General features: G+C 36.5%; 2 long non-coding RNA genes across 2 annotated transcripts; both read right to left on the reverse strand.

Annotated features, from left to right (window-relative positions):
- Positions 1–42,038: 42,038 nt before the first annotated feature.
- LOC128135278 (uncharacterized) lies at positions 42,039–63,083 on the reverse strand. Its single transcript, XR_008233037.1, has 3 exons — positions 62,520–63,083; positions 61,715–61,829; positions 42,039–42,270 (listed from the first exon to the last, which is right to left on the reverse strand). It is a non-coding gene; the product is annotated as an uncharacterized LOC128135278 (long non-coding RNA).
- Positions 63,084–73,948: 10,865 nt separating this feature from the next.
- Positions 73,949–119,380, reverse strand: LOC128135234 (uncharacterized). Its single transcript, XR_008233017.1, has 3 exons — positions 118,793–119,380; positions 113,165–113,293; positions 73,949–74,049 (listed from the first exon to the last, which is right to left on the reverse strand). It is a non-coding gene; the product is annotated as an uncharacterized LOC128135234 (long non-coding RNA).
- Between the last annotated feature and the right edge of the window lie 24,799 nt (positions 119,381–144,179).

Genomic DNA, 144,179 nt, shown 5'->3' on the forward strand with positions numbered 1-144,179 from the left:
GAGGATGAGGTGACTCATACCCTAAAAGTACCCATTTCCTTCAGTTGATTAAAAAGAAGGTTGAGATGTCCATCTAAATTTGTTGTAAGGAATTGTGCCCAATGTTTCCTACTCTTCATATAGTATGGAAGATAATTGCTAATCTACTCTAAAAAGCACAATTGGGTTTCTTGAAGCTCCGTTCTGGAATTCTACAGAAGACTCCACAGAGTCATAAATAAAGTAAGAGGTCACCACTAAAGCTCATTTCAAATACTCAATTTTTGTTTGGCTTCAGGTTCTGCCTCTAACAACACTAAGTATTTGACCAATACTTGACTGATTTTTCTGTTTTAGCTATGATTGATCTCCATTGGTACCTTATTTAGTCATTCATGTTGGATGCTTATCAATGATGTTTTGATTTGGAAACTTTGAATATAGAACTGACAGGAACCTTTAAGTGTTTACCACCTATTTAGGCAACTGTTTCATTTAGTCCATTTTATAAGTAGGCTTTGATCCCAATGATTCTCCTTAGATAACTCCCAGAGAGAATGGTCTTCCCTATATTTTTAATGCTCATTAATTTTTTTCTTCTAACATAGGAAGTAAATAGACTAGTTGCACAGAGGAATACTTTCCTCATTATGGATCATTACGAATACAGATACTCTTGAAAAAAAAAAAAGTAATTTCCAGGTTTTCTTCAGTAAGCCTGTTATTTAATATAACCTTTTACTTCCATTTTCATTCTACATTACTGACACAGATACTGTCTCTCTCAACTTGCCAGCTTTTAATTTGCTTGTTGTTTACTAGAAGCTGTTTATATTCTTTAATAGAAAAAATACGGTTTCTTTTAAACAAGGACTTTAGTAAATATTACATAATGAGAAACTAAAATTTCCATTTGGGAAAAGATCTTTTAAAAAACCTTAAAAGAATAGGCTTTAGATTGTCTAATCTAGTGCCATTTCATACTAGAGTTTGAGATGTGTTTTTCATTGCTAACTTTATAGTTTAGTACAATGGCTTTTGTACTAAAAATGTAGTGTTCATTATGACCATGCCAATGCATGCGTCATTTTCTTTAACGCATAAACACCAAGCATACATTACCTGCAGAACAGAGGTCATTAAAAAGGTAAGAATTAGGATAAAATAAAGGAAGTATGGTACTCAGATAAATCATTCATTTTCATATTTAACTGTTCATTGCACCTCTTGCAATATGCCTTTAGTATGTACGAATTGCTATTTCAAAATTACTTAAATTTTTCCCTTTATCAACTGTGATTTCTGACGATACATATTTTCCACTGGCAAATGTGAACAAAGCTGAGATTTACATTTTTAGCACAGTCAGCTTTTTGGTGTTTCCCTTATGTTCTGACACCCTCTACGCAGAATTTAAGAAAAATTTTCAAATTTGATTCCTTCATTTCTCCATGAAGGTTCTTTGGTGTTCACATACATTGATAATATGTGATTATTTTGAGTGTTACAAGCTAGATTCTCACCCATAATGCTCCTTCTGATTGTAACATTGGACAATAAGACTAATTTATGACTTGGAGAGCCTGCTTTAACTTGCATGAGGTAGGCCCCAAATAACTCGCCCTGTCTCCTGAGGCTGGATTCACAAATGAACAGTGGCAGAGCTCAGGTGTCGGTCACCATCGGTATTGAATACAAAAGGTCTCTCAGTCCTGCTTATTCTCTGTCCAGACCACCCGTATTTCCAATATAAAATTTCTATCAGTATTAAGAATTACTGCTCTATGCATGGTCAGAGATATATCAGTTTTGCAATAATAAGAAAGATGATGTCTTTCATGTGCTGAAGTTCTATCTGCTCAGCAAAACACCACTTGCTGGTTGTTCTCTGCTGCCTCCTGCATCACAACATGCACTACAGAAAGACAAAACTCCACCAACCTTCTAAAAATTACTTGTACAATCTCAGCTCTGTATCACAGATTAAGATGACTGAAGGATGGGACCCTCTTTTCTTTTGCTGCCAAAAAGTGTTATCTTTCTCGTTACAGTCTTCAGCCTCCCAGCCAGTTCTCATCAACTGAGTATTACCAGTTCAACCTGTCAATTAGTTTGCAAGAAATGTTTCCATTGCTTTTCAGTACAGAAGCCACAGTTCATAGCTGAATTAACCACCGCAAGTCTGCAGTTTAACCATGTTAAAGAGGAGATAGATATGATAGGGATATGTATGATATCCATATATATGATATGTGGCTTTAAAGGAGTAATGGATTGCTTAAAAACACAAATTAAAAATGCAAGCCCAATCCAAGCCCAGCTGACCAGAAGCCTCTTTGTTTGCCCAGTTATCAGCCTCTGTCACAGCTCTTTCTACATTCAATGTTTTCCTTTAAGGTATGTATAATTGACAGGTTGATACCTATTTCTGTTGCTTTATTAAGTACCCCTAAAACCTGAGGTTTTACTAGTTGGCAATCAGCTGGAGAGAACAACTACAAAAATTCAGTGGTTAAAAACCAGATTCATGCTTTGGTGTTATAAAATGGGAAAATGTTTATTGCTAATGAGATAAAGTAGAATAAACAGTGAACTAAAAAAAAAGAAGCCAAAATGCTTAAATTCTGTGGAAGAAGAGAATCGATATATAGTATTGCTGTGGAAGATCCTATTTTTTTACTTTACTAAGCAGTTTAGTCCTGAAATTATAATATTGTTGTAAAGCTAGATTTTTGTTTTCAGTGAGACATTGAGTCAAAAATGTATCCATAAAAATGATGAGTAATAATTTATATTTAATTTTGCTTTCAAAGAAACTCACGGGTGTAGGAAGTATAATGATACTTCTTTATTCAATGCTTTAGTTCATTAGAAATATTATATAATGTACATTGTAAGTCAAACCCCCATTATTCTAGTATGAAAGAAAATTTCTTCAAGGTAATGTTTTTGTTGTGACTGAAATTTATGAACAAGGTCGTTCGAAGTATCAGGTGACCAGAAAAGACTTTAGCACAACAGTGCATTAATATTTTCTTAATTACCTGTACCCCAAATCTGGACTACCTCTCTTAAAAGAATCCACAAATACTCTCATTGCTCCAGCACAGTCTTTTTATACCAATTTCAGAGGAGTGGCATATCCATGTAATTTGAAATTTCCTTCACAGTGATGCACCAATGGACACAGATTGCTAATTACCCAGTTCGAGAAACAGCAATGGTGTCCAGCATTTCTTTAAAAGTGCTGATGTTACTGTCCACAATGTCGGGAAATATTGCTGCTGATCAGCATAAACTATTGCTAAGTCTCTGAAATTTGGTTTTGCATAAACTTTCTAGCAAGAATCATAGAATCATAGAATCATTTCGGTTGGAAAAGACCTTCAAGATCATGGAGTCCAACCATTAACCATGCCCCCTAAACCATGCCCTGGAGTACCCTGTCCACTCGCTTTTTGAATACCTCCAGGGATGGTGAATCAACCACTTCCCTGGGCAGCCCATTCCAATGTTTGACAACCCTCTCAGTAAAAAAATTTTTCCTAATATCTAACCTAAATCTCCCTTGCCTTAACTTGAGGCCATTTCCTCTTGTCCTATCTCCAGACACCTGACAGAAGAGACCAGCACCCACCTCACTACAACCCCCTTTCAGGCAGTTGTAGAGAGTGATAAGGTCTCCCCTCAGCCTCCTTTTCTCCAGACTAAACAACCCCAGCTCCCTCAGCCGCTCCTCATCAGACTTGTGCTCCAGGCCCCTCACCAGCTCGGTTGCCCTTCTCTGGACACGCTCCAACCCCTCCATGTCTTTCCTGCAGTGAGGGGCCCAAAACTGAACACAGGACTCGAGGTGTCACCTCACCAGTGCCCAGTACAGGGGGACGATCACCTCCCTGCTCCTGCTGGCCACGCTGTTCCTGATACAGGCTATAGGAGTATGCTCCACTGATCTGTGCAATGATTTCACATAGCAAGGAAAATCTGGAAACAGACCAAATGACTTTTTTTTTTTTTTTTTTTTACAGGTTCACATAAGATAATTTAGTATTGATTCACTGGAAATCAATTCTTCCATATGTTTATTCTCTAGATTTTCACTGTTGTCTTCTACTGCCATCCCATCTAGAAGTGGACATACCCTGACCATGAGGGCAGGTTGGCCTTGCGTTGTGTGCTATTTGTGGTGCTGAGGTTTTTGGGATGTGGCTATGGTTGCCAAAACAGAAAGAGGAGATAAATTCTCTTTATCCCACAGACTCTTGCCCCCAGCTTCAATATGTAATGAAGTGACTAGGACACAGACACAGAGAGTGAAATGAGCTTGATGAATTAGCCACTGAGTTAATCTAGAAAAAAACATGTTGACTGCCCTGCTGGCTCCTCTCTTCTTGGTGTAGTGGAATAAAAGAAGAATGGGAACACAATATGACAAAAAGGATTCTCTATATGGAGTAAAGGGGTACTGAACTGAGCAGATCAGGCAGATGAGGGCATGTTGCAGTAGCTTAGGATTCTAAGAGGCAGAAAAGCAGTGCCATGTAGGGTTGAATTTAAGACTGAGTGCAAACACTAGGCTAACATTTATGTATTCATGTGACTGGCCTTTTAAACAAAAGACAGCTTTTGATTATCTGTCACATATCATTCTGATCCATATCATGTCATCTATGACTTAATAGGCTTGTCTTTGCTACTTCCGGCAAATTATTCTTCCACAGGAAATTGTATTGGTCTTTTGGATTCTGCTAAGTGATCTAAAAAATATTTGCAGATGTTCTAAAAAGAAGCATTCAAAACATTCAGAATGAGGAAAAAAAGCCCCAACAAAAAAAACCCCCAACCAACCAAAAAAAAAAAAGCCACCGTCCCCTCCTTCAGATAATATTAAAATCAACAAAATGGCAGACAGTTCACAAAACTAAAATGTTCAAAAGGGCCATTGAACTGTGGAAAGATTAATCTTGTACTGTAGGTTTTAGAAGAAAAACGAGGCATTTTTAAGAAAGACCATGTTGGAGGTGAAAGAAAAAACCTGTAAATCCTCTGAAACCAGGGATTTTTATTAACATTTTACCGATGTTAAGTAAATTTCAAGGTTTATAAAGATGTTCTGGGTCAGTTGTGAACTGTATTGGGAAACTAGATTTTAGGTTTGAACTACCCTGCATTTTATATCTTGATTTTACTCATGGAAATGTCTTGTAACTATAAATGTTATATTGATCTTTTCATTACTGTGCATCTTGTGGGTTTTTATCATGAAGTTAATTTTAATTGTGGATTTTATGTTTTCAGGTTGAAAGCCCAATCAGAATTAAAATGGGATTAGATTGAATGTAGAATAGGATTGAATGCAGCTGTTCTGCTTGAAAGCTTTTAAAATGGAAATTTATGTATCTAAATAACATCAGGTCTTCCGCAATTATGTTGACTTGTTCAATGGTCAGAAAGACTCACAGACTTTTGGAAGGACAGGCAATTCATTTCAGTTCAATGTATCCTATTAAAGGATTTAATGTCTTTATGCAGGTGTTATTTAAAGAACATCATCTTTTTCCTCAGAAGGAAGCCATGTTAACAGGTGGAAAAGTGGTATCAAGTTTTATTACAGAACAGTTAGTATATGTCATTGATGTCGTATATAAATGTGTTTCACTATTCAACGTCTATTACTAACCCTTTAAGGGCACAAAAAAAAAAAACCCCAACTGTCTTACAGTCTTACAGTTTTAAGCCCAACATACAGAGCAGTAATTCAGAGCTTCACAGAACCACAGTGAAGTGACTAATGCATTTGTGAAATGTGAAAACTTCTGGCTTGGAGCAACTCAGATGGCTTGTCAACTGCAGCTTTTTTAGTCTGGATCTGAACAGCAGCCACAGCTATGAACGGCCAATGGTTTTTAAAGAAGGATGCACTCACACATAATGAACTTTTTGCTTAGCTTTTTTTAATGTTTACTTGTTGTATAGGCCAATATTAACATGCAGAAAGATGTGATTACCTGATTTGACTTTGAGAGATAAAAAGAATCTGTACATAAAGTCAAGGTTTATAGCTAGGACAGTGGAATAAGTTCTAAAAATGTACCATTGGAAGGAATTCAGTACAACACACAGCTTTGTTCCTTAGTGTCTTCAGAGAATACATCAGCTACGTCCTTATTTTCTTAAGGCTAAAGCCTCCGAGTTTTGTAGAACAGTTTGTGTGGAAAGGAACCACTCCAGCCTGTCGGGAATGTAAGATGTTCAGTTTGAAATGTGTCAATACAGTCCTGTTTGTGAGTGAAATCAATGTCTATCTTTTTCTTTCTTTTAGATTGCTTTAGCAAGGTGTTGATTAAACTATGATGAGGACTGCTGTTGCAATTAACGCTAAATGAGATTTGTTAATTGGCTTCTTTTGAAGCAAACTAGGCATTTTCTTTTGCTACCCTCTGTGGTCCTTGTGAATTGATATATGGAGTAAGGATAGTGAAAATTGACTGTGGAGGGAGTCACACTTCAAAATTCAATCTCATTACTACAGCTACAACTGACATTAGAATTTAAATAAACGAAAGTGAAAAGATATTATAAATGGTACTTAAGCTAATGATTAGCCAAAACATCATTCAATATGTTCATTTGTTTATTATTTAGATTTATTAAAATTGGTATATGTCTTAAAGAAAAACAAACAGACAAACAAAGAACCTCCTAACACCCCAGACAACAACAAAGCACCAACCCAATAATATCGTCAAAAGACATATTATCACCCCAGAAGATGAATTCAGAATGCAGTTCCCCCATGCAGAAAGGCAGGTTCTTTTTGCTTTTGTGTTTGGTATTTCAATAGCGTGCTGAAAATTAGAGAATTGCACAAACTGTAGGAGGGAAAGAAAAGTCAGATTTTTTTTTTTTAATTTGTTAGAAAAATAGCCCACTTTCATATGGAAAAATAAGAAAAAGCTGTTCTCAGAATGTGATATCTGCAGAACTTCTGGTACCCTGTCTTGCAAAGAATTTGTTAAAGTTTGTATGATGCTGTCTTCTCTTTGAGGGACCATGGACTCAAAGGTTAAACATTGTTTAAGACTTAAGTGGTATGAAGCATAATGTTTTAGCAATTGACCTGGAGACTTGAATTGTTAACCCTGTGTGAGGTTCTAGGCTTTTTATCTTTTATTGAGTATGTAAAGAGTGTTAGATGGCTGATCAAAAAAAAAAAAAAATCACTCTCAAAGAAATAAACAAAGGCAAGATAACTGGGGAGCAGTGTGTTTAGGACAACTGGATGTAAAATGGTCCTGTTCAAGTTATGTCACTTGGCAGCACTGTGGTCAACAATGAAAATGTTTTTGGCCAGAAATGGAACCAAAATGGTGAGAATTTTACTTTGCAGTCTAATTATGAAGGTGCTTACCTAATATAGTGGAGTTCTGTATTCAGATTGCTTTTCCACATTTTACTCTTTTTTGTTTATTTTATTTTCTGTGTTTCATCTTAGCCATATTAATCAAATATATTCCATTTGCAAAGCAACCAGTCAATTGGATTGGATTCATTTAGTCTCCAAACAGCATGCTATACTACAACAGAGAAAATTTTTCTATGCCATGAAGAGGATTGGACAAGATGACCCCTCAGGGGTCCCTTCCAACCCCAACCATTCTGGGATTCTGGGATTCTGGGAAGAGGATTCCATGCCTTCAGCTACAGATAAGGAACAAAGACACCCTGAAAACTGTGTCTTATGTATGCAGTGAGGAAATACTACTACTACTACTACTACTACTACTACTACTACTACTAAATCTCTAGGGACTTGATGCATCGCTAAGGACTTTACATTTTGAACTCCTTTAAATGAGTCTAAGAATTTTTAAGCTAAAATCACTCATGAAGGTATTGTCATCCCAGGTAATAGAATCCACACTTTTTAAAATAAAGGATCTGATACCCTAGAAAGGTCTGAAGTATTGGGTAAAGGCCAATTTGGGGTCTTGAATTTGACTGCAATACTGGGAAATAACTTCAGATCCAATAAACACTCCTACAGTAGTAAACTGTAGAATCTGATTATGATGATCCAATTCTGTATGGGACACAAAGTATCTGAAAACATCTGAATATTTAACTACCATTAGAGGGAAATAATAGTTAGGTGCTAATGTCCTTTCAAAAATTTCGGCATCATCTTTTTTTACCTCTCTTGCTAATTGATGCCTTAACTATTCAGCGGTTTGGAAATTTCAACTTTAATTGTAGTTAATTCCAATGATACTACAGGAAAGGACCTTCAGGAGACTTTTTACTTTTGAAGGATGGCACAAAAAAATTTCTTGATCTCAAAGATTCAGTGTTCTTGCATAAAATGGCTAATTCTTTGTCTGTTATTAACAACAGGCAATCTAATAATAATAATAGGGGTAGAAATAATAACACATGTAAGCTTTGAAAGATATCTAGTATTAGTACTATATTTATTAGCATGGTCCACTTACCAAATTAAATGTTTTTTTTCCTTACAACTCTCATATGGAAAAGCAATCTCCACAATTTCTTTTCTCTCTTTTTTTAGAGTCTCTGTATGTAATAAGGTTTCTTTGTTCATCATATATTAGAAATCAGTACAGTAAGAGATGTATAAGCATTATAAAGATAATTCCATTCTTTTGCAGTCTTTCTATCTTAGATGAACTTGCTTCGTATTTTTCTCAGTGTAAAAGAGCTCTGTACAGTTTGTAGGGAGGATCCAGAAGAACTTGGTAAGTTTGTGAAAGTAGGATCTGTTGGGGCTGACAATAACATTACCAGAGATGTACAGGCAAAATTATACAGAGTGATATAGCACTGGTTTTACATAAGAATATGGAGACCAAGGTTAAGACTTCTACATTGAGCTGTGTAAAATCATAACATCTAGCAACCATTTTTCTGAATGCACAAACTTAATATGTGGGATTCAAAAATAATAGGCACTTCTGTGGTCATTAATCATTAATCATTAAGAGCTTTAGTTTATCCTAATAAGAGAAATCTTCTCTAATTGTAAAGCAAATGTAAAGTGGTCCTTTAATATGTGGAAGACAATAGTTGGTGAGATGGATCCCACACAACATATTTCCTCTAAATATATTTGGAGGACTAATATGGGAAAAATAGGATATGAAGCACAGAAAACTTGATCAGTGTTTATTTTTACTAAAGGAAACAATAAAAAAAAAGGGATCACAACCAATCTTTCTGACAAAAATGATTAGATAGGATGATTGAAGTTGTTTAAAAAGAGAGATTTGAGAAACTAATAAATTGTAATCTGCCATAGACTGAACCTAGGTTCTCTCTCTTAAAGAGACATAATTGAAAAAATGAAGATATTGTTAGCACACGTTTGTACACGTTCCTGATTTTCTCCTTAAAATTTAAGATTTATATGAAAGCAAAAAAGCTCATAATCATTACTTATACGTTTGATATGCCTTATACAAACCCTAAAAATACAAAAAAGAAAAGCCAATAAAAGCATACAAATGACTATAGACAACAAGAAAAATCAGTCCTGTCATTACTGAACTGCATTCAATTTGTTTCTGAAAAATAAGTCAACTGTAATTTCTCAGCTAAAGAATAGGGTCAAAAACTGTTAAGATATCAAAGAAAGATGTTCTGTAGGTAAAGCATTCTCTAGTTAAATAATCTAAAAGATATACTAAAGTTAAACCAAAGAATAGCTTGTTATGAAATGAGGTAACTTTGAGTATGTTTCCCCATTCTAGGGATGGTTAAGGGAACTGACTTTTAAAAAATGTTTTTTTTCAGATGGAATGGGTTTTTAAAATTGATTTTCAGACAGAATGAAACTAAACAAACAGGAAAGATTTCTCAGCTTAACAGTGGTTTTGAGAATTATGGTTTAGCTCACTGCAAATCCTGCAGGTAACTATATTTCACAATTTCCTATGAAAAAAAAGTGTCATAGGAGCCTTCAAGTTCTGCCCTGGCCAGAAGCACTGCCTGTTCCCTGGGCACGACAACCTTGCCCCTACCTTCCCTCTCTGACTCAGACAGTGCGGTCCAGGCCCAGAAACCAGAAAATGCTCTTCTACTCCACCTTGAAGGATGTGATATGATGGTCTTTCTTCAAGAATGTTTGTTGATTTTGTTGGTATGGACTGAGGAAGAGAAGGAGATACTGTGTTAGTGATCTGTGCACTCCTTTAGTTTAATTTTTCTCTGATTCTGGAGAGAAATGTTATTCTCAGGAGACCACCAAGTTAGTTCAGGTAAAATAGTTTCCTATTCCTACCCCATTGTTTCCAGGAGTAAAGGGAAAGGTGGCAGAGAGGACTGAGAAGACAACTCCATCCTGGTGGCTGGAACAGTGGTCTAAAAGGTCTCATGAGCATTGATACTGGTCTCAGCTTTCAGGACTTGTGTATGCTTACTGTAACAGCTGTGTGTTACAACACGCAGTGAAGTTACTGGTAACAGGCATAGAAGAGTCACGGTATCCTTACTGTACGTTTTTTCTAGACCAGTCTATTTTACCATTGAAATAGTAGGTCAGGGACAAAAGAGGACTGTGAAACAACAATGTATAAGGAGAAAGGACAACAATATAATTTTTTTCTTCCCACAATAATGTTAATTCAGTATGAAGTAGGACAACAATGCCATTCAGACTGCTATAGCAACAGCAGCAGCTGCACAGCAATGATCTCAAGTTAATATTTAAGAATTTTATTTTTTAACAAAAGTTGGTATGCAATGGAACAACGTCAACAGATTAAAAAAATAATTATACCGAAAAATTGCTAACAATTTCTCTAAGATCATTACTGTTATCACATTGTGTTCCTCTTCTCCCATACTTATCTTAGCACTTTTCCCAGAGTCTTCAACTTGTTTTGCCTGGGTGTCAGCAAAGGAAAATATTATTAGCCAAAATGGGGATAATTTGAATTACATATCAGATTTTGTTATCCTTTAGCTTTTGACTTTCAAGCTAATAAAATAAGGATGGAGGGGAAAAAGAGAAGAAAAAATAGCAACGTAAATCTACAGTACTGTAAGAAATACAGGGTAGGTGAGGAAAATGCAGGAGGTAAATTGAAAGCTGCATTTCATTTTTCTCACATCTGACACTTATTTATTCTATACTAGAGCTACAGAAAATGAAAATACATAACTTTAAAATTAACAACACCCTTACCCCCTAAAATTCAGATATTCTCATGGTGTACATATTTATAAGGAAGGTCAACTACTTGCTATAGGGTTTTTAGAAGTTATATTAATGAAATATAGGCAGTACAGTTTCCGTATAAGCTTCTTGATTTGCATGTCTACAGTATTTTTCTTATTCTCTATTTTTTGTTACAGAAGTGGCTACCATGTGAGCTGACTACTTATTTTAATTCAGTGAGATCAGAAGAGATTGGAAGGTGACTAGTACAAGAGTACTAGAATAAAATGTCATTGATTTAGACAGGAAGATGGTCCTATCAGCTACACTATCAACTGGGAGCAGTGTATGCTACTGTCAGTGATTAGGAAACTAAGTACTCCTCTTACTTCAGTGAAACTGTGCTTTTTGGTTTTCTCCCTGATGAGATTTTTGCCTATTATGTTCAGGGGAATTAGCCAGGGAGTTTGTGGGTTAGGAATATGAAAGATCTGTAATAATTAAAAGATGAAATAGGAGCAGCAGTTCCTCAGCACAGAACAAATCAGCAGTCATTAACTTGAGCCATTTTAAATACAGATAAACAAATAATAAGGTTATTCTGTGTAATTATAGAAGTCAGATTTATTTTCAGATTTTCACTATAGAACAGTCCTTTGCAAGTAGGTTGTATTATCAGAACAACATGACTGAACATTGCAGTTGTTTTTGAGACTGAGATTTCCGTAAGTTCTGAAATAAAGTGATATCTTCTGTGATTAACGAAAAGCAGTATTTCTGTTTTTTTAAAAAAAAGATATTTTTTATTATGTTAACATGAAAGACATCCTGAGCTGTGTTTTAAATAGATTAGTGTCATTTCCAATTTGTAGATATCAGATAATTATTTTATAAATTTTATAAAGTTCAGGTTTCATTTTTAAAGTGTGAGTTTCTGAAGCAAGCCATACAGTTGTTTCAGCAAGGAAGCGAATAATGGCAATTGTTAACACTGGTGGTAATCACTGTTCACTAACTCTTCTTCCCTTAAGATCATTGAACCATCTGAGTCTGATTCCTTTAGTGATCCTTCACTACTAGTGAGTTGTACTTGATTTATGCAATGCTATAGAGTGAGAGCATGATCAAATACTCCAACTATGTATATATTAGAGACACAGTCACACTGGACTGTATCATTAATCTACTTTGTTCGGTATTCTGTATCAGACTAATCCCTCATGTTGTCTAGGAAGGTGAGAAATGTTTTCACAATCTGAGAATTATGTGTAATCTGCCCAAACAGGGAGGCTTTTTTTTTTAACCAGGGCAGTAAATGGTTATCCTGAAACACAGGGGATTCAGACTGAATCCTGTCTACAGAAGTGTAGATATTGTAGTTGTAAATGGTGTTCTTTTATTTTCTTTACTTTTTTTAAAATTAATTTATTTTTTCTCGTATTCAGTGAAGTATCAAAACAAGAATTTGCACAATGCTATATTACATTTTTAAAAGGTGCTGCTGTCTTCCTGTTCACATCTGTGATGCAGTAGGTATGTGTCTCTGTTCCTTCCTATTCTCTTCCATGCAATTTTATTTTCTTCTTATTTAATGTTCTCTACAGGTCGTTAATTTTTCCTTCTAACTGTTATTTGTATCTCTAACCTTCTTTTTTTTCTCTCAGTTTTTCTCTGTTTTTTGGTATGTCATCACTGAAGAACCTTTGTCCCATTCCTTTCAAATTACTACTGTTTTGGTGATTTTTTGACCAGTATGGTATTATTTTTATTTTTAGGTGCAGCTGTTATTATTCCTGAGATTACACATGGTGGAGTCCTCAAAGGAGAAAGATTTCAAAGCCTGTTTATATATGGTGACTGAAGTAACTATGTAGAAACCAGCAAGCAGAATTTTTAAGGTAAATAACATATACTGATATTAACCATATGCCTTTAAAAGGCCTATAAAGTTTGCATATAGCCTAACTGTTTCTCTTGGAATTCTAACAGCCACAGCTCAGAGAGAAACTTCCTGTTTCATAATAGATTTTTTTTTTCATACTTATGCTGTATCTCTTTTCTCAAAGACAGTTGGGTTTTTTTTATATGATGCTTAGAGGACTGTGCAGTCTGAGTAATGAGTACAGAATCCATACTCTTGTCTCACCTATATCCTCCAAGCACTCTCTATCTAATGCATTGATAGCCATCCTCCTTCTCTGTCCCAGAATAATAATAGATTTCATTTGTGATCCAAGCAGGAGGAGGGATGAAGAGAAGATTTCTTCAACTTTTTATGTCTTTTGGGAATCCACTGAAGCAACTCCTTTGAATGTCAACAAAGTGCCCTATGATCTATTGCAAATCTAAAATACTATTCAGTCTCTGCATTAGACTGCCAGAAGTCCCATTAGGCACAGAGTAGACATTCACTACATTATAGCTGCATTTGCAATATATAAAGAACATTGTTTGAAAATCGTTAAAGACACGATAAAACATATCTATATAGTTTCTTACAAATCTGCACTGAAAACTCATTTAAAAATACATGTTAATATGTTGAAGTCAGCTTCATCTTTTTATAATTTTATTCGTTAGCTAGTGTTTATTAAGCACTGACAGAAACATATTGAAAAGTAATTGGATTGTCTATGCTTTATGAAAGCTGACTGTACTTAAACAGACCTGCCATTTGAAGAACAAAGAAGAAAGCATTAAATACTATAAACTCTTTGAAACAGACTGAGTTAGAATATTGCATTTTTGCTGGGACATAGGTTAACACATTGATACTACTCTATCATATTTTATCCACACAATTTATGTATGTGTGGATGAAAGCAAAAATGGTTGTGGGAAGAAATATGATTCAGCTTTACAAAATATCACATAGAATTTATAGTATGAAAAAGAATTGAGAGAAAGGAGCTGTAATCTTGATGAAGAAAGGCACAGCTGTCAGGTGTAACTGAGAGGTTGGGATGAGACACCAGCTTCTGGGAGGTAGTATACTATATGCACGGAATGAAGAGATTTAAATTTGATGAAAAGCAATGAATGGAAGAATATTCTGTTCAAATGACTGCTACTAAGAAATTAGAGATGTCATCAATGATTCTCTTGTCCCTGAAAAAAAATATTATACTATGTCATAATTTTTATTGTCTGTTATCATGACTGAAACACAGAACTTCTGAAATCAGTCAGGAGACTGGTGTACAGAAGTTGTATTTTAGATACCTTCATTTGAGGTGGAAGATTCATCATCAAGTTTTCCATTTGAATTAATACCAGCACGGTCTTGAATCTGTCTTTTGCACATTCATAGAGGATATCCTAAACACTGACTTATCTTTAATGAGGAATTACATCTTGGAATTGCGACTACTACTCTGAGAAATTAGGTTAATACCCAAGTATTTAGTCTGTACTGAATTCTTTCCATGCTTTCTACACTGCGACCTTGTTTAAATGGATGCATGTGTGAGCTTCATATCCTAACTGTGAACATGAAGCAAAGGGAAGGTCATGGCTCAGTCACACGTCAAAGAGAGTCCTTAAGAAGCCTTATTATTCCCAGTAGAAAACCTTTTCTCTGATGAAGTAGTTCTTCAGAAAGTTCCTGGTAAGCCAAAACTAACTTTAATTGTAGCAGTAGGCCTCTATAGGTCTTCCAATTAAAAAAATGGGGTACAATGCAGCTACAGTGAAACCCTGCTGACCAACCAACCAACCAACCAAGAGTTGTGTAAAAACAGAAAGCCCCAAATCCTTCGTGTATAGTGTAATGCTCCATTTAATAGTCAGACTATCGGTTGCACTAAACCAGAGTCAGGTTAGGACTCTATCTTCCTGAAATGGTGAATTCATCTGCTGGGTGGTGTTGAAAGAGTGGCAGAGGAATATGCCTTGAGGTGTTTTGGCTTCCTTCAGAGTGATAAAATCCAAATGCAGGCCCTCTTTGGTAACCAAATATATTGATAAAATGTATTACAGGGAATCAGACAGAAAAACTGAAACAAAATAATAGATATGGATTTCTCAGGAAAGCTGAAGAAGGCTGGTGTTATTCTAAATACTAGTTAAAGTTATTCTACCTATCAGTTAAACGCTTTGATTCCATAAGGTATCCAGCTATCTAATAATGAAAAGTAAATAGATTATACCTGAATTATACTGAAGCCAAATGTGAATGGAGTCCATGGAGAGACTGCCACTGACTTCAGTGGGATCTTGATCAGATCCGAGAATTCGCTCTAAGTGCTCTAAGTCACCTGATGCTGAGCACAGAGTACTCCACAGCCTGCAGAATTTAGTCATTCTGTAGTAGCTTCATAGGCAAAATTTTGTATTACTTTCATCTGCATGTATTTTGAACAATTAACTCAGCTTGTGTTTCATAATTAAAGTTATTTTAATTAAGGTCTCAAAGTGTCAATAGAAAATAGTCTGTGATTTGAGAAAACTGAATATACATGTTATGGCTCTGAATGTATGACATACTTTGTCATCTGAACTTGACTGACAATTCATCTTTGAAATGAAGAAAACATATCAGTGTTTTTACATGCTTAATGATTAACATGAACGTTTTACAAAGGTCCTGCTTTAAAAATAGGTTTGTTTTTTTTCTGAGCACCTCAATGGTAAATTTGCATATTTAATTACATAACAAATCTAAATAAGAAAGACATTTTTTCCTCTTAAAGAATGGACATGTCATTGTCTTCATCTGTTTAGTGAATAGTTCAAAATATATTAGCAATGACTCATGGTTGTTTTGTACTATATTGGGAGAAAACACAGAATTGCAGCCTAAATATTTATGCTCATAGGTCGTGGTGTTTTTTTTATTTTCTGCACTTTCACATCAGCAACTACAATATGGTGCCTCTTTAAGGCATGAGCTCATTGGGGAAGAGACTAGTTGGTTTATTAGGTCTTAGTATAACTGAAGATGATACACAATACTTTCCTAGAGAGAAACTGACACTGATAACATTCTCATTTCTGAATCCATTGCTTTATGTGCCTTTGAATTTTTATATGTGGATAGCATGCAACATGATGCATAACAGAGCTCCCAATGGAGCCTACGACCTGGACTGAGATCATACGGCTGAATATTTATTCTCATGTCATGTTCTTATGCTCTTCTGAGAGGTCTTCTGTTATGCCTGCATTGCCCTTGACTTCTCATTTGAAATGAAATAAATAAATAAGCAAGCTGCAAAATAGGAGATGCATTTGTAATATATTCATCTAACATTAAGAAAAAAAGTCATTAAGTAGAAGATGAATGCAACATTGAAAATCAATCACTAATTTGAGTTTCAAGCACCTAAGACCTACATATTGATAAAAACTATAGGTATTAATCACTTCTGTATGTAAAATAAATTATTTGTGAAATACTAAACTCTGTGTGTATCCAAATTAAATACTATGAGTGAGACTTTCTGGGTGCTGAGAGTGCACCTGAATCTATTGTCTAGGTCATTAATAAAAAAACTAAACATTATCAGCCTTCTCCTGTCAAGAAAAGGAACAGCAGGCAACATGATGCTTCTAAGGTCAATTTATTAATTAGACGGAGAGAGGGATAGGCTTTTTCAGGGCAAGCTTTACGCACACACATGCATACACACACACACACATATCTACAGTTCCCTGAGACGTGCCCCTATCTCCACTCAGTTGAGCTGAGGTGAAGGTAATTCTTGCTCCCACCAGCCTTCTGCTGGGCACCGATACGTGACCCTTCCCCACTTTCCTTTGCCTCTAGGTGGTGTCAAGCCGCTGCCTGACAATTCTTTCCCCCATCTCCACTACTGAGGAGTAGCCGGTGTTTATAGCCACGTGTTGGCTCCTGACACCCTTCAAATCAGTTCATGACCAGTCACGCTGTGCCTTTCCAGCAGTTTCAGGTGTTGCTCTCCGTTCTATGCCCACGCTAAGGCTCCTCACACTCAGGTTTCCCTTGCGTTGTCGTTGGCTATAGCTCTTCATACTCAGTCACTCACCTCTTGATGAAGGCAAGGTCATGATGCTCCCGTTACAGGCCTTTTGAGGACGAAGAGTATTGACACTTGAGGAATACCAGGAGCATTCAACTGTTAATTGCACTAAGAGCAAGGACTGAAGGCCTTGCTAAGGTCAAAGCACACAAGGTAAACAACAGCCTCCATTTATTCACAGAGCCAGTCATTTCACTGTAGGATGCAATCAAGTTGGTTACCTGCAATTAGCCCTTGGTAAATCATCTTGGCTGTTCCTAATCACATTTAGCGTAACTCAGCCAGAGAAGAAAATTATTGGCATTCAGTCCTGAATTCATTCTGTTAGGCTTTCAAGCTTCCAAAATTTTGGCAAAATTGAAACTTTATCAAGTATCAATGTAAATCAAACCCTATGTCATATAGGAGAGAATGCAATTGCTTGTCAGAACTAATAAAGTGTATGTACATATTATCTGTCTATGAGTAGTAGATATTTCACATAAAGTTGATTACTCACAATAGTATTTTTTTCCAGAAATGAAAGAAACAAGTTTTTCATTGTGTTTTTACTTTTCCTTGGTTTTATCCCTATGGTGTTTTGTGAATTCATGTGAAAAAAATTATTAACAGTAAGTGATGTAGTATATAAAAATGAGTTGTTGAAAATACTATCGTGTTCATTTGCCATACCTACTAAAGCACAGTTTTATTTAAATGATATTTGACACTTAAACAACTAGATTGTGATAGCACAGCTTGGTTTTGAGCTAAACCTGCTCAAGAAAAGGTCAGTCACAAGCCAATATATGAACTAACAACTATTTAGGGTAGAGAGGGTGTTAAAGAAATGCTAATGACTACTTCCAACTGGTTTAGTCCTGGTTTTGCTGTCTGGACTTATTTTAAATTATGGCCTGTTTTAAATTATATTTTAAATTATTTTAAATTATCTGTATTTTATAATCCTGAGCAAATGTCATAAAAATAATTTTACTGAATCCATTTGGAAGATACTATTCTATGTAATACTCTTGGTCTTCTCCAATCCAGATATTCAGTTGAATTTCACTGAATTAAGCCCTTCTTGATAAAATTTTCTATTTTCTGGTATGAACTTTAGAAAAATGTATTATTAGAAAAGACTTTTAATATCAGGATTGAAACAAGAGGTGGTTCAAAGATGTTATATACTCAAAATATTAAAAAGATGTACAAACATAAGTAAGGAAAGCTAAATAAATGAAAGGGATTAATCAAATGTTTTTTTTTTTACTGTAATAAATCAGGTGAATTGTATATACTTTCAGTAGAAATAGGCACCACTGAATTTTAGAACTGGATGATATCTGTCCTAATGGTACTTGTTTCTTGCCATTGACTGTCCTAGATATCTATGTTGACTAAATCAGATATCTGTGCTACAGGTGTTTAAAGTTAGGCAAGATGAAATTGTGTGTCTATTACAGGTATTAACTTTACTAAAACTATAATAAACCTTTTACTTCCAACTCCAGCAGATGTGAAAAAGTAATATTTTGCCTAGCTACAAACATCTGCTTTCATGCATTATTGCAAACAATGACATCAACAATGTTATGAAGCATAATTCTCAAAGCAAAACTCTGTTACATCATGGGCATGTATATTAATATTACATAAAAGTAGACAAGGCAAGGTTAATACTTGTCAAATTTTTGAAATAAGTTGTTCTATATTTTGAACTGTATGTATTAATACAATTTGACAACAAGAACTGTAAGGAATATTTAATTTAATTTGTTATTCCTATGTTTTAAGAATGATTAAGTTAATCACCAATTAATTTCATTTTTAATAAATGCAGATGTTATTTTTTAAATTCCTTTTTTATTAGTCCATCTTACTAGAGAGGTATTATTATGCTAAATACCATCTAATGATATTTTTGAAACAAATTGGTCCCGGTTCAACAGAAGGAAATGTAGCCTCATGTAATTTCAGAAAGTTTATATTCCTAATTATTGCAGATAAGTAGTAGATGTCCAAAAGTTTTCTTCAGCCATATGCAAAAGAGAAGATTAGAAAGTTTGTTACTTTCCTACTCACAGAAAAGCGCAAGTTTTTTCTTTAATCTACCCTCAGTCTAACATCAATACGACTAACATAAACCTGCCTAATATATTAAAATATGCCTGCTTTCTGTGAATCATTTTTTCTGTACTAATGAGACTTGTTAACTTTTCTCTTAAGGATCATCTGCTAATCTATATAAAATCTCTACTAGATGCCAAGAATGTAACTTGGTTGCCCCAGATATTTTTTTCCCCATTTCTGAAATCCTGCTGTAATTCAAAAGAGATGATGAATCTTTCAGGAAATACTATTTCCTGACCTTGTAACTTGAGCTTGTAACTCCCTTGTAATTGAGTTGCCTTCCTGGTAAGACAAAGAGATTGTGGGAGAACCAAGTAGGATTTACTTTACTACTGACTCTTAGCAGTGCGGCTCTAGGACCGATCCCGAGACAGATGACACACTCCCACAACATAAGCATGGGACTACTGCAATAAAGTAAAAGAGCGCTGTCAGAAAACAAGGCAACGGAAATGTAGCTTTATGGTTGACAAAATATCAGAAGCACTAACCCGAAAATAAACAGAGGATACACATCCAACATGCCTTAGCTAACTGGGGCCCACCCTGCAGCACCCACTGGGAGAACAGGGTCGGGCTGGTGATGCTGACTGGGGCCAGCTCAGAGCCCCACAACTGCCTGGCAAGGCTGTAGTGATGGAGAGGACGAGGTCTGGCTGGGAGACAAGAAGTAGAACTTCTTGAGAATTCAGTGGAATGCAAAGAGCTGTTCAGTTCACTGTGCAGGACAGACATATAAATTTGGGGCATTTGTGATAAGCCTTGTTCACCGACATAGTAACAAGTTTTTTTTCTAGATAGCTTTACTCCCTGTAAAATGAACATGTTTATGCTTTTTTCTCCTTGTTCTCTCTAATATACTGAGTTGATAATTATCTTTTTGCACACGTTGTAGTGAAGAATATACAATAGAACAGCAAGAAATACTTTTTTTTTTTTTGGTGGGGGGAGAGCGTTATTAACATACTTGTCTTCTTTAGGCAAAAGGCAGAGTAGTAGGGAAGAAATCATTAAAATGAGGCATAGAGGTTAATGTCCTATATTGATTTCATTGCTACAAATGAGAGATTTCAGTGAAGAAGTTAAAAATAAAGCACTAATCCAAAGTCTTTCTGGTAATAATCACGAGTAATTCCATATCAGATTGTGGTACAAATTATGATGCACACAATATTACTTTGAAAGGATCAATTAAAGCAATTATACAATCACTCCATTGTAACTTCCCTGCTGGTCAGTTGATAATGTAATGAATGTTTTCAATATTCCATTTACACTAAGGGAATTAAAGTGATTGGAATATAAGGTTGATTATACAGTTATAATAAAACCCCATAAAGCTGCATTGTAGCACATTTACTTACACATAATTTCTTTTAACTATGTGCTGTAGCCCTAATAATTTTTTCTTCTAGCACAGCCTTAAGAGTCTCTCTGAGATGGATATAGACCAGATTTTTCAACAAAAATAGATTTCTCTTAAGTGCCAGAAAAATAAAATACAATTGGCCTTGGTTTTCAATGTTAGTTTTGAGTAATCTAAACAGTTATTATTAGCAGTTTGGAATCAGTGGATCCTATCTGTGTGAAATCCAGTTTAACAAACATGCAATATCTATTTAATCTCAAATAAACTGGTATGAAAAGTTACCCTTTATTACTGAGTAAAACACAGAGTTCCACTTCAAAACAAATAAAACTTGCATTTTAAAATCAGTCATTACAGAAACTATTCTAACCAAAGAAATATTTTCCCTCTGAAATGAAATACAATGAATCCTACAATTTTAATAGGGAAAAGCCAGCTTATTTCCTATTACTTCTTATATTCTAAAACTGAACAAAATATTCATTTTTAGCAATTATCTCTAGGAAAATAAAAATCATTTCAGCTTAATGTTAATTATTCTAAATTTAAATGTGAGCACTCCAATCTCTTTACAAAGGCTGGACTATAAAGTCATTTGAAATCTCCCAGTTAAAAATAGTTTAACAAAGAACTCTTAATACAGGGACTATTCCAAATGTTTTCTTCTATGCTCCTACCTCCCCCAGAATGTTTGCAATCAAGTGATGTCCAGAGATTTCCTGGACTGGGTTGTAACTTTTGTTAGACCTAGAGAGAAATTTCATAGAGAAAACAATATGAAGGTTTAGTGTCTGAAGAAGCTAGACACTTTTCAAGTATGGTTGCCATATTTCCAACAATAAAAATTTTGCATAATTATAGTAGGGGGCTGAAAGTTGAGAAATATTTATCAATTCATTTTGAAACATTTTTTAAGCCTCTTTGTTTCTTTCAAAGTGGTAGACTTTGATGCTTTAACAAAAGTTCCCCCCTTGTTAGATCTGTGGTTGCAGGTACTTTACTTCTGAAGTCCACCATATTGAAAACATATGTGTTTTGCCAACGGGAAAAAGGAAAGGGTTATCCTCAATCCTGTCATCTTTCTTTGTGTTTCTGGTTATGGAAAGGGGATATAATGACCTGAAAGTGAGGTAATGTTACATTCCATGTCTCTCCAGTCAAGAATTATTATAGTCAGAGCGCTAATGTTCACAGGTATTATTCAGAGAACTAGCAACAACTCTTCCATTCAAGTTCTATAAGATGTCTCTGGAGTGAAATAATTCAACACCATCCCTTTCCCTTCCCTTCCCTTCCCTTCCCTTCCCTTCCCTTCCCTTCCCTTCCCTTCCCTTCCCTTCCCTTCCCTTCCCTTCCCTTCCCTTCCCTTCCCTTCCCTCCCCTTCCCTTCCCTTCCCTTCCCTTCCCAGACATATTTTCCTTTGTACTGAAAATTGCCTAAATGTGTTAGATTAGATGCAAACAGTTTTGTAAATATTTAAGTAATTTGCACTTAATAAGGAATGTGTCATATGATTTGCCCCATTTGGTTTTTGATATTATACTTGGTGTCTTGTTGCAATGTAGATTGAAAAAAATCTAAAACTGAAATGGGCTTTTACGAACTGCTGAAGCATAGAAATGTTTCCTCCCGCCCCCATTACATTTAGTTTTGTTCAAGTCCATACAGTTGTCAGCTTGAAAACCAATATAGCAAGGACAACGGGAGATGAAGGTGGGAGAAATAGTTTACTGAGCTTCCTTGAAGTTAGATAATCTCTCAAATAAGTGGCAAATGTCCACCACAAACAGCTTTTCAGTAGTGTGGGTGACAAAGTACATCATACTTTGATATGGAATCGCAACTGCACATTTAGGTACAATTCTATGGAGACTTACAAACGAGCTTTAAACATACAGATTTCTCAGGGAATTCATGGAGAGTAACTATGTAGTTACAGTTAAGGTGTCTGCCAGATGAATACCTAAGTGCCCATTAAAATGGATATTATATTAAACAAAAGAATTACACATCGTATTATTTGGGGGAGAAGTAAATCAGCTTTCTCAAGAGATACAAGATCTTGTTAGGTCATGGATCATTCATTTCTATAGTCATCTTTTAAACTATTTGCAATCACTGCAGGCAGAAATCATGGACGTGGTATCAAAGAATCAATAAAGATAATGGCCTAAGATGACATGGGCATATTTTGGTTTGTTGGCTGTCATCTGTGGTCTCCTTGGGGTCTCATAATTTCTTCTAGAAAAGAGGACATTTTTCCAAGATCACTGTTTCTCCTAAAAAGAAGAAGGGGAGGAACAAAACAGTTTTATTCAAACATTTTAGAAAGACAAACACGGCAAAAGCAAAGTGCCTGGGACAGCAGAGCCTCTGCACTGGGAAGCTGTGGTGCAGAGGGGCTGGGGAGCAGCTCTGCGGGAAGGGCCCTGGGGCGCTGGTGGGCTTCAAGCTGAACATGAGCCCCTGGTTTGTGCTGGTAGCAAAGGTGCCCAACAGCTCCTGGGGTGTATGGACAGTGGCACAGCCTGTAGATCGAAGGAAGGGATTATACCCTGATAAGTGGTTGTCGTGGTTTAACCCCAGCCAGCAACTAAACACCACGCAGCCGCTCACTCACTCCCCCCCCACCCAGTGGGATGGGGGAGAAAATCGGGAAAAGAAGCAAAACCCGTGGGTTGAGATAAGAACGGTTTAATAGAACAGAAAAGAAGAAACTAATAATGATAATGATAACACTAATAAAATGACAACAGCAATAATGAAAGGATTGGAATGTACAAATGATACGCAGTGCAATTGCTCACCACCCGCCGACCGACACCCAGCCAGTCCCCGAGCGGCGAATCCCTGCCCCCCCACTTCCCCGTTCCTATACTGGATGGGACGTCCCATGGTATGGAATACACCGTTGGCCAGTTTGGGTCAGGTGCCCTGGCTGTGTCCTGTGCCAACTTCTTGTGCCCCTCCAGCTTTCTCACTGGCTGGGCATGAGAAGCTGAAAAATCCTTGACATTAGTCTAAACACTACTGAGCAACAACTGAAAACATCAGTGTTATCAACATTCTTCGCTCTGAACTCAAAACATAGCACTGTACCAGCTACTAGGAAGACAGTTAACTCTATCCCAGCTGAAACCAGGACAGTGGTGCTTGTCAGACCACATCTAGATACGGCATCGAGTTTGGGGCTCCAACACAGGAAAGACACAGACAAACTGGAAGGACCTCAGGGGAGGGCCCCCAAAGCGCTGGGGCTGGAGCACTTGCCCCATGAGGAGATGCTGGGGGAGCTGGGCTGGGTCAGGCTGGAAAACAGATGGCTTTGAGGGCACCTAACAGACCACCAGCACCTACAAGGGGTCATCAAAGAGATGGATATGGGTTCCTCACAGCGGTGCAGGATGGGAGGGTGAGTGTCATCCGGTTCAAGTTGAAACAAGAGGTGTTCAGGCTGCATATAAGGGAAAAAACTTTTCAATGTGAGGATCATCAAGCATTAGAGCAGATTGCCCTGATTGATAGGTTGTAGAATCTCCAAATTTCAGACAATGCCTTTTTATCTAAAATATGTATTTTCCTCTGTAGACGATGAGTTCTGTATACATTCTGGCTATTAGGGTATCAATTTATAAAATCAAATAAAATTAAAATATTTACAGTATGTTGTATACCAAGTCTGGCAAGATTTGTGAAGAGAAATTTCCCTTGGACCAACAACTTAAGTCCATCCACTAAAAGTTTAATTTGTCCTTGTAGCTATTCTCAAATTATTTTGTGGTGGCATGAACTAGTGTTACAGAAATTAAATTAAGCTATGTACAAAAGGTAGTGTTAGTTCAAAGGTACTAGATTTTAGTTTATTTGTACTCTGCCAAAGCACTTTGTGAGGTAATGGAGTACAACTTTGCCATAGCACTTGGAAAGATTTACTCACCCAAAGATTTGGCTCTTTAAATCCAAAATGTTTAAAAGACTCAGATGCAGAGTAGGTATTCATAGCCAGAACATGTAATAATTGTCAAAGGAATATCAATCTGTTCCACAATAGAATTTCCTTTCCAGTTTAATCTCATGATATCTTCTGTTGCGTACGTTTTCTACCTTGATGTGTAAAATTGTCCACTGGTTTACAAACTTAAGTTGCAAAGTTCTATTTCATATTCAAATGATGACTATGCAGCTGAATTTCAGCTGTAAGTGTAAAAGCATGTTTATATTCTGAACTTCACGCAATTTTCTATTGGGTGATGCATTTCATTTTACAGCTCTGAGCTTTCTGAGGTCCTTGTGACTAATACTTTGCCTTACAAGCACACGTTTAAACATTCAGAGTGTTTTTAAAATGATGAATTAGGGACACTCTCTGGTAAGTGCCTTTTTACCATCTAATTCTATGCATTGCTAAGTTTCTTCTTCTTGTGCCTAGTGTCAATATCAACACATGAAGACCAGTGAAGTTCTGGCAGTCATCCTGGATTCTGAAATGGACAGATGCTGCCAACCGAGGCAGATGTCAACACTTCTTTGACGTGGTGTATTTTTTCCCATACCCTGTGGCATATCATTTTAGTTGTGTTAATTTACATGAAAATACAACACAAATAGTTCAGCACATAAAATAAATGTCCAGCACAAGATGGTAACTGACAAATATTTGGACATTAAAGAACTATCCCTGAAGGGAAAAGAATCCGTTTGATCCATTAATAATGACAACCTGCTCTTTGATCCTTTCTGTTCCCGTTACATCAGAGAAAACCATGAGAAACAACATCTTGTTGTTAAATGTGTCAGGTGTTGCCAAAACAGCAAGCAAAGCACTTATAAACATAACCTTGAAAACAAAAATGTTAGGCAAAATCTAAAATAGATTCAGTATCAAAATTCCACAGCTCAAAACAACAGTTCTCAGTGCCTTCTGTCTCCCATGCTTTAAATCACATAGATGAAATGTTCATGAAAGCTGAAAATACTCCCATATAAAAAAAAAAATACATGCTAGGTCTTTCATATTCATACTAAAAATAATATTTTGTTCATTATGAAAGGAAAATAATTCGGTATTCACCAAGCAGTATGATATTTTATGAACTGTAGGGAACTTGTGTGGCAAAATTGGTAAAAACTTTTCATGAACATTTCTTGAGATAGCACATGAAGACTTCACATGGGCTGGCATGTTTTGATTTTTCATCAGACTGACCAGGCACACACATCTGTCCTCTGGACTAATGGAAACTGACTATTGATCTTGCAGCCATGGGTCGTCAGTACATTAAGCCAATACACCTGAAGTGCAGGTCCAAGATCAGCTCCAGAAAAGAAGGGCTCCAGAGAAGCTAAGGGCAACACAGCTGTAATTCCATTGAGGGTTGTGAGACAGACTGATTGGATACAGGTAAAGAATAACATCATTACTTAACTGGAAATTTTAATGTAATAATGTTCATATATTAAAATTTTATATGAAATGTCAAAATCACAACTTTATTGGTTTGTATTATTTTTAAGTTGTCAGTTGCTACAAAAATAGCATATTTTCATTATTTTTGTGCTAATGTGAAATAAAGGCAAAATGTCAAGCTACTGCATTATTTTCCTGGATGGAAGGTCTGGTCATTGACCATTTTTGCTCATATGGTAACATCTCTCTCACTAGTAAGACACATAAGAGAATTATTTTGATTAAATCTATACTGCCCCAGTGACATATATACACAAACTTATTGTTACATGGAACATTTTTATGTGTACTTCACTGGTCTTAAACTCCCTTAGGATATGGCTATATTGGGTGCAATGGAGAACAGCTTAATGAGCACAGCTGCCTTAAATGATTTTGGCATAAGGAACTGTATGACTGCATCAGCATAACAAGTGCAAACTTGGAGATTTCTAGAACACAGTATTATCATATTGGCCTGCCCTTTGTCGTTTATCTATATACCAGGCTGATGTGTAAGAAAGATTTATACCAAAGAAAACAGAATAGATAAAAAAATTAACTCCATAACAATTTTACAATTGTAAATTAAACTTACTGTGTACTGAAGCAGATTAGATGTGCTCACATGGTCTGTTTTGTTCTGTTGACTCAGTTCTCCATGTCACTGACGTCTAGCCAAGCAGCTATAAACAGCTATGGACAAGGAGGAAGAGTCTGGTAGCAGCTTAAAACACCACCACATATCTGAACACAGTACCATAGTCTTTTTCCATCAGCAAAAACTAGCATCAGAACTGGTTTCTGTTAAATTACAAAAGAGGTCACTGTACTTCATGCGAGAAACATGCATGTTTATGAGCTGTCTTCTCTTTACCAGACAATGTCACCAAGATCTCTTGCATCTATTTCATTAAAGCTAAAGTTTTAAAATGCCCAGTGGGTGTGAGATTAGTGTAACACAATTTCTCTCTGCAACACCAATGTGGTTGTTTTCATGCTCCAATTCTCTGTCAGATTTACCTTAAGACTGATTAGAAAAATGTCTGTCAAAACTTGGATATTCCTCAAAGGAGAGGATCCACATAAAAAATTGAATGATAATCAAGAGAATAGATAGTGTGAATAACTGTTGACACAGAAGTCCCGGACACTGCACACAATCAATATGATCAAGCAGATGCCACTTTATTGCCAAGATAGCTCATTTTATATATTCATTTTAGTTACTGTTCACGCATAAGCAAATTAGAGATTGGTTAGCATGAGCTGTCCACGCGCCTAGTTACACCTAGTGATTGGTTATAACAACACTGCACACGCGTATAAACATAAGGCATAATTGGTTGTATTAACTAAAACATACGAAACTTGTCTCAGTCTAATTGGTCAAGATAAGCTGTGGAATTGAGGTTCTTTGCCAAGTTCCCTTTATCGTGGAATGCGCACCTGTGTTCTTCTAATTGGCATCTTTCTTTTTTTGTCTTCTTGTTTATTCTGTTCAAGGCCTTCTAAAGGCGTCTGAAATGCTCTTACTACCGTTAGCTAAATATGTGTCCACAAGCAAAGCGTCCTTGAAGCCTGCCGCCTACAAAACATCCTTGGCTCACAAATTGATCAATTCTATCGAGTCTGGATTGTTCACTATGTGCCCATTACTTTCCAAGTATCCCACAAATAACAACACTGAAAAATGAAAGCAAAATGTGAATATCCCTCAAAAGGAAACTAAAGGGGGGGAAAAATGCATTGCACAAGTTAGTTCATCTGAAATTGCTAACTAACCCCACAAATCCTATGAGATACTCAGAAGCTGTAAATACAGTATTGGAAGTCCTCCAGTTAGGGATATATAAATAATAATATCTGTTCTCCTTTATATGTCTTTCCAGTAATATCTAAAAATAATTCAACTCACTGCATTTTAAGTAGCCTTTAAACAAACAGCTCTATGTTATGGAGGGGTAAATTAAGGACAAATAAGAGCCCAAGGCTTAAGATGCCTTATGCATAAGAACATAATTCAGCTAAAAATTTTATTTATTTATTTTTAGGAAGTTATCATTATACCTTGAACAAAGGTCCATATTCCTTACATTTATTGTTATATTCTACAGAAAGACAGTGGCAGAAAGCAGAGGACCGGTCAAGTTTCTGTGATAGCGTACACTGCTGAAGAGACATATGCCTTCATTCTGCACTAAGTGGTGTTTCCTAGAAGTGAAATTTTCTTCCTCATAGAGATTAATTTCCTGTAGTTGGCTGGGAACTTTCAGATATCATCATCTAAAAGTCAGAGATACCAAGCCATAGAAGGCTCTTAAGAAGAATTTGGGATCATGACTGGAAGTTTGCCCTCACGTGGTTGTAAACCTGTAATCAACATCTTCATGGTGGCTGCAAAGTTTTCAAATGATAACTAGTATCAGTTTTGACCAGCCATTCTTTATTCAAGTTGGTCATGGCTGAATCCTTTGAATTCTTGGTAGTGATACTAAGTACTGATACCAAGGAGTAGGCTTGTGGGGTTTGGTTTTGTTTTGTTCTCTTCTGTTTGGAAATTTTAAGGAAATTTTAAATAGACCATAGGAATGAAGCAACCTTTTGTCAGTAAAGAGTATATAATAACTGTTCAATAAAAAATTATGCATTGTTTGAACTGAACTGTAACCAAAATGCTAAGTAGATATTTGGTAATGTAGGAGCCCATCTAGTTTGAATGAACAATGTTACTTGCCAGAATTAGAAGCTTACATTTTCCTTAGGTATGGTGTTAAACCTAGGATTAGGGTAGGATTCAGGAATGAGACTTTGGCAATAGCAGATTCTAAGAGCAAGATTTACAGCTGAAAGCTTTTGAGCAAGTTTACAACATTCTGCAGGTTTAGACTATAATCTTAGTTTTGGGGGAGTGTAGACGTTGTTTGGCAGTGTGGGCAACTTATTTTATGGGCAATGAATTGCTGCTAATCCTGCAGTTTGGATTAGAGGTAGGAACGGGAAGCCAACACTTGAAGAATTTCATTCATTTCTACCATGTAGATGAACACTGATGCGAGCAAGAAAAGTAACTTCTGGCTCATTCTCAATTAAATACAGGGTTCTAAAATAAGATTAGATGCATCTGGTGTCCTGAGGATAAAAAACTGGATTTGTAGAATTTTTCAGACCGCATGGAGTACTGCACTTCTCTGGTTTTGCTTTTAGTGTAATATCCACTCAGGTATCCACATATGTCCACAGCCTATTCTGAACTGGAGAAACCTTCCTGACAGCTGAAGTGAGTTCTATGGTCCACAGCCGTTAGTAGCCATTATTGCCTCACCTCAAGCCCATCACACTTTCACTAGACAGAATTCTGGCATCAAAATTCTTCTAGTCATATGTTTGTAAAGAGAGAATAAGTTGCCACGGAGAAAATATTGAGATGGAAGTCTCACCTTGACAGGTACAATCAGAATCTGAACATGAGGTTACTTCTAAGATACCTACTGCCAAATAGTTACACTCAAAAAAGAACATTTTAAAATGTTGATTTATACACATAAATAAATAAACTATATTCCATTTCTGAGAGAAATGAATAAAATAATTATAAGGTAGGTGATAGTGTAAAATGCTTCAACACCAACAGGTTGGTAGCTGTACAGGAAGGGAGGGAAGATATTCACAGGAGGTAAAGTTACTGTCTTAATGTTTCAGAAGACTTAGCCTGACAGCTATATTCCAAAGATAGCATCACATTTTTAATCTTCCAAATCTGAATACGAGTGTAGATAGTGAAGTGCTGAGCAAAACACTTAGCTGTTACTCAGCTTGTCTGCATTCATACTTTTAAATAAAATGGGCCAAGACTGTTCTCTGATCTTAAGTCCAACTGCTATATTATGGCCCATGTCTGTAAGGCTAAACTTGCTTCCTCCATAATAGCCTGGTTTCATCTCTACTGCCAACTGAGAAGAGCAGCTGGTGTGTGCTGCCCTTCAAATCATTCCTGGGTATTGTTTGGAAGAGGACAAGTTGCTCGGGCAACAGGAATGCTAAGGAACATGCTAAGCATGCAGGAGAAAGCCCTATTTAGTTTAGCATAAGACATCAGCTAATACAGACTCTTTTTTCAGCTTACGTATGTTAAACCGAATTAGATAGATTCTCCTTCAAAAGTGAGTGGTGGGCTTCAAAACACAGTAAAAAAGGTGTAAAGCATGCCTGCAATCTGCAATGAGATGCTTTCAAATATCTTGACTTCACTATTTTTCCACTAGTCATCTAAATTGGCTGCCTGTTCAGCACAGATCAATGTGATGAATTATATCAAATGGAGCAGCAATTCTGTCACAAGAAAGCAGCCACTGCTCGCATATTGTATGACACGTTTTATGGATGTGTTTAGCAAGCTCTGGGAATTCATACTGGATGGATGCAGGAAGGGTACAGAAAACAGCTCCAGGAATCTGTGGAATAAATGTTCAAAAACTGAAATACATGACAGCATGAAAGGCAACCCAAGAACGAAACCAGCCTTAAATTGCTGGAGGTGGCTGTTCTGTTCTTCCCACAATTATGGATTTTATATTCCCACTGTTATCCTCACACTTCAAACTGCAGCCTTCAAGAGATTTGGAGTTCCTCTGTTCTTAGTGTCTGAATAGTATCACAACTTTGCATTTAGATGTGATTTAAGCAAATATGTTTTCAGGGAGTTGGCGAAGCGTTCCTAATCTGCTCTCAGGGAAGCTATGCGGTGACTGCACAGGAAAACTAAAATTTATTCCCTTACCCTTGTAGCTGGTTCTTTTACTGTCTGAGAATGAGCAACTGGATGATTTTTTGGATACTGTTGTTCATATTTTACTTGTCCTACTGAGAATTATGAGGTCCTAAGCAATGTAAAACATGGTATCCTTTACTAACAAGGTGCATTCAGGGAAAATAAATTAGAGGCCTGGCTTGGCAATAGCTAAGCAAATAATTTGCTGTTCATACTGGTCAGTTAACTATCTTCCCAAATTGCTAGTCAAGCCAGAATCTGTGGCTGGCTAGAATTAAGGGCATTGCTTGCCACTCTGCAACCATTCTTCTCTTACACATATGAGCCATTGACTTATGATTTAAGATAGAGAAACAACGCTGACTAGCCAATGGCAGTGATGTACCACAACACAAACCCAAAACATTGGAGTCTTTCTCTAGCTGATGTTATTATTCTATGGACTCCAATCAATAGTTAATAAAACAGTTTCAAAAAGTGTGGTAACTATAACCATTAGCTACACACAGCCACTGTAACAGCTCTTTTAAAACTTCTCATTTTTCAATCCAGAAAAATTGCTAGAGGCCAAAAAAACTCTCTTTACTTTCATGAGTAAAATTAATATAAAAATAATCAGAAAATGTCTTCAAAGACACTTTAAAAATCAGCTGGCAATTCTGACTGTTATACTTTAAACAAGTACATGCCCCTCTTTTACCATCTCCTCTTTGGCTTTAGCCTTATTTGTTAAATCTATTATATTCCCACATATTTTGTGATGGAACATACTGCTACATTTCCCACATCTTCGTTATCATAGAATCTGTATTCTGAATCAACTTTTAGAATATTAGCAAAATACACTCAAGGTTAAAAGTAGGCTATGGGCTGTCTGATTGAGTTTTCTCACATTTCCAATAAAACTGAGGAACAAAGATTTAATAGATCTTTATTAGCCATTAGGCTGTAGCTTAAGTTATTCTTTAGTTAACAAGAAACAAACAAACAACTGTCCAAAGAATGAAAAAAAATGTCAAGAGCATTATTTGGCTACACTTAGATGTTGATTAATTTAAACTGCAAAGCACTGATATCATACAGAGTTATCACTTTTAATCATGTTCCTATTTTACTAGCTTCTATGAAAATAGAAAGTGTTTAAAAATAATCATGTGCATTATGTAAGACTGGGATCTTGGTATGTTGAATATTCTGTACTGTGGCTAACTATGACAATCCAGTTCACAACAATTTTGTATCACTGAAAAATGTTTAAATATAAAAAATCAGTAACGAAAACTTAGATGCACTAATTGTATTTATTTATTTATATTACATTAGCATCTCAGGGTCCCAGTTAAAGATCTGAGCTGTAATGCAGTAAGTTCTATATGAACAAATCAAGGCAACAGGACCTGTCCCAGAGACCTTTTCACCCTTGTACACTAGTTGACTGCTGCCTCTGTAAGAAACCTCCCAAAAAAATGAAAATAAAAAAATCTTCAGAGATTTTACTTTACCACAGCAATTTAATCTGCAGCACTTATATGTGGTTATTACTGCTACTAATCATATTTTTTCAACCTCTAAAATCTTCGACATCTCATAATGCTGAGAAGGAACAGTCTGTGCACAAATGAAGCCAGGACTGGATTATGGTCCAGCTTTGAAAATTACCGGGCCTGAAACCTTCATTTACACAGAACCACTCTGGGCATGTGGAGTCAGGCATCAGTTCACATCATTCTCATTGCAGGATCAGAATCTTATTACAGGCATGATTAGATACAATTGATGCTCTTTTTTCCTCTCTTGTCTACTTTAACTGCTATTTCTTCACTAAAGAATTGAGCAGAAGTCTCATTTTGGCAAACAGCTGATGGGTCAACATTAAGAGCAAAACAAACAGTCATCAAAGTCAAAGCCTTATTCTTGTAAAAGAAAAAATCTAGTTTTATTAACATAAATTAACTTTGTGGGCAATGGCTAAAAATGTTATTTAAATGTCCTCATTTTTAAAAGTTTGTAAAACTGGAATTTAAAATAAAATTTTTAAAGCACTGAACCTCTCAGGTTTGGGTTTTTAAGTTTTTAACTTAACTACAAAAATTGTGACTATAAAGGAAAAATTTTGATACTATATCTGGGATTAAAAAAAAAAAAAACAAACCACCTTCTAGAAAAATTACATTAAAAATCCACACCTTCAGTCTTTTATAAAAAGCTGGTAAAAAGCTAAACCAACATGACTATATAATTAATCATTCTGGGCTATAGTTGAAGATATTTCTAAATTTATAAAATTAATCAATTTCCTTCAAATATCTTAGCAAAAATTCTTGAAAGTCTCTTGTGCTGTGATATAACACTTCAACTAGAAGTATAAGGAAGAGATTGTCATTTCAAGTACTAGATATAAAACGTGCATAAATCAAAAGGAAATATTTTATTACTCTAAGTGAAACTCACATGTACTAAAGATATGCATTATTGACATGCCTTCTACAGTTCTTTCATGCATTTTCTCTATATCAGAAGCAGAACTATAAATATTTAAAGTATAAAAAGTGTGAGAAAACATATATGTTTGTTTTAAAATACATTGGAAAAGGCAACAACATACAGCCTTTATACAAAATTCACCAGCAGCCCAAGACCTGATGAGGATCACATGATGTTACAGCATGCAGTGACCCATTTTCCATAGAGATTGGTATTTGGTGTTGAAAAATGTACTGTAATGATTTGCCAAATCACCTAATGACAAGTAACTTGCTCACTACACATCCCTTAAGACAACAATCGTCCAAATCAAACGACACAGAAAAGACCTTAGGCTGGCCTAACCATAGAAGGTAGCCATCTGATATTAGAAAACAAGGGGTTTTCTAACCATTAGAAGTCAAATAAGTAAAAAAAAATTGCAAAGTGTAATGTAAAACAAGTGCTACCAGGCTGCATGTTTAACAAGGTGTATCTTAGCATGACTCAAAGCTGACTACACAATTAAATTCACCTTCCATACCACCCAGTCACAAAAATAAAGTACATTCACTGCTTGAATAGTGTATTGGTAAACACCAGTCATGAATTTCCCGTGAAAGCTTTATACATTAAATCACCCCAAAAGTGTTTAATGGCATCTGATGCATTTATTAAACCATTAACAGTGATTTTGATTTTCATAAAATAGAGGAATATGCATATGGTTTCTACAATCAGTATAAGTTATACTGAGGTGTTCTGAATAACAAGTTCAGGTTTTGAATGACTTATACAATATATTTTCTTAGCTGTTCGTTACTTGTTATATCTGAACCACCTTTCAAGATCTTCCCAAGATTGACTGATGATCAACAATTTATAGTGGTCTAGCTGGCAAGATGAAAAAATATAATAAAGCCTGCATGCAAGCAGAAGCATATAACTACTACTCCAACCAGATCTGAAAAAAATGAACTTGCTACTGAAAGGTACTGAGCAAGTGTTCTCAGAGAAAGTACCGTGTCCCTGCATATCTGCAGAATGGTCAGTCCATTAAAATACAAACCCAGGATCAGCTGTCTCCCTTACTTTTTTTAACAACTGCTATACATACCAGTTATACAAGTAGAAAACAGATTTTCTGGAAACCTGTGAAAAGACACAATAGATATGATTTTGTGTATCCTTTCCATCTAACATTTCTCTATGGGGAACTGAAAGAAAGAAATGAAACTGTGTTGACTGTGTTTCCCCACACAGCCTTCACAGCAAACAATGAAACCTCATGACTGATGATAACAAAAGCTTCCATTTGAAACATTACCATAAATTCCGCAGGACCATCAAACCATTAAATCATTAACCATTAAAACCAATTTAATCTTCATAATTTGCCCAGATTGTAAGGGTGATTTGGAACAGAAAAAAAATGAGGGTACCAGATAATAAATTATCTTAATACTTCTTTCTCAATAATTGGGGGGTGGGTGGGGTGGAGGGGTGAGGCAGGGGACGGAGAGAGAGAGAGGAATAAAAAAAAAATGTCACAGTAGTGAAATAACCCAATAATGAGACATTTTCAAATGCAAAAGCTTAACAGGACATCAATGATCAACCTACAGGCTTAATTGTCCCCTTTTGGCTTTACTTGTCATCTTGGATTTACTTTACAAAGGCTGTCTCAGAAGTAACAGCCTGAAAAGATGGTCTCAGCTCATCGCTCACAATTCAGCTTACGGTACAGTCCACCCAGAAACTAATAGAAATAAGTGGATCAAGACTCAACTCTTTTAGTGTATCAAACATACATGTCAAAGGGTGGACTTCAACGTCAGTAAATTTAAGCTGCTTTAAAAGATGGCAAAGACTACACACCAAAAGTTCTTTGCCTTTTAAGGCATAGTTGTTTGAATTCACCATCTATTGTGGGTCACATTTCCTCTGTATGAAACTTTATCAAAAGAAGCGTTTAAAACTATTACTTGAAAAAGTTTAAATATTTTTTAACAGGGTTAAACAATGTTAAATAACTGAAATGCAATTGACTTGACATATGCATCAAAACCTTTTACACAGTTGTAACCTGTAGCTTTTACTCATTGGGCTCAGGTTATCAAGTAAATAGTTCAACAAAACAGAACATAAGAAGAGAGAGTCTGAGAGAGCTGGGACTGTTCAGATTGGGGAAGAGAAGTTTCAGGGGGATCTTATCCATTTGTATAAATACCTGATGGGGTGAATGAAGAAAAAGGAGCCAGTGGTGCCCAGTGACAGGATGAGAGGCAATAAAGAAAAACTGAGATGCAGGAAATTCAATTTAAACATAAGACTTTTTTTTTTTTTTTTACTGCAAGGATGGTCAAACACTGGCACAGGTTGCCCAGGGAGGTTGTGGAGTCTCCATCCTTGGAGATAATCAAAACCTAACTGGGCAAGGCCCTGGGCAACTGGCTCTAGGTGGTCCTGGGCAACCTGCTCTGGTTTACCCTGCTCTGGGCAAGGGGTTGGACTTGACCATCTCAGAAGTGCCTTCTAGCCGCAGCCATTCTGTGTGACTTTTTAAAAACCATCCATCAGTCCATCACTGTTCCTGACACCAAAGCAGAATCCTGGGATGGAAGCCACACAGTGATGTTACTGAGAAAGAAGGGACTGCTAGATGGAAAAGCAGGTTTGCTGAAGGTGGGGGTTGTAGGTGCTTAGAGATGTTTAACTGCCTTTGTTAGGGAACTCATCGCCCTCTTGTATCTTTGTGATTTTGTTCTTTTATGCAGAGTTAGCAAAGGCACCCTAATATTGGAATAAAATTAATTATTCAGGTCAAGTGTTTTATACTACAACATAATAGTGCTTTTAAATGTAAAATAAATATTTTGCATTCACTCACTTGTATGAATTTTAAAAAAAGATATGGACACAATTTTATTGTAGTTTTCCTTCTAATATTAACATACAGTTTTTTCAAATACCATTTATCCTTCTCTTCCCCTTCTTCAGAGGTCAGCTAGGGTTTTTTTGGTTTGGTTTGTTTTTTACAAGATAGTCTAGAAGAGTAATTTTTTTTAGAATCTAGAAGAGTCACATCCTTTAAAGGAAGCGTTCAAATTAGCTGCAAAATTGGGGCAATTATATGCTTTGTTACTTACTGATTTGAATAACTAAAGATAGGGTAATTTTTACACTGTGACTGAAAATACTAAAGATCCAACCTATTTCTGCTACTTCATTTAATAGTAATGAATTTTCACAACCAGAATAATTCATTCTTATAAATGTCATACTATTAATTAAGAAAAATTGTGATTTTCAATGTCAGAACAAAGAAAATACCACAAATTAATCAAAGACTACTAATAAATCTTTCATTGTTGCATAGTGGAAATAACGCACTGATATTTAATGCACGTACACACACAGACCTTTTTTATTCATTTCTTACAGGAGAACTAAGGAGACACTTCACTAAAGCTTTCCTTGAGATTTCAAAGAATACTCCTCTCCATTCCTCTTCCTTTTTTTCAAGAGTAGTGATACTTCTATTTTCTTTTTTTAGACTTAAAGGATAGCTGGAGGGTTTAGAGGTGGCAGTGTACTACATCACAGACCATTGTGTTCAAATACAGTAGAGTCTAAATTCTGCTTGTTTCATTTTGCACAAATGGCCATGCATCATTAAAACAAAAAAGGTATAATTTATAAACACATACAAGTCTTTTAAATCTGAAAGCAAAATGGATACAAGACAAACATATGTGTGGATATAAAAAAAAAAAAATTCAAAAGAAACATTTTGTCTATTGTCTGCTGCAAATTTTGAACCTGTTCCTGCAATTGCTTATGAATGAAAAGAAGTTACATGAGCAGATTCTCAGTAAGTCTTCTTCAGTAAATGATATCATTTGTGTGGTTTCTGAGATCGAGTCCTTATTAGTAGAAAGTTTTTAACTTTGCAAGGTGTCAAATTATTTTGTGGTTTAAAGTATGAAGTGCATCATTCTTGATTGTTTTGTTGGTTCTTTCTGACTGCTAAAAAGCAAAATGTCATAAGTCTTTGAGTTTTTATAAACAACAGTAACTGTAACTCTCTGTAACTTGGATGTGAAAACTTAATTTTTCCAACTCAATATTCCATTTAAAATACAGTTATTATATCCCACCATTACACTTCCAAAAAAGTGATTTCTATTGCTTGCAGTACTCTGCATGAAGACTTATGTTTACCCCAAACCACACAGAAGAGAGAGTTCATTATCATATCATTGAAAGAAAGCTGGCCAGGCATTTGGCAGTTCATTATCTGATCAATTTCTTCATACTTTCCTTAAAATAACTAAACAAGGATACCTCTGCTCAAGTCTGCAGAGTTATGGAAATATCTATTCAATCCATTATACTTATTTCAGACAGAGACAGACTTTTCTCAGTGGTGCCCAGTGACAGGATGAGAGGCAACAGGCACAAGCTGAAATGCAGGGAATTCCAGATAAACATAAGAAAAAGCTCTTTTATTGTGAGAGTGGTCAAACACAGGAACAGGTTGCCCAGGGAGGTTGTGGAGTCTCCATCCTTGGAGATACTCAAAACACAACTGAACGAGGTCCTGGGCAACCTGCTCTAGCCGACCCTGCTCTTGGACTTGCCCATCCTAGAGGTGCCTTCCAGCCTCGCTCATTCTGTAAGATTGTGGTTCTGTGTTAAAATATTTCCATTTCGGAAAACTGTATGCAATGGAGGTCTTCTAAGGTAATGAACGTATATGATATTATTATTTCCCCTGGCTTCAGATGTCTAAAATTAAGCTGAATTTGAGATAACTTCTCCCATTATTGATAAAAAGAAGTGGGTACCTCTAGAGGCATGTAAGACAGGTTACATAAATTGTAACCTGGCAGTGAAGTCCTACCAATGCAACATCCTAAATTCACAAGTTAGTTTCACCCAAAGATAGAGAAAACACATGTCAAGAAAATTCACATAAGGAAAAAATTAGATAAATAGGTGATATCAGAATATACAGCTCATTAATATAAAATGCTTGCTTTGAAAGGATGTTAGGAGTTTGCTTCCAATTTCAGTTTTGCAGTGCAATGTTCCAGTTTTGAAAGCGCTGAAAAGAGAATTCATGGTATACATTGCTTCTTCACTTGCAGAAATTGATGTCATCACTTATTCTCTGTTTATGCTGGAATTATAAACATGATGTTTGTGATGAATAACATTTATGAACACTGCTGGAACATTACTTGTATTTTATCAGAGGAATGCTTTAATTTCAGTAATCAAAGTGATTTTTAATGCTTATTGAAAACAACTTTTTAAAGCAGTATGAATTATTGGGGTTAAAAGTACAGCTGACATGCAGTTGAATAGTCTCTAAATGAACACCTTCTATTAAATACTAGGCTTTGACAGAACATAAAGGTTTAGATTTCCTATGCTGATTCTTGACATTCTTTCTTTCAAGTAGTCTTACTAATGTGATCACAATTTTTATCCTAATTGTTTCTGACTCTGATATCATTATAAAGATGTATTTTGAGTCATAAAGTTTGGGATTTACTTAAGGGTTCAGTTTGTTTGCCTGCACATGGGTGCCTGAAGTCATCCAAGCCACCTTGTATGGGATACGTTCAGGGTTGGTGGGAGACATCTTCTCTTCTGGAGCAGGACAGCCAGTGTCCGTGTTTGGGAGAGAGATTCCTACCAATGGAGCCTGAAGAGCAATTGAGCTGACCAAATGTAAATGCTTATTTCAGGAAGAAATATAGACTCTCATAACTACACTGTCATGGTGCTTGGGTCCCTAGCTAATGTGTAAACACCTGTTTGATTAAAACTAATATTTGAGTGACTGAATCCAGAGCTGAATGTGATCCATGTTTTCCAACAAAACACAGGGAAACATTTACCAGATAAGTCAGATGGTACCTGGAAGTATTTGTAGGAATAAAAGTTCAGTGTACATTTTTTTTTGTTATTTGTGCTTCATGGAAACATGTTCTTATTTATAAATTTTATTAAATTATTTAACACCCCCCCCCCCCCCCAAACTAAAAAAGTAGTTAAAGACTTTGAAGTTTTCAGGCATTATCACACAATTGGTATAAAGTCTAGATAAATGATAGGATGAATACAACTTCTTGATAATTCGGCATAGGTTTTTTTCAGATAATTACATTACAATATACAAATATTACTCCCAGCAGGAATTCATGCATTGTCTGTGTACACAGAGCACACAGAATACAGGCATGATGAAAAGTTTTCTTTCTCTTTTTCTACAGAACAGATTGAACTTTTACAAGTGTCATAGCTCAAAATTAGATGGCTTTCCTACTTCAACTCTTTTTGTTGTGTTTCCTCAGGAGTGGTAAATCATGGCATAAAAATATGTGTTGGAATTCATGGAGATTCCAGATCCTGCTTTGCCCTACCTTATTTTCACTGCTTTAAACAGACATTTAAAGACATCACAGTTATCTTTCTTCATCGTTTTCATGCGTGAAGGTACAAAATAGCAAGACATATACTACCGTTGCTACCCAATTCCAGGTCTCATTTTCTTCTTGCATAAGCTTTTTTCCCTCTGCAAAGAGAAAACAAAACACTGTTCTTCATGTGCTATCACAAAGCACTCTAAGCAGGTAGAAACAATTTTTAAAAAGCATGAAACAAGAGTATCTTTTCCTGAGACATTTAGAGGAATTTAATCTTCAATGAAAGAAGTAATGCATTAATACTGCAAACATGATAGTGACTGAGGTCCAGTCCCTGTTTTTCTGTAATAAGCTTAAGCAGGGCATCTAAAAACTTATAGATGTTAAAAGTGACCTATGCATGCTGTGGTTGATTGAGTTCTCAGTCCTAAATTAAATGCTCAAGATGCCCCTTGAAGTATGTGAGAGAATTAGAGGTCTAAGGAAATCTCAAAAAGATTCCAGTAAGGAAGTGCCTTTGCAAGGTTTTGCACAGAAGATGTTGAGGTAGGCTTACATGCACAAATATTTCTTCATCGGGTCCATAGATGATGGCACACATTGACAGTAATGGTAATTGTTACTTTGAGGGAATAAAAAAAAAATACAAATTGGGGAAAGAGAGATAGGGGAAAGAAAAGAACAGTGAAGAAAAGAGTAGACAAAATTCGAAGGGGAAGAGAAAGGAAAGCTTTTGCCAGCAGCAGTGAGGAAGAGATGCAACAGGGTTCCTAGGCAAGCATTCCTTGTTGGACCACTCTCGTCTCTAGTAAGTGGTAGCCCATAAAGCTTCTTCTATAATAACTTCAAGGTTTTCATCAGGATCTGCCTAAACTCCCTAATGGTTGTTCCTGCTTATTAGCGTTGATTGGAGCATGCTATGACAGAGGCTGGGAGGGGCAAGGTTTTGCATGCTGACTGGTCAATAAGCTTTGTGCATGCATATTGTTGAATAAACCTGCAAAACAAGGGATAGGAAAAAATGGAGGGGAAAGATGATGTGATTCTCAAGCCAGTGGCAATCACTTCAGCCAATGGCAACCTGACATAACTATACCAGGGTTTGCAGATGCAGGGCAATAACAATATTGCCACAAGACCAAGAGTATGAGAAAATGGGAAAACTACAGAGGCTTTGGAAAAGCCACACCAACTTGCATGAGAGGTTACAAAGCTTAGAGGAGGCACTCTGGGAAGACAAAAAAAAAAAAGGATGGACCATAGCTGCCTGGACTTGAAAACCTGACCAAGGAAATGCACTCACCTCTGATGAGTGAGATGATACCTCTCTTTTCTTCCATCCTAAGATGTGATTCTTAGGTTTTCATAAATTCAGTTTCATGAGTTGAAGTTCAACTGAGATTTTCCTAAGTCCATAGCAAAGGCAGACCTTTCCTGCTCTTTGATTTGGAGCAAAAAGAAAGATGAAAGACATCCCATTAATAGTAATGGTAATTGCCAGGTCTTATAAATTTTTTCGTACGCTGACTGCAAGAAGCTTAGAAGCATAAGTAATTTATTTGCTTAAAGGGGTAGGCAGCAGTTGAACAGGGCTTGTCAATAGCTCAGTAATATCTAAACAATTGAGGTTAAGTGTCCAATAATATATTTATATATTAATATACATATAAAAGTACACATATGTATTGATATAGATCTCCAAAGGGAGTGGGTTGGTTTGGTTGTTTTTTTTCAGGAAAATTCTAACATTCTGAAAAGTTTTGAAATCATCATTCAGAAACATTTTTGCATAAAGAAAATGAGAGAGAAGTAAAATACTTAATTAGACAGAGAAACAGATATACCAGCTGTGTGCCAATTCCTTACTATCTGTTGGAGTACAGATAAAAAAGAAGATAATTATGGGATATATATACTGAGGGGTACTGAATTTGTCTTTTTTTCTTAAAATTTAAGGAATAATTTTTATGCATTCTGTTAATCCCTAGCTATTGCCCAACTTCTTGAAATAGAGAATTTTTTGTTCCATTGACCTCAGATGAACTTTTGAAAAAACAAGGTCAGTAATGAGTAGATGCAACAGTCAACATATAAATTGCTAGCTAAAAAAAGTATCTGACTCTTCCTGTTTTTCATACAGAGATGAATAGGGTATTTACCACATTAGTACAGTGTGCTAGGAACATACCTTCCACAATTCTCCCCAGAAGAAAATGAGCAGTCTCACACAGCTGATGTGTAACTTGGGGAAGGAAGCAAAGCATTTCAGCACAAAGAACTGAGAGTACGCTACTAGACTCAGCCCTGGATCCATGTATGGAGACACGATAATGGAAGGCAGGCCCTCTCCCAGTTTCAGGTATGCATGTATGATATAAAATGCTTCTCTGAGCATTTGTGAGTCCTATTTTTTCACATTCCACCTCGGTCAGCTGGTGATCAGGTTCTGGTGCCAGTACCGTGTAGGCAGGGACTCAAAATGAGTACAAATATTAGCAGGTGAGAAGGCTGCTAGAAAAGGATAAAGCAGAGTTTTACTTTTGAGGATAGTTAGTAAGACACTTGGATGACATAATTTTGCATGGAAAGGAAAAACCCATTACAATCAACCACTGAGTTAAGCGACATTGTCACTTCAGTATCTTTGTTGACTCAAAAATCTTGCCTACATTATCAGACACGAGGAATAGACTAACTATTTGGCAACAGAATTAGCCAAATCCATAAATAGCATTTTTTTTTTTTAAAGTGTATATGGGGCACAGGTATCCTTACCATCATTTGAAACAAACTTTCACTACACAAAAAACTTAGAGAACAGCTTGAATATGCTTTTGCAACATCACCAGTTTGGGAGTCATTCTTACCACAGTTTCTAAAACAGATTCATTTCACTACTATGAATCCCCTACAAAGCAATCAGAAAATTAAGGAGCATGGAAAAAAGCTGTTTGTGTGTCAGCAAAGACATACAGTTACTTTTAGAAGCATCAAAATTGCAGGGAGATATAAATTCTTATTATGTATACATACAAGACGTATGGGTTTCTTTGGTCAGATTACAAGGATCATTCTCTTGGAAGGAAATGAGAGCTAAAAATATTTCATGCTAGCTGTATCTTCTATTAAACGGTGTGCTGTTTCTGTCTATAACATCTCAAAAAGGACTGTATTGTTTATCAGCAGTTATAGTCTGCTTATGAACTGAAAGCATAAACATGTTAAAGTTTAAATTATAAGGACAAGTTTGGATGAGCTCAGCTGTATAGAGCACTATATTTTTTAAATCAGCTCAGGTGTACTGATTTACACCTCAAAATTTGACCTTCTGTCTTTGCAACAGAGGTGACACAAAGTATAACCCCTGAAGAGGAGAAGCATGATTTCCTGATAAAATAATCTTCTGATAACATATAGGCTGAAAAAGAAATATGCTGTAGTTCTGTCTCTGTTACAAAAAGTCGCTTAATCTCCTTGGTTGAGATTCACTTCCATGCTGCAATTTATGCACCCTCTGAGACTGAGCTTGAGGAAGTTAGTGATGCACAGACCTGAGTGAATTTACTCTTACTTAGTTCTTTGTCTGAAAATCCAGAATAACAGTTTCTCTACCTGCAAGAGGTAGATGTATTTTAATAATATTCTTGATCCTTCACACATTGCAGATGTGGAGACTGTATTCGTAACATTCTTTGTGTAAGGTTTGTAGCAGTTCTGCTCCAAAACCATGTGAATAATTTTATACTACTGATCCATTTATTCCAATGCAAATTGTAGCATAAAATACCTCTTAATTAAAGTTGTTGAGCCTGTCTTGAGCCTGAACATCTCTAAGCTTTGGCTATGCATACAAACGTGCTTCTCAGAGCATTTTTTAGTACCATGTTTTTCATACGTGAAATCTTCAGCATTGTGCAGCTAACAAAATGCAATAGCTCTCATGCACACTTTTCAGGCTGAAGTGATACAATTCAGTGTGTTTCAATGTTCAGGCTGAAGCATTGCTTGAACTGTTGTGACTCATCGAACTTTAAATATTCCTTGTCTTCTCTGAGAACAATTCAAGGCCATCAGATAATGTGGCAGCCATTCATTTTGCAACAAAGCCTGTGGCTCAGTAGCAGAGATGGAAGATTTAACACAAAAAACACTCCTAACATTCTTTAGAAGTACTAGCAGCCCACTGCTGCTATTTCCCTGAAATGAATGTGCTGTCTTTATTCATTATTCACTCCTTTTCCTTTTAACTGAAATCAGTTTGGGGTGGGGGGTGTGGGGGGAATAATAAAAAAAAAAGACAGTCTTCCCTTGGTAGGTCTTATTTCATCACTGACAGACTTTGACTCAAGTCTTTGTGTTACAAAGTCTGATATTTTTCATTTGATATTAACAGGATTTTTGCTGTATCCTTATTAAGAATCCTTCTTAATTCTAAACTCTTAACACTTCCCATGGAAATGAATTCTGTAATCTGATATTTCAGACAACAAACATATTTGTTCTGTATTTGCTGTTTTTCAATATATTAAGTTATTCCTTTGCTTTCATATTTCAGAAAATTTCGCCATCTACTAAATCTAGAAGCCCCATGTCCAGTCTTTATTGTATTATTTTACTGAATTCATAGACTCAGAGCGAAATTTAAGTTCCACTTTTGCCCCTTCTGGGAAACCTGTTCCTGTGCTTAACTATTCCTACCCTGAAGAATTTTTTTCGTATGTCAAATCAAAATTTCCCTATTTGCAAGTTGTGTCCATTGCCCTCTGTCCTTTTGTTGTGCACCTTTGAGTAGAGTCTGGCACTGTATTTTCTAGAACCATCCATATAGGTAAATGAAAACTACAGTTAGATTCCCCTTCTCTTCCCCACACTAAACAAACTCATTTCCCTCAGTCTCTCATTGTACTGTTGTATCCTGAACAGAATAAAAATAATTTATGCAAATAATTTTGATCTCATAACAGTAACACTGCCATGGATAGATGTGTATAATTGAAAAGTAGTTGCAAAACCATATTCTATAATGTATGCATGCACACATGTGCACATGCACACAAACACTTTAGTGAACCACTGCTCTGTAGAATGAATTTTCAATGACCATAAAACAAGAATGTATGTGTGATCGGGTCATTGAACAAGAATATATTGGAATACACTGGAACTACCAGAAAGTCTCTTCTGGAAAACCCTACCAAGATAAAGTATCTTAAAAAAATGTTAAGACACATCTGAGAAATGCGAGTTGTGCTATCAAGGAATTACATCTTGATGGATACTAAAGTCATGGAGCCACATACAGAAATAATATCAGAAAACTGTATCTTGAAGCGTGCAGAGTAAAAACAGGAAACTAGTTTGGGAAAATCTCTCAACTATTATATTGGGATTGCTTAACATGACCAAGTATATAATATTTTGAAGTCTCCCACAACTGATAGTATAGATCAAATTGTCTTTAGATTGTTTATATGAGATTGCAGCATAAATCAGTAGCTGTCTGGGCTCTGCTGCTTCAAGACAGGGTAGGCAGAACTGATCATTATTGTTTCCTGCAATTTTGCCTGTATAAGAGTTATCTCAAAGGAAATAAATAAATACATCTCTGTTACAAGCTTTCTATCTAGTATCACACCATTGGCACATGGCTGTAAGTTTTGTGCAACTGTCATGTAGTTCAGTTTCTTTTATTCTGTGTCTACCCCCTGCAATGGCTCCAGTCTGTCAATCTCTCTCTTGTAATGTGGGGCCCAAAAGTGAACACAGTATTCAGGAAGTGGTCTAACAAGTGCTAAGTAGAGGGAAATAATAATTTCCTTTGACCTTCTGGCTACGCTCTTGCTAATGCAGCCCAGCACACAGTTAGCTTTCACCGTAGCAAGAGTGCAACGTTGACTCATGTTGAACTTGTCATTCACCAGGACCCTGAATTTCTCTTCAGCAAAGCTTCAGCCCGTGAGGTCATTGCCCAGCCTGTATCGATGCATGGTGGTGTTCCATCCCCAGTGCAGAACCCGGCATTCACTTTTATGGGACTTCATGAGGCTCCTGTTGGTTCATTCCTCCAGCTTGGAGGGGTCCCTCTGAATGGCAGTCCTGGTACCCAGCATACTGATCCTTTGTACCAGTGTGCCCAGTTTAATTCATCTTTATGCTATTCAATTCAAAGAGTTAACATATAATATTATAGCCATTGCTTCCTAGACTACAGGACAATTTAAAACATTAACTAGATCTTCACTTTACCTTGACTATAGCTAGGAGTGAGGACTAGTTGTAGGTAGTTCATGCTATTTTATTTTCCTGATAAGATTTTCTAGATATAAAATTACATTAAAATATTTATTGTGTGTATATTGCTCGGTCCAAAGGAGAGTAACCCAAATAACGACAGAACAAGAGATAAAATATTGGCTTACCGGAAAAAAAGAACAAACAACCCACCAAACTTAAAAGCCAGATGTTGAGAAAACCTGACTGAAATGGTGCTAAATAATGACTGAGTAACAGAACAGAGATATGTGATTTGGTATGACATACATAAAAAATAAATTATTTAATTTGGAAAAGTAGTCATATTTTATAGTAGAACTTGAGCTGAGGTAAAAGTATAGGCATGTCTGATGTTTGGGGTTTTTTTTTCTTCTAAAAGAGGAAACATAATGAACATTTTTTGACTGAAAACCTCAAGCCTGGGGTCCAAAGAAAGACCTATATCCACCCTTGCTTTTTATCTTTTCTTATAAGTTCCTGATGAACTACCATTCAAAAAAGTTACAATAATCTGCTTTTTTTAAAATGAAAATGAAAAGATGCCATAGGCAAAGCTTCCATACTTAAATGAGTTAGTTTTCCTCAACAATAAAATGCCTTATGTTCAAAACCAGTATTCTACTGAAATCCCCTTTATATGAAAAGGAATTTGAGATTCTAGGATCAGAATTCAAAGGAAATTAGGCTCTATCTATCTCATTTATTTACACAAGAGCCAAATTTTCCACTGGAGCTGACAGTGAAGTATTTCACTGAAATCATACAGATTTTGTATGAAAGGGAAGTGATCTCAGTTTTTATTTTTTGTTTCCGAATAAGCACAATCACTCAAACCTAGATTTTTCTAAGTGCAACTGCCTCTTACCAAGCTAAAAGAATTCCCTTTGAAAATTTCTTTTGTTGAAAAGAAACCTAAAAAAGGTCTAACTGCTGGGCAGTCACCACTCTGCTAGAAGATAACTAGCTCATTTACTGATTTCCATCCATGTATCTGCAAGCCTGCTGCTTCAGAACAGAGTACAGAAACTGCCCTTGATTTAGAATATCTACACATGCTCTTCCCCAGTAGGAAATTTGTTTCATAACTCAAAGAGGTTTGATATACAAGTTTTCCTAGTGTAACGCCAGAAGTGTAAGTAAACACTTTTACAATTAAGGTACTAGTCATCCTTTTTACACGACTTTTTTTCAGGGTAATATTATTAAGCAAATAAATATTATTAAGCAGTCAAATTTTACATAATTTGTACACCTCCAAGAGCAAGTGCAAGCAAACACTCAATAATCAGTAATAAAATGCTACATACATTTCCTATACCTCCAGCTCAGTCTTTCCTCGCCTGTTGAAAGGGATCAATTTACATTTCAGATAGTAGGCTTTCCTTGCTTCCCGCAGCTTCTGGCAGAGGCAGCAAATTTTCAGTCTGAATTAATGGAAGTGACAAAGAACCAAATGCCGTTTTATCACTTTCTAATCCAGTGAGTCAAGGGTCGTCCCTACCATGTGAAACTTTTGCAGAGAACTTTATTGCTAAGGTATGTTCCACTATAAAATAGTTTACTTTGAAAGGAAACAGCTAATTTTGGATACCAGATGCTAGAGTCTTCTCTAATTCCTGCAGGTTTTGTGCTACAGTTTTAAACCAAAAGGCAAGCAAACAGACAACAGAAAATGGCTGAGGCTCTGTATTCAAAATGAACCTGGCACCTTCCTTAAGATACACACACAGAGTTCAGAGCCTTGCACCAGCTTTAGGACTTGGACAGACCGATTCCCCAAACTGTCATCCTTCCTAACATTTGTTCAGCTTTATTGACATCAGTGACCTTGGATGGATTCTTAATTAGGCATTAATTAGATCTGCTCTGAGCAGAATAAAATGATACCATATTAAAATCGTAAGCAACAGCCTCCCTGTGCTAAGGCTCCAAACGCTGGCAACACTAGTTAAGGGGAACAGATGTTAGGAGCAGAAGAATCAGGGACGGGGGGAAAAGCATCCAGTGAAAGCAGGCCACAGGTTTGTTGTGTTTTTAAAAATATCTTGTCACCTCATGTGTCACTTTAATGGTGCCTTTCTAAAAGAAGATCTTTCAAACACTTTTTTTTAAGCCAGCTATTCACTTTCTTGTGACCCTAATGTACATTTGAGTTTCAGTGTGGTGCTGCTTTCTGCAACTGGGGTGCAGGAGGATAACAGTCTTGAGCGATACTCTTCTTTAGCAACATTGAATTCAAGATCTCTCAACCTCCTTTTCACTGTGCACAAACCACACATAGACAGTGTCTGTGTGATACTATTATGTTTCTCTCTGATTTTACATGGGTGCAGCAAGTATTAGATAATGCAAAAGTAATGTAGGGAATATATTTTGTGATGTTGAAGAAGCCTTCATTTTATGTAGTCAGAATAATCTCTTCTGCCACTGTATTTTATGAATCCCGATGAATGGCACAAATATATGTAAAAGATAAAATACACAGTATACAACATGATGTAATATATAACATAATGATACATAATTAATAACATATAATGTATAATATATAATATTCAATATACAACATAGTTTTAATATAACACATATAATGTGATATAATTCATATGATATTTTAAATAATAATATTGGAACTCTGTTTTTTTCAGACATTTCTGTCTTTTTCCATGTGTTTATATTGCTTTTAATGAAGGAGAAAGGAAATTTTCTTTAGCGTTTCAAGGTACCACTCAGTCTTATTGTCATCGCTGACCTAACTGTATTGTGCAGTTCACAGAAAAAAGAAAATGTTTTTGTATTTTTGTTGACCTCATGCTTTCACAAACTTCATTGCCACTTATCTCTCACACAAACAGGATATATTCTGTCCACTGAAGGCAAAGGAGAAGTGATCACAGCACTGTGAACAACCCAAACTAAATAAAATATTAAGGCAGAAGCCACAGAATCCTTAATCACTCTGTACTGCAAGTATACAAATATACCTGCCTTCCACCTTCACACAGTTAACTAGCCAAGATAAGAAGAACAAACTGCTGAGTCCACAGTAAAACTGGTATCAGAGGAAAATGTATCCTCCACGCCACCTCAAGAGGTCTTCAATAATGAAAATTTTGAGGACTTTTGAAGTGTGTTGAATACCGTTATCCACTGTGACTTGCCTTTTCATAAATACGAAGACAGAACTATCCCTTTGTACAATTTAATTTCTCTTCATGGTTATAATTGTAAAAGCTTGAGCTAGAATTTAATTGGAATCACTGGAACTCAGTAATGCCACTGGTATCTGAACGAAGTATTTTATTACATAAAAGGATGATATATTTTATTATAAAATAATTTTAAATTTAAATATTGCTTACATTCAGTCTCCACTGATTTGGACTTTAAATGCATTTTCTGCAGGGCTTTCTTAAGAACCTAGGAAATGCTGTGTTATTTAACTAGATGTCTGTCTAAAGCCATATTTTAAAAGCAGAGTATGGTTTCAATAGTAATCAGTATGACACAAACCATACCAGGGTTAGAAAGCCCCTTTACAGGCGGGTAATTTACCCTCATAAGGAATTTCCTCTTTGACCACTCAAATGGCTGGCTTGTGCTTTAAAGAACAGTTTCATATTTCTTAAAAAACTATATAAAATATTACTTTGCTCTCAAAAAAAGTTTAATAATCTTTAAAACCTTCTAACTTCTTTGCCTCAGTGGTGCCTTCTGGCAATAAAAATTGCTGATTAATTATGCATTTAGAAAAAAGACCCACTTCTTTTATCTATTTCTGACCAAGGCTCTCCTTAAGTAAATTGCACCACAGGAATCAAGATCTGAGTCTCCTTTCTCTTCTAACTTCTTCATATTGTGCATTGCATTTTCACTGAACACAAAAGATGTAATGCAGTGGGAAAGTAAGCCCCAGTCCAACGATGACAAAAGCATAAATTACAGCCTCAGTCAGAAATGGAAACAAAGATAAAAGAAGTCTTTGCAGGACAAAATCCAGAGACAGCAGCACCATTTATTATTATCTCTAACAATCTAAATGCAGCAGGGAATCCTTTGGGCATGTTACACTACACATCTTACTAACAAGACTCCCCTTTGATACCAACCCCATTTTCAAATATATTTCCTGTGGCCTAACAGCATTATCTTTACCTTGCGTGAAAGTGATATCACTGACCTCATTTTGCTCAGAGAAAATGTAGGACACCCTGATATCTACCCTCCCAAACTTCCTTCAATATAAAAGAGCACTGACAGACAGTAGCCTCATGTCATAGACACACTGTAGCTCCTGAGTCACAGAGGCTGCAGAAGGGCAATCTCTAATTTACCTTCCAGGTCTCTCCATGTAGGAAAAAAAAAAAGGAAAAAAAAAAAAAAGGAGTCATTCCTACACAGTAGTCTTTCCAATTAATTTTCTGATGGGACATTAGTGTAAGAAAACCACAAGATATATGGAAATGAAAATTTCTGTTTAAATGGTCCAGAAATAAAACTAAGTTAATCATTAAAAAGCATAATATATTATGAAAATACATGAATACTTTGAATATCACAAAGTGTAAGGAGAGAAGGAATAGGAAGATTTGAAGTAGGCTGAAACAACCTGTCAGCCCATCAAGGCATAGCTGTTTATATTAATTTTTTTTCTGTTTTCCCCAAGCCCAGAAGCATTTAATTAACACCCCATGTAAAAGACATTGTTTGAAGTCATAGCACTAATAAAATCAATGGCAAAGCTGTCAGCAACTTTGTGAGACACAGGGTTTCACTAGTGGCTCCTCTAGAAGTTGTTCTGAATTAGATTTTTCTTCAATTTCCTATCATTGTTGTTGTTATTGTCATTATTATTATTGCCATAATAATGATAATAATGATAATGATAATAATAATAACAACAACAATTTTTTTCCTGACCAAGACTTGAAAGAATATCTTTTTGTTTTCATTAGGCATGAAAGAAAAGAAATCCAGCGGGGCAGCCCATAAGCATATGTGGAAGGTAAGAACATCTCCTTCATGGAGGTGACCCCATCAAGGACCTCATCAGTGCAAAAGGGATAATAAGCAAAGGGGGAACTGCTAAACAAGAAGACACACAGACATGAAGCCGATGATGGACGAGGGACAGCAGAGACAGCGCCAAGGGTGAAAAGTCTCCAGTCACCAACCGATGGGCCATTGAGAAACTGCGGGCACAGCTTTGGAGAGGAACGGCCTGGGCTTTGTCACTCGTTAGAAGGGGGAAGCAAGAACATGGGGATTTGGGATACAGAGGCGAGTGTCGGAGGGAGCATATAGAGGAAGAGGAAGGGGAGGAGCGAAGGGAGAACAGGCGGGCAGGGTTGTCTATAAGTGTCGGCTGCGTGCAGGCCGTGGCTGGTCTGTCCCAGCCCTGCGCCTCATGTCCCCAGCCCGGCCTGTCTTCTCCTTCAGTCCTGTGGTAGTGTGAGGGACTGAAAGAGTTCATGTCTCAAACCTTGTGGTGGGGCAAGTTCTGCTTAATGACTAACTCCGTGTAACAACGAACTCTGCCTAGCAAGGAAGCCCAGGTGAAAAGCTGCTGATCGGCACCCATCAGCGACGGGAAGGGGAGGGCAGGCCGGAGGGTGCACAGCTCCCTGGTCTGAGGTGCTGTTCTGATGCACTGAGCAGGACAGCTCACCGTGCAGGGAAGGGGAAGTTACTTCCCAAACGACCCCCAAGTCCCAAAGGCTCACAAACAGCTCATGACACCTAATTAGCCTAATGAGTTCGAGTGCCCGCGTGAAGGAGGGGCAAGGACGATAAAAGGACACAAACCAAAACCCCACATGCGCGCGCCCACCGAACCAGACCCCTCGGCTGACTGCACCTATGCTGGACCCAGGACCAGTGAAATCTTTCTCTTTCCCCTTTTGTCTCTCTGTTTTGTTCTCTCTTTCTTTTTCCTTTTCCATAATCCCTCCACCTCATCCCTTTAGACATAAAACTGTTGACCAAGTCTGGGACTAAGAGCGGATCCAGCCGCCCCTGGGCTCCTCTCTGAGAAGGAGTCTGGAAAGCAAGGGGGTCTCCTCTGAACCTCGGGACTCAACAGGAGAGATCTCCTTATTCCCTGAATTGATGTACATGGTTACCATGGGTTACACGGTTCACTGAGGTAATTTCATGCCAACTCCTGTTGTAAGAAACCTGGCCACCTGCTGTTATGCCTCCCCAGTTGAGTTTGCTTCTGCCATGGGTAAAATGTTTAACTGATCGTTTGGTGTCGTTTCACCTTAATTTAGCCGGAGGGAATTCCGAATTTCACACAACTCCCTGGTCTGTCCAGCCCTGGTCGTGACAGGTAGGTCTCCCTGCGCCACCCCATTTCTTATCCTGTGTGGGTGCTGTAGGGATGAGGTGCCAGTTGCTGGGGGTGTGAGTGCATTTGGGGCCAGGCACCACAGTCAGATGAGGGTGGGTGCCCTGGGATGGTGGTGGCAGCAGCTGGAGCCACTGGGGTCTCAGGGACACCAACCAGAGCAGGTAGGGGACTCGGCCTCAGCTGCACGGGGGGACCAGCTGAGTGGGGCGAGTAGAGGGGCTGAGTGCCAGGTGCCTGGTGCTGGTGGCTGGGATGGGAGGCAAGTGTCTGTATTTCCCCTAAACCTGGTACTGGGCAGCGGCACCAGGCAGGCGGTGGGGCTGTGCCAGTATTTGGGAGGACCCATGAGCTTGGGGTGGCTGTGAGACAAACATGTTTGTTGGTGAGCACCAGGAGGGACTTGAATGTGAGTCAGGGACCTGTGGGGCAGGTAGGGGGTCCCAGGATTTGGGCACGGGTACCAGACGGACAGAGGGGCAGTACCAGAACTAAGAGACAGTTGACAGTTGACTGACACAGTGTTTGTGTGAGCGCTGCATCTGTGTGCTGCTGAAGGCAGCACCTTGTCTGTGGCAGTATGTGTAATATCGGATGTGTGTGTTTGCGAGCGTGTGCGTGTCTGTGTATGTGTCTTTGGGATACATGCTCAACTTTGCTACGGTTGAACCTACAAACAGGAAAGTGGCAGCTGTGTCCCCTAGCCTGGGCAGAGACCCTGGGTCTCTGGGCAGGAGGAAACCCTGGTCCTGGAGCTGCTGGAGGCTGCATCTGCTTACAGCATCCCTTAGCACAGGGAAAGGACAAAAAAGATATTGGCTAAAATTATGTTTTTGCTGTTCTTTGAAGAATTTCAACATAAGAAGTATCTATAACAAATTATCTGATAAGCGGAGGAGTTAATAAACATTAATGTGCCATTGCTGTAACCCCTGCTTACCTCTCATTTAATACCTGTCTTGGATACATCATAGCTGCATTGAATTCACAGGTTTCTTCTAACGGCTTTATACCTTAATTTTCCCCCAGAATATTCTAAGCTCTTCCACAGTACTTGTCTTTACCTACTGTGGCTTATGTGGTCTCTGCAGTACTTCAGTTATTTTTACCTTCCTTTGTGTTTCTTAGGTTTTTTTTTTTGGCCTGCCTGCACCATAACAGGGAACACATAATATCCTTCTTTAGAAAGTAAAAAAGTGAAGGCAGACCCCCATACTTTCACTTTGAAGTTTTTATGTATTCATATTTGAATTGTGTTGTAACTGAAAAAGTTGTTAGAACTCAAGAACAAAATCACATGCAGTATGCTTTTCTGTATCTTGAATAAATGTCCTCAATTCAAGGCTGTTTTGTAGATAGTTGAAAAATCACTGTGTTGTGTCCTTTCCACAACATTTAGGCAGACTTAAAATACATAGTAGAAATGTAAGTGACTCATCTGAAGGATATGACTATAAACAAGTAGAGACAATACATGCAGACCATGGTACAAGATGTACCTGTTAGTATTTTCTCTAGGTGATGCTTTAAAAAGCTAGCTATTCACCAGCATGGCCTTGTCTCGATTGAATAACAGAAAAATATCAGGTATCTTACATTAAGATCTCAATCAAGAAACATGACAGGTTTGACATTTAAAATGTGAGTGATGTGACAGTCACAACAAGATACATCTTACAGCTACATCAGTGGATTTATACATTTGCAAGAAGTCTGAATTATGTCTTCATGAGCAGGTGGTGTTTTCAATGTGAAACTCTTCCAAAGCTATCACTCACACGACAAAAAATATATCCTTTCATAGCTGACAGGTTTTATATCAAGTAGTGCTTGAAAGCAGGCAAAGATCTGATAAAACAACATGCAACAGGTCATATCTAGGTAAACATACCTCCAGATGTTTACCATGGTAAACTGTGAAGACTGTGTTTTATCAGTAGACAAAGTGAGGGAGGGTTTTGGTTACTGTTATTTTTATGTCAGCAATATACTTTTCATTTAAGGAAACAAGAAACAAGATATCACTAACTTATGTTTCAGGAGGTTTTTTTTATTTGTCACTAATGGTATACATAGTCTGTGTTCTTATAAATTTTAACCAAATAAAAATGAGCATTTTCTCATGATCAATGAGAAATAAGTAAGGATGTAAGGCCAACTAGTATGAGATGTCTAATTCCAGTAATGCACAGAAGCACCTAAAATGGAACTTGGACATAAATTAAAAATCTAAATACAAAATTTTCACCCAAAAACATGCTCAGCCATTGACTAAGTCCAGAAGTACTTACACACCATATGCACTGTACCACCAATGAGTAGTATATTTCAGCATGCTGTAGTTATTCTATCCTACTGTCAGCTTGGTATATAATTATTGTTCAAAATAAACAGATGATACTCTAAGGACTTCCCAAACACATATTAACTGAAATGTTACATATTCTTACTTTCTCTTGTGTGTGCTCTCAATGTAAAACTGAGTGAGCTAGAGAATTTGAGGAGCTGAAGCAAAAGAGACCTAGAATTTATTTTGATTAAAAATCTATTAAAATCTCTCCAAAACTACAGAGAAGAAGCAGAAGAAGGGACTGAAAATCTACCTAAATGTGTATTATATTGAGAAGGAGATCACTTAAGAAGGGAACCTGTAAATATTGGGAAAGCGTTTTTTTGAGGAATATAAATTAAATACTTTAGAAAGATATAGGGAAAGTCTAAGATGTTTAAGGCCTGGCAAAATGCTTTAAAATGGATAAGGCAAGACTGACAATGTGAATGGGAGAACAGTAATGGAAGTTATATGAGGGTTACTGTATTATAACAGCATCCAAACGGACACCGCAGTTATGTTGTGGAAGAAGTAATCAGATAATATCTTCTGAAAGAAGTGCCACATGACGTAGCAGTTCAGCAACAATTAATTATAACAAACAATTGTCAAGCTGAAGATGACACCATGACAGGAGGATATATATTAAAAAAAAAGAGATATCTGAGAACTCACACAGGTCTTGAAAAAAGGCATGAACAGAGAAGGGCAGATGTATATGGGAAGGAGTCACCTAAGTGCAGGTCTATTAGTCCAGCTGAAATATTATGAGATGCTTTGAAAATAGTTTTGAAAGAATGACACAGACAGAGATAAGTGGGGAAAAAACACCATAAAATTCTGTGTGGCTTTCAAAAATAAAGCTCATGCTAGACTGTAAAAGTTAGTTTATTTTCTAGACAAGAATGAAGTAGTATTAGTCAAACATTTAAGGTGGCTTTTCATGAGAAATTTTAAGTGAAGGCTGTGAATATTGGGATTGGCGCAGGAATGTAAAATGCATAAGACACTATTGAAACTGAGAAACTCGAAACGACTGAGATTTATGTTGGAACACTATCAGGCTAGAAGAAAATATGGAAGTTTTCAAGTATCTATTTTAGGACACAAGTTGCTTAATATTTTCGTGTTACTGACTTAAGATTAACTGTGAGAAGTTAATTTTCTTGATCACATAAGTTTGGGAGATATTATCAAAACAGAGGAAGACTGAAATGTTAAGCAGGAATGCTACAATGAACTTAAAAACTGGAATCATATACTACAGTTTATATACACTAAAGTGTTGTGTGAAAGCATGCAGCTGTGGACTTAAAGCAGTTACTTGGAGATTGTTACGCTGGGTTAACTTTTAGTGCAGAATCTCTCAAACTGGCCTACAAAGAAAGAGGAGAAATAATTGGGTCATATATAAACCTAACATCAGAAATATTTTTTTCATACTTAAGGCATCTATTAACTGATTGGTACTCTGAAGAGTAAAATTTCACGTGCCTGATGCATACATACCTGCCAACATCAAGTGTTCATGTTTACATCATTCACCTAACTATCTAAAACTTCTTTGAATTATAGTCAATTGAAGCTGGGTTATGTCCCAGTGCTGATGTGAATGCTGCACTTTGCAACAATATTCTAGTGCCTGCAAAGTGGAGGGGAAAATAGAGAAAGAGCAGATGTGTGCACCTGTCTCTCTGTGAGTATTATGTTTGATGGACAGTGACTTATCAGCACACCTCCCTGACACTCAGCGTTGCAGTGAATGAACGGACTTTGCTCCTTTCCCTGCTGCAGAAGACTCAGTGGCAGATGAGAAGCCTCCTAAAATGGCATATCCCTTAAGCACTGCTTATTTACCAAGTGCATTTGTTTATTCAGCAGATCTTTCTCCCCCTCTGAAATCATCTTGTGAATATAGTGATGCTGAGGGTAATTAAGAAAAGATACAGATCGATTTCATAGTAGACAAACATATCTTCCAGTGGCTTTCTTGGCACTTTTCTAGGCAATAGGTTAAGGCCTATGAACTCTATCAGTAAGAAGTTTTTATTGATCATGCCAGTCATTTGGAGGTTACTTTGCGCATTTATGGCACATCAATGATATGTTCAGCAGCGGATCTGCAAAGTTACCTCTAGTTTTCCAGAATTAACAGGCTGTGGGTATTATTCTACTTTTCTATTATAAACTCAGATTTCTATAAGGATCATGAGCAGATATATTTATTTTTCTAAAATATTATATGATAGGCATATTATCTAAAATAGGTCATACAATATTATCTCTATTCTACAATTTTCATTATTATAAAGTCAAGTCTATTGATTCTATTAAAGTGAGAATATGATTTTTAGAATTGTGCCCCAACCTAATTATAGTTCTAAAAGGTTTTGTGGATTAAATATATGATTGAATTACCTGAGGGGCCGGGGATGGTGGTCGTGGCGGAAGTATCTATCCAGAGCGACTTAATACAAGGAGACAGAATACAGGGCTAGATGAACCTTTGGTCTGTCTCGTTCCTATGTTTTCATATTCTCATCAACTATGTTTTCTTCTGAATTTAAACACATTATTTCAGAAAACTTCAGCTATGCTTTAATGTAAGTGTTGTATGTCTTTGTACACAATACCAACTTACTAGAGAGTACAGACCAATGTGCCCCCAAAATTCACTACCTACTTAAAAAGATGATCAGGTAATGATGCTGATGAATAAAAGCTGTTCAGTTTGAAATACATGGGCTGCCACATTAGCTGTTCAATCAAAGACAAGAAAATGAAATAACAGCTTGAGTCAATCTCACACTTCACATGATTTTAAATTTTGCATTGAAACTTTTTTTACTGGGAACTTCAGTGGACCTGTCTCCTAAAATTTTCTCTCACTCGCCTCAAAAAAAGAATCCAGAAAAAAATATCATAGACACTTACTGTATTTTTTTTTCCTGTTACAGAAGAGAAAGATCTTTCATATTGTGCTTTTTCATGGCCTTGAGAAAACTTGAGTTAAAAAAAAAGTAGAAGAATCAAAAAGATGTAGCTTTCATTGAAACTCACAAGTAGTTTTGAAATCTTAAGTCAAGTAAACCTCAGTCAATAGCAATTTTCATTACCAATCTGGAGGTCTGCTGCATTTTTCAAAAAGGTTCCTTGACATTCATAAACCTTTTAATATCCTTGACCCCACCATAGAGTATTCTTTTTTGCTAAGAAATGTGTTTACTTTTGAAATATTAAAGAAAGAAGGCCTATCAACCCCTGCTCCCAAACATTTTAATAGATTTCTGTCTTCCATCTTTATTCTGTCCATTGGGAATGGGAAGATACATAGCATTTAACATCCTACCAACACTGACAACTGATGTAAAACGCTAGAAGGATTCAGTGCAAATCAATGGGCACAAGCAGCGTTTCAGGCCTACATACCATGCTGAGATGTAAGCCAAGCCAGAAGTATAGATGTGTGTTTCGTGGTTATTTCCTTTAACATGTGTGAATATGTATGTGTATACATGAGAGAGATAAAGCAAAGGGAATGTGTACTCTGAAAATATTTTATTAACTGGGAACTCTTTTTCAGTACTGAAGAAATAACTTCATATATAAATGCACTTTTTTCCATGATGCAGTTTTTTCGATCTTCTAAAAACCTGTTAATAATAATTATCATTTATATTAGAATAACATTTCCTTCCTTCCTTTATTTCCTTATAATTTTAGAACACTCATCATGTCCAACCCTTCCTACTGATGTATAATTTTTGTAAAAACCAAGATAGCAATAAAACTGCGATTACATAGCTAAATGATTTGTCTCTAGCACCCAAAAGACATACTTTTTAATGACTGACTGCTTCACTGGTTTCTATTTGAGGAGTGCAGGTAGAACTCTGTGGTTCAGAAGAAAATCTCTGCCTAAGAAAAATGCATAATCTGATTTACTGAAGAAATTCCTCAAAAAAAGGGCATTTTCAAAAGGACATATATATTTTTCCATATTTGAGGTATCAGATGCTGTCAGTAACAAAAATGGGGTTGAGTAGATCGTGTGTGCAAAATAACCTAAAGGTACATTATTGCATTGCTGTCATCAACACCATCTACTTTCATCCTAGATGTTCATTAACCTGGCAGCAGACCAGCTAACTTGTTATAGCTGCTGTGAAGATACAGTGTCCGATATAATTAATTACATCTCTCCCCTTTTCTTTCATACTCACAGCAAAAAGACTAATGATGTCCTGTTTTCCCAGAGTTATCATCTACAGTTTTGTCAATGATAGATTGCATATAAGTGCTATTGTCAAACAGCCCAGGAATGAATTACAAGTTAATTGCAGAGATATCATATCCAAAAGCTACATATTTGTTAAAAAGGTGGGGGTAGGTATGCCTTTTGAGACCTGGCTCTTTAATTAAAAGAAGACCCTAATAAACAAAGGAGCCAAGTCTGCATCAGTTATTCTGACAGGAATGAAAGTTTGGGAACACAGCAAGCAGAGACTATTTCTCCATACCAAGGAGCTAATGTGAGGATCAAAATCTCATCTAATGGAACGATTTTCATTGTGGAAGTGTTAGTCTTTTTAATAAAAGCAAACTTCAGACTCTCCTTTCTAAGGCATGTACAAATTGCCTGTTTAAAATAACACGCTAAAATATGTTATTAAACGTCTCACCTGAATCTGACTGTTTACCTGTTATACAGCCAATATTAAAACAAATCTTATCCTTTAAAATTTTTTTGCTATGCTCATATGAGGTTCCTGGTCTTTTCATTTCCCACACGCTCCCCCTGAATAGACTCCTCAAACAGAGTTTTGTGTTTTTGTGAGACAGACATAAGTAACTCTTGCTCTCCTCTTCTAATGAAACACTTCTTGGTATCAGGTAGGAAGCTAGGACATGAATGAAAGATGGTTCTTTTGCCTTTAATTAGCTTGTTAATACAATAGTAGATAGTGAATGCATCTGTTGATATATTTAAAAATATTCATTTTAGAAGTTTTTCTGGACTCCTAAATAGCAATCATCCTCATTTTTAAGTATTACCCACAGTTTCCACCCATATTGCAGTAGAATATTGTGCTGAAGCTTGGATATGAGTGTGAGGAACTCCCTAGTGAATATTAATCTTGAAATCAAAATTCTTAGCCAAATGATACAAAATCATTAGTAGTATTAGCATAATAAATAGTCAAGGTTATGGAATTTGACACCCGGAATAGAGTCAATTTAATGTTTAATTATTCATTCAAATGACTTTCATTTATTTATGCTAAATGCATTTTTGGATTAAAAATATATGAGATTTTTATGAAAGGAATCAAATTTTATCCCAGTTTTTAAGTGTTTCTGTAGTTTAAACTAGAACATAATTAGCTATGAGCAGGGGGGAAAGGGAGCCTGTTTTGCTGCATAATAGTTTAAGAATTAATGGATGGAAAATATGTGGAATGTTCAAAAAAAAGAACCCCAAAACACTTGCAAAAGAATATTACTTGAAGCTAATTTAAGTCTAATCTAACTGAAGTTAATGATTACTTAATTCTTGAGAAACATTTAAGTGGGCATCGGGTTCAGAGGATTTTGGCCTGAGTTTTCCAGTACACAACAGTTGAATGCTAGACCAGAAATACTGTGGTTGGCTTGAGTATCTACTAGATCTGGGCCTTGATGAACATCCATTTCTTATTTGATGATGAGGTAAGATTCAAGAATGCCTCTGTCTCCCTTCCTCCTGCATGTCCTCTTCTTCTCTTTAAAGGAAATGGGGTAGGGCACTACAGGGCCTTGGGTAACACCATATAGACCATTGCAACCCTGGGACTACACACCACCTTTTCATCTTTCAGTGAGAGCAGTAGGAGCCCACATTGTCTTCTGCTGAAAGTTTAAAACCACTTCTTTACAGCAGGGCTTTCTCCTCATGGCACTAATTTCCATGGCATGAGGTCAGTCCCCAAAATAATAAAGCTCAGCCATTGCCAAAGTAAAGGGTTCAGTATCCAAGGAAAACTCCTTCATCGTTTCAGTCAGAAGACTGTAACTCCCCGCACTTCAGCCCCTCTGAATCTTCTCTCAGGATGACCACAGAACCCCTCAGGGAAAAGAAAAATTTGCCCAAATACCACTGAAGGACACTTCAGACATCTTTGAACAATCTTTCTGACTCTCTGCAAGCTCAGGCCCATCTTAGTACACTGGATGTCCTTCAGACTTTCTTTTTTGAGGATATACATGGCCATTAAAACTGTTAGAAATATTTGAACATTACATGCTTGCAGGATTTCAGATGCTGTAGCCCAAAGGGCTTACCTGTAATGGCTGCAGCTAAAGCCATCTTTTCTCATGACATCGTACCTATTTAAAAGATGATTCCTACTACATTTTTCTACCTTTGACTAAGAGTATCAGGATCTAGAAAGTATGCTTCTCTTTTTAGCCATATATCATACCTCTCTCTGCTAGAGGAGTCCTTTCTATTGCAATGTCTCAACTACATATATTTTTCTTTCCTGCTCCATCCAACGTGGAGGAGCCTTCCTATGTATCTCACAGCTGCATCAATCCACAGTTGATAATTTTTCACATATTTAGTATGCTAAAAAGTACCACACCCTTTACCTAATCTTCAACATTCCAATGTTACTTCTACATATCATTTGTCTACAAGGTGTTACAGACTTTAATGTCTTTCATTTTAAAAACCAAACAAAGAAAACCCGAGGAATATGTCTAGTGTTTCAGTTATTTGAAAGATGCCATATACTAAAGAGAGAAAAGTTTAGGATTTAACTTACTGCTCTAATATGTGGTGGGGTTTTTTCGAACTAGCATTTCTCATATGCTTAGATCATCATAGCAACTATAATATTATCAACGTACTGAGAAATGCATTCAGAAAACTTTCAAGCAGTAAACAACTGTTTCACATTTATCAACAAATTGATTCAATTTATTCAACATTTATTAAAACAAAGAAAATATTATTTTACCATGATCACCCTCATTTTAGAAGGTACTATGGTTGTGTACAACGGCGGTTTGAGAAACTTCACAGTCAAAGTATGTACGTATTCATAGTCATGTATTCAGAGCATATGGTAAGTCCTGAAAAAGACAAGTTTAGTCGATACCACTCGAAAAAACATATGGAACTCGTCACAATCCCTCACCTGCCATAATTTATTGCACCAGTAAGTAATCATACTAAGCCACTGAGAAATCAGTTAATTATTAGATGGGTACTTTTAAAATTTTGTATCATAAAGACATTTAACAACAAAATCTAGTTTTCTAATGAAATGTCCTTAATTAAATAATGTAGTATTTTATTTGTCTTTTTTTTACAAGGAAGGTGATTTTTTTTGTAGTTTATTACTTCTTTTGTAAAAATGTAAAATTTTTCTTTTTCTGAACAAATAAGTTCATAGGATTTTTTTATGTTTTCTTCTTTTTCAGTAGGCAATGGAAATTATTTTTGTTATATTTTGCTATCTAGAAACAAACAATTCTGTTGAATTGTTTTATAAGTCTTTAAAGAAGCAAAAAGTATATTTTACCAGAGCCTTGCCTGGAGAATTGTTTTTTTTTTTCTCATCAGTTCCTGAGTTACTACACATGAGATTTACAATTTCAATATAGTTATGCAACAGCAGAGTGTGTCTGCTAAACAAGACAAGCCACATTAGTAAAGTCCATAGTAGGCACCACTAAATACTATAGCATAACGAGATAATCAACATCTAGCTGTTTTCACAATAACTTTATACAGTAATTGCACAATAAAGTAATGTTTACCTTTCAGAATCTGATACTTGTTTTAAAGCAGCTATTCAGTAAGTCTTTCTGTTGTTGCACCACATGCACTTAATATATTCAGTCTTTCAGGTCAAGCAGTAAAGGCTCTTCTTTTCAACCAAAGTGAAAGACAAATGCATGCTTACTGCTTCCATATCCCTATGTATGTATTGCATATAAACCAATGTTTTACATTAAGTCCAGAAATCAAAAGTATGGCTTTTTCCATTCTAAGGCAGTCTTTCTCTATTTCTATGGTCCTCGCATGGTGTCCTTCTGATTTCAGATTCTTTGTGGTGCTGACTATGCATTACTTTTCTGTGGATCCAGGAGAAAATTCTGAATTATTACACAGACCTTCTTTACAGCGTTATGAAAATTTTACATCTTTTTCTAGCCTTTAGGAAATGGTACAGTCACTTACCAATTCAGACTGACAAATCCTTGTCAGCATTTCCTGTATATGCAATGGCTAAATTCACCTAGAAAGTTATCTTGTCACACTATGTTCTCATAGCTGATGAAAGAAATTACAGCCTGCTGAAAGCCCAGGAGAAAGGACGTAAAATTGGCAGCACAAAATCATCTCTCTGCCTTTTTCTGTGTGATAACCAAACCATATATAGTTGAGCATAGGATGCTCAGTTAATTTCAGATATGTTGAAGTGACATGGCAACACTTAAACACTTTAAGATACCAGAAGTGAAAGTCCTGACATTAGCAATAAGGCAGGTAGAGAGGCAACAATAGCTAAAGTGTAGCTGAGGGAGGCTGACCACCACCTAGTTCAATTTTCTGATGCCAGAGTCACCTTAGGGACATTTATTAATGTTAATGAAGTTAACATGGCTAGTAAATTCTTCTGTGGTTGACAAAGTAAATGTTTAAAGACCATTGGAAGTCTAACTTATAAGTGGTAGAATTCCTATTTACTCGCACATGTGTATGAGCATGGCGGAAGAAATAAAATACAGAAGCCGAATGTATGATGTTGTCCTGGGTTTGGCTGGGATAGAGTTAATTTTCACGGGAAACTAGGAGGGGGCACAGCCAGGACAGATGACCCGAACCAGCCAAGGGGATATTCCATACCATGTGATGTCATGCTCAGTATATAAGTGGGGAGCGGGCTGGGGGAGCGGAGTGGTATCGCAGCAGGGGAAGTGGCGGAGCATCAGGTTTTGGGTGGTGAGCGATTGCATTGTGCGGCTCTCACTTTGTATTTTTTTTTTATTAGTACTATTGTTATTATTGTAACTTCTCTCCTTGTGTTGTCCCAGTACATTGTCCTTATTGAGGTTCTGCCTTCTTTTTTTTCCTCCTTTCTGATTCTCCTCCCTATCCCACCCAGGGGGAAGAGTGAGCGAGCAAGCAGCCTCCTGCTGTTTTGTTGCCAGCTGGGCTTAAACCAGGACAGATGTCACAGCCATTTTTGAAACAATTGTAACTAGCTAACTGAAGAAAATAAAATTTAAAAGTAATTTAGGGAAGAATAATTCTTAGTCTATGATCAGCAACAGCGAGCCATTACTATAGACCCATAGTGCCTCTTCTCCTCCCCTCACCCAACACCTACTTCAGCAATTAATAATTTGCACAGCTTCTTCCACATTCAGTTAGCTGCTTTTATTCAGAGTCCCAGTGATAAGATCTTACTCTACATCCATCTGTCTTTCTTAGTTGTATGCCAGGGCATCAATAGAATAATACTGAGAAAAAGAGAGCAACAATGTCCTGCCTTTCAGTCCTGGTAACCGTTCTGGTGATCTTTTGGTTGCCAGATAAACATCCTTTAGGCAAAGTCCAATTCACGCTCTTCAACTCTATACTTGAACAGTGCTGATGAAGTTTCTGCGTGAATAATCTTCTAAAATTCAATGAATTTTCTCCTGCAGATTTGAAAATTGAGATTTTATTTAGAGTTTCATATCTTGGTTAAATGAGGGCAGACTTCCTGAAGAACAGTAAAAATGATATCATGCTACCTTGACAGCATGATGACCATCTGTCATTAAACCATAAATTTTGCTCTTGTTGAACTTTGTAGTGAAAAAATTCAAATATTTTTTTCAAATGTACAAACCATTTATTTTCCACAATTTCAGGCTGCATTATTCTAATAAAAACTTAAAAGACAAAGTTCATGTGGTAGCAGTTCAGTTTAAGACTGATTCCTGGCATTAAACATTTTTCAATTTTTAAAGATTAGCTGAAATATAAAGAATGAAAATTTGGTCTTTTTATAGGAAATTTCAGGAATCATTAATAGCAGAGAGTATTACCACCTAAAATGTATATTCCTCCAGCTAAGTTACAAAAATACTGCTTTGTGTTTATTCCAGCCATTTGGTGTCCTGGGTTGATTTCACTCATTTCTGAAGAAAAGAGAGAGAGAGGGGAACCGAGTATGGAAATTGTGTGAGGATTAATGGGAAGAATTGGTGATACAAGATGCATTAGAAAAGAAGGAAAATAAGAGAAGTAAGGAAGAAATATAATGATGCTAAGATGAAGTGGCAAAACAAAGTGGGGACTGAAAAAGGCAACATTTGCAGAAATAAAATTACATAGGGCATAATTTCATTATCTAACTTTTTTTTTCCTTTGGCAGTTGACAAAAAACCCTGCCAGATTAGAAATAAATAAACCTCAGGGTATGATAGAAAATCAAAAGCAAGATGAACAAGAGATGAACTGTGATAGGTATTTGTCTAAAATTATCATGCAGTTATCGTCTGCTTTGTCTTCCAGATTTGTCTCTAATGACAGTTCTCAGTTTCCACACTATATAACTAGCTTGTGCCCCAGGCATGAAATTCTTACTGGCTTTTATTTGGTGAATTTGCCTTTCTTTGATATGTGTGATTCTTTCAGGTCTTCTGAAACCAATATTCTACTTTACTAATAGTTTGAATGCAATGTACTCATAAAATACTACAATATGCATTCTTATTTTTCTGTTTTTCTCCAGAGGTCTCAGTATAACAGATGAACCATTGTGTACCAACAAGAATATTCAATTAGTAATACAAATAATATGGTGACATTAAAACTTTACTTCATTGTTTGGATTTTTTAATCTTAAAACAGGTAATACTTGGGTTGCACTAGGCAGCATTAACTTAGAACTTGTATAGAAGCATTACAGATAATTTTCAGAAGAGCAATTCTTTCCAACAAGATGGGGACAGGCTCACAGAATATGAGACATAAGGGTGTTACTAATTGTAGTGTAATTACCATTGAATTGATGAACCTTTCCTCTCTGCTGTATTGTAGGACCCAATTGTCCCTTCAGCACATGCACGTCTAGAAGGGAAGAGACAGAAAAGAAGTATCTGTGAAGGTTTCATCAGAGAGGTCTCCTGATCATTATTCTGTTTTTTCTCATAGTAAATAGAAGCTAAAAGAAACTTTTCACCCACAGGGTCCCTTGAAGCATTATAAAGATGCCAGAGAAGTTTTGTGAAAGCCTTTACTTTCATTGGGTCTGGAAGCCATCAATCTTTCTCCAATGGTGTGGTTTGAATAAATTTATAATGCAAAGGCGTTGATGTCTGTACTTATATCTGTACTTATATATTTTCCTTCAAAGAAAAGATCTAGGTTCCTGTAATCTCAGCATGATACTATAAGACAGGAGAAAGGCAAAGAACAGGGCATATCGTCATCCCAGCATTCTTTCTGTTAAATCAGTCTTCCTGGCTACTAAAGGCTCAACAGAAGTGCATCTTGGGCTAAAATCAAGGCTGTGCACGCAACTCCTTCATTAACTTTAACAGCCTGAGATGATTACAAATTGCCCATCTCTGATGTTAGTAGCTCAAAACCTGTAACCTGCAAAATTGATGCCACACAAGTATTTGGGAAGATACTAACATTTTCCAATGTAGACTCATGTGAAGGAAACCAGAATGACTTGGGCTGAGGCAGGGTTAATTAAACACAAAGCCATCTAACATCTCAAATGCTGTATAAAGGCAAACTACAGAAGCGAAATGGATTTCTCTGGTTTGATATGACTAGCACCCTATCTGCAAGGACATTAAGGAATCAGAAAAATATGTTTTAGCATGCATCCCGGTGAGACATCTGTTTCAGTGTCTCTATGTCAATGCAACGATGTGAAATTTTTTTACTTCTTGTGTTTATTACCTCACCATCTAGACCATCGTCTAGACTAAAGGACTTTTACTTCTAGTCTTTCACATCTTGAAGATGAAAATAAAAAAAATAAATCGTATTTAAGCAGCAAGTACATAGACATTTCTTCTGGGACAATAACTATGTAACTTTCAGGCAGGAAAGAAGGAAGTTAGGCTGCTGCTAGATGCATAAAGTACTTTTCTGAGCTTCTAAATTGTTCTTTTTTAACGTTGTTCTTGGAGCACAGAGAGAAGTTAATGTTGGTCAAAAAACAAGGAGAGAGAATGCACATTTTTTATGTGTAGAGAGAGTCCACAGTCACTACCTAAAGTCTGGTTCTGATAGGTCCTGTGAGAAAAAAGAAACAAGTGCATTTCTGCCATATATTTACATATAAAAGGAATTAAATTTCTATTCACTGATTTTATGGTTGCAATAAAATCTTTTTCTTATAAGAAGCAGAATACAAAACAATAGTAAAAATAAATACTCTGAAAGGAAACATGTTTGAAGTTTTTATGAAGTGAAACAGAAAACAAATGTTGTCTGATTTAAATGTTAATCACAGTTACTTCCCAAACATAAAAGTCATCGCTATCAAAAAGCACAACATAAAAGCCCGGAAATAATCTCTCAAAACACAACAGCCAAGTCTCTAAACTACTAATAAATAAGGTTTTCCATGCTTCATATGTAGTCTTACATGATGATACACTTACATAAATGTGTTGCTTTTTAAACACATAGCGTATGACTAGATATTGACCAACTCAATTCAAATTCCTAAATAAATAAAAAACCACAAAATGTGTTTCTGTAGGGTACACAGTCTTGAACTTTGACTTTAACTATCACATTTTAAGGTGATTTGATTTCATGATATCTCATCCTCCTTTTTTAATGATGTCACTATCACAGTTTTTTTTAATAGACTTGCATTTCATCTTAATACATCTTTTAACTTCCATTGTAAATCCTGCAACTGAAGTGAATAGATGTGTGTTTTACTGGTTTTTAATCTGCTATGCTTTCATTTGTTTTGATTTTGAACTTATGGTCTCTATATGTTGAGTAAGTAAATACAGTTTCCTTATTTATTCACTCACTAGTTTTCTGAATTCCAGACCTTATTTGAAATAGATTTCTCCGTTGTTGTAAGCAAATTGCCAGTTGTCCAAGCACATTGAAAGTTCTTACTGAAAATTATTTTTAAGCACATGTGAATAGACGAGAATTTCACAGTTCAGTAGATGAAGTTGTGAAAGCCTTATCTACATTAATTTCTCTACTGAATCCTGCGTATTCAACAGCAGAGATTGGAGGCTATTCTATTAATTTATTCTGAAATCCGAATCTCCCAGTGCTTTGAGATAGAGTAGTAGAATTTCTTCATGGACTAAACTCCTCAAAAATGACCAATGTCATTTAATTCTTCTCTCAGAACAAACAGTTTTTAACAGAAGATGAACTGAACTAGATTTTTAAAATTATGTCTCTCAAAGTTATTAGGTCAGTTTAGAAATAAAGTTTTATTTAGAACAGCTCTCCTCCTGCTCACTCTGTCCTTTAGAACAGGCTAATGCTTCCAGGATCCATTTCATTCAACTCTGTGGTATTCTGAATGGCAGCAAACCCCTCACACTCCTCTCCTAAGAAGTTCTTAGGAAGGGACTTCCTTCCACAGCATCCAAGGCACAGCTGTCTGTTTTTTACAGCTTTCAGCAATCTCTTAATCTTTCCGAATGAATTCTCAGCCCTTTACTGTGGTTTTCCCTCTTCTTTTCTACCTGCCACTCTTCAAATCTTTCTGTGAGCATAATCCTTTGCTATTCGAGGAATCACACAGTCTGTCCGCCCATCTTTCAAAGGGAAACCAAATTACTACATTGATCTTCTTCAAGGAGCATCTCTCAAAACCGAAAAATTACTACGCATCCAGATTGCGACTTGAACATAAATTCACATCTTAGTTGAAACTGGTAAATGCATTGATCTAAAACCCAGAAGTTTTATTTCGCAGGAATTTTGTTTTCCAGTGTTTGTTTTGCAATTGGTAAAAAAAAATCTTGCCTTACTTAACCTTTATAGATACTCATGAGAATACATTTACAGGGTATAAATTGGTATAAGCATGTAATCAGTTATAATAACTAAATGTCTTGTATCCTCTCTTCATCTTTCTATAATATAGAAGGCATTTGACCCCAAGGGCTAGATATCGCATGCTTATGCCCTAAATGACTTCATATACAACTGAAACATGTTACCTTGCCTAAGGTGAAGGACTTAGATCTGGTGTGGTGTAAGAGAAGAAACTGATTAAGTCTTGCTAATGTCCTATATTTTTTCTGATTAAATGTTTCCACCATATGTAAATTGTGAGACTCTTTATAGCACAAGATGTGAGTCTCTCCAAGTTAAAAAAACCCAAACCCTAGTACTTGTGCAAAATATTCCATCATTAGTATAACTGTCACTGAAATGACCTTAATCTCCACTGAATTCATAACAACTGATTAATAGAGGTTGGTCACTTACCAAAACTTAAATAAAATCTGGAAAACATGTTATAAAGACAAATTATCTTTTGAGGAGTCTACCTGCAGCTAGACTATACATCATGTAAAAACCACAAAAATACCCGTATTTTTTCCAAAGTAATTCCCCATAAATGTAAAAAAAAGCCATATTCCATTATAACATTATTCATTAATGACAAGAGAATAAAATTTATTTTCATATTTTAATCTCTTGCTGTAAACCATGAGAACAATCTGATGTGAAACCATCATTACCGCAGTTTCATTTAATACATGATCATAAAAATATGATTTTCTCATGATGTCTTTTTCCCACCACATTCTAAGATATTCAGTGAGGATGAAAATTCCCTTTTTGCTTGTCAGATAAAGAAAATACATTTTAATCTTTTTTTTTTCTATTACAATGAGAGTTAATGATGCATATTCCACCTCCCAGTGTTTGTCACATACACACTTTTATACAAATTTAGTGCAAATCTTCAAGCCTGACCTCCGTCTTACACTGAATCTTCCAGTACAGAACAAAAAAAGCCATAAATACCATAAATAACTTTTTGTTAATGTGAAAGCTAATTTCCCCATTAATGTGAAGAAATGTGATGCTATATCATTTAAGACATTTATGAAAATACATTAAAGAAAAATAGAAATTATTAATATGCTTATCTTCCAAACGAATGCTCACACAAATATTTTTCAGGACAACTAAAACATTCACATTGCTGAAACTAGTATTCAAACAAAAATGAAAAGAGGGGAAGAGTCTGATGTTTATGAGTTACATCAAGCACAAATGAATGTAAGGTCAGACTGTTTCCCCATTACCTTTAGCATCTTGAAGAAGCTCAGAGTAACATTTGAAAAGAGACACAGCTCTCTGTACACTGGCAGCTTGTGACAATGGTTGGACAGCTTCATAGTGATTTCCTAAACCTTTAGGAGTAAAAATACTAGAAATAGATCAGTACTTTTTGGAGGAAAAACGAAACAATGCAAAGTAAAATGTCCTCAGGAATGGAGTGTCCAAGGGTTGTTAGATAACTCAGAGTCAGCTTTATCTGAAAAAAAAACCCAAAACCCAAACAAACCAAAACCCAAACTAAAAAACCCTTAGCTGGAAAATGTTGAACTTTAATAAGGTAATGGAACAAAGTTCTAAAACAACAAAACAAAACCTCATTAAGGTTCTATATAAATGCTTTTTTTCTTTCTTTCTTTTCTTTTTTGAGTATATCAGGTGGCTTATGAGTCTGACTAATTAACCTCTACATGTTTTACAAGTTCTGGAGGGTTTTTGGGGGGCTTTCTTTCAGGGTTTTGGGTGGGGTTTTTTAGTTATATCTTTCTCTTTAACTGTGAATTGGCCAATGGAATAACAGCACATGTCTCTCTAGGTTATCTTTAGTCCAAGAAAAACAAAGTCTTTCTTTTCCATCCTGTATATCCCAAACAAGTTTTTTCTTGTTTGTGTGTGTGTGTTTAAAATTCATATTAGAAACAGAAATTTCGTGATACATATAAACAAGTTTCTTTGTAGAAAAAATCTTCCTGACCCTCTGTGTTGGTATTGATTTGAACTTGCTGTTTGCATAATACATTAAATGTAAGCAAAAGAAGCAAATTATGTACCGTAAATAACTTGTCAAATCATATCCTGTAAAGTATTACCAAGCAGTCTTGATACAGACTGATGAATCAACAAAGAATTTTCAAAGAAATCCCAGGCTCTATTTACTTATGGTAAAGAAATTAATGAATAAAACATAAAATAAAAGATCAATCCCCAACTGAATATTTCTCCTTGCCCAGAACAGAAATTTGATTAGCTGTAACTTTCAGAGATGCAAGAAACTTAAAGCTGCAGTTTTCTGAATAATTAAAGACTACATTTAAACTGTAACACTGCTTATATTAACAGGCATTGGAAAATATCAAAATTATCGAAGATGTTTTATTAAATATTTCACTTTTTCTACCAGAAATAAATGTGTTGTTAGATGCAGCTTTGTACTACAAGCAAACTTATAAACATGTTTTATACATTAATAAAAAACAAAGAGGGAGAAAATGGTAAAACTGCTGGCTGCACTGCACCTACCACCTGTAATCTAGGAACATGCTAAGCTCTCTAGGACTGACTGTCCTGCCCCTTATAATTCTGATTTGTAATCAGAATAACTCACCTAAGGTCAGAGAAACTGTGGAAGGTTAAGGTACCTCCATATTTATCCAATATGTATTTGATTAGACCTTCTAAGGAAGATTTGAAAACAAAAATAAGCTTCCCCATGGTATTTTATTTCCCATCATAATAGGAAAAGGAACTGGAAGCTGAAAGCAAGCCAAAGTGAAGTAATAAAATGACACTATAAATACAGACTTAAATATTGTCCATATTTTCTATAGATTTTGAGCAAAGTTTTGTTAACGCAAAACTCACTCTAGATAATAAGATTGTTGTTTGGCCTTTTGATGTGAATCAGGAGGGTACCTACAGGAGGTTATTTTTGTTAATCAAAACAGAAAGTCATTCCTAGTGATACAAAGTGGGCTGGAGTAATTTTTTAGGCCATTTCTTTTTAACTGACTTTTAGCATTGAAACACTTCTCTGGGCAATTGTGCCAATGTGGCAGGTATCTTATGGCTCTCAGAATTCAGGCATGCTACCTGATCTCTCACTGCATGCCGACACAAATCTGTAATTGTACACCATCATAAGACTAGATGTGCCACCCCTAGCCGCTTGTGGTGGCAGCTTTCTTCTTGACACATGTAGATATAATGACAATCCACTATGTTAAACTTTGTGAGGTCAAGAAAAGTATTCTGGGAGTAACATACCTTGTAAGGTGCCCTGGCTCATGGATTTATCACACCTTTTGGCATTATCCATCTGTTACTTAGTTACATAAACCCCCACACTTAATCCATGCTCAGTCTCCTCATTTTTTTTTTTTCTGTGATTTAGGCGTGTTTTGTGAGTACTCATTGGAAGCTTCTCTGACAGCACAGGTACTGCTGGGTGCATTTGTCTGCATACCCGAATTTCCTGGTAACTAAATGACTCCCAGCTGATTTCCCAACGCTCCGCTCAGGAGCAAAATTTGTTTATTTATTTTTCCTTTCTATCTATGTTTTGTCCTAGAGGTGCAGTATAAGCGAGGAACATTTTTATTTTTTACTAACTTAACGAAACTGCTACAGATTCCAAACAGCAACATATACCCACAAAACCATGTTGATTTATCGACAGAAGTTTCCTTTAGCTGTCATGAAAGCAATATCATGCTGTGACCAATCACCAAAACCCTACAATGGAAGAAGACTTGGAGGACATGGACATAGGCAATGTTCTCGTGATGCCCAGGGAAGAGAGTACAGGGAATGACCACAGCTGTTGTGAAGAAAACTGAACTTAACACAAAAGAGACCAGAGGGTGGCCTTTGTTTTAGACAAACTGTTGAGCTGATCAACTGATCCTGTAAATGACCCTCCCTGAAAAAAGGTGTGAATGTCTTTCTGAGCCAGCCAGACCAGCATGGGGGAAGCGTGTTTGTGGCTCAGCCCAACACAGAGTATAAAAACTGAGCAACCAACAGAATAAACTTTGAAAACAGCAACTGGATTGAGCTGGCTTCAACCCACGTGCTCCTGCCCAGTGACTGAGGGTGATCGGAGTCGAAACAGTGTATAGAGACTGATGATGGGGATCATGTTTGTAATGTGTTCCAACTGTATACTGCAATTGCTATATTTTGCTTGCATTGTGACTTCAGTACATTGCTGCATACTCTGCTAAATCAAAATCCAATGCAATGTCCAGTATCTTCAAATAAGTAAATTTGGTATTAAAACACTAAACTTTCCTTGTGTAGAGTATCTGGAAAAGCCTGGTCAGAAAGTATTGGACTCTGACACAGGACTGAAACATTTGACAGATTTGTTGGCTGCAGTGTAGGAGGTCTAATTACAGGACTAATCTTCTCCTGAGGTTGCTGCGTATTAGTTTGCTTTGAAAAGGTCATAAGATGTGTTCGGCTGGCAATAAGTAGTATGATATTTTCAATGATCCCCTGGTAAAACTCTCTGTATGAGGTTCTTATTTTTAAAGTTCTGGATTCTGTTACGTCCCATCAGATTGGATTAAACTGTATCTGTATTTCCATTTCTCAATTTCACAGTTTCTTAAAAACTACTGGCCTGATCTTGCTCATCTTCTTTTTGCCAGCATTCATATCTACATGATCTTGCTCATCTTCTTTTTGCCAGCATTCATATCTACATATCTGTATTTATTGCTGATGTTTATAGAATGTATTTTTTTCTGCTCTTTGGTTAATTTTTTTTTTAAAGGTTGTATATATGATTTTTTTTACATTTTCAGAATAGCTATTCTCCTGGTTGAGACTCACTTTTTGAATGAAAAAAGTAATAATGATTTCATTGACTTTGATGTTGAAGAATCTGGCTCAATTTCCTATTCACAAGGAGTATTAATGTCTTGGCAGAAATGACTAGGCCAGCTCTGCAGCTCAGAGCCAATACATTAATACAGAGCGATAATCACATCGAGCCAGGATCTCTGCCTTGCCAGTTAGAAAATGCAGTACAGGATCTGAGCCCAGGTGGACAGTGCCCAAAAATGCCACCTGTTGGCTTCACTAATTTTTGGCTGTTCTACAAGCTCCTAATACAAACTGGAACACACTGGCTGATCCCTCCATTGCCATTGCTCTATCTTGACATATTCCAATTCCAGGGAATAGGACAGGAGTCTAGGTGTGTCTATAGCAGCTTTGTTCTGTCTTTCAAGAAGGCAAATTCTGTGGAAAGTTGCCCTGCGAAAAAAGGAAAGGAGCAGATTATGCATATTACATTATTGAGTTACATGATACCAAAGATTTTTAGGTTTTTCAGGATGTTGGGGGGTTTATTACCACCCCCACCTCTGAAAATCCAAAAAGACTAGAAACCTGTTATTTATAGTGAAAAGGCTATTTATGTTATTATATCCTGATTAGTTAATTTGATTCAAAGGTTTGATTTTATTCCTGAGAAATTTCTTCTTTATTCCTAGAAATTAGTCTGCAACCCACCTTGTTGTATGTAGTACACAGACATGCTACTAGTATGACCTGGTTTCATACTTTTTCATCTGTTGATGTCCATGGATTTTTTTTGTGGTAGCAATATTCATAACTCAACCCCTCCCCCCCAAAAAAAGAAAAAAAAGAAAGAGGCATATGTGTGATCAGCACAAAGTCACTTAAAATAAGCCAACAGCTAAACTATCTGGGACTAGAATGCAAACAATTAACCCCAGTATAGCTAGACATTCTATCAGAGCAACCTAATTTTACAAGGACATTTCTATAACCATATTACGTGATCTATTCTGAAAGATGTATGAAGCAAAAAATCAGACAGTTCACAGTAACGGCTAGTTATTCTTCCAAAACTGAAACAACAGTAAACCATAATAACAGGGTTTTATAAGAACCAGGTTGCATGGAGATTTTTTTTAAATAACGAAGTTCAGAAACTATTTGAAGTGTCTTCTAAAAGAACTTACATTTTTTTACAGATACTTTTGTGAAGCAAGTAACCTGTATGTATTAGCTCTCCATGCAGATACAGGTTTGTGGGCATCAGAACACATGAGGATAAATAAATGATAGACAGACAGACTTCCTGTGTTCTGGGATACAAGTGCATAACAAGGTAGTTTAATTGCCCAGAGACACCTGAAAGTGTTGTTTTCAAAGTAGGGTGAAGCAAATGCGACTGGGATTGTAATTCAGGAAGTGGAGTCATAAATTAAAAAAAAATCCTCCACCACCACAAACATTTGGGAACGGCTGCTGATCCAGATGTAATGTTGAACAGTAGTACTGTGTATCACATACTTCTACTAGCTCTCTTGGAAAACAGGCAGTTTCCACGCATCTGCAGTTTGAGAACTAACCTAGTTTGGGCAGGACTAGACAATGATGATACACAGAAAAACAGACAATTCTGAGGTCTTTTTGTCTAAGCAGTACTAGATTGTTTTGAGTGTTCCTTAAGGTCTATGCTCTTCATTCTGCCAATTTATATCAGATTTCCTATTAGCTGGAAGCTGAAGAGGTGATAAGTTGGCCCTGGCTCTAGAGCTGTTGATGATAATTGGTATTTTCAGCATGCATTCTCTGCTTGGTCTGTGTAGTATATGACGCACATGCAGTCCCAATGTCGCTTTTCAGAGCCCTGTAGTTGATTGACTGTGAAAGAGGAACGTAGTCACACACACTCGTGCATTCCTCATAATGGGACATTTTTTGGAGTAAGAAACTGCTGAAACAGTTATGTAATAAATAATTAAAAGATCCATCTTGATATTCTACTAAATCTTGTTTATATACATACTCAACAAAATGTAAAAAATACATGACACTGTCTCACAGCAGTTTACAAAAAGAGATGAGTTCCTGTCTGTGCTTCACAGAAAAGTGGAGAAGCAGTGCAAAAGGAAGGGAAGTATGTTACTTACACATAAAGTACTTCACTCTAACCAATTATATATGCACTCTCTGTCTCTCTCTATGCCAGTAGGAAAACTAAGCCTTTTGAATAAACGTCTTTGAAGTCAGTGTCAGTTAGTGTTTGAAGTTAATGAGTAAAACCAGCTGATTGATTACAACTGGGGGGATAGGAGGGACAAGGTCATTCTTCTAAAAGGGTACACATTCACAGCTGCCTAGTAAAACTCCTGGTTTAGAAGTAGCAGAGGTCAGAGGCAAAAAGAGGAAGAAGGACTCACTGTGAAATGAGAGTGGAGGAAAGTAGACTGTGTTCTGTAGTTTGCAGACTAAAGTAAATCAAATACATTAGATAAATGAGTAGTAACCAATGACTAAAACAATACAAAGTTTTCCTTTCTAACGATGAGCTAAGGTTGAAACAGAAAAGAAATCATTCATTCATAAAGAAGAGGATATCAAATCACTTTCATTTCAGCCTGTGTTTGTGAAACAAGAGACAAAGAATCCTGAGGCCTACATCCAAGGAGCATCTAAAGTCTACAGCCACTAAACTGATGGCAAAAAAAATGTGTTAGCTGTGCCTTGGTCATTGCTTGAGGTTATCTGGTCAATGAAAGGATGCTACAAAAATGCTATGTAGAAATCTGCACTTCTTGCAGTGGAAATGACCTTTAAGACACATTTTCTCTCTAGGAGAAATGCTTGATTTAATAGAGGCACACTGTAGTAACAAGGAATCTTATCGTTAGAAATAGATGTGTTTGGGTTATACTTGGTATACTAACTGTGATGTCCTTGCAAAGCAAATGTGAAAACAAAGCATCCATCTAATCAGGATGTTAGTCTTTTGGTTTAGGTACTGTAAAAGCACATACAGAGTTATCCATTCAGAGAACAGAATCTATATCATGTAAATCTGATTCTTTTGTTTCTTTTTGCTTTAGGATGAAGATTTTCTCTGCTGTATAGAATTTGCTTCAGTTTCAAAGTTATTATTCCATAACCAGACAAAATCAGAACAAGAACAGTGACAGGTAACCTTAGTATACTGTTAACTCTTGTGTAAACAAGTCTTGGTTAATAGAGTTACAAAAATAATTGTATTGGATCTAAGTCTAATTGCATAATTTGTACTTAGTATTAGAGATTATGTTTGTCCTTCACGTATTAAAAAAATCTGCAGTCATCATGTGTCCTACATGCCTAGGTGCTTCATCTCAGTTAATGATTTCCATATCCCCTCTCATTTAATTTTTACTGCATCCCAATCTGCATAATAGTCAAAAGACACAGATCTCATAGTTTTATATTCAATACATTGTTATGGGCAAAAAGAAAACATGCCTTATAGAGAAAGCCAAATATTTATTGTCAATAATAACAACAACAGTTGAAATCATTATACATACCCTTTTCTCTGATATTATTGCAAAGCCATGTTACATATTAATTTACCATGTATTTTTCACATACATCAGAAACTTGTTCTTTGCACTTTTTTTTCTTTTTTTTTTTTCTTTTTCTGCTGAATCCAGTTTTGCCCAGGTCCCAGGACTGCATTTCTTTAACTGACCACTTGTGAGCTATTTATAGTCCCAAGGTTGCCAGTGCCAACCTGTGCCCTTGGTTTTTTTATCTTCCCATGTTTATAGTTCTCTGCAGTACGCATAGAAATGTATCTGTCTGGATATGTAATGAAGGCTGAGGTACTTTCTCTACAGTCAGGTCAATTGAAGGAGCAATTAGTAGATGAAAATATGACAATATATTTTACAGTCTCTCAGGACATCATGGAAAGTTGCACTGCAGCTTAAATACTGTCATAGCAAAGCGGGTATAACCTTTAGAGTGACCTTTCTCTTGTTTAATAAAAAGCAACTATAACTTGATAGAAAACAACATTAGCATGCACATAATAATAAGCAGTATAATGACTCTTTAGCTCCATAAGCTACATTAATATCTTGCAAGAAGATACAATTTATATTAAAATTTCAGGATTGCTCCAAAACCCCATGTCATTACCACAAAAGCCAGACAAAAGGAAACAGAAACATATTGGGTATTGTATACTGACATACATTGATCAGGATTTTTTTACAGAACCTGTTGGAGTGTGACAGAAGAGTATATATGCAAATCCTACTTATTTTCACTTGTATTTAAGATACTTGTTTTCATACACAATGCATTTTGCACATTAATTTGTAACTTCGTCTTTGAGGAATACAGAGTGTCTTCTCACTAAAGGAAAAAAAAGCCTGATTGATATGGGTTTGCTGAGTACTTACATATTTATGCGACTGGTACAAGTAAGCCAGTAATATCTATCTTATCCATGGGACTCAATGCATTTGAAACTAAACTAGATCTTTATTAAGGGAAGAGTTTACAGAGACACCACAACTTTAGCTAATATTTAACCTATTTATACAGATTTACTTTCTGTTGCTTCCATTTCTGTTCTTCATCCCGGTCTTCTCTATTCAAATTGCATGCTATAGAACTGAGGGGAAAAACAAAACCAAAACACCTTCATATTTTTTCACTGAGTACTGGAACAGTAAGTCCTGTGGCTTTAATCCTCCTCATTCTGGCTCACTATAAATCTTAAAAGAAAATTGTTGCAAGTTCTGTGGGCTTGTAGTGGTATCCAGACGTCAAATATCCAGTAACAGCGCGGTTGAATGCACTGTAGCCAGTAACTATCTAGAAAGACTTTCTTTGGGAGCTCCTTTGGCCTGCATTTGAGAATTACCAAGCAAAAGAAGAATAGAAAAATATTTTTTTTTCTGGATGACAAAAGTTCCCGTTTCACTGTTACATGACACCTGGTTTCAGAGCTAATTAAGGCTGACCAGTTGAGCAACCTTTCATCTTCAAGTAAAAAATTACAACAGACTCACAGCTGTTCTGACATTCATTTGCTAACGTTTTGGACAAAAGACCATCTGTTGACACTCGTGTTTGCCATAATAAGCTATAACTATACTTGTTATAGGTGTTGTAATAAAGGAAAATATTTTCTTCTTGTTCTCAGTTTATGAACCTATGTTACTATGCAAAAAGGTAGAGCACCTTAAAACATGAGAAGTCAATTGCTTTTAACAGGGTTAGCAGTTGCTCATCAACTGGATTATCTAAATTCTAGCAGAATAGTCAGTAGCCAGATAGAAACTAGACTTTTTAAAATTTCATTAGAGAGAACCTGAACCTTGCACACTCCTTGGGCTTACTTCCTCCTGTCTTTTTGAACCACTTAGCCTTATAACACTTTCAGGGGAAGAGGCCGTCTTGCTATCAAGACAGCAGTTCTTCAAGGTGAAATTAACACTGAGCAGATGGAAATTCAACCCTTCTGACAGAGGGCACAGAGGCTGATTATTCAAGATGACGGGCTTGAAAAAGTTGTCATAAATGGGACAGAAGACAGTAAAAAATGAAAACAAAGAGGAAATTATCCTTGAATCCATGTTGCTGCAGATCAGAAGAAAGTGATGGTGTTTTGGAGAAAAATGGTGATCAACAAAAGGAAGGGGACAACAGGAAAGGCAGGAAGAAGAATTTAGAAGGGAGATGTAATCTTGTACATACATGTGAGGCAAATTTTGGTGGACACAATGGCGTCAGTTATTTTGAGACTGTAAATGGAACCACCTTTGATCAGAAACAAACCAGGTATAATAGCAATAATTGTTATTTCTTCTTTTCCCACAGTTGGCCTCTATTCATTTCATATTCATAGCTCATCTTATTTAGTACAGGGACAAAATCTACTCCTACGTGTGACCCATTATGTGCAATAAAGTGGCATAGTGGTACTTTAATGCATCTCTTCTGGACTAGTTTACACATTTCTTACTTCTAAAAGTTTATTCATCATTACTTATCTCATAAAAATCTGTCTATTCACATATGGTTAAATATGAAAATTCCCTCTTCCTTTATTTAACCAGGTTGTTATTTAGCTGTGTTTATTTAGCCACTTTTCTGACATACCTTATTGTTACACCTGTTTTCTTTTACGCTGAAGTGTCATAGTATGGTTCCACATAGTTATTTCTCATTGGCAATTCTTATTTAAGAACTCCACTTCTACCTCTAGCTTGTTTCGGATTTTAAGATGCCCACTCAATTGCTTTGACTTGATCATTTGCAGGGTGCGTTAGATTAACGGAAGAATAGAATAGAACAGAATAGAATAGAATAGTTCCAGGTGGAAGGGACCTACAGCAATCATCTGATCTCAACTGCCTGACCAATTCAGGGCTGATGAAAAGTTAAAGCCTGTTGTTAAGGGCATTGTCCAAATGCCTCTTAAACACTGACAGGCTTGGGGTATTGACCATCTCTCTAGCAATCCTGTTCTGGTGTTTGACCACCCTCTCAGTAAAGAAATGCTTCCTGATGTCCAGTCTAAACCTCCCCTGGCTCAGCTTTGAACCATTCCCATGAGTCCTATCACTGGATCCCAGGGAGAAGAGCTCAGCACCTCCCTCTCCACATCCCCTCCTCAGGAAGCTGTAGAGAGCAATGGGGATTCTAGAAATACATTTCCTTATGAAGTGGCTTTGTGGCTGGAAACTTGCATTTTATGCCAACCTACACACTGAAAAGTGTTTCTGATTTACTACAAGTGATGCACACAGTTCACGAGAGATCCTACTTGTGACTAAATACAGTGGCAGGCAACTGCTTTGAGTGATAATGGGTCCAGAGATAGAGATGAGAGAAGCTTGTTTTCATGGGCACTGTCACACTGTTATTTTTGCAATTTGAGCATAATTTCATCATAGAGTAGCTAACAAAAGATTGCTATAGTGAGTCATTACTATCCCAGCTGTGTGGCAGAACAGCATGCCATGTCAGCTTGACACCAGCTTATATGGGAATCTCATTTATATACTAAAAATGGCCTTGTTGCCTGTCACAGGTTGCATGAGCTTTCATAAACAAATACTTATATAACTGGAGGTAGAAAATGAATTTTCCCTGTACATAATTGCAGAAGGGTTTGAGGAGTTCCAATGTTGTTCAAAATCTCATATACTATCCACTGCCTTTGTAGTGGTAATAGGCGGGCTAGAAAACCTCCCATAATATTGTATGAGTGGTTTTAGCCACAGTTACCTTTAATCCCCCTCTTCTCTGCCCTGCAAAAACAAACAAAAAAAAGAGCTTAGTGAACAGTGTTAGTGACAAGCCTATATTGTAAACTGCAAGCTTATTTACTGTAACAGATACTTTTACACTGTCTAGAGAGAAAAGTCACAGGTCTATTCATTTAATTACTAGTCAGTCATTTTGCATTGGTTCAGTCAGCAACAGCATTGTCCTTTCCAGGAACTATTTCAGAATGATTTTAAAGCCATTGTTACAGCTGCCCCAGGTCCAGGTGCCGAGAATCAAATTCAGGATGAGGAATGTGGAAACTTGCATAAAGGAGAAAAATCACGTGACAGAAGTTGATGAATTTATTTCTTTGGTGAAAAATTGAGGGTGGCAGGGCATAGTGGACAAGAAAATACAGCATTAATATTAATGCTGTCAGTTATCTCAGTTTAAATAGAATTCTTATCAATATATTTAAAAACATTTTTCTGTTTTCCTATGAAAACCTCATAAAAAAGGCATATTATGAATGAATATTGCCTCAAACCTGGAAGAAACAGCCCACTGTCATATCATGAAAGCACCAGTCTGGTTGGCTGCAACACAATATGACATTATTCCAGATACTTCATCAGTAACAACCCTCTCCACACGCACACATGAGAGAGATTAGGCATTTTAGGGACACAGCACCACATTGGGGCCAGGGAATATACAAAGCTAAATTCTAGGCAGTGTGGAAATGACCAGTCCTTCCTAGATAGAGCTAACGATGAGTTGTATAGGTTGTCTCTTTTCTTGTTTCAGTGCCAGCTAGCACTGAGTGTTTCTGTTCCTTTCTGCTTCTTTTTCATTTAGGAGCATCAGTGTATCTTGGGAGTTAATGTCATTGAGTCCCTTCTGAAAACAGAGTCATCTCCTCTTCAACCCCTTTGAGATTTCTGCATGATACTGTAAGTGGATTCTCCCCAAGGTCAATGTTTTCTCACCACCTGTAGCCTAGACATGCCTTTCAACAAGCATTTCTCTTGAGTTCATGTAGACTACTTTTTCTCTAGAGGTTACTTCTGTGCACTTTTGGCTTTTTCTGTTAAGTTATTAGGTTGACATAGAGCTCCTTAGTCTTTGGATAGACCTTGAAACAATCAGTCATAAAGCCCCCATTAACCCTACAAGGAAAAATGGTCTGTAGTTTTCTTCAAAATTTGCATCACTTTCTATTTTTTATTGCTGACATTTTCATGTTGTATTTAATGGAGGGTATTTAAGGACCTTCTGGATTAAGCAAAACTTCCCAGGCTGACATTAGGCTGAAGTTTATCAGTAATTTTGCTGTCTGTATGCAAAGAATTCCACCTCCCTCTCCTTTTTTTTTTCCTGAAAGAGTGGAAAGATATTTTGTAAGACACAAACTGTAAAGACAAAAGTAAAAGCGAGAGGTTTTGTCTTTTGTGTCACCATAAAGTATAGGTTACCTTATTAACAGGATAATGCAACAATTTCTGGCCAAGCCACCCAGTAGTCGATGTGTAGCAATATCCAGTATCTTGTCAGATACTCCAGCTGTTTCTCCCTTTACTGGACTCCTGAGACTATTGAAGCTAAAAAGTTTTACCTCCCTTATGTTAAGTCCTTATTTTACACCTGCTTTTCATCTTTAATTATTAATAGAGCTGCAGCCCATCCTGTTAAGGTATGATGGGATTACTGAATATGCAAAATTCCTGTAAAAATGCTGCAAGGACATAGCAAATAATAGTCCTTATATATCACTAAGTTCTGCCTTGTGGTCTTGTATGTGCACTTACTTTACTGTAAATTTATTCAAAGAAATTAAGCTTGCAAATACATGTGTGAGGTGAGAAAGCTGTTGAACTTCTTTTTGTCACTGTGCTGAAATCTAGTTTGTTCTTGAGGTGGGAACCGAAGCAGATTATCTACCACACAAGAGTAAATTTTCAAGACATATAGTCATAACTGGCTTAGAAGTTATGATGAAGACATAAACAGGTTTTTTATTCCTAAAATAAAATATGCACTAGATGGAATTGTTTTATATACCCTGCATGGGTGAAAACGTGCTTGGGGTTATTATGGAAATGGAAAAGGTGAACAAAGTGTGTGTGAATAAATGAATGTTTACACAACACAGAGAAAATTTTTTTTAAAGTTTTGGAGCCTTTTAAACTAAAAAACAATGACTAAATGAAAAGCCTTGTTATGACCTTGTGTAGATTTTAGAAATCATTTTGGAAAATGCTTTACATAAGTACATAATTAACTTAATGAATCAAATTTACTGTTCCTTCTCAGAGGGACACTGAAAATTCACCTCTGAGTAAGTGAAGTGTTTTAAATGCTGTTCCGTTTATAGTTTCTTTATGGATTTAAGGCCAATGAATGAAGCACCATGAAACAAAATAGCCATTTGACTAACTGCCAATATTTGAGGCTGGAAATGTACAATAATTTTATGGGGAAAAAAATACACTTAAAAAATAAGAAACAGCCTTAAAATTGAATATATTTAAAGGCAGAAAATGTTCTTTTTTGTAATCTAATGCAAGCTGGTGCTTCCTAGTCTTGGAAATGTAATATGTTTATTTCAGGTGAGTTTATGTCTCAATGATAGCTGTTAGCAATAACCTAGAAATTGTCCTGAAGAATTCAGCTTGTCTGTTGCTGAATTGACCTATGACTGTCTGAAGACAAGATGCAGCTCTGGGGATACTGCACACAAAGGTAACCTACTTTAGGGTTCTAAATGTCCTTTTACAATGTGTAAATTTCTGTAAATTTTGACAGCTCTCTAGGCAAAAATCAGAAGAGAAAAAATACGGGACTTCAAAGGAAATGATTGGGGTTTCAAAAGTGTATAGTTTATATAAACTGATTTTCTTTTAAAAGGTTTAAATTGAATGGATACTCTGCTTTCAGTAAAGGGAGCTTTTGTCCAGAATATCACAAAAAAAGCTATGTTAACTATAGGTAGTCAGAATCTTAATATAAAAAATTAAAAATCATTGGGAGCCAAGTCTTTTTGAGAGAAAAAGCTGATTTGAGTGAATTTAATGCTTTTACAAAAATTAGAAAAGTTCTGGAATTGTTAAACTATTTTCTTTAAATATTTTAAACTCCTTAAAAATATTTTAATAATTATGCAATAGAAATCTGCTTTAGTTTTTTCAAAACATTTTGTTTGATTGCTATTGAAAATATTATGAGGAGAATAAAAGTAAATTCAGGCTGAAGTAGAAACAGCAATTTTAAAAATCTTAGAATTTAAAATAGTTGCCCAATCAGTTCTGATTTTAATAACAACTTAACTGGCTATAAGATGTGTTAGATAAGCAATCTCATGGTGACACTGATTTCACCATCTTATCCTTTAAATGAGATCAAGTTTTTGTTTGTTTGCTTGTTTTTATCAATTTTTAGGCTTATTTTCACTGCATTTTGGATATATTTCCCTCAGATTTACTCTTAATTCTAATTCCTGGATTTCTGCCTGTTGTCTGCCATATCTACTTAGCAGCAAAATTCCTCCTATAAGATGCTTTTAAATGCCTTTTATTAGATATTCTTGTGTGGGGGAATATATATGTACCGCGATGTGTATGTGCTGCGATGTATATGTACTGAATATATATCTATGTGTACTGCAGCATGGTTCAACAACCCTATGTCCCCTGTAGAGTCATCAGCTCAGATCCCTAGCACTGAGCTAGGTATTTTTTTTGAGAGGTAAGAGAGGTTTATAGGCAAAAACATGTAAGTAATTTAGAGCCAAATCTCCTTCTCAAAAGCCACTCAAACACTTCATTTTGCCTTTTTTTTTTTTTTTTCATTCAGTGTCAACACTGGTTGAAATTTGTATTTATTCAAAAGCAGAAAAAATAGTATAATGTGCATGAATTTTGTAAATGTACCAATAACTTTAAATATTCTTTTTTGCTCAATAGATCTAGAATGTAATTTTCAGAACTGCTAATTTAGACTGTATCTCTTTATGCCAGTCTTAGCATTTTTGCATTTTTACTGTTTTACGCAATGTGAGCAGGTAAGAGCAGTACTGTGCACTTCCAGAAACCATACTTTCTCATAATGAGTTTTTTTTCCTTCTGTACAATAATAACATTTAACAGCAATTAATTGTAAAAGAATCTCAAAATCCCCAGGCTTGAAATGAATCTGTAGAATACAAATGAGTAACTTTTGGACTTCTACGTTAAACAAAAAGGTCAGTTGTTTTGTTCTCATTCCCCTCATAGAGTTGGAGACATGCATGTAGCAGTGGGTAACCTCACAGCACAAGAGCAGCAGCACAACGTGACATTACAACGTAGCTTGTTGCAGGCCTTTCATTTCAACAAGAGCCAGCTGTTTGATTATTCATGTTCTTCAAATTCAGAAGCCAGGAGGCATTATATTCTGAGGGTTTAGCACTACCAGGAGAGTACTTACAGAGAGCTGGATATTTACTGAGAATAATACCACAGTAAGTATTGTCATGCTTTGATTAGGCATAAACAGGAGGAGTTAATAACGGACTTTAAAGCCTGATATGCGAAGCAGAAAATGAAATTTGGAGATACAATGACAGTGCCAATGCACTTAAAGTTTGGGTCAACTAAGGAAGCCGGTACTAACAATTGATATGAATTCATGAGCACTCCATTTTCTTCATGATATTCAAAGTTTTGGCTTACAAGATGCTGAAGGTCAAGTCTGTTATTTATCACCTCCATAATCCTACTATTTTTCACCTATGTGGGACATTTAATTAACTCTCTAGTGCTTCATTATCTAATTCAGTCTCATGGCATACCTAGGATTTGGCCAAATAATTTTATTTTGAAGATGAGTGTCTAAGGAAGGACATGGCTTGAGGTAAGAAAACACATAAGACATAATCAGAAGAAATGTCAGAGGGTCATAGAAGTAATAGTCATCATATTTCATAATATGATTAGTTAATATATTATATTTTTTAATATACTCTTCTGCTCCATTCATTGCATCCCATTTTATGGTGAGAAGTTGTATAGAAACTGTAAATAAATGAACAGAAAGAAAAAAGAAAGGAAAAAAAAAGAGGCTTACTCTAATCATGTATTATATTCCCAAGTATTAACACTTACGTAGATATATGTGCAGGACAACCTGCTCCACCATGGTCTTCTCCACGGGCTGCAGGGGAATCTCAGCTCTGGCACCTGCAGCACCTCCTCTCCCTCCTTCTTCTCTGACCTTGGTGTTGGCAGGGTTGTTTCTTACACTTCTTTTTCCTCACTCCTCTCTCACACACCTCACTACATGGTATTTTTACCCCTTAATTATGTTTTCACAGAGGTGCCACCGGTTTGGCTGATGGGCCAGCTGTGTCCTGTGGTGTGTCGGTTGTGGAGCTGTCTGGAACCGGCTGTGCCTGCGATGGGGCAGCCCCTGGTCTCTTCTTGCAGAGGCCCCCATGTCGTCTCCCTGCTACCAAAGCCTTTCCACCTACACCCAATACAATCACATAGCCTATACATTGTACTTTCAGCCAAGTAAAATGCTGAGAAAAATAAATAAATCACAGGATGACCTGGCAAAATTGCACTGTGCATGAACATCCACGTGGAATGATTTTGTGATTTCACTCCCTAAAACTTACTACCTTTCATCAGGAAACAACAACAAAATCACTATTTTTTTAGCTCATCTCAGTGTTACAGTAGAGACTAAATTTTCAGTTTCTTGTCTGTGCACATTTTTCTGGTATAGTACGCATCTATGTATGCGGAATATCTATTGAAAATTTGTAAATAGCTAACATATGCCATAGGGATCAGGGCTAGAAATGAAAGTGGATATTACATTCAGATTCACAGACTACAGGAACAGAACTTAGTGCCTAAATTCAAAGATTGATGTCACAGTGCAACTTTCCTAGAAAGCAAGCCATTTCCAGATAGCTGGTCATACTTGCTACCATTTGTAACAGGTAGCAGATCTTAATGGCTAGACTTTACAAGGAAAACACATAAGCTTCCCATCCTGTTAGGATTTTAATATATAGCACATTTATCAGGAATAAGTTTACAATCATTTCTAAGGCACAAATGTATACGTTGTTTAATAGGAGTCTTAAGGAGCTTTTCCTTTTTTTTGTTTTATATGCATATTTAAGGACAGAGATTCCAATAAAAATTACAGAATCTGAATTGCAAGGCAGTTGGTGATAATACATAGAAGAAGGAGGAAAGAAGGCCTTACTGACTTCATCAATCCACATGCATATGTCAAAGTACATACATTTTATTGTCTCTGAAATTAGGGTTTAGCTTTCTGGTCTTACAAAAATGAAATACTATGTTTGTTCCACATGATTTGCACTCTGCTTAAACATTATTAGTTGAGAGTGAATGGTGATGGAAGAGGAATGAAATTTATCCACTGGGGAATAGCCTCCACTAAACCTATAACACCATATGTCTTTCACTTTCTTAGGGGCAGTATCCCTGGTTTCATGTGAACTTATCTGTTCTTTAAGTTTTGGACTGCGTCCACTGCACATGGATGCATAAGAAAATACACTACTTAATACTGGTAAAAGATAAATATAAAAGTGTTAAAAGAAGTATTATCTACAATACCTTTGAAACTGTTAAAGAATAAGTCTTTGAAAAACAGATCCAAAGCAGAGAACTTATTAGTTGTTTGTTCAGGCCTAATGTTGCACTTGGCTCTAAATAATATGAAGGGGAAGGAACCTTTTTTCACACAGTTTGCAGTCCAAGGCTGCGCTGGGATTCAGTGGTGTGCTACCTGAAGGCTTGGGGAAGTTTAAAGTAGTTTAAAACTAGAAGGGCAAGGGTGCCGATTGGTCCCAAAGTTTGTGGTCATAAGATTTAACCCACAAAGTACTTTCTATCTGTGGATATCAGTTGTAGAATCACAGAGTTAAAATTTAGATTTTTTTGCTTTTATGTCTCTTTTAGGTCACAGTCCTGTACGCGCATCCATTTGGGATGTATTAGTATCTGTTTGTAGGAGTGGATGAGACTTTGATATAATGAACAGACTGCACAGGGAAGCCACTCCTTCTGCCTTTCCCCTAGTCCCTAATGATTTGCAAAATTTTCTGCATCAGTGAAACAAAGGCAGGAAGGCAGGCAGACATAGCACATTTCTTTCCATCCACTTGGAACTTGCAGTGATAATTTGGGATCTCAGTTAGTACATTCTCTCCTAGCACTCATTAGGAAAAAGGACTAAGCATTGCATATGCACTGCAGGAATAAATGTTCTTGTATGCCTGAGTTGTGCTTACAAGCAAGAAACCAGAAGCAAATACGCACTTTGAGTTAAAAAAGAACTCCTCCCAACACAATAAAGCTTGACATTGTCTCGCCTCTTTACAATGTTAATATGCATGTTGTGCCATTAGAGAGTGTAATGAAATTCACATCTGGGCGTTTTTTATTAGGAGCTGGTTGTCGAACTTTATTTTAAAAGCCTGTTACGGTAAACATTAGAACCTTGAACTTTCAGACCACTAGATATAAAAACATCTTTCTTTCCATTTTGAACCCTATATAAAGCCCAGGATCTAAGACACCAAGAGAATTCCCAAGGCTTTTGAAAGAAATGGAAAATTACATTTTGATTTCAAGAGCAGCAGCTCACTTTGGTTTTAGAACACAGAGCCAATGAAGACTCATCTTTGCATTTAGTGTCACTGTTTTTGCAGATTCACTTATCTCACTGGGATTCTCCACAGAGTATGGTAGATATCAAATGATGTCTCCTTTATAAGAACCAGGAGCATTTCCCAAGTCCCATTTTTGCAGTATCCTTATACTATGTTGGAGTAAGATTTGAATGCACACCAGCCTTTCCTGCCTCCTGGTTTCTGTGAACAAAGATGCCACTCACATAGGCTAAAGAGAGCCCTGGGACACCAGCATGTCTTTCATCCAGCATTACTGGGGGACCAGGTTCTTAAGGTTCACTGTGATGCGCTGCGTTGCAATTTAGTATAGACACAGCCAATGTAACTACATGCATCAGACTACTTCAAAGGAAATCAATATTGTTTAAGAATTTCTCTATGTTTTATGAAGGGAATTGTTCTACTTTGTATGATGTGTGATATTTATTATGTCTTTTAAAATAATAATACTGTCCTCGTAAAAATAGTTCCTGTGATAAGAAGCGTACAGCTCTTGTCAATATAGAAAAAAATACAAACAAACAGAAAACGCTATTAATTTTCCCTTCAATTTCAGGAGGCAAAAGATTGCAGAAACACTACACGTCACAGTTATAGTGTAAACTCACATTTTGCAGAGCGTGGAGCATAGACAAGGAGTCATGAAGTATGAGGACCGTGAACATATCTTTAATCTAAGATGTCCTTCCAAAGGTGTCTTCTGCTATCTGTGTTGTGTGTTAACACAGGATACTAGTCATGCCAGTACAGGCACACAGCATTGAAATGTGAACTGTCCCTACCATTTCACTGAGTGCTAATAGACAAAGGATGACACTCTAAGTGTCAGTGATGTTTTCCTGCCTATCAAAGCAGTCAGTGAAGGAGACAGCTTACTGTTATCTCTATGTTTTTCCTTAAAATAAGCATCAGTACATTGAGTAGCAGCTTGGAAAGGGAGATTTAAAAAATGTAATAGAATGGTGTAAGAAGTCTGCATCTTCCAAGTAAAATCATACGTACCTAGGAATGCTTTTGGACAGTAGCACAAGATCACCTTTACTAGAAAACAGTGAGAATATTCCCTGCCAAAAATTTGTCTTGTGCTAGCTAGCATTTTTCTAAACAATTCTCAAGAATGGTTTGAGAGTTGCAGGAAAACCTAAGAGAATAATTGTTTAATCAATGATGTGCTTGCAGCCATGATGTTGCTGGGGCTGAGATAGCTATACCAAAAGGAGACAGTGGCCAACAGTGTCCCCAAGCATGTTTAATTTCTGAGAGTAGATGTGACAGGTAATCCAAATGGAGGATTTGTGATATCCATACAGGCATATGGCATGTGCAGAGCAAAAATCCACTTTGATAGATTGTGTCCTTTTTCATCCAATGACAATGAAGACTTTATGAAACGATCCTGGGCATCAAGATGTGTGAACTCATATACCATCAGACCTAACTAAATTATGGCACTCTGTACCTACAGTGTTTTCCAAGACTTCGGGACAACCTTGGTATGAGACAAGACTCTGTCACTACATGCTACTACAAATCTGACTTATATTTGACTCTCAGTGTTCCATATAAAAAAAGCACATGTCAAATACAAGAATTACAGGTTGGCATGAAGGATAAATTCATAGAAATGTAACCATTAATGATTGGCAACTCTTTCAATTGATACTAGCCTCCTGAGCTTTAGTCACTGAAATCTTTACTTTCTCTCACTGACAGAAACTAGTGACCTGGAAATCAGTGATCTGGAAGCCCTTCTTGTCAGCAGGCCAGACCCACAGTAATTGTCCCAAAGTTCTCTAAAGCTCTCTGTCCAAGAGCCTCTGGGTCTTATTCTCCCCAGCTGAGAGAATAAAGTTGAGTCCAAAAAAGAACTCCTTTCATGCTTTGCCTGCCACACATAAATTTTGCAGATCTCTAGCAGCCCTCTCCAGAAAACACTTGAGACATCTAATTTCATTCAGATTTCCTCTTTCCCCATTCAACTACAGAAAATACCACCTCTTTCTGCACAGGTTCTTGCTTAGAATATCTATCAGAAATTACTTGCACTTCCTATACTTTAAGGAGGATACTACACTGTTGGTATATGTATGTTAGTTCAGAATATAAGAAAAAGATTACAACACTTGACAGCATAGCTGTTTGCTTTGCAAATAACTTGGTGGAATTCATCCAACCTAATCTCTGGACATCTGCATTACACCCAGAGACCTATCCTCCCCTAGGAACCCTTCTCTCAACATTAAGAAGAAACCTGTATTTGGTAGGTTGATTGTGACCAAAAAAGTGCCTATTGACACTTTCTATTGATTGTAAAGGGAGTGTAGGATGAACAGTTAATTGAAACACATTTGGTGTAAACAACTGAAATGATTAAATAAATCTTATCCACAATGTGGACGCATTTTGTTTGGTCTTTCAGATTGTATAGTTTGTTCAGATACTGCAACTACAACACTGAATTCCCTTCAACTATACTTACACTCGCTCTGCATTTTTGTTTCACTTTACACCTGTACATCCACAACACTATGGCTGGAACAACTGAACTTTGTAGTCACTGGGAGCCTGCAGGCTTTAAAATATTACTGTGAATAGTCATAAATTTAAAGTTTGAAATACTGTTGCCTGCATTTCTAAAATAGGGGTATATAACACTGTGAAGAAAACTAAGCAAACATATGTACTGCACTCATTCCATGAAAGCATTGGAGAATAGAAATGCATAATCATAAAACCAGAAGGGACAACTAGATAAAGCAGACCTCAAAAAAGTTTACCTGTCTGTCACAATACTGAACCAGATTCTGACTCATGAGCTAATCATGCTTTTCAGTTAAGCATTCTGATCTGAGCAAAACCAAGATTCCCAAACTCTTTTAACCCAAACACTTTCTAATAATTTTGCGCCAGACTGAATTCTATGTAAGTTCTGAAAATGAAAGTGAAATTGGACAGCATATGAGCAGGCAAGAAAGGTTACAGGTTGATTCAACATGCCTTTTAAATCATATCAAATTCAAATTCAAAAGATGATGCTGTGAGATTTAATGCATATTCAAAATCATTATTGATCAGAGTAAAGATTAACATAATGTTAATAAAATGCTCAAATGTTGATGCCAATTATTTTTTTTTTTTTAAAGATATTTGATTGCTATAAAAGGATAATTTTTTCTTAGTCTCTGCTGGGTGTAAGATATCATTTGCTGACATTAGTGACTTATTACCAAGTCAGAAATAGAAGTGTTTATCAACAACAAGACAAACAAAATGGTCTTAGTGGAAAGCCAACAACAATATTACACATCATCATTTGAATATCAGAAATACAACAGGCTGGAGTCTAGAAGGATTTAGACTTTCATTAGAATTTACAATGGTTTAGAATATTCTACAGAGTACAAATAAGCAGTCAGGTTTTGAGCATTGTAGTAGCATTTTTTTCCAAAGTAACATGTTAATATCTTAGACTTTATCTGTTACTTACAATCAACTAATTGTCTATATTTTTGCACTTGTAAAATAGATTATTAGCTAGTTAGTGTGTACTGATTTTTTACTTTTCTATACTGTGTTTATAATTAAATGCTACTTCTTTTCAAAAGAAGCAGATCTAATATCTGTGATCATACCAGACTGGGATGTCAGGTTTGACAGCTAGCCTCAGAATCTCATAAAATGTTCCTGGGTCAGGTAACTGAAGGTTAAAGAATAATTTTCTTCTTCTGGCATGTCTCCTTTGTTTACTATTGTAACATAATCCTCTAACAGATTATTTGCTATCATTTTTGAAGCTATTATTTAGGAAAATTATAATCATTTCACATTGTTCCTTCCATTGCTATCCAAACTGGAGGTTTCCATGTGGTTGCCTGAAGAAAATTAACTTCAGTAGTCTGGATGTGGTGCAACAGTTTGCATCACAGAACCAAAATAGCATCCTATTTTCTACCTTCATAAGTAGATGCAAAAAGCGACATTCAATAAGAATCTTCTCTAAAATATGTAATTAAGGAATTAATTTTTGTGACAAAAATTTCTTAGTTTTTTAAATAGTCCTAGAACAAAATAGTCCTTCACCTGTGAACGTCACTATTCCTATAGTAACAGATGACATCACACAACAGCTTCAGAGCAGCTGCTTCCTCTGAAACACTTCTGTTTCAGGCAAGTCCAGTAGGATCATGTGCTATTCTCTGTGAATGAGTACCACACCCTAATGAAGAGTATGATTTGTCCCTGAAATAAAATGGTTTCTGTGAACAATCAATGCTAGAGTCACCAACGCAATTTGGCTGTAACTTGTGATATTCTAACACTGCAAAGCAACTGCAAACTTGGTTTTATTTAACTTTGTTTACAGAATCTATTAATTTGTGCATTAGCAATAAAAATTTGGAGTTGCACCAGCAAGTTTCAGCTTGGAAAACATTGTGCCTTAGAGCAAGATTGGATCAGAACGTAAGAGTAGGTTGGGTTTTTTGCCGGGGGTGGTGTGGTGGTGGTGTGGTGTGTTTGGGTGTTTTTCTCCCAGTTGAATGATTGCTCCCCAAAAAATGTGACAATCATGGATATGGTTCATCTGACTAAATGGAGACATCCACAGCATCTAAGCACACTGGTTAACTAATCACGCTCCACCCCCTTTACAGTCAATGGAAAGAAATAAGGTTTTTTAGCTGCTGATTCATCTCATCCCAAGAACCTTAACTGTCAGGTGAATTGTCCTCTAGAAGGCTTTCTATCTCTCCAGTAACTCAGAGGAGGAACATTTCAGGTACAGACATCTAGCTCAGGGGAGAACTGAATCCCATGCTTTGTATCTGAAATATGATTTCTGAATACAGTAGCTGAAAAAAAACCCCAACCACCGTATTCCACATTTTCTTTTACAGCAAACACTGTCATTTATTTCAGAGAAAGAGATGTGATAAATGTCATAATGGTGCACACTTCATTAGCTCACACTGCTAATCAATAACCATGCTGAACAAAGTCATTATAGTTCTAGCACTGCACAGCAGAGTTTATCCTTTTTAACAGTTCTGATTAGGAACTTTTTTTTACTTTGAAGGCTGTTGTTGTGTTCTTCTCAATTGGAATTTAAGAAGAATTATCTTTTAAGGTTCCTACAATACAGACAGGTTTAGTACAGTCCTTTTCAAAAGTTCTTTAACAGGTAAGACCATTACAAAAAGTATATTATATACCTAAATACATCTGGAAACATTTAAAATCTTTTCCTTATTGTCATATTATGTAGCTGTTTTGTGATAAAGCTAGAAAACTGAGGAAAAAAAAAATCTGAGTGTTTCTGGAAAAAACTCTCTGGAAAAAAAATCTAAATTTGTAGTACTTCAGTCAGGTTTAATATCCGTGTATGAGTTTCTTTTGCTAGTGGAATCACAGCTGCAATAAACCTGACAGAAAAAAATTCCTTGAAGTGTTAATTTTTTTCTTATGACTATTAGAAGTGTGAAGTGCAGTAATCTATACAGTAGACCATGAACCCCAATCTAGTGTAGTCTTGGGAAAAAAAATCTGATTCTAACAAGGCTGGCTTGGCTGAGCAGGGATCTTCTAGAACTTAGGTGGAAACGGAAAGTGTACGGACATTGGAAGCAAGGACAGGTGACATGGAAGGACTACAAAGATGCTGTTCACCACTGCAGGGAGAAAATTCATGCAGCCAAAGCTCAGTTAGAGTTCAAGATGGCCAGCACTGTGAAGGACAACAAAAAGGGCTTTTTAAAATATGTTAACAGCAAAAGGAGGATCAGAGAGAACATTGGTGCATCACTTGATGAGGTTGGTCACCTCACAAATAGGGATGTAGACATAGCAGAGACATTTAATGCCACCCTTGCCTCCGTCTTCAAGACCGATTATGACCCCTGGGTCCCCCAGAGCCCTGTGTTGGAAGACCATGACTGGGGGGGATGATAAACTCCCAGCCAACCCTGAAATTGTTCAAGACTTGCTGCTCCAGCTGGATGCATATAAATCCGTGGAGCCTGATGGGATTCATCCCAGGGTACTGAAACAGCTGGACAACGTCATCGCAGGACCTCTCTCCATTATTTTTCAATGATCTTGGGAGCCTGGAGAGATCCCAGTCGACTGGAAGCTGGCAAATGCTGTTCCATTTTCAAGAAGGGTAAGAAGGAAAACCCTGGTAATTACAGGCCTGTCAGTCACATTTCAGTGCCTGATAAAATTATGAAGGTTGTTGTAGTAGTTACTGAAAAACGCTTGAGAGATAATGCAGACACTGGTCATAGCCAGCACAGGTTCATGAAGGGGAAGTCCTGCTTAACTAACTTAATTTCCTTTTATGGCAAGGTCACCTATCTAGTTGATCAAGGGAAGCCAGTAGATGTGTTGGGTTTGGATTTTAGCAAAGCTTTTGATACTGTCTCTCACAGTATCCTTCTGGACAAAATGTCAAGCATACAGCTAGACAAGTCCATAATACATTGGGTGAGCAATTGGCTGACAAGTTGGGCTCCAAGAGTTATAGCAAATGGAGTTACATCAGGCTGGTGGCCAGTCACCAGTGAGGTTCTCCAGGGCTCAATTTTAGGGCCAGTGTTCTTCAATGTTTTTTATAAATGATCTAGATACAAGAATCAAATGTGCATTAAGTTTGTCAATGCTACTAAGTTAGGAGGAGCTGGGGACTCCCCCTAGGGTAGAGAGGCCTTACAGAGAGATCTTACAGACACTGGATAGGCTAGAGAGCTGAGCAATCACCAACCGTATGACATTCCACAAGAGCAAGGGCTGGATTCTCCACCTGGGACAGGGTAATCCTGGTTATATGTACAAACTGGGGGACAAGAAGCTGGAGTGCAGCCTCACACAAAAAATCTGTGGGTTTGGGTTGATGACAAGTTGAATATGAGTCAACAGTGTGCCCTGGCAGCCAGAACAGCCAGTCATGTCCTGGGGTGCATCAAGCACAGCATAACTAACTGGTTGAGGGAGGTGATTGTCCCACTCTACGCTGCACTAGTGCAGCCGCACCTCGAGTAGTGTGTGCAGTTTTGTGCACCTCAATATAAGAAGGACATCAAACTGGTAAGAGTGTGTCCAGAAGAGGGCAACCAAGATCATGAAAGGTCTTGAGGGCAAGACTTGCAAGGAGCAGCTGAGGTCACTTGGTTTGTTCAGCCTGGAGAAGAGGAGGCTGAGGGGTGACCTCATTGCAGTCTACGACTTCCTCAAGGTGGGCAACCGAGGGGGAGGTGCTGATCTCCTCTCTCTGGTGACCAGGGATAGGACACGAGGAAATGGAATGAAGCTGCATCAGGGGAAGTTCAGATCGGACATTAGGAAAAGGTTCTTCACTGAGAGGGTGGTTGGTCACTGGAACAAGCTCCCCAGGGAAGTCATCATGGCACCAAGGCAGTCAGAGATCAAGGAGGGTCTCAGCAACGCTCTTGGTCATATGGTTTAGTTTTAGGTAGTCCTGCGAGAAGCAGGGAGTTGGACTTGAGGATCCTTATGGGTCCTTTCCAAGTTGAGATATTTTATGATTCTATGATTTGCATATGTATTGATTCCAAAAGAGGAGAAAATAAAAGGATTTCCTAGGGAAAGAATATGAGGAAAAATAATAAAATAGATAATGTAGAAACGAAAGAAAATAAGATATATAGATTTAAACATGGAAAAGGAAGGACTTCTTAAAAAAAAAAAAACATCATGAAGGAGGCAAAAGTGGAAAAAAAAAAGGTAGAGGAAATATTCAGAAAGGATATGAACTGGCCTGAAAAATAAAATAAAGCTCAGCAAGAAAGGGAGAAAAATATCAAATGGAAACAAAAGTGAAAATGGAAAGAAGATAGAAAACAATAAAAACATAAGCCTTCTAAAAGGCTTCTGAAAACACTAACTGTAAGGGAAAAGCAAGGAAAATTCTTCAATGGATGACTATATGTGGTTAATGAAGAAAATGAAGACACAAAAAGAAGAAAACAAAGATAAAGTGCAGGAATAAATGGTTGTATTCCACACTGGAATGAGCTTACCCTCAGGGTCTCAGAAGGACCTATGCAGTGACCTAGGATATTCATTGTATTTATATAAGGGAGTGAATAATGAGCTGACAAACATTTTTCCAAGAAAGTAAAAAAGAAAGGTGACTGCAAAATGTTGCAGAAGGAGCTCGTTGTATTCAGTGATAAAAAATGACAGAGATAGTTCGGTGCTCATAAATCCTATGTAAAGCACACATGAAAATATCACCTTAACTGTGGAGACAGAATGATAGTCTTTGAATTAGCGATTACCATTCTCAAAACTCAGAATAATTTTAAACAGGCAAATGTCATGGCAAAATTAAGAGTGAAGGAGTATAGATTAAAACTAAACAAACAAACAAATGTTGTCATATAAATGCATGGTATATTCCATGCTAAATAACGTGCTAATCAGCCATCTCAGAAAAATCTAGCAGATTTAGACAAAGTACTGAAAAGAATGAAAAGAATGATCAGAAGTATGGAAAGACTTCTATATGAAATGACACAGAAGAGGGTGTATTTCTCAGCTTGAAAAGAAATGACCTGTGGAAGATAAGATGGAGTCTGTAAAGTCGTGAATGGCTTGAAGAAAGTAAATAAAGAGTGGTTACTCACTTTTTCTAATAATATGGAAAAAAGAGGAAAAATATGGAAATCAATTGGATAATGATCTAAAGCATATTATTAGGAATAACTGAAGTACTTAACCATAACATTAATCTCATACTCACAAGATATTAAGGAGGAAAAGAGAGGGTTCAAAAAGAGGTTAGGCAAATAAAAATTTGTTGGCTATTATAACACTGGTCCGGATGTACTTTCTGCCTCAGAAAGTTCCTAATGTTAAGCCAGAATCTGAAAGAATATAGATGATGAAGGATTGTAACAACCATGTTATATTATTTACATGTTTTCCTAAGCCTCTAGTGAGATATTTGACACACCTTTGGTTTGAGCAGGAAAGCAATTTGTAATGTCTAACAAAATGAGAAAATGGAATGAGGGGGTGGGGGTGGGGGGGAAGAGTTAGAAGAAGGCAGAGGAAAATGAGGAAAAATAACACTGAATCTTAGTAAACTTCGTATCTCTTCTTTTTAGTGTTTTTGAATAACAAGCAACTTAGGCTATGGTAGATGGACATTTATAATAACCATTTTATTCATTCTTCAGAAATATTAAAATTATATAGATAATGAAAATAGTCTGATAGAGTCAGATCAATGTTTTGACAGAGTTTTTCAGACTCAGATGTAGATTTCTTGTATAAAACAAGAAATACTACAGCAGTGATGGAGAAAAATCTCATCTTAGCCAGCTTAAACATCCATGAACATAAGATTGAGCCACTAATACAAACACTTAAGCACATAAAAATTAGGCTTTTAAGCACATAAAATAATTTTGTATGCATTGTACCATAAAAGACAAAGGAATTTTATCAGTTAAAACATGCACTTACTTACAACACCTTGGCCTTCACATTTTGGCTTACAAAATGGTGAGCCCAACAGTGCATTTGTCATTTAAAGGCTTAGAAAAAAATAAGAAAATAGCAAATTATTAAAAACAATCCTCCATTAGATTTTTTTCACTGCCTTCATTTATGTGAACATCTTATTTTATCTGCTTAATTTAGTAGTAATATGTCAGATGGATTTCTGCAGCTGAAGGTCATACAGTCAGGCAACATCAAACTCAATGACATCTCTTGGAAAATAAGATTTCATCGGTACAGTCAATAAACAAGCTGCCATCAATAAAACCAAAATACACTCTAATCAAAGAGACACACATGCATTTATGATTATGTTTCTAAAAACTGTGGGTCATGCTCCTCTGGATGAGGCATAAAAACTACCAGATGGTCAGGGGCGGCATATGAAGGACTGGGTTTATTACTTCTGTTCATAATACCAAAATTTGATCATTATGCTAAGCAAAATAGATGTGTAAGTTTTTAAAATTCACTTGGTAGTAGACAAAGGGAGGCATTCAACACAGTTTGTGAAATGTTCATCTAAGGATCTGCAATTAGAGTAGATTATTTTGTATAATATAAAACATTTAGTACCCCTTACATCCAAAGAAAAATGTTCAGATATTGTTATAAACATGACTGAATATGCATAACTTTTTCTCCCCCCACCCCCGATACTTGTAAGTCTGTACAGAAACAGAATATTTACACTCTGGGCATTATGTCATGTACATTTTTCTTGAGGCTTTCATTGTCCTGTATTAATGACAGCAAAGTTAAAATTCCATACCACAACAAAGGATCAAGTAAGACAAGGCAGCATGTGAAAGCAACAACGAAACAAAGAAAAAAAACATTCTAACACTTCTACCCATTTCATTTGATTACAACTCAGAGGAAACTGGGGTCTCTGTCTGAGACATTCCTATGGAAGGAACACTTAGGATACCTCCAATGTTTATACTTAATGACTACATAGGTGGGAAACTTGCACCTGATTTACTTGCTCACAGTCAGCCAACCTAGGCCCAACTGAGACACTCCTGGGTACCCTGCCTTGTCTCCGTTTTGTCCCATGTCACATATTGCAGATAGCTTTACATGCTTGTATATAGGCAGCTGAACAGAAGCCCCTCATGAGGATTCACTGTGTTCACAGCAGATTTTTTTTTTCTCCTACATAATTCTCTGGAGTCCAGTGTGTATACTAACTAGATCCCTGTCAAGTATAACGGGAGTTTAGATATATCTCACATGTACATACCTACATATACAGATCTTAAATAAGGTGTTTTAATGAATCCCATCCCTATAATTATTTGTGATTAATTCATCCCCCAAATGATTTGTATATAGCAGAAGTACACAGTATGTACAGGCATGCACTTCTTGCACCCTGAGAAACTACTGCTGCTGTATGTTTGGACACTGCTACTTTGGTCAGCTCTGCCTAGCACAGAAGTAAGAACATCAGTGTTTCTTTGCCCATGCTATGGAAAATCCAAGGAGTGGCAAAAGTGGATTGGTTTTTTTTTCAGGTGTAGGAGAGTAGACAAGTGCTCCAGCACTTAGATAATGCTACTAGGTACTAAGAAAACCTCATGAACAATTATACTAAAATAATTTCTAGACCTGATTTGGTGGACTGAACATACTGGTTCTCTACATCTGTTAACTTCTGAAAATAAAAATAATTTGAATTAATTTTAGGTATAGTTATATACATTATAAACACTTAAAATTTACTTTTTCTGGCAACATGCTTCACACTTTTCATCACCCAGGGGAAGAACATCAAAACAATTTGAATGAGCAGTTTGAATAAACTTGGGGGATGAGGCTCTTGATTGTGTGAATGGCTTGTTTTTGTTTGTTTTAATATGAATTGTCTATGTCTGTAGTAGATTGTTTTCAGCTAATTCCTTGCAGCTGTTACTAAATTACAGGCTCTGCTTTCCAAGGCCACTTAGGGAAAGGAAAACTAGCACTATTTAACCACTAATCTGACTATGTAATGATCTGAATGAAAAGAGGAAAAACACTTGCTATTTCTAGTTCTACAACACAGAATTTTTGCCAACTACTCACGTGACTGAATGGCTGCCATCTATTTACTGATAGAAGTAAAAGATAACATTTTTATTCCTTTTAAAATAATATGGCAAGATAGATAATTTTTTTTAATACACTGAAGTGTCATTAGCCCAACATTATTTAATATCAGCCAGTAGTAGCTAAAACATAGTAGCTTCAGTAGTATCTGAAGATGTGAAGGTCTCATTTTAGCTATTGGATTCAGTGCAGAAGCTAATATACCCAGGTGCATAAAATTCACCTGAGTATCTTCAGAATATTTCAGCCTCATTAGCCATGTCTTTTGCATTATCTAATTGTAAGCAGTAACAGATGACTTTTAGAAGAGTGTCCAGAATAACAAGAACTATCAATCAAATCCTCCATAGAGTGGATCATTAGTTATATGGCCTGATAATCCAATCTACAGAAGTATGACTGCATTCTTATTCTACCTGGACCAGATGATTTTATATTCACAAGACGTTTGCCCCATGTTATCTACTGATAATACTGAAAATCATGTCTACTGGTTTGACATGTATTTTCCCTGCTAAGATGACGGGCGTTACAAATGACCTATGTGTATCACTTTAAAAAATGTCTTTCTGGGCTCACTTCTTATGAAAGTGAGAGTTAATAATGCTGCCCTATTTTCCTCTTACATAGTGATGTTGCTGAATATACCACTTCAATGACAATGTTACCTTTTTTCCTTAGCAAATAGAGGACTTGGGGCCAGAAGTCTGGAGGGCTTTAAATAGGATTTGAATACTTAATTCTAGATGATTTTGATCACAGGAAGGTATGAATACGTGCTTTTAAAAAAAGGTCTAATGAGTCTAAGTTATTTTGATTTTCAAAGGAAATGAATTTTCCAATACCTAGTTTTTTCATCACTTTCCTCATCTTTCCTCCTTTTAATCTGTAAATCCCAAATGGACATGGAAATTCTTCCTTTTTGTAAGGACAAAAGTGAGGGGAAAAAAGGCAAAGTAAAAAAAAAGATGGCAAATGATTGTTCTACATCCCTTCTTCTCCACTGAAAATGATGAAAGGAAATCCGAACTAACCAACCTTACTCACTGTATTATAAAATACAGTGATTGTAGAATTCTCATAGTAGTGAAGTTGCGAACTACAAGTTTAAATCATGTTTCACAGTATTTTGGGCCTGACTGTTTGGTGGTTTGAGGATTAAAATTATTTTTGGCTTTACAACGCTGTTTACAAGAGAACTCCTTCACTTATGTATTAATTTCTTCAGAGGATTCTGTAAGCTGAAATTTAGGTTAAGGAGTAACAGTAGACAGACTAGATTTAATAAGCAGAGGAAATCATATTGCTGTAGCTTGTGGCTGGGACTCGATGAAAGTCAAAGGCTCACAGGCAGTGGTATGCAGAAGGCCCATAATATGATGGTCATCCATGAATACTATTTATTATGAGGCTCAGGTCTTGCAGATGGCACCTTAATTTGAGGATTTCACTCAAGTATTTCTGATAAATTATGTTCATTATCACTTAAAATTAATAAAACTACATTCTGTAACTTTACAGATCATTGCTTCCTCTTGTTTCAACTCTTACATGTGGCAAAATAAATAATTGGGGAGCAAATATGAAATAAGCACAATACAGAAAAGACATTACAGTGAAAATAATTGTGCATCTGTAGGCAAGTTTAGAACTACTTCACCAAGAAACCCTAATCTTAATGCATTATACAGCAGGTTTTCCTTCCCTTTCCTACACATATAATGCCTTTCAACTCTCAATGCTAGAAAACTTTCCTTGCAAATACTTTCCAACAACACTTTTTCCCCTCTCTTCTCTAAGCTGACCTCTGTTTTCACTATTTGTCCTTCAAGAAACTTATTTCAAAGGCTCTTCAACAATGATAAAGTCTTTGTTGAAGACTCAGTCCTGAGTTTAATGCAAATGGCAATAATCATCAATCTGTCCAGATAATTTCAGAAATTTATGTTATTATAACATTGTTGCATTGAATACATATCTAAGGATTGTTTTGTTCCCGCAACCTGCTACATGAGAAAATATGCACAAAGATTAAAGCCAGTGTGGATGTTTGAAAGAATTTTCCAACTAGAAGCATCAATTCACCTATTTATAGTCAGTTCAATTCATTGGAAAGTATTTCTACCTTCATGATTTTATAGAGTATGTGCAGTCAGTTCAACTTGCCATAGCTGAGTATTACCAAAAAAATCACTGAAATGTTTGTGTATCTCAGGAGCTAGCTCAAGAGTGTGTAAAAAACATTACAAATATACATTGAATAGAATACTCTCAACTTTCTAGTTAAGAAATGCAAGTAACATGTTAGAGCTACTTTAAATGAATGTTCCAAAATTCTTCCTAATATTTTTTCTTAAAAATAGTAAAAGGTCTGAAGAAAAGAAGAGATTTTTGTACGCTTGTGTTTCTTTTGTCATGAACAAAGCAGATTTTGTTTGCTTGTTCTGTTTTCCTGTAATTCAAGACCACCTGATCACTTTTCTAGTCAAACAATGCAAATAAAACCAGTTGTCTGGATGATGAAAAGGAGAAGAAAGTAAGAAAAGTATTTCAGAAAGCCATCTATAAATAAAAAGAATATAAACAATAATCATAAGCAGAATTCCTTTACAATAAAAATGTGTGGAGTAGCCATAAAACAAACATGACTGAAAGTTCATGAACATCACACTTGCTGTTCCAGTGCAGGATCATATGCAAGGACATGTACCTCTGTTATTGCTGATAGCCACTTGTCTTGCATATCTGTAAGTATGACTAAAGATAGATGTTCCACAACATCATTAAGTGATTTATTCAATTGCACAATTTTCTAGCAAACGCTCCCTAGTATTTAACTTGAGCATTCCTTGCCATAATGTAATCATATAGACACCATGATGATTTTTTTGTGTCACCTTCTCTATTTGTTCCAAGGTTGTCTCCCTCAAATTTCTCTGCTTTGGGCAAAACCACCAAACCCACATTTCTTCATTCTTTCCTGTAAGGCATCTATTCTAAACTTCAGACAAATGTTTCTCTTCTCAGGATACTCTCCAGTTTGTTCACTTCTTTCCTGAAGGGCAATACCCCAAACTGGACACCACTCCAGCTGAGCCTTAGCTCTAGTGAGAAAAGAGAAAGGCCTCCTTCTCCTGTTATACAGGCTCTATATCTGTTTTTATGTCATGTACAGGTGTTTATAGAATCATTTAGGTTGGAAAAGACCTTTAAGATCATTGAGTCTAACGGATAACTTGGCACTGCCAAGTCCACCACTAAACCATGTCCTTAAACTCTCTTCTGTGATAAACCCACATACTTCATTTGTGTCCAGCACAGTATCCACAATAACCCTGGATCCTTTTTCAGTAGAACTGCTGCCAAACCAATTGTTCTCAGAGCTGTGCTTGAGGAAATATTGTTTCTCCATAAACACAATACCTTGTCTTTGCTGTTGAATTTGTTTCTTTTTTTTAGTGAAAGTGTTTTGTTTTTTTTTTAATCCTGTTATTGAGCAGATTTTTAGTCTCTTCCAGCTTCATGTCATCTGCAAATTAGGTAATTATACTATCAATCCAAACATTAACAAAAATACATGAATAAAATCAGACACAAGATGGATTCCTGCAGAACCTTTCTTGTTATAGTCTTCCTTTTTGGCAATAAACCTTTGATAACAGCTAACCAGTTATGCAGCCACCTGCTAGTAGTTTTATGTGTTCCATGTTTCCCAGATAGCTTATTAAAAAGCATGTTGGGATAATTTCAAAGCCTTGCTAAGTTAAAGATACCTTAGATTTTTGCTTTCTCTACAGGAGCATAATAATTTTAGGCAAAAGTTAGACTAATTTGACAATGTAAATTCATGCTGACTCTTTTTAATCTACTTTTTATCTTCTATGTTATAAATAATCTATTTGATTATTTGCCCATCTAATTTTTATGGGATTTGTCTATAAACCTCTGGACCTTTTTCTTTCTCTTTTTTTTTTTTTTTATTAATAGACATTATCTTGGTTGATCTTCTCTGGACAAAGAGAGGGAATTTTTATGAGAAATAGTGATATTGGTATTGGATGTAAGTCAATTCTGAAATGGATTAACAGGAGATCTATATGTATAAATATTTTAAAAGTTTATTTTAAGTGAACCGTACCTTCAGCAGAGATCCTGAACTACTCTTGTGGAAATTAATTTTGTCCAGAAAGTATTGAATAAACATTGCAAAATGGATTCTGAAAGGAATTTTACAACAAATTTAGGATTGCTAATATTCTGCTTAATGGCAAAAGGTATCACATTATTGCAAAATGTCTTTCAATCCTATATAATTATCAATGCTAGCATAAAACTTTTGTATTTGTAATAAAAACGAAATCCTGACATACTTACTCAAGCAAGGAGTCAAGTGTTTACAATTAGTGTTCTGCTTGTAAAAAGACTAGCTAAACACAGAAAGGAAGTATGATTTGTCATATAAGGATTTCAACAGAACTTATTCTTGGACTCACGGTTCTATGTCTCATATCATTTTGCATTTAATAAGCATTTCATACATCCATATAGTTGTTTTTAAAATAAACAAACCAGTATATATTTTAATAGTCAGGTAACAGTCATATTGCCTGTATCATAGAAATTATCATGCCATTAACTTTTACCATTCTGGGTAGTGATCTAACTACCTTGCTACTTTATTACTAGTTTAGAGAAAGGATTACTTGGGTAATATACCTAGAGCAGAATTCTATGACTTGGCTTACAGTGAATGAGACAATAAAACCCAGGTATTTCAGAGACAAGTCAAAATTATTTTTAATGATTTCCAAGTTAAAGCTTTTCCTTTAAATGAGAATGGTATTCTAGTTCTAAATGGTATTCTTTTCATCTTGCATCCTGACTTCTAAAGACTGCACTTACTCTGCTCATTCACTAATTTCTACAGCACAGTTGCTGAGATTGTTTCCTCATATAGAAAATTTATTTATAAACTATATATTATAGTATTATTAATAATAACAAACCCAATAACTGTTATAACTAAAGCATTAGTTAATATTGTTTTAAGTATATGTTCATTAAATTTTTGATGCTGGGATATACTACCTTAAAATTTTGTGTCACGCGTATGCTATCTGAAGTATGTTAATACAGACTAAAATATGGATAATGAACAGTGCATGGGTAAGAGTATTAAAAAGACACTTAAGATCTTTTTTATCATTCCAACTACAAGTCCATATTTGTACTCAAGTATGAAATTTTTAGTAAAGGTACATATTTTTATCTCCATATGAAGTTGTTTACAGCAGCTATTGACACATTTATTCTCATATAGGTCAGGAGAAGCAGGTTAGTCTCTTGTGCTTTAGGAAAATCAGGCAAGTCTTCCTAAGGCAAGGTGTCTCAGTGGATACATAAGATATATTTAAGGCATATGAGTTTACCAAATGAACAGTGTAAAGTGCAGAAAATGGTTACCAGTTATAGCTGCCTGCCCCATGATTTACTTTTCCAAATCGCTTAGGAAACCATGTGTCCTGCCTGACAGAGCACAGCTTCCAACACAGCTGTAAGAGAAGGCTCATATAATTACACCTTCTGAATTCATAGCAAAGCATTTGGCCTTTCATATATTAGCAAAGCTAAACTGTAAACAGATGTCAGTGTTTTGTATCAGAACCTCCATTTTGCCCTTTTCCAGTCTGAAAAGCTGCTCCGGTTGGTGGACTGCAATACTGAAGAAATCCACTCCTAGTGTAAAAACTACAAGTCAGTGATTCAGTTCCATCTGGTAAAGGATATTTAATCTATCCACTACTACCCTCTATGCACTCAAGTTAAAATTGTCTTTCTGACTGGTTGAAATTCTGATTAACTGAAAATTTATATGATTTATATTCTCTGTGCATTGTTCTGAAATGATGAGTTAGGTTGCACAGAAATATTCAATCAAGAATAATTACATCTGCCCATGTTTGCTCCTTCATCTTCTAGCACTATTAAGTACTGTTAAGAAAAACTAAAATGAGTATCTGATAATTTAATTAAAGAGCTATATTAGAAAGCATATGATATACAGGAGAATAAATTAGGTCTGTACAAACAACTTAAGTTCTGAGAAGTCTTATATCTGGAATGGCTGACTTTGACTTTATTAAAGTAGTGATTAAAAACATCTTCTAAAATTCAGTGAATATTCCTGCCCATTGCAAATTTTTGAAAAATTCTATTTTTTGATGTACTAGCAAATATTAAATATCAACAGAACATTCATTTTAAAAGGTTATACGTAAATTGAGCAACATTTGTAATGACACTCATTTTACCTTCAAGAAATCATAAAATTAACTCTAATTTTCCAAGTCTTCAGAGTGAATGCATTCTTTTCTCTATTTCTTTTAGATTTTAAAATAATAAAAGGGTTTATTTTTTCAACATTTTCTAAAAGAATATTTTTCATTAATAGCCCTTAAAATTATATTTCTCAATTATCTTTCAGGTAACAAGGCAAAAGTGAGATACCTGCTGAGGGATATTTTAGGGTTTTTCTATCTGAATCATTGATGACATAAAAGCAATGGATCTGTAAGGGAAAAAATAAGATGCATTTTTACTTGATTTGATGTTACACTAACACACTGTAAATGGAATTCAGTATAGGTAAATTTGAAGCAACGCAGAGCGCAGAACCTCCAAATAAATGGTAGTAAGTTTTTGTCAGGAGGAATTCATAAGAGAATCTGCACTATTAAATCTCTAATAAGCTAGAAAAGGAAAGAGTTTGGCACAGTGTTGATAAAAATAGGCAGTGGATCATTTCCAAACTATTAATGCATTAACACTTTTTATGTCTTAGATACACTTGCTTCAAGAAGTGACTGCAGTAACACTTCATATTGCACATGATGACAATTGCTGTAAAACATACTGTAAGTCATCATAGCTCATGGAGTAGGTTACACACATAAATACATTGTCAAATTCTTACCTTTTCTCAACCCTACTGTCCTGCTTTTGGCTGGGATAGAGTTAATTTTCTTCTTAGTAGCTACTACAGTGTGTTTTGAATTTAGTGTGAGAATAATGTTGATAACACACTGATGTTGTAGTTGTTGCTAAACAGTGCTTATCCTAAGTTAAGGATTTTTTCAGGTTCCCATGCTCTGCCAGCAAGCAGGTGTACAAGAAGCTGGGAGGGAGCATGGCCAGGACAGCTGATCCAAACTAGCCAAAAGGATATTCCATACCATAGGACGTCACGCTCAGTATATAAACTGGGGGGAGCTGGCCGGGACAAGGGGTGATCACTGCTCAGGCATCGGTCAGTGGGTGGTGAGCAATGGGACTGTGCATCACTTACCTTTTCTTGGGTTTTCTTTCTCTTTTTTGTTATATTCCCTTTCATTACAATTATTATTATATGTTATTGTTATATTTTATTTTACTTTAGTTGTTAAACTATTCTTATCTCAACCCACGAGTTTTACTCGTTTCCCCTCCCCATCTGACGTGGTTTAAGCCCAGCCGGTAACAAAGCACCACGCAACGACTTGCTCACTGCTCCCTGCCGTCCCCGGCGGGATGAGGAGAAAATATAAAGAAACACTCATGGGTCGAGACAAGGACAGGGAGGGATCACTCACCACTTATGGGCATGGGCAAAACACAGGCTCAACTTGGGAAAGAAACAACATCAATTTAATTGACTACCAATCAAATCAGAACAAAGATACTGAGAAGTAAACCCCAACCTTCAAACACCTTCCCCCCATCCCTCCCTCCCGCCCGGCTCAACCCCACTCCCGGTTCTCTCTCCCTCCTCCCCCCGGCAATGGGGGTTGGGGTCAGCTCGCCACACCTTGTCTCTGCCGCTCCTTCCTCCTCAGGGGGAGGAGGACTCCGCACTCGGGCCCTGCTCTGCCATGGGGGGTCTCCCGCGGGACACAGTCCTCCACCAACTTCTCCAAGGTGAGTCCTTCCCGCGGGCTGCAGTTCCTCACAAACTCCCCTGGCGTGGGTCCTTTCTGCGGGCTGCAGTCCTTCAGTCCCAGCCTGCTCCAGCGCGGGCTTTCCCACAGAGTGGCGGCCATCTTGGGGGCCTCCGCTCCCCCGCTCCCCTCCATGGCTGGGGACACACAGCCTGCCGCCTCACTGCGGGCTGCGGGGGCATCCCCTCCTGCCCCGCTCCTCCTCCCCTCCTTCCTCCCTGACCTCGGTACCCGCAGAGGGGTTCCTCTCCCATCCCAATCCCCGACTCTCCGCAGGTTTCCCCTCTTCACTCCGCTCTCCCAGCGGCGCTACCGCCGTCGCTGAGGGGCTCGGCCTGGGCCAGCGGCGGGTCCGGCTTGGGGCCGGGGAAGCTTCCAGCAGCTTCTCACAGGAGCCGGCCCTGCGGACCCTCACCCCGTACCAAAAACACCGCCACACAAACCCAAAACACCATCCCACTGGGACAAGGGACAGGAGGCGGGGGACAAGGGAGGGAGCATGCAGGCAAGCAAGCAAGCAAGCAGCTGCCTGGTGCTTAGTTGCTGGCTGGGATGAAACCATGACACCTACACATCTCTACTTAGCCTGTCCTATGCTCCATTTCTGTGTCATGGAAGGTTCTGCCGTTCCATGCTGGGCAGGTTGAACACCAAACATGCCCACGCATATGCAGTACCTTGCTTGTTTCACAGGAAGACCTTGGTTCTGTTGCAATGGTTGTAAAGGTGAAGGATGGATTATTATAGTTACGAATCATCTAGAAATAATCTGTTTCTAATTTCAAGGTACATGATACCAATAGTTGTTGCTTTCAAGCTTATGCTTTAAATGAAAATACCTCATGCTAGAAAGGTTCAGAATTTGTAAAAAATATACCTTTTTATCAGGATATGATTTTAAAATTACATTTTAAAAGTATGCAGTTAGGTTTTTTTCATACTTGTTAGACAGTGACCCTGGTTTTAGTTTTATAGACTTTCCATTGAAAATTTGATTGGTTTTATCTGCCTCAAACCTATCCATGTATTTTTTAAATAGAGAAAATAAGTACTGAAATTACCAAATCAAACAAGCATGGAAAAGAACAGAGGAAGTTACTTCCGCATTCATTTCCCCAAGGGCTGCCACAAATTTGTTTATTTGGTATGATTAATACTAGTCATTCATATGTTCCAGTAACAGGAAAATAATAGCTGAATAAGGCACCGTCTTAGGTTAGTTATCTCTTAATAAGAAATCAAGAAAAATGATAAGAAGAGAGGATTGGAAATAGGGTAAGTTGCACAACACATTCATAGTCCCCATTTATGCCTCATGAGACCCATTCACAATTACACTGTGGGGTAAAAAAAAAAAAAGGATACATATTTCTCTCCTTTGTCTAGTTCTCCTCTTATTTTATCATTGTGAAATATTTTTTTCTTAAACTATTTTAAAGCAGATTCTGATCACAGCTAGACTGGTCACCCATCTTCTCTTGAACCATATAACTGCTCAGCTGAGAGGAGATTGAGTAACAGTCAACACTAATAAAATCTGATAGCAACTGAAAGCCTTAGCATATTTTTAACTAAAAGCTGCAGGAAGTATGAGAAGAACAAGTTCATCACAGAGCATTGTACTTCGAGGGCAAAATAAATCTCTATAAAATATTGATAGTTTATTTGAGCATCTTGCATTGAGACAAATGATTTAAGGACAATATAAACTGTAACCAAAAAAAATGCTCTAAAACTTGAAATGCTGAGTCAGCTAACAGGTAATGAAATGCTGTCAGTCCACTAATGTATTCCAGCACAGCTGGTAGACTCACTTATATCAAAGAATATCTTTTCTCTGCTGGTCACAGTGGTGAAAATTCATACCACTCCAAATAATTAACAAATTCAACTTTTCAGAAAAGATTTAGGTGGTGTAAAGGGGTATAAACCCAACAGTATTTATCCCACATCCTGCTGTTTCCCTTTTAACTATATCTCTGCGCAGATTTGTTCTAAGATTAAACATGGAGTTTCAGATTCTCTTTTTATAGGATGCTATATTCCTTTTTAATTTTTTTTTTAATTTAACATATCCTCACTACTCTATCCTTAGTGGACAAAATTACTTTTGCATTATTTGCATTCTAGATAGGCTCCTGCATGATGGTTTATCTCCTGACAAACACTGGATGAAAATTACACTGTATGTTCTCTAGCAGTTTTGCATGCTAGTTTCCCCAGAATCCTTTCCTATTCATTCTTGTACAAGTTGTTACTGATTTTCTTGACCACATAAATCTTTTGAAGGATTCTTCATTTTAAAAAGTGGAGAAATATGTTCCTTTGTTTTCCTCTGAAAGGCTGGTGCAAGTCCTTCAATGAGTAATGAAAACTATTATTGTTCAATGACAATTAATTCTATTTTAAAAAAATATTTTGATTTTGGATACTGTATTGTGGAAAAATGTTTTATAGTAACTTACTTTAATATACCAGTTTTTTAAACACCCTAGTTGTGTCCCCATTTTTACCTGGCATATTTATTTAAACTGTAATCTTACATTTCATCTTTTCTCATTTAAAGTGCTGTCTTCTGTAAAACCGGTTCTTTGTTTTCCTGAATATATTAAGATCCATTTCTGGCTTCATTAACACTTGGAAACAGTTAAAAAAAAAGTAGAAAGAAAAAAGTAATAAAACTTTTGTCATTGACAGGCAAGATTTCCACTAAGTGTCTTCAATGCAAATAATCTGCCAATGTAATTTAGTTTCTTTTTCAAGTTTATTTAAAAAATTCCTTGCCATAACATATTGGCTTTGTCAGCAGATGTACAGGAAGGACTAGATTTACAAGCTCTTAGACAGTTCATTTGCTGTTTATTTTAGATGCTTTGGATTGCAGCCTCTCAGCACTCATGTATGACCTTTCTGCAAAGCTGCTGTTTTTACCAGAGTTGATTTAATTGCAGAGATGAACTTTAACTTCTGAAGAGTCCTAATCCACTCATTTGATGCATATGCAGTTATCTTTCTTGTACTCTACCAGAAAAGTATCCTATTAAAGTTCAAAACTGGCTGGTCAGGTTTCTGATCTAAAAGAATGTAAAATGTTGTTTATTACAATGCTGTCTTAGTTTTTATTCTTAAGAAGGCATTCAGTGACATTATTATGGATGTCATCCAGCTCTCTCCTATACATGAACACACATAACAGAACAATTAAAAATTAAACAGAGATGCCTCAGTATGTCATAAGGTCACTTTTCCAATATCTTCCATTTTGGTAAGTAAACACAAATATCTTAAAATCCAATAAACAAGATGTACTTCACTAGGATGAGGAGAGAGAGAGATGGTGGTGGGGCTCTTTTTGTACCTCAGTAAGAAAAGGCCTGACAACAAACAGCATAATGAAATAGCTGTTTAAATAAGATAGAACAAAAGGAAGAATATAGATAGCAAGTAAATTTTACATCCCTTCAGATGCTGGACAACCTGCTTTCATGCAGATGGACCCCGGATGGTTTTTCACACAAGGGTCTGTGTAGATTCTGTCTGTGGAGAGGTCCCCCCGAGTGGAGAACGCAAGATTACCTCTTTGAAGTGAGTATATATGTTTTAAAATACTCAACCATTAAAATACATAGCACATCAACAAATGGAACAAGAAAACAAAAGAATATCCACAGGATATTTGACAATGTGGACATAATGTCAGCTCCAGCCAGTAAACATAGTCAATGTCTGCAAAGGACTTTTCATCATACATAGTGGGAGCTTTTTAATTGAATTGACTGGCCTGAAGTACAAGAACATAAGTTGCTGAGTATTAGGAGTTTGGTTCAATACGTTGATCCAGTGCTAAGAGTTTGATCAACAAAAAGATTCAATTATTTTAATAGGAAGGAGTACCACTTCAAATAATTGTGTGATTATTTTGTGACTTATATCCATACCATCACTGGTTCTCATCCAAATGTTGCTATAACATTTAATTTAATAGACAATAAAGTGTAGGCAACTTCGGGAAATGGAAAGGGAACACTTTCTTGTCTCTGTATGGTGCCTTGGAAGTCAGACATTTAGGGAATGATGTAACCACCTAAACATTGGTATCTTTTGCTATTGAAGGTATGGAGACATTTGCATGGGGCTGACAGATAGAGCAGAGGACCTATAGGCAGCCTCTGCCATTCTGGAAGGGGCAGTAGCTGGACTACCAGGGTACCCTACTAAATCTATATTGGCATGATGTGTTTATGTTTAGAAGGTTATCTTCATTTTAGAATCCAATTTAAACTTGTTCAAGTTAAGGGAATCTTTCTTTTTGCCTCTTGAGAAACACTCAGTGAATGAAACAATTAATACAACTCCTTCCTTAACAGAAGTATTCTCTGAGACACTGTCTGGTGCATAAACAATTTTTAAAGGTATTCTGACAACATAATAAGGGCTTTATTTATGTATTTTGATTATCAGCCTTTATTTATTTTGCACATAAAAGTACTATAACTAAAGCTGACACAATCAAGTTTGAATGCTTGACTGAGAGCATTAAGGCAGATATACCTATTCCAAAAATACCGTTGTTTTTTGTTTCTATGAAAAATTTATGATTTATGTCATAGGCAAAAAGCACTGTCTGATGTCTATTCATCTGCAGAAAGGATATTACTATCATTCCCATCAGGATGCTCCTAGTCATCTATTGACTTTGTGTAATAAGCCATCTTTCAACAAGGTAGATGCAAAATAAAAATATATGCTACTGGAATTCCAGTTGCATTATGAATAAAGTATAGCTATGAGCAAAAAGAAAGTATACTTTATATGTAAAGCCAAATACCTGACTTTTAGTATCATGTAAATCTTAACAATCTAATCAAAGAATCTTTGTTAGTCCAGATTTCAATATTGCAAAGGAGAAAAAAGTAAAATTAAGAAATACTATTACAGAAAACCAAAACACAGTCATAATAATTGTAGCAATGATAATAATAATACAGTTAAAATTATTATGTGTTTTGCTTACTTCTTTCAATACCCCTTTGTACTCTGACAGCACCAATCTTCTTCAAGCAAGCAGGGGCACTGGAGGGCCAGGGCTGGATATAGATAATGGTTGCAGCAGGTCATCTGTGCTCCAGGTTCTTCACTTTCACTGCACAGAGAGCTATAGTGATACATTTCTTCTTCCACCTATTTTTTTCTTCCTCCCCTCCTTTCTCCTTTTTTGGATTTATTTGGGTCTGTTTTCTAACAAAGTTCCACATCATGCTCTCCATTGATCTTCAACTTCACTGTATGCACAAATTTACTGTATATGGTGCATTTTATGTTAGACACTTGTTCTTTGTTGTCTTTGTTACTTTCAAACTTGTTTTGTCCAGCTTCTAGATCTGCATTTCTTTAATCAACCACCTCCAGTGTCAGCCTATGTCCCTTATCATCCCCTGTTGTACTTTTCTATGCTGCATTCTGTTTCCCTGCTTCTCAAAGTCACTGCTATTGAGCTAGGCCTGTTTCCCTCTACACTGTATCATTATTATCTAATTATTATTATTATTATTATCATCATCATTATCATTAACACTGGAATGGGCTGCCCAGGGAAGTGGTTGAGTCACCATCCCTGGAGATATTCAAAAAGCGAGTGGACAGGGTACTCCAGGGCATGGTTTAGTGGGCATGGTTAATGGTTGGACTCGATGATCTTGAAGGTCTTTTCCAACCGAAATGATTCTATGATTCTATTCTATGATTATAATAGTCATAAATATCTCATTTGCCCAGAACACCTACTTGTTGCAACTATTTGTATAAAAACTATGGTTGTTCCATACAAATATAAGGAAAAGTAAAACGAATGGTAGACATAGCTACCCAGTTATTTAAAAAAAAATTCTGTTGCAGGTAAACCAAATAAGATCAAAGCTCTAGGAACATCAAGGAAAGTTCAGGCAAACCAAGCCTGACAAGCTTCATTCCTGAGGCCTTGAAAATTTTGTTACTAGCCTGTTACTAGCAATGGCAATACAGTATTACTTGGCTAAAATGCCACAGCTGGTCTCCTTCAAACTCGGTTTTGCTGATCACTGCAACCTGCCTCACATAAGAAAATCTTATTTGTCATTTTATATGAGTGAATTGAGAACTCTCCTAAACTTCAGGCTTTAAGATCTTGCTGAGTACTTTTATCTGTGGACTGTGAACAATTTTATAATGCATTTTTCCTTTGTTTGTGTTTAAAATGTGGTATTAGTTTCTAGGGCTACCTATGCGTAAATGTCTATATTTGTGCATATATATATATATTCTTGTTAAAAAAAATATTTGATTTTGTGTAGAGACTTTGCCTTGGAACATACTGCACTCTGGAGCAAGAGTCTCTTCAGAGGAGTTATGGGTGTATTTTCTGCCACAGACAAATGTGAATATGTAAAACAAAGTAGAAATACAACTTGACCTTTTACTCCATGGAATTAGGCTTAAACTACTTTTAACATTCTTTCTAAACATACTCTCTTTCAAGCTTACAGTATATTTCTTTTGGCCTTCCCACATGGGCAGTTGTCATTTTACATCACTAAACTCTCTTTGTGAACAAAGTAAGCATCAGATGCCCTTGAGAAAGAACATTTGGCTTAAACTTTGGACCTCTGTGATAAGTCAGCCATAAGAACAGTGAAGCTAAACTGAGGAAAGGACTCAGTGTGTCAACTTTAAAATGTGTGAAAGGTAGCTGAAGCTGGTGGGTCTCAATAGGTGCTTTTCACAAAGATGAGGTAGAATGTTTTTTACTACTACAGAACCGAATTCAAACTTTGGCAAAGGAATGAGATTGACTGGGCTTTACAGAAAAGTGGTAAGCCTTCTCTTCAAAAACATTTTACTTTGCCTGTTCAGTTCTTTAATACATTTAAACAAATATATTTATGTGTGTATATATATAAGCTGAGAACAAGATTCCCTTGAAATGACATTTTATGTGTATTCAACATTAGTGAAATCTTAACCTTTAAATGGATGATTCATTTTACAATGAGCAGATGATTCACAGAGCTCACGGGAGTATCATATGGGACACAGAGGCAACCTGGGCCAAGTGTTACGAAGCTTGCACATGCCGACCTGCTCCTGAGGAGGCTAGCCCTAAACCAGCCATAAATGGGGATGGACTCTGTAACACTCAGAACACTAGGACCCAGGGTAATCTCCTCATGATGATACAGGTAACTATGGAAATAGAACCACAGTTTATTCTGCAGAGGTGAGCAAACCCTCGCTTGTGTAATAATGAATGCAGTTGGATTTTAAATGATCCTTCCCCCAAGGAAAATTCTTAAAAGTATTCTTCTTCTATATAGAAATACATTAATATAAAATATTCCCAAGCCTCCTCTTTGGAAGTAATCTAACTTAATGTAATTTTATTTTATTTCCTTCTCAGGACTATAATAGGTTTGAATCTACTCATGTGATGCCTGAGGTGGTACAAGAACAAGGCAGCAGCTCTGTGCAGTGCAGGGTGCAGCAATACCATTATCAAAATCCTTTAGTAGTGAAACCACAAACCTGCAAACACACAATGAGTGATAGATATCATGTATCATGGTGACAGATTCCAGTTGTTCATTCCCATATTCAGTCTTTATTCACAGCTAAACAATTTATTCTATTAAAAGAGGAAGAAGAGGAGGGTTAGGATTAGTTGACTATGGAAAAGACCACAAAGAAAAACCCGATCCAAATTCTTCAAGCTTGTACTAAATCCAGAGAAAGGATAAAAACCTGATGCTACAAGGAACTAGGTCAGGACTAGACTCTTCAGAGCACTGAACTCTCAGAATTTCATTGCAGAAGACAAGTAAAGGGAGTGGGATCTTAGATAATGTCTCTACTTGTTAAAAGTAGGCAAAGCAAAAGCGTGGTGGTAGCAAGATGAAGTGGAAATAGCTACAGTCAGGGATATCAGTAATTTTATTGGAATAGGGCTTAGGGAACCCAAATTATTTTTCAATTGACAAAATCCTTCAGAGGGATTTGTTTATGTGAAGCGCACAACATGCACAGAAACCTTTGAAATAAAACTTCACTAGCAGTGTGATACATATTGTGTTCTGTGTTGAAAATACTTTTAATCAGTTGAAGCTATATGGTTTAGGGCCATGGTTTTCTGTGAAAAACAAAAAGTTCTTGTTTATGAGATGCATTTTGCCCTAACCTTTAGAAAATTATGTTTGTCTTAAATTAACTGTATTGGGGTCTTGAGGATGACATTAACCTTTTACATCCTATGATAGAACAGGTTCTTCTCTGACCTATTGATTATTAGTCACTTGAGAAAAGTTTGTAAAGGATAGTGACCTGAAATTATTGATCTCTTCAGCTAATATCTCTATTTTAAAGATCAGGCTGAAGCAGGAAATAGACATTTTATAACCAAAATGGAAATTAATTTCTTATGTATGCAAAATTATGATCACAGAGAATTATGTCAGTTTACAGGAAAGCATTGGTCAAGAAAAAGATATCGCAAAAACAATGAGAAAGTCTCTTTTACCCACTCATTTCTAGATGTATTACTAGTGGTAATGAAAGTTTTGTCAATTGGAAGTTCATTAGCAGGAAAGAAGTTCCATAAAATAAGAAATAAATCACTGAGGTTCCTAATGTTTTTCAGCTGAATATGTTCTCCATTATTTCCATGCATTAATAGTAAGGACAGTACTAGTTTCTATTTTTTTCTCTTCCTTTTCTCTTTCCTTTTCTCATTTGTTTCTTTTGGAGGGAAGGGAGAAAAAAGAACATAGAAAAGAAGGGAAAAATGTATTACACTTATAATATCTTTCAGTGATGGATTTTAATTTTCTCCTTTCCCTATCTAAAAGTCTAAGTACAATTTTTTAGTAAAAAAAATCCTTTCTTTTTGATTATTTTTCACTGAAAATAAGACAAAGGTTATAATATCACAATTGCTTTCCTCTTCCAATCTTCCATAGAAATAAACTTTTCAGGATTACAACCACATTAGAATACTTAATGGCTTTAGGGATGCTGTTATTTTATTATTTTACTGTAATGTTTAATTCATGTTATGTTAAAGGCATTCTGATTTATGTTGTTAGTGTTGTACAAAGAGATCTGAAACATTTTCAGGTCTGTGAAATAGCTACTGGTATGTTATTTTTACTTTTTAAGAAAAAATCTACATATCCTGGAAAGAAAGGGAGGTTCAATGATTTCCTTTAACTTGTAAAAAGGAAGACAACACAAAAGGGAAAATAGAAAGAAAGAAAGAAGGAAAGAAAAGAAAGAAAGAACTGTAGTTTCAAAATATAGCTGCCTGGTGAAGAAGATAGCAGTCCAAGGAACTTTCAGATACATCAGTTCATGAGCTTCACTCTAACAGTCTTAAAACTTGTGTTTGTCTACCCACCTGCAGTAGAAGAACCAACAGAAGTTATAACATGTAAATGGCAGCCCAAATACCGTCTTGCACAAAACAGTTCTTCCCCCTGCCTGTCATCAAAGAGAGTTCGCTACGGCTACATACACATGTGCACAGATGCACATGGATTTCTTCACTAGCTGTCCATAGATGCTTGGTCTGTCCAGCAACTGGTTCCCAGACCCTGGTCTTGCACTTCTAGGCACCCAGATCTCTCATCCCACTCACTGGATAGCTCATGTTGAAGTTCACAATCAGGCCATGCATGTGCATCCCCACATGCAGAATAGAAATCCCACTCACATGGAAAATCGTTAGGAATACAGTGTATTATGAAGACAGGACAGTTTGCAGTGACTGGTGCAGGTGTGGTGCTCTGTCAGAAAAACATGCAGACCAGCATCTCACACGTGACCAGCCGGTCCCTTCTATCCCCTTCATTTTCCCAGGCTTGTTCTTCCCCCATTGACCTCCGCTCTTTCTCTGCCCTTGCCTCTTCCCAGATAAACACCACTCCCCTGCCTTCTTTCTTCTTTCCCCAATGGTCCCAGTTTTGCTAAGTCTGTACCCAAATTTAGCACTTCCTTATACTGTTACCTAGATCATCTCAGCCATGCATTGTATTACTGATACGGTTACATAGGCACTGCTGGCTCTGCAAGACACTGTTCTCCAAAAGATCCTTAATCCACTCACTCTTCATTAACTCTCTCACTCTTTTACTCGTCTCTTTTGCTCTAATGTGAACGCATCCTGATCTTGCCACAAACCTGAATTTTGCCAATGTAGACAAGCAACCTTGAACTGTCTCTGAAGCCAGGGATTAAAAACATGTCGGTCTACTGTATTGCCCTAGAGGGTATTTTCTGATACTGAAAATCTACGCCCTTGGTTGTGGCAGCAAAATACCCCTGATTCAATGAATTCCATCAAGTCTTTCATGACATGAGAACTTTCTTCCTGGACCTATGCACCAAAGGTGCTACATAAGGACATAACGTGTTGCCACTTAAAGATTAGATTTTGGTTTATATGCAGAGAAGTTTTATGTAACATACAATCAGTATTATGTCTTCTGTATTTCTCTGTGCCATTGTCTTTTGAAATTAATGGTTAACTGTAGAAATGAACATATATATATATATATATATGAGAGATTTCTAAGAGTTTATAAGACTTTAAATGTGACTGTCTGCAACAGCTTCTTACCTGTAAGGGGTGTAATACTGAAAAACAACAATCCATGTTGATGGTATCTTGTCTTTGAAGTTTCCTGACAGATTGAAAAGAGAGTAATTCTACTGCTGGCCACTTTGCAGTGACAGCTGGGTGAAGTCATTGTAAACACTGAAGATAACTTTCCATATGGCAAGAATTCCTAACTGTTTATTTGGTAATCACCAGTGTATGCTCATTAGGACCCAGAGCTGCATAGCCTTATTGAATGTGATTGTCTGCGTAGAAATTCTGTTGTGTTGAATTTATCTGCAATATGTTACCCATAAAAAGGGTCCAAGTCCTAGTTCTTGGATTCAGACATAGATTTTGATCATCAAAGGAGGAATATTTATGTATCTGGATCCTCTTCCCCACCACCCCTTCTCCTGCTCCCCCATTCTCTTTCAGAGATGGGATGAAAAAAATTATACAGATGCAAATAAAAATTAATTTTTCAGTCAAGCTCATCTGCACTCAATAGTCAAATAGTCTTTCCACATTTTCTGTTGCTTTCTGCTTCACTGAAGCCCTCCAGCACAGCATTACTAGTGGCAAATTTACCAATTGAAATTCCACATTTCCCAGTTTCTTTCAGCCTACCTTTCCCTAGATGATACTAAATACCTATATTTAGATAGACTGAATCAAGTCCTAGTTTTCCATTTTTTAATATTTCATAACAAGTAGTGATTAGAAGGGATAGGAATACCTATTCTCTAAAGAGATTATAATATTTCAGCAGGATGCAGCTTCTCATCACTGCAATACAATTTGCTACTGTCTTAAACTAGGTTAAAATATTAAATAATATTATCCATTTAAAGAATTGTCACACTTTTTGGAAAAAAAAAGAAAAAAATCAGAAACAGGATGTCAAAATTTTGGAAATGCAACTGAAAACTATTTATTTGATGGTTTTAAATAGCTACAATCTCTTTCAGAATAAATAGAATTTTTTATTATGATTGGCATCTTAATGTTTCAGAAATATGACAGAACATTAAATATTTGTGGGCAAATTTTTTTCAAAGATTAAGAAGAAAACACTTTTTAATATATAATATCTGGAATTTTTAATACTACTATATTAAATATGGAAATTTTACCAATCCTACAATCTGCAACCAAATCCTTCCCCTTCTGCCCCCACTAAAAGAATAAAAACCTATATGAAAATCCTATCTTCTTTTCATGAGGGGTCACAGAAAAGAACAAGGACCAGAATTTTCCCTTTCAAATTACATTCAACACACTGTAGAAAGCCTTTAAACATAACTGACTTAATTAGCATATATCTAATCTCATTCTATGCCACATTCTATACTTAAAATCATAATTTTATCAGTTTCTTGTTTCCCTGGCAGGACAATGTTTTGGACATTAAGGAGACTGAAGAAAAGCTACATAAGTATTCTGCTTTCTGAAAAATAATTATGCAGCAAAAGTCGTATCTTCTATTTCAGCCTTTTTGCTCTTTATTAATCAAACACCCATGGGATCTTTTTACTAGAGCTGACATTACTATTCTTAGAGCCACAGAAAGACTTTGGTTAGAGGGATCTTTGAAGGTCACCTAATCCAACCTCCTGCTGAAACTAGGGTTAATTTCAAAGCTCAGCTCAAGCTGCTGAAGGCTTTGTGTGGCTGGGTTCTAAAAATCTCCAGGGCCAGAGGGTCCACAGCCTAACTGGGAAACCTGTTCTCAACAGAGTTGAAGTTTATTTCAGTAATATTCCTATCTGCATATTCAAAATTTGCAAGCTAACAGTTAATATTTGTTCTTTTTAGTGGAAATAGTAGGAAACTGTGGGAACTTGTAAGTATAAAGGCTGACAGGCTGCTTAAATAGCAGATTAAGCAGATTTTAAGCATGATAATAATCTGATATCTGCAATGCTAGTGGAAAGAAGCAGACATTTCTAGCATTCAGCTCGTCTCATCTTAAAGTGCAAATATCAGATCAGCCAGGTACTTCTAAAACGCCCTAACAGTGCCTATTTATTATTTTTGATCATAACAAAAAGGCTGAAAATTACTAACTTAGATATTTGGACACAATCTATTGTCTAACGTTAGACAGCATAAATCTTAATCTTGGTCCTTCAGAGTATTTTATAGAGTGCTTCTGTACACCAAGTTTTACCTAATCCTTAAAATCAGTCAGCCAACTGAGGCTCATTTTGAACCTTAAAGCCTGCTCAGCACTTAGGTATTGGCTTCCAGTATGATCAGAAGATCTGTTTAAGCTTTGTCATAATTCACAGATGTTTAAATCCTCAAACCAATTTCTATTTTAATCCTTTAAATGTGTTTGAATTGGACTACATCCAGTATGTGTAGAGATCACTGAATGCAATACAAGAAAAAGGGTCAGGTTCATTTCAGTTAGAGCTGGTGGAGGAAAAAGAGATTATCACATTCAGTGAAATTATATACAGTATTCCTTAAAAATTAGAATGCATGTTTTCTTTTAATTACAGAGGTTTTTATTCATATCTCAGTGAAGCTTATAAGAGATCTAGACTAGATCCAGACTTTTTAAACTCTGCTAATGATCATGAATCACTAAATGAAGAAATATATAAGAAAATGCCTGGGATAAAAGTGAATGAAAGGTCATGTACAACTGTATCTCACCAATAAAGGCACCTCCTACAAGGACTAATGGGGGAGTGCTATGGGTCTTGATCCCTGCTCTGAAAGTTGTTTTAATATTCTGCATTAAATGGTCACACAGGAATCCGTGAATATGCAATGAAGTATACAGACTTGGGAGTAAACAAAATCATACACAGTCACAGTTACGGTTCACTAAATATAGACAGCTGTGGAAAAGAAAAGACATGTGACCTCAGGTATCGCCAACACAAACATCCAGCCAATACCATCTCTAGTACCTAACAAGGATAAGAATGGAAAACACCAGAACCCTTGTATTATATGACAGGGCAATAATGTGGTGAATTCTACAGGAAATACTGTCATGAAACCCAGAAGCTTGTAATTTATACTATTTAATTTATTATACTTGTTAATAACCTCTTGACCTCAATTGAACTGTCTCAGTTTCAACTCTCCATCCGCTGGGCCTTGTACAACATAGACAGCAGCAAAATGCAACGCTTCAAATCCTCACAGTTTACCAGTTCCTAGTTGCTGGTGTGGGCATTAAACAAAATGCAGTAGCACTCTCCATAGGTAATTAATCTTTCTGTTAGTGTTTTCAGCAGGGATGACTCTGGTGCCAGTTCAGAATGGGTTACTTAACCAGCCAGCTGGCTACCTATTGCTCACCTAAAGCTGTGCATTAGTCTCTGAAAATCAAACACTTTCCAATCCTTTGCATTGCTCTGGTCCATAACCGAGGCTCTGGTTTTGGCAAGGTTATATACTGTAGGCTGTCTTTTCTTCAGAGAGCTCTCTGTTACAGGGGAAAGGGAGACAGCTATCACACGGAATGGAAACTAGCCTGAGAGAGTCAATTCGGGCCCATGATCTGCAGTGGATTCATTATGGGAAAATAAAATTTATTATGTTCTCTATGACTATTTCATCCTAATCCTTACATATTGTCCTGGTTTCAGCTGGGATAGAGTTAACTGTCTTCCTAGTAGCTGGTAGAGTGCTATGTTTTGAGTTCAGAGCGAAGAATGTTGATAACACTGATGTTTTCAGTTGTTGCTCAGTAGTGTTTAGACTAACGTCAAGGATTTTTCAGCTTCTCATGCCCAGCCAGTGAGAAAGCTGGAGGGGCACAAGAAGTTGGCACAGGACACAGCCAGGGCACCTGACCCAAACTGGCCAACGGTGTATTCCATACCATGTGACGTCCCATCCAGTATAGGAACGGGGAAGTGGGGGCAGGGATTCGCCGCTCGGGGACTGGCGGGCTGTCGGTCGGCGGGTGGTGAGCAATTGCACTGCGCATCATTTGTACATTCCAATCCTTTCATTATTGCTGTTGTCATTTTATTAGTGTTATCATTATCATTATTAGTTTCTTCTTTTCTGTTCTATTAAACCGTTCTTATCTCAACCCACGGGTTTTGCTTCTTTTCCTGATTTTCTCCCCCATCCCACTGGGTGGGGGGGGAGTGAGTGAGCGGCTGCGTGGTGTTTAGTTGCTGGCTGGGGTTAAACCACGACACATATGCACTACCTCAAAAAGCAAAGCCATTCTTTGTTCTTTTTTTCTGCAAAGCTTTTCAGGTTTAATAACTCTGTCTTTCCTCTTTTTATCAAAATAGGAATTGAACTTATGCAGATACAGAAGATAGATGGTGCCATCTGTATAGGACTACATCAGTGGTCTATATTATACTCCTAGATTTCTATTAGAAATCTAGTATCAGTGCCAAGAAGAAGATTTAGGAATATATACACATACAATGACCAAGATGCAATGAAAGACAAAAACTAAATGAAAAGAAAGAAAGGACTATTCCTTTTTTCTCCTCCTTTTTGGATATTGCTTCAAGATGCTTTAGCTAGGAAGCCTACTTCCTCTGTTTTCTGCCTGTAATGTCATTATTTACTGGCACAGCTCCTTACTCTTTGCAGAGGACATTGGTGCTTTAGCAGGAGTCACCTGAGGTAAACAGGGAGAACATCTTTACTTCATGTCTCATGAATTCATCAATTGAAATGACAATTCCATTGAAAAACCAATACACAGAAAGCAAGAAACTTTGGAGGTTGTCAGATGAGCTCAGGAAAACAGAGCACTCCACAGTCACAGGCTTAAGTGAAAAAAGCCGCTATAAAGTAGATTTCAGTTATATCTCAGAGAGCACACTTATCCGCACATCCAGTTGGCTGTGTTCCTCATTTTACATGTCCCCATTAATCAATTAAATAATCAACACGGATAATCACAAGTGAAAGTAGAAACAAATTACTCTTTTACTACTCTTCCCAGTTTTCCCTCTTCATTCTACTTCTAAACTGTGTAATTTGGAGACTATGAAAAATATTAGTGCTGCATACAATATGTACCACTGTTGGTTTTTTTTAGGACTAAGTGTATTTCCAGAGTGCATGTAAATAAAGTTTGATAAATGTGGCATATTATTAAAGAGCAAATAAATCATTAAAAATATTTACTGTGACATATAATAGAGGGATTCATAGGGCCAGTCATGGATAATTTGCTCATTAATGAGATTGGCTATAATTGCAAGATCTCAGGACAAGAAGATACTAGTGTAGTGTGATTCCACCAATATGATATAAATCATTTAAAATCATACAGGTAGGCACTGCACTCAAACCAAAACCACATGCAATACCTTAAGGACCTGCAATCTTCTTTTCAGTGCAGGAATATTGACTCTCAATCCAGAGAAAGTGAAAATCTCATCTAATCTAATAGCCCCTTTCCATATTCCAGAGAATATGCAAGCAATGGAAAAATCATGTATACCTATGCATATTCAAGAAAATGTGTATTTTAGATAGATTATTGTTTTTTCAAACCAACTTCTCTAGCCCTCTATTGCCAAATTACCCTTCAGCAGGGAACACTCTGATGGGATAACCTACTTTTTCAGTACTTTTTTCTGACTTCAAGTCACTGGATAGTTTTACTGCTAATTGTATATTTCCTGATAATGTGTATTTCTCAGGTTATTTTCTGTATTTTGTTTGTCACCTGGAGGAACATAGTTTATATAGTAATGTACTTTATATATTTATATACTCTTTTTAAGTACTTCAGAATGCTACTTAAAGAAAAAAAAAGAAAAGCTGAGCAGCATATAACTTTCATTTTGTGTTAGGCTTTACATGTGCTTTATCTTTGTACAATACATTGATATTGCAAATACATAGTTATGAAAACACAAACAGATTTTCCATCCAAAACTGCATTTCCAAACCAACCACTTTTGTGCAGGTGATTTGTATCATAATACATTACACCAACAGAAATATGTTTAATAATTACTAATGAAAATAATAAAGAAAGGTAATACTAAACCTTTAAAACTCATTAATTTAGAAGGATTTGTAAAAAAAAAGAGAACAGAAATACATAAAATGTGTTTCCTGGACTTTTTCCATCATCATTTGTAGTTTGTACACACCGTAGACTTCACTGTATATCATTTTATTGACTATAAATTTATGAATATATGGTAACATATTTGTACCCACTGTATTTATTGAAAACAGGAATGTCTTACTTATATATGATTTTTTAAACTTCTGCTTCTGCCTTATGTATATATCTGTCAGTATGTTCTTTCAAAATATTGGCTATTTCTTTATTTTCAATCATACTTACAAAAGTACTTCTATTGCTTTCTCAGGGCTAGTGTTTCCTCCATGTGAGTTCTTCATTGGTTTCAGAACTATTGTGTCATGTTGTAACATATTCATAGCTAACATTCTGCATCTCCATTTATATTACCTTCATTACAGACTGTGATCTGAAATCAGTTCTGAATAGTAAAATAATTGTGTAATTTGTAGACTGTTTTATCTAAAGAAAACATAGACAGGTGTTTAAATTTAAATTATATATACACTATATACATAGTTATAAAGCATTAATACATTGTGCGGACTTCACGCTGCCTATCTCCTTTACAATAAGGTTTGTAAATGGAGGAATAAGTCTAATATCATTTAATAACTACCTTTCAAACAACATACCATGACACTTTTCCTATCCTGGATGTGTGCAAATACAGAAGGACAATGATAACATGTATTTATAAAAAATACTGAATTTCTATCAGTATTTTTGCAATGTTTGTCATGAATGCATTCTTATGCTAATTTCTGTCATAATATTATACTTCTTTTTAATCTAAAGCCTCAGTTCCAAAATGTATCATTAAATTCAGTTAAACTGCATTATGAGAAAATGCTTTTGTTATTCCTGCAGTTAAGAATATAAATGAGTTGTGAATATATATATCTTAATTTGATATTTTCATCCCTATATAATTAAAATATAGTATGTTGAGTAAGCACTATTTTCTGGTTTTTTTCATCATAAATGCTTTAATGAATTTGGCATAACACAATAAGTGATACATTTTATGCTCATGCAGCAGCAGAATTTATGATAATATCCGAGTCTAAAAAACACATGAATGTTAAAATTTTTAATGCAACTTTAACTTTATCCAAATTCTACTTTAGAACAAGATATTCTCTTAGTAAACAGCTTTGTAAGTAAAGATTACCAGGGTTCATTTTTTTTTCTTTCAGATAAAAATAATAAAACCAAGTTCTATATAGTTTTGAAGTTCTGCTCATTAAGAAATTTGGCATAACCTGTCATTGCTGAGCAATGGGATTTTGCATGTCCTTTCCCTCAAACCATGTAAAGTTCACAGAAAGGGGATTCCTTCTTGATATTAAGAAAGTAGCATTTGTCTCCTGAGAGCTTCTGGATGTCAGGCAGGTGGGGGAGAGGTTCTGGTAGGGCTCATAAATGGGTTAGACATGAGAATACTGCATGTTACCGCACCTCAGGTTAAGGGGGGAAATTTATGTACAGCTGAAATCTATGTACAGAAGGGCAGGGCTGTGGGGAGCTGGAGACGGGCCCTGCTGTGGCATTTCGGGGGCAGGGCCTGGCAGCCCCTGGGGGCTGGTGTGGGGTCCTGGGCCCTGGGTGGGGTGGGGGAGCCCCGGGGGGCTGGGCAGGAACATTCAGGGCTGCTGGTGCCCTCAGGGACATGACCGTCTCCCAGAGCTTGTACAGCCTTTAATAATTAATTTGGGCCGAGGCCAATTGTATGAGGTTCAACACGGCCGAGTGCCGGGTCCTGCACTTGGTTCCAACAACCCCACGCAGCGCTACAGGCTTGGGGAAGAGTGGCTGGAAAGCTGCCCGGCAGAGAAAGACCTGGGGGTGCTGGTCAACAGCGGCTGGATATGAGCCAGCAGTGTGCCCAGGTGGCCAAGAAGGCCAACGGCATCCTGGCCTGTATCAGAAATAGTGTGGCCAGCAGGAGCAGGGAGGTGATCGTCCCCTGTACTGGGCACTGGTGAGGTGACACCTCGAGTCCTGTGTTCAGTTTTGGGCCCCTCACTGCAGGAAAGACATGGAGGGGCTGGAGCGTGTCCAGAGAAGGGCAACCGAGCTGGTGAGGGGCCTGGAGCACAAGTCTGATGAGGAGCGGCTGAGGGAGCTGGGGCTGTTTAGTCTGGAGAAAAGGAGGCTGAGGGGAGACCTGATCGCTCTCTACAACTACCTGAAATGAGGGTGTAGTGAGGTGGGTGTTGGTCTCTTCTGTCAGGTGGCTGGAGATAGGACGAGAGGTAATGGCCTCAAGTTGCACCAGGGGAGGTTTAGGTTGGATATTAGGAAAAATTTCTTTCCTGAAAGGGTTGTCAGGCATTGGAACAGGCTGCCCAAGGAAGTGATTGAGTCACCATCCCTGGAGGTGTTCAAAAAGCACAGAGACGAGGTACTCCATAACATGGTTTAGTGGGCATGGGTGATGGTTGGACTCCATGATCTTGAAGGTGTTTTCCAACCTAAATGATTCTATCATTAATGAAATAGGACATTTAACATGCAGATTCTCAATGCAGCTTTAATAATCCTATTAAAGTAGGAAACAGACACTAAACTCTTCAAAACACTCGTTACTGCAGGTCCTCTAGCCTTTGCAAAAACAGGTTTATCAGCAAAGGTATGATTCAGCTCTATAGCTGGACACCTAAATTCAGTTGTCTACAAGTGAACTTGACATCTAGGCTACAATAATAGTCTCTAGTCAACAGAATCAGTGGGATTAGAGAGCTAGTCAGCTCATTCCAAAGTAAGCACCTCTACTTTTGTCACCTGAATATTTTTGGACTCTTGCAGTTGTACTGCCAAAATTTTCACTGAGTCTTATGGGAGATAAGAGAGCTCTTCCACATGTAGATATCTATATTAAGGACTCTTGAAACTAAGTTTCTGAATTTTCAGCAAAATCTTATGTTCAATTAATTTTACTGGCCAAAAATATAAGTTCCTGTAGACTTCTAGCTGATAAGTAGTTAGGCAGAGTTTTTTCAGGGCACTTCAGATGTCTCATCCTACGTATGCTGTCTTTCAGATCTCAGTCCCTCTATCATTACAAGATCTTGTGCCTTCTACCACTGTGATGGTCAAGTCTACTTTTTTACATGTACTATTGATCTAAATAAGTAGTGGTCAAACTATTTGCTGTATGTTGGTAAACATAATCAGTTTTCCTTAAAAAAAAAAAAAAAAGAACACAATTGTGTACAGATTGGGAGATTCTGTGCTTTTAAAAAAATACCCACTAAATTTGCATAACTAGTTGACAGGTCTGATTCCTATCTCATTCAAACCACCGAGGAGTTGTTGAATTACATTAATTTCTACCAGGTTTTTTAACTGTCCCATGCATCAATACTTTGTCCCAGGACCAGGAAACCGATACAAATGCAAAACCCGATAGATCATACTTCATTGTATTCATTCTTATTCTGGTGACTTTTTAACAAAGACTGCTTGACTGACTGAAAGTAATTCCTTCTTTCACTGTTACTCATGCAACTACATGTATATAAACATATCTTTTATCCTCCTTGTATAAGGTATTGCCTTTTAACCCCCCAAAAGCCATCACATCAAAAACCTTTCCTCAGCAATCTTGCCTTTAAACGTATGATTGCCTTTGAAGTTCACTGGAACTTGCAACCTGTCACAAATCTTTCCTACTATTTTCAGGTTTGATTAAGAGAAAGTACGACTATCAAAGAAAAGCTGGATATGATTCACCATAAGGGGACTATACAATGTTAACAATTCATCAGGCCTGTCATCTTTTGATTGCTGTAGCTATTGAGGGAAATATGTCCCCAAAGTGTAATACTTTCTATTGTGATTAGTATTAGGCAATTTTCAAAATTTATATGTGAAATAGTTTGTTAATAACATTTAAAAAAAAACCCCAAACAAACAACACAATCCTTTATCTTCATGAGACAACATAAAACAAGAGTTTGTGCTTCTGTTCTAACTTTTAAAAGGTTCCTAGCATACTTCTCAGAAAAATAGGTGCCTTAAAGAGGGTGAGACCTGTGTTTCATCAAAGATCACAGTATTTATTTGCTCAGACCTCTCCTCTGACTTATTATATGGTCTATGATGTGCTTTGTGAATTCAAATTGCACAATTATTGCTAGCTGCCTGGTACTGCTTGCTCTCTGGAGGGTAGCAAAAGAATCCATAAGTCCATCACCACACATTCCTTCCCTTTCCTTTTTATATATATTAATAATGTCTATTGCATTCATTTTTATTAATGTTACTGTATTGTGTTACCTGTTACTATATTGCTTATGTTATTATCTTATGCTATATTATTATTACTTCTTGCTTAATCATAAGGTAGGATTTAAAAATTCTTATTTTTTATTAAAATTTTTGGCTACTACTGTCCTTTCACAAAAGTTACAATAGTCTAACTTAAAACAAATAGGAAGTCCACTTTGCAATTCATATACTAATTTTTATTTTCCTCCAGAACTTCCCCAAATAATGATAGCATTACACTAAACACTTTATCGAAGGTCAGATAAAACGGGTCCATTCTTTTCCCTTTGCTGATAAAATAACAAGACTCAATTTTTGTTTCAAAATAAAGCAGCTTGTTTAATATGGCACAATCTAACTTTAATTTCCAATTATTACAATTTCTACTTATCTTCTTCAGTTTTTCTTAAATATAAAATATTGAGATCAGCTGATTTCTCATTTATGCCTCCGAACCAGACTCAGGAATACTGTGACAATACCTTTGGTTCAGGTAATTCCCCACTTGTGCTTTACTTCAGTCACAGGTTAAAATTAATCTGTCTCCTTTTTTTATGTTGTGCACACCATAACCAGATTTGTACAGAAAACAAACACTAATGTATAGGCTGGACAAGAGCCGTGAAAAGCTTTAAACCAATGCATCTGCATGTAACTTTCTTTACTTTGTTAATATAGCACTTATTTTATTTCTCCAGACACACCACAATTCCTTATGACTAGGCAGTAATTTCATGAACTATTTCTTTACAGATTTTGAATTCTGGAAGGTAGTTTCTCTCTAATTTGAATACTTTTGTATACTTGAATGATTTATGTCCTCCTGGTGACTCAGAGTTGATTCTCCTTTTCATACTTTCCTGTTCATAACACTATTGAATAGGATATGGTCTGTTGAACATTTGTGGAATGCTATCATTGATTTTAAGTGTTTAGAAAGGTTGGAAATCAGTCCTGGAAGTTATATATCTACTTTCATATTGTGTTGGCCATTTTTATGAACATATTTTGTACTGTTATTTACTGAATATGCTTTTCTTCTGTATGATGTTATAAAACTTCAGTTTATAACACATTAATACAGTAAAATCTCAAAAAATTCACAATATGTACTCAGCTCTACATCTAGCTAAAATATTGTTACAAAACACACTTAGATATAAAGTGACATGAAACTCTTGCTAGCAACTATGACAAAAGCCCTTTGCAAATAAAGCTTAGTAGAGTAGACAAAGTACAACAGACACTTAAGTTCATTCGTCTTTCACAATAAAAGATAAAGCCCTAAGATGAATCAAAGATCCCTTATAAATAAAAGCCCAAAGTCTGAATATTCACAGAAGACAAAAGGTACTTTTCTAGGCAAAATATACTATACATATATTTGTATAAACATAACATAAATGGTATCTTATATGATTCTTTTATTTCTCAGTAGACAAAGACATGAAAGAAAATGATATTGCAATTTAACAGGGAAAGAAGAAAAGCATGTGGCTAATGCAATACATAGCTGATGACAGCATAATTCATTGGGACAAATTTTAGCCCTTAATGAAAATTATCACTGAAACTTGTTGAAAGATATGGCTTTCTTTTTTCTTATAAAGTGCCAGTTTTCTATGGATAACGTTTGAATTGTGTCACAACTATTTCAACAAGATAAATCAGTAATTTGTTTTAAGTTTAAGTAGTACTTTAAGTAAACAAGCTGTTGTTAGTCAGCAGTGAGCTTGGTACTAATTAATTAATAAGCCTGTTGAATGTTGCAATTTCACCTTCAGAGTAAAGGAGCACAAGACTAAAAAACAGGAAAAAAAAAAGAAAAAAAGAAAGAAAAGAAGGAAAAAGAGCATCATGCCAGTGAATAATTTCTTCTTTGCAGTACACAAAATTCAAAATGAACTTGTTGTTTTATTTGGTCACTACTCTAGCTCCATAATGAATACTGACAGCACATTTAACAGGAGCATACTATATGTAAAATGTTATAATATATATAAAATCTCTTACAGTAAGTGAATGTTCAATTAATTCAGTATCAGCATCAGGAATGAAAGCATATTAAGGATCGACACTTTCACTATGTTTCACTACATCACATCTGAATAGCCCTACTGGAGTCTGCAGACTACTCCCTAGGCTTATAGAGGCCAATCTACAAAGATCTGGTGATATTCAGCTTAAAATTTCAGGAACCCTGGTGTGTTAATGCTGCTCATCTCTTCTGACCATGTTTTAGAAGGAAAGAGATGTCCATAGCTGGGGTGATGAGTTAGGTACAGAAAAGCAGGTGGAAAGCTTGAACAGTGAAGATCATTTTTCCATCAGTAGCTAATTCAGTCCCGCTGGAGGCAGCTACATCTGCTGTGCTAAGGTGGCAGAGGAAGTGAGGAATTCAGTGGCGGATAGGGATGCTGTTGGGAATATCCTACTACAAAATTACCTTCTTTTCTTCTTTTTTTTTTTTTTCTAAATAGATGTATTTAACTGAGTTCTGAACTGGACTTAGGCATTGTGGTTACAGCATGGCCAATATTAAAGAAGAGATAAACTGAAGGGTAACCTAAATCTCTCAGTACAGCTGCATTTTCTCCAGTAACTAGGTCGGAATGATATTCTGTGAATAAAGTATGAGATATACAAGGTAAATATTAATCTTTGATCACATGAACAGTTCCTGTGTCTTGGTGCAAATGGTAGAAAGTAAGCTTCATTGCCTGCCTTGATAAAGTGGTTATATAGTACAAACACTTCATAATGTACTGAGCTCCCATAAATCAATTTGAAATTAGTTTACTGTCAACTTGATAAATCTCATTTTATCATTATACCTTGAAGGTGATTTAACAGGTATATCACAGTGTATAATTTACACCATATTAGGGATAGATAAGAAAACAAGTGTTCCAAACCAATAATTATTGTCACATTCATTTATAAATTCTACTATGTTAAAGCTTTGAATACAGTTTTGAATAAAGCTTTCAGATACAGTTTATGCATAATCATAATTCTAGTGTGTAAACTCTGAAATCTCTTGAGGTAGATATAACTCCAATGTACTCTATCCTTTTGTGGTTTATATAGCTAGTCTTTCCTAAGACTGGAAACAGGTTACTGGTCAACACTCAGTTTAAGTATGAATAGTACCTGAACTTACAAGAAGGTTTGCATGTTTATTTTTCTGTTGGCTTTTACTGGCTGTGATAATCTCAAGCAATGGAAATGCATGTGCGGGAAGACATTCAGATTGGTTTCTGGGATCATCCATAATGGAGAACGTAGATGATAATTTTCTCCAATTACCCAGTTTCTTGTCCCCTTTAATTACAAAAGAAATTGAATACTATATTGTGGAGTAACATATACATACGATTATAACTGGGTTCATGAAATTTAAGCAGCACAATGTATGCTCATTCACAGTGGATATATGGGTAAGTAGAGGCATGATACTATGTATACTCATGGCTTTTCTGCCTTCCAAAAAGGCGCTCAATCACAGCATAGAGTAGTAATTACATTCCAGAGCTACCTGGAGAAACTGTAGTTTTCATTTTTTCACTGAAGGAAAATGGTGGTTTTGTCACACAATTGGAAGTTATAGCTATTTTATTCCGTGCAGGCAGTTATCTCAGCATCTGTAAGTGGATATCTGATATTCTTTTCACATGACTATAGATACAACTTTACTGCACAACGAAGTGCAGTGCAGGGATTTCTGGCCTCAACCACCTGAGCTACCTAACAAAGCAGCAGTCCTGTGCTAATGCAGAAATGATTCTACTGGTATTTAGCTAGCATTTCTGCATGGTTCTTCATTTAGTGGAAAGAAGGTTACCCAGCATCTACTGTTTCACCACAGTGACCCAGAACGAACAGTCTTGCCATTGCTAGTGATACCGAAAAAGGCGGTCGAAGAAACTCTCTAAGACTCGATTTTGGAGTTTTAGAAAGCAGGCATTCTTTATTGCAGCGCTGGGTGCACGGGGGATCGCTCCACCTATCATGCACACCGTCAGGCCTAATTGTGCAGGTTAAGTACATGTTCTACATACATACTCACTAGATTTCCGAGAAATGTTATACATATTCATTAGTTTTCCGGGAAACTATTAGGATATGCAAATGCCCTTTACACAGGTCTCTGGTGGTCTTCAGGAGTCCTCTGGTGGTCTTCCACAGTCTTCCTCACTTGTCCGCTACTTGACCCTTCTCGAATGATTCTGCGCAGTGTGATCTTCTGCATGTTTGGTACATCTTATCCTAAAGAATGCTCGTTAGTGCTTCTATTATCTATGCTTACATTTTGACGTAATTCATATGGATACTTCTAAGCTACGTTACCTATAACGGCTGAAGTCCTTATCTTCTTCAGAAACTGCAAGGCCATCCAAAAGCAATTTCTCACACATTTTGCAACATACAGAACCCCCATCCACCACTGATCAGCAAACAATAGGGCAAAGAAACAGCAAGGCCATTGTACTCAGAAAAACATCCTGCATCACTAGTAACAGGCCACAGGTTAAAATTTTGCTAACTTTGCTGTACGCTAAACGTGTGATGCCGTAGCCTTGGTCAGTCAACTTGCTAGAAAACCGGCTGTGTGAACTCGAGTTTGGTGCCAGGTATCTCTTGTTATGATATGCAGTTTAAGTGTGAGATAATCCACAAGTCTTGAAAGCTTGGGCTCAAGTTGGGAAAAAACCTCACTAATTGTCAGTTGCTGGTCACTGAAGAAGAGACCAGCCTTGAGAGCTGAGAAAAGACTGCTTCAAGAATTACAAAGAAAAGAAGTAGTAGCCAAATGAGAAAAAATAGCCGAGCAGCAGCATAAGGCACCTGCCATGGCCTAGGAAAACAACAGCCTGGCAATGAGCTGAGGGCAACCCAGGTTTGCTGGGGGCCGGTGGCTGCCTAGAAACACCTTGCCATCGGAGGAGACCTCCAACCGAGGGAAGAGGGCTGGGAAACTCTCACCACGGGAGCTGTGGTCACAGAAGCACTGCGGGACAGTGGAAGCCAGGCGTGTGGCCTTGGGCTGCCTGCCAGCTCTGGGGTCCAGCTCTCCCTCCCTCCCGCCCCTCGCCTGCTCCCAGAGCCCCCTTGAGGGACCCGGGACCTGTCCGATGGTTCTCCCAGACTGTGTGTGATACTGCAAGTGTGCATGTGTGTATGTCTGAGTGCGCATTTTTCCCCACAATTCTGCACGTTTTTCCTTTTTAAGGCTCCAACCCCTCAGTAAAGCCCTACTGTCTGTAAAGCCAAATTGGGTAGTTATGATTTTGGGCAGCGGTGTTGCACTGCAACGTACAGGAGACAACCTTCACCACAGCCTGTAATACAGAGAGCAGAACTGAAGCACCTTACTGTTCGGTACATTCCACAGAATTCCATTTAAAAAAAATAAAGTTTATTTTTTAAAATTAAAATTTAGGCTAGAAAATAAGTGAATTACTCATGATGATGAGTTCCTCTGGAGTTCCTACTAAATGCACATTGCTTAGAACCATGAACATCAGATTCAGACATTGTTCAGCAAATTTCTCCTGTCTTATATTTAAATATAATCATACAGACTTATGTTCTGTGTTGTATTTTAATAAGGTAAAGTCATACATCATGATAAAATATTTGCTCTCTCTTTTTAATATGTATAATAGGTTAGACAGATAAATACAAGGGAATCAGTGCTTGATCTTCAAGTGACTTCCATGTGTACTGCTGAAACTTAATGCAAAATTTAATGAATTAACATTCACTTTAATTAAATACTGGACCACAAATTACATTTCTTGCTTTACTATGATTTCCTAGACTATTTTTTTTAATTGATATCTTCTTCTGTTAAAGGACAAGAATATTGTCACTAATGTTGAAAAAAATTAGAATACAACTGAAGAATGTTTGAAATATTCCCCTTCATTAAAACCAGCTTCAAATCTGAAAGCACTAGAGATAAGACAGTGGGGAGAAAAAAGCCTCACCTTAGTTTCAGCCAACTGGCAAGATTAGAGATATCGCAGCTATATCTGATTTGCAATCGTGATGAGAAAATTACTTTATGCAGTGTTTATTAAGTAGCAAATACATATACAACTATTTTTTTCCCCCCATTGTTATCATTTTAGAGGCTGCTTGACCTAGATTATTACTGTGTATGTAAACATACTTCTGTATTTCTAATGTCACAAAGAAGTCTGTTTGGACCTACACCAGATTTGATGATGAACAAATGGGGTTAATACATAATAAAGTTGCTTGACTTTTCTCTCTTTGTTTTAAATGTATTTTGGCAGGAAAAAAAAGCATTAAACCTCCTTTAATTTCTTACTAGTAGATGCACTTTATAGTGGCACAGGATCCTGTGGCTAGTTTCTCCTCCCATTATTGCCCAAGCATTTAGAAGAATATGAAGTCAGTTTTTCACTGTAAAGGTCATAAATGAAATGGAATGCAGCAATGTGACAACAAACACTTTGCAGATCTATCTGAGGCCATCCTTTTGGATGAAGGATTACCTATTAAATCTGAAAGAGGTTGCAAGCTGAATAAACACCATCTAGTAGGGTCAGTGCTCCTTATTGCCATGCAATAGAAGGAACAAGAATGTTCTAGGTAGATTGGTGCTGCAGCATACATCTAAATCATACTGAAAGGATTAGAAGGTGCTGAGGTGAAATGGCACTAACAGAAATGGCAATTTTCAACATTTTTTTTTCAGCAAGGATACAGTTAAAAAATAAAAAGGATGATTAAGTCTTTTCTTGTAAATAAAAATGGCAGCCTACGCTCTCCTAGAGAGAGGACAAAAGGCAATATGTGATAAATATAGTCAAAGCAAGTCACTGGGTACATCTGTAGGCATGTGACTGTAGAAAGTAGTTCATACAATCCTCCCAAGTCATTTCAGTGGAGTAAGATTAAAAAAAGTACCAAAGGATTTTGTGTCATAAACAATTTTTTAAGCCATGTCCCTATGCTATACACATGTGGAAAAAATAAAATCTAGAATGAAGAAAGGATGAAGAAATGGGTTTGCAAATTGATATTAAATAAATATATTTTTATAATCCAGATCAAGAAGGAATTATTTAAAAGTGGCATGCTTTTAACTGATCTGAATAAGTTCTGGGAAGTGTAACCTGCAGTATGTTTGCATTAGTTATAAGATGTGTGCCGCTATCACATTTCTAAATTAAGTCCAGGTTCCTGGTTATCTTTTAACTGATGTTTGATTGTTTTGTATGTCTGTTGATTAAATCAAGTGTAAAAAATACTCTCCTATCTTCTTTATTTGACTGTGGCATAAAGGTGCAACACTATGAGTATACTTGAACTGTCAAGATATATGTCACTCTTCATCAACACTTGCGTGAGGAAATAATATACATGCCATTCTGATTTAAATAATAAATGTACTTTTTAGAGAGAACAAAATCCAATGCATGCTTATAAGTAACTTGAGTCAATACACTGTGAGCTTTTTCTTGTTCATGACTTCAGAGGAAATTCTGGAGTAGCATTATGGATAGAAATTATTAATTCTCATTTCACTGATTTATTGCCAGTGGAATGAGAGTCATTCTTCTCCTATAGCAGACCTTCGACTCCCTCCTGGCGCACTATACTGTAGAACGAATTTACGCATATGTACCAGCCTACTACTGCTATTCTGGTCAGTGCTATAAATAATACAGGATATGCAATGATTAATATTTGAACTGAACTATAGATATTTTGCATACTCTTAACCTGAGCTTCTAAGGAGCTTTTGAAAGTCAAATCTTTGCCTTGGCTGTGGGTGTTGAGGGGGGAAAGTACCCGACTGATAAAGTCAGCAAGAAATAAGGTTCTTTGTAATATAACACTTTCTTGAAGGCAAGTGTATGATTAATTAACCTTCAGAACTAGATCAATGGTGCCAGGTTATTATCCATTTACATTGTTTTTTGTTTGCGTTCTTTATCAACAGGCTATGCTCAGTGGGAAAATTAATGGTAAATAGAAAATTTATTTTCCCTCACTTTGTGCCAAGTGGGTTTAAAATTAGATAATTGTGATAGATTAGACAGCTGGCATCAAATCTGACCTCTTTCACTGTTCTGTTTGAATGCATTATAGTGTATAACATCAGTGCCCCCTACTAGAATAGGTTTAGAGTGCAAGGCAACAGAAACATAATGTTCACACATTATGATACAAATTCTTGAACATAATCTAAGAACTTATATTAGTTGACACTTTAAATAGCATCATGGAAAATATTTCATGTGTTTCACTGGATTTGTGTCCATTTGCTCTTACTAGATTAAAAACAGGAGATTATAGCTCATGAAGGATTTTCTCCTGAATTCTGTTCCTAAATATTTTAATCTTTTCATCACTGCCAGATTGCAGAATCACAGAAAAAGAGAATGTCTGGTTATGAGTTTATTTTTTCTTTACCTATGACTTACGTATTTAATTTTCAAAATTTTTTTTACTTCTTTATTTCTATTTAGATTTTAGGTTCATATGTAAAAATGTCAACTTCAGGATACTTTTCTAATTATATTTGAATATATTTTTTTATTGAGAATGGTGGGATGATTACTTATTTCTTCCAGTGATGTCAGAGCTATTAATCTTTCCTTCAGCTCTGTCACTGGTAATGCTTTAGGCTACAGTTGAGCTCTGTGTTGAGTGTATTAATATGCATGCTGTTGTTTGTCGCCTCATTTATATCAGTGTTTTCAAGATAACAACCTGATCTTCCCAGAGAAATGGAAAACTCCTTTGTTCAGTATGAGATGGTATTTTGGTATTAGGAAGCCCAATTTGGTTAGGATCTTTTAGGACTATTCTGCATGTTTTCTTGAATACAGTTTCTATCTAAGTTTGTGTAATTCATCCTTTTTGGGTGCATTGTCCCCCATTTTAGTATCTTCTTCCACCTTTGTAACCATAAATTTGGTGATATCCTTTATCTATCAGTAGAAATGCTGCTGTCATTTTCATACATAAACAAAACCAGTAAATTATGCTCCACATAATGCATGGTACGTGACATATGTGCTATGTAATAACGTTTTTTTTCTGCTATTGCTACTTTCTGTTAATTTCTGCTACTCTGAGCATAAGTAACTTGACCCCAGGCACCAGTAATTGCTGGGGGGGTGTAGGGGTGGCTGGAAAGAGTTATGCAGAGAAGGAATGTGGGGGTCCTGGTGGACACCAACCTGCCCATGAGCCAGCAATGAGCCCTTGCACCTTGCAGCTAACAGCCTCCTGGGCTGCATTTGGTAGAGCGTGGCCAGCAGCTCAAAGGAGGGGATCCTCCCCCTCTGCTCAGCCCTGGGGAGACACTTCGGGAGCGCTGAGGCCAGTGCTGGACTCCCCAGTACAAAAGAGACATGGATTTACTGGAGTGAGTCCAGTGAAAGGACATGAATTCATTGCACAAAAGGAGGTTACTGCAAAATCAGACTGTTGTATAATTAAGAGCAGTCACCAACAATATAGGCTGTACCAGCCTAAAGCTGTATCTGTGTCTCAGTGACAGTCTTTGGGACAGTCAGAGATACTCGCAGTTGTAGCTGTGCTCTCCTCAGCCCTTGCCTGGCAGACTAACACCCTCAGGCCAAGAACAACCTGTGTATTGAAACACTTCAAAGTGGTTCTTTGGCAGATACTGCCATGTAGCTTCAAGAGCATAACTCTCAGGACCCCACTTTTAAACTGTGGTTGCTGATGCTCTCATTGGGTTTCCCATATAACTACAGAGCTGAGAAATTAGTCCGTTACCTTACAAATTAATCCAAATGAGCTTTTCAGATTTTAGAAACTGGTGACTGCATTTCCTGAAGACTTTTACTCTGTAAGGATGCTCTCAGAAAATCTAGTACACAACAATAGTGGTAAACTATTGTACGTGTCTTCTGTCAAAATGGTACTAAGCCACCAAACAATAAACTGATATATGATGGGAGATGGGGGGAAGGGGAGAGTGGGGAGAGCTGACATCTTCTTCTCCTTCTTTTGAAATTGTAACTTGGCATAGACAATTTGATTTATGGTGGCAGGGAGAGAAAGAATATACAAAAGTAACATTATGTCAACTAGTGATTAATTTCCAATGAAATATTGGAGACGGGAATGGGCTGACTTGAGCCTTGGCCAACATTTTCAAACTCCCGCATTTAAAGATTCATGAATAAATCAAAATGAAGAGAACTAAATGAAAATGTCCTAATTTCTAAGGGTGAACACCCGCATATCAAACTGACTGTTGGCAGTATTAATAGATACCGACACTTCCTAAATAAGTGGTTGCTCTATTTTTTTGCCCAGGTGTGTTTGTAAGAGATTTGATTCCTTAGTATGAAGGGTAACACACTGTAGTTCTGCACAGTGTCTTAAGCATATCATCTGCAGGTAAAAAACAGCAACTCAGTAATTAAGGCCAGATCAAATTTACTTAAATGGCATCTGAATAATTATATGATATAATTTTTTCACCAAACTCTGTGATAACAGTTCAGATTGTCTTTTGTTCAGCTGCATTTAGACTTCCAAAGATAAAAAATATTTTCTTGGATGGCCTAAGAGTTCTTCTGAAACTCAAACTTTCTATGTATGATCAGAAAACATGCAGTTTGAAAAGTAAGACTGTAGATTTGACTCAATTTGATTGAAGGTTTAAATATCTTCCTGAGCATATACTGGGGAAAACTAAGCATTTGTTAGATATTGCAAAACCTCCTTGCATGTTAAATTTGCAGCCCCTAGTGCAAATCAGGCATGATCTTTCTTCCTGTTTCAACATAGAAACAAAAGCAATGCAAAGCTGATAGCTTTGTATGTGTATGTGTCATGAGAGATACGGAGTAAGAACATCTCTTTAGATATTTGTTAAATGCTTGCAACAAAAACCATCTAGTTCATCACATACTTACAGAAATGCTTTAAGATAGGTTCTTTTCTCTGCTCATCTTACAAGATCAGCTCATACTCTGAGTATTTTAAAAAGTGGATGGTAGAGATACCATAAATGGATTCAATCAAAAGGAGCAATCCCTTTTTTAGGTCATCCCCCAGCCCTTCTTCTCTCCAGAATTTTAAAGCAGGAAAAGCAGTGATGTAAAATTCAGGTATTGCATACACACAGCTGTAAATTTTCTCCTCTGGGAATAAATTATCTTCTGGGGATTTATGTTCACGTAAAGACTCTTGAATTTGTCCAGTAACAAAGAGTGAAGTATTCTTGTTTATTGATCTGGTCCTAGAGCTTTTTCACTTGTCTAATTAGAATCATGCATTCTCCAAAAAGCAGCCTCATTTTGCTATCTTAATAGTTCTTCATCTATATAGCTAAATATCTTCATCTTTTCTGTATTTGCGATCTGGATTTTTATGATAATTGAAAAAACTGAAGACAAAGAAAATATAGAAATATACTTAACTTGGATTGAAAGCTTAGTAGGGTAATTCATCTCAGTAAACTGGTATGCACTGGTTTCTTTTCTAAAAGAAAAAAGAAATAAATGAGAATGTGGATATGGAAAATTTCCTGTTTGCACATTATTTCATTGTACCTGATACAAGATAACATTGTAAAATATCCTTTCAAATACAACAATAATTTAGAGAGATTTGCTGTTCTAATTATTAATCAAAACACGATAAAACCCTGTAAATATCAGGTTATAGGAAAAAGCCATGTTCCATGCAGTTGAAATCTTGCATTCAAATAAGGGGAAGAATCCATTTATAGATCACTTCCTTTGAATAGCTCCTGTGAATTAACACTTGGACAGGACTTTGAAGAGAAAAATCAATCCAATTACATAATTTGTTCTTCCTGAGGGGCCATGTATGAAGAGGATAGATACCAGTGAGAATTCAGAGAAAGCAGGATGACAACTTTGTGGCTTCAGCCTTAGACACCCAGGAAGAAAGTAGAAGGGTGGGAGAAATATTCAACAAACTTGCTTAAACAGCCTTTGTGATGTCAGCATATTTAAATAGAAATATATTAAAATAGCAGAAGTAGTTCACGAAAGTAGACAGAATTGCAAGTATATTCTACTCCTCAGGATCTATTTGAAATATGGTAGGCTCTCACGTGACGTGACAGTTTTCACAATCCACAGTTGCAAGCTTCCCTTTCTTGTTTACTCTGTAAAGATTCAAACCTTTTGATTAGGCAAAATTTTCAGGAAAAAAAAAAAAAGATGATGATTTAAAGGCAAATGTTTCTGCAGAGATGTTTGTTTACTAGGACCACAGTACATTATTTTTGTGTTAATTTACAAAGAAGTTCAACAGAATTTATCTTTCTTTCTCTCTTGATCTCTCTTTTTTAGTTTTCTTTTCTTTGTGAATTGAGTAGTTGTTACAGTCTGTAGTCTAAACTGATGTGTTCCCAAGGTGGCAGCTTGTTATCTCAAAGGGAGACTCTTTACTTTGTGAAGGGGTGTATTTATTTATTTATTTGTTTATACTGAGTAATATATTTAAGGGCTACTGTTTTTATTTGTACTTCAATAACCTCCATGTCAGTTATTTTTAGAGTGCCATAGTATAAACATATAATAAAATGTTAGTATCTGTTCAGAATGGGTGCAATTTGATGGAACAGTCATTAAAATTATAATTGTTAACGAAAAACTTCGCATGTAGAGTTTAATATGATTATGTACTAAAATTAATATGTGCATTTACTTTTATGCACTGTCAAAACCAACTTTCTACTGAGATCTGGAATCTACATTTTCCTTCATAAAGCGAAAGCCAGTGTAAAAGCAGAGCCAGAAGAAACAAATCAGAGCTGATACACAGAAGGTGTCAAATGATTTTACGTGTTATATCAGAAAAATAAAAAAAACTACTGAGAAGCTTTATCAAAAGAAACGAGATTCAATATAGGTATAAAGAAGCTACAAAATCCGCATTCCCTTGCAGTAAAAAGTCAGTCCAAGTAAAACATGAATATGAAGCACAAAGTATTACTCTTCCATTAGATTTGCCTTTAAGCTGTTCAGTCTTTGTTTTGTCCTTCATTCACATTGTTCAGATATAACTATTTCCCCCTCAAATCACTCAAAACACTTAAAATAATGAGGAAAATAATCGATACGTGTTTGTGCAGCTGAACTATGACTTATACCAGCAGTACAGTTTAAATCTGCTCTGCCACTGCAGACTTCAATGTAGACAAGCTGCACAGAAGATCTTTAAGGTTCTTTTTACCAACATAACTTTTTACCCCCTCGTAGTTTTTCCTACTTTAAGAACAAGACAGACATTGAAAAAAATGTAACAATATGCAGTAAGGGAATCAGAAATCAGAAAAAGTTTAAAGCATTCCATGTCATGTTGTGCTGCACATGGGTTATATTCTGCTTGTTTGTAACAGAAAAGGAAGCCACCTAAACCAGCGTTTCTCAAACTGTTCTGTTACATTCTACCTGCTAGCGTATTATGCATATATTCACATGATTAATCCAGCTGCATTGCATACTTGTGTAATCTATCTTTCTCTAAAACCATGCCATAGTCAGTGCTGACTTTTCAGACCCAAACATTCCTCATTAATTTCTATTCATTACCCATCCTTCCACCACCCAGTCAAGGCCCATGCAATGCACTCCCCATCTCCCCTGGCTAATTCTGCATGTGTTCAGCCAGATGTGTGTTCAACACATCTTCTCCTTTCTTTCCTCATTCCCTCTTCCAAATCTAAATCAAAGTGCCAAAATATGGTTATATAGAATATGCAGGATAATTTTTTAAACATCTTTTCCTGAATAAGCAATTTTTGAAAGAAACAATCCACCTTGTCAGGAAATTACTGCTGGAAGAATACTATTTATTTTGCTTCAGTTAAAGTTGTTCTTCTATGATGAACTGTATGGTTTTCAGAAGCTTTAAGAATCCCAGTTTCCCTAAACTTCAAAGGCAGTTTAAGGTGTTCAACATATTCTGAAAAACAGACCTAACATATATATTGATATGCAAGAATTCCATATTTTCAAATGGAAAACTATTGGGAAAAACAAGTCAATTCCACTGTTTTCATGTTAAGAAATTTCTGTGAAAGTGTAAGCCCTTAAACACAGCTAATATTAAAAGAAAGAGGAAAAAAAGCAACGCCTCTGCCCCACCCTGGCCCCCAAGGAAGACCACCTGAAAAATAAGGGACAATGTCTATTGATCAGAGAAAGTCCACTTGCTTACCAGAGCTTTCTGCAGTCTCAGCACCCATTCAGATTAAATGCTGAATGACTTGTGATCATTAGACCACAGCTACGGAAAAATATCAAAAGAAAAGTGAAGAAAAAACCAGAAGCAATGCTCTGTATCTGAGAATTAACAGTTTCCCCAAAGGCCCAACAGATATCTGTTGTAGTACAATAATTAGGTCTGCTGGGAATACTCGTCCAGGAAGAGAGCTGGTCAGTCATGCTGTGGGATACCTCTGCTGATTTCAAGCTCAGTAGCTCATTCTTCTCCCTAAATTGCCACTACATCTTTGGCCTGAAGTACTCAGTCTTGATGATGACAACATTATGGGCACTTTCTTAGGCTATTTATCACATACAGTTGCTTAGTTGAAGTCTTCTGTTATACGGACTTGAATAACTGACTGAAAAATCAGTACTAAATATGCCTCCTCCTTACTGAGAGGAGATATCATGTCTACCAGCACATTACTAGCATGGTTCTGTGGACTGAGCCCCTTGAGGTGCTTTGGGTGGTAGCACTTTGGCTCCAGTTCTTTGCCCCCAGAAACTCTGGTGCTTCTGTTTCTTTGTTAACAGGAATCCCAGTATTGCTGGTCCTCCCATACTTTATGGTCCTTGTATTCATGTTCTTGCTGTGTCACATATCACCCTTCTTGGGCACCTCTTTCCCACTCTTCCCAGTTCAACTTCTGTCACTTTGAAAATAATTTCAGACCCTACCAGAGTAATATGTATAAATTATTATACATATATTTATATAATTATAAAGAGAGAGAAACAGAGTGGGTATTCATCACCTGCTTAAGATTTTGTTTATATACCTCATTGGTAGGAATATGATGGAGGGTCA

This window comes from Harpia harpyja, chromosome 22, assembly GCF_026419915.1.
Source record: "Harpia harpyja isolate bHarHar1 chromosome 22, bHarHar1 primary haplotype, whole genome shotgun sequence".
NCBI classification, from domain to species: Eukaryota; Metazoa; Chordata; class Aves; order Accipitriformes; family Accipitridae; genus Harpia; species Harpia harpyja.